Source organism: Salmo salar, chromosome ssa12 (assembly GCF_905237065.1).
Source record: "Salmo salar chromosome ssa12, Ssal_v3.1, whole genome shotgun sequence".
NCBI classification, from domain to species: Eukaryota; Metazoa; Chordata; class Actinopteri; order Salmoniformes; family Salmonidae; genus Salmo; species Salmo salar.
In genome coordinates this window covers 79,643,778-79,763,950 of record NC_059453.1, presented here as the reverse complement: position 1 = coordinate 79,763,950, position 120,173 = coordinate 79,643,778, and the positions used below count along the sequence as shown (strand labels likewise).

At 42.4% G+C, this 120,173-nt stretch overlaps 1 protein-coding gene and 1 long non-coding RNA gene across 2 annotated transcripts; one reads left to right on the top strand and one right to left on the bottom strand.

Annotated features, from left to right (window-relative positions):
* Positions 1–10,950: 10,950 nt before the first annotated feature.
* LOC106565755 (caM kinase-like vesicle-associated protein) lies at positions 10,951–114,746 on the bottom strand. Its single transcript, XM_014133238.2, has 11 exons — positions 114,499–114,746; positions 27,028–27,135; positions 26,598–26,729; positions 23,854–23,928; positions 23,110–23,248; positions 18,694–18,814; positions 16,628–16,703; positions 16,201–16,337; positions 15,943–16,021; positions 13,929–14,016; positions 10,951–13,700 (listed from the first exon to the last, which is right to left on the bottom strand). The coding sequence occupies exons 2-11, from the start codon at positions 27,120–27,122 to the stop codon at positions 13,290–13,292; spliced, it is 1,353 nt and encodes a 450-aa protein (XP_013988713.1). The 5' UTR covers positions 27,123–27,135; positions 114,499–114,746; the 3' UTR covers positions 10,951–13,289.
* Positions 104,284–105,885, top strand: LOC123725561 (uncharacterized). The gene is made up of 3 exons (XR_006758087.1): positions 104,284–104,475; positions 104,722–104,838; positions 104,986–105,885. It is a non-coding gene; the product is annotated as an uncharacterized lncRNA (long non-coding RNA).
* Positions 114,747–120,173: the final 5,427 nt, after the last annotated feature.

Genomic DNA, 120,173 nt, shown 5'->3' with positions numbered 1-120,173 from the left:
GAGCTTTGAGGGCACTATGGTGTTGAACGCTGAGCTGTGGTCACTGAATAGCATTCTCACATAGGTCTTACTTTTGTCCAGGTGGGAAAGGGCAGTGTGGAGTGCAATAGAGATTGCATCTTCTGTGGATCTGTTAGGGCGGTATGCAAATTGAAGTGGGTCTAGGTTTTCTGGGATAATGGTGTTGATGTGAGCCATGACTAGCCTTTCAAAGCACTTCATGGCTACAGATGTGAGTGCTACGGGTCGGTAGTTATTTAGGCAGGTTACCTTAGTGGTCTTGGGCACAGGGACTATGGTGGTCTGCTTAAAACATGTTGGTATTACAGACTCGGACAGGGAGAGGTTGAAATGTCAGTGAAGACACTTGCCAGTTGGTCAGTGCATGCCAACAGTACACGTCCTGGTAGTCCGTCTGGCCCTGCGGCCTTGTGAATGTCGACCTGTTTAAAAGTCTTACATCGGCTGCGTAGAGCATGATCACACAGTCATCTGGAACAGCTGGTGCTCTCATGCATGTTTCAGTGTGATTTGCCTCAAAGCGAGCATAGAAGTAGTTTAGCTCGTCTGGTAGGCTCGTGTCACTGGACAGCTCTTGGCTGTGCTTCCCTTTGTAGTCTTTAATGGTTTGCAAGCCCTGCCAAATCAGACGAGCGTCGGAGCTGGTGTAGTACAATTCGATCTTAGTCTTGTTTTGACACTTTGCCTGTTTGGTGGTTCGTCGGAGGGCATTGCGGGATTTCTTATTAGCTTCCGGGTTAGAGTCCTGCTCCTTGAAAACGGCAGCTCTAGCTTTTATCTCAGTGAGGATGTTGCCTGTAATCCATGGCTTCGGGTTGGGATATGTACGTACCGTCACTGTGGGGACGACGTCATCGATTCACTTATTGATGAAGCCAATGACTGATATGGAGTAATCCTCAATGCCATAGGAAGAATCCCGGAACATACTCCAGTCTGTGCTAGCAAAACAGTCCTGTAGCTTAGCATCTGCTTCATCTGACCACTTTTTTATTGACCGAGTTACTGGTGCTTCCTGCTTCAATTTTTGCTTGTAAGCAGGAATCAGGAGGATATAATTATGGTCAGATTTGCCAAATGGAGGGTGAGGGAGAGCTTTCTACATGTCTCTGTGTGTGGAGTAAAGGTGGTCTAGAGTTTTTTTTGCCTCTGGTTGCACAGTTAGCATGCTGATCGAAATTTTGGTAAAACAGATTTAAGTTTCCCTGCATTAAAGTCCCCGGCCACCGCCTCTGGATGAGCGATTTCCTGTTTGCTTATGGGGGAATACAGCTCATTGAGTGCGGTCTTAGTGCCAGCATCGGTCTGTGGTGGTATGTAGACAGCTACGAAAAATACAGATGAAAACTCTCTAGGTAGATCGTGTGGTCTACAGCTTATCATGAGATACTCTACCTCAGGCGAGCAAAACTTTGAGACTTCCTTAGATTTCGTGCACTATCTGTTGTTTACATATATGCATAGTCCGCCCCCCCCCGTCTTACCAGACGCCGCTGTTTTATCCTGCCAATACAGCATATAACCAGCCAGCTGTATTTTGATAATGTCGTCATTCAGCCACGACTCTGTGAAGCATAAGATATTACAGTTTTTGATGTCCCGTTGGTAGTGTAATCGTCCTCGTAGGTCGTCAATTTTATTTTCCAATGATTGCATGTTAGCTGGAAGAACGGAAGACAGGGGGGGGGTTATTTGATCGCCTACGAGATGGGTGGAAAAGACAATGAGACATCAGAGCAACATGGCATTGTCTGGACATCACTGGGCCCTATTGTCCATCCCCACCCTGCCCCATAGATGGAGCACTGTTACCCAGCATATCTGATGGCTGACAGCAGCTGGCAGGGAACAGTGGAGCAAAGCTCGGAGACAGTGTGGGTGGTAGACATCTCAACCCTGGATACAAGGACACCAACATCTAGTGGTCAGCTCTCATTTCCCTTCAATGGGGGCCTGAATTGGTGTTGTAACGTTGGCCATGATGACGCCAGTAAAACTACTGTATGGTACCCACCAATACAGTACCTCTACTGTACCTCTCTGACAGATTAGAGATGGGCAAAATACCAAGATATCAGTGGAAGGCTGCATTTACTCATGGCAATCAGTCGTCCTCAATTTCTTGTGCCTTGGGAAGTTAGCGCAGCATCTTCTGTGTAATTTGGAAGCGTTAGACAGAGAGCTGCAAGACACCACACATCTCAAAGAGAACTGTCGTGGGATGCTATCTCTAACATGCCATGACACACTGACATCATTCAAGTGACTTTCCATGAGAGAAATTCTTCAGACAACAGAGTTCTTCCTTATCAGTCGGTCTGATCAAGGACTGTGATCATTATGAAGCAGACATGACTTTTAGTGGGTATCAACAATCTCCTCCGTCTCCCCCACAGCACACAACAGAGAGCCGAAGAACACAAATGGCTTTGTTGGACCAGGGAGATTGATTCTGAACTGGGAACAGTGAGAGGCAGCAGTTTGGAATCCCATGAAACTGGTTGATTGTTCTGACATGACCTTCAGAAGATTCTCAGTCAGTCACTGGTCCTAACCAGACAGTCACACCCACTCTGCTACTTAGATAGATCTGATAATCCACTGACATCGTGTCTCCTAACCTGGGGTGGCTGCCTGATGGTGGTTTGAGCAGATCAACAATTCTCATAGCAATTGCAATGTACTGCATGAAATACTGTATGTGGTTTTGGGTCCCAGTTAGGGTTATTTACAATTTAAAAGGTATTTTACAAACTCTCCTACCTTCTTACTGCCTGACCAGGAAAAACTCTAGGCTCTAGGCTCAGCAAAACCCACATTTGGGTTAGTAAGGGCAAACCGTCTGGACGGATAGAACCATTGGGAGTAGGCCAGTGACCAATATTCCAAAAAGAGCTTCATTTTTAGAGATACCCCTACCTGAGGTAGAACAAAAGACAAAACATATTTTACTTCAAAAATGGTAAGATTGATTGATACAATAGGCGGAAATATCAATTAAGAATTTTTATCATGAATGTAAGCTTTACATTTTGGTGTCTGATTAATAGACAACCTGCTCTCATTCAGTGCTCTATGGTTCTGCCTGATATGAATACATACTGCACAGTTACACTTTAATTTTTTTGTGGCTATTGTAATCTAATCGTCTGTAAGGAAAACAAGTGGGCTGAGACAGTAAAAACTGTAATTTATTTTCTGTCAAAGGTTCCTCTGTGGATTTTATATGTTCAGCCTGCAATTATGTTAGGGGGCTACCCTAGATTTGACTCCAAATCCATTATGGCTCCCAAAATCCAAAATGGCTGCCACAATACCATTAAATGGTGGTTCGATCACCTGTATATGTTTTAAATGAAACATCTTTCAGATTTGTGTACTGTACTTATGACCTGTACTCAACTATGTTGGGAATCCAGTAGGCCTGCCATAATTACACTCAAACACCATTGTCTGGATATAGAAAAGGCAGCAGACTGCTTGGCATGGCAACACCAAGTATTCCAAGTCACGAGCTTCTGAGGATCAATGAGGCAAAAGAGGCTCCAACGAAAGGGAACAGAACCCTGGACACCCTCACCCTAACTCTACAACTTGCCCCCACTGTGGAATAACTTGTGCCTCCAGGATTGGGGTCTTAAATTACCTCATTATTTACAAGTTAAATTTGATTAATTGCTTGTCCAATACGGTTGCCTCGATTCAACATGACCTTCCGCTGGTTCACTGCATTTGTGATGGACATTGAGATGTTCCGGGGCACTTTTATGATGTTCCAGTTGAGCTGGGACATTGCTTTGTTCAAAAAAGCATGTCCAACATCCTGTCTGTCTGCCCTGGAGTTGCCATATATGTTGACCTGTTGAAATTAGGGTGTATGGGGTGGATACAACCAAACATGATGACAAGCGGATTAGGTTGATGTTGACTACAATAAAACAGCACAACCTGACACTCATTGACCAAAAATGCCATCAACTTAGTGGGCCTTCATACTGTATGTCATAGGAATTGTGCCTATCTAATGTCAATGCAATCCTGAATCTCCCAGTCTGACCTGGAGTTGCTGTACATGTTGACATGGTGACATGATGGTGTATGGGGAAGATGCAACCACATATGACAAGCTCATAAGGCAGGTGCTCACCACATTGAACCAACACACCTCTCCAATGTCAATGCCATCCTGAATCTCCCAGAACTGTCCTGGATAGGCCCACTCCACCATCGGTCTACCCTCTGGCTGTTATTAAAGACAGAGACACCATGGAACTGGACTGTTACATGTCAGGAGGTAATTCAACAGCCAAAATACCATCTGGAAAGCGCTGGCGTGCATTGCCCTTATATGTACCTATTTTGCTACCACCCATGGCTGGCCAGCACATGTGACACCTGAACTGGAGAGCATGTGAAGAATGAGCTCTCATGCTGTGGTGACTCATGCATTGGAATGGGAAATTGTTCAGTTATCCCATCAGCCCTATAAGGACATAATGCCATCAATGGCAAACAAGAGGCCCCTTAGGATGGTCAAACTTAAACAAAGATTCTGTATGTGATCGTATATGGTGGCTGGGGATTGGCTGTGAAATAGTGGTCTTTGTGCACCATGCTTGATCAGTTGCACCACCTCTGCAACCCCTTTACTTTCCATTAAAGCCCAGGGATCATCTTCAAATGTACTGTATTTGTGTGTAGAGTCATAACCAACGCTTCACAGTCATAGTCTATGACCTACACTCTAAGTAAACTGAGGTCACCCTCACAGGTTCTGTCACTCTCCTCATCTCCTGGTGGGCCTGTCCCAGACCATAATCCACTACTGGACTATCCTCAGCATCAGTCAGGCTGAGATAACGTTTTTAGTTAGTCAATGGGTCTCATTGGCATGCAAGCTGCATCTGCCTGCACCAAACTGTTGTAGAAATGGAAACTGATTACCACACAGCCCTGAATACCATCCCAGTCATATAGGAAGGATACTGCCCTTGTTGCTGCAGCTTTCCCAGAATGACCAGTTATCTGTGAAACCTGGTCAGGCCCCAGAACTACAACCATTTCTGTCTATTTTGTCTCCTCACCCTGTTAGGACACACAGGTCCTGGTCACCTCAAAGACTTTGAATCAATCTTGCACACTTAGTGGGGAAAAGAGGGGACATGTTAGATCTGCTAGATTGGCTGACTGTAACTTGGTTATGCAACTATGGCTACATTTACATAGGCAGCCCAATTCTGACATTCTTTTCCACTAATTGGTCTGTACATCAACAGATTTTTCACCTAGTCTGCTTGGCGTATCGAACCAGCAACCTTTCAGTTACTGGCCCAACACTCTTAACCGCTAGGCTACCTGCCACCATTGAATTTAACGCCATCAAATGGTATTATAGCAGCCGCATTGGATTTTGGACGCCATATTAGATTCAAGGCAAAATCCAGGGTGGCCCCAAAGATAATCTGTGGTGCCTCGATGACGAAATTGCAAGAGTAGGGGCTAAAGATACAAAATCCTTTTAAGGAACCTCAGACCCAAAATGTTTATTTTGATGTCTGAGCCCACTTGTTTTCCTTAGAGCCGATTACAATAGCCACAACATGAAAATAAAAGTGTAACTGTATGTATTTATATCAGCCAGGACCATATAGCACTGAATGAGAGCAAGTTGTGTATTAATCAGCTACCAAAAACTAAAGCTTACATGAATTGTTGATATTAGAGCCTTTTGTATCTTTGTTTACAGGTCTATGTTTCCAAAATGCATTAATATATGCTAATCCTGTTTAATTGTGTATGCAGGGCAGAAAACTGACTACTTGTATTCCAAATTTGAGCAATTTCAGAGCTTGCAATATTGGGTTACATGAGGTTATGTGGCCCATCCCCCCTTAAGCAGGCATTATTCTGCACTTTTTGAATTTAGGGTGTGTGTCACAATATCTATCAATTGAACCACTTTTGGAGTAAAATATTTTACACAACCATCCATTTCATAAATGGGAGACATTAGAGATGTGAAAAAACATGGTTGCGTTTTGTTCTACCTCTGGTAAGGGTATCTAAAAATGTGGAGGCCTTGCCACTAGCCTAAAGGTAGAGAAGAGAAAATAGAAGGAAAGCAATGCTGCGATCTGCTGGACAGTTATAGCATAAACCATGTCATTACTGTACTATGATTTTTTGTTTCCACAAGCAATTGAGTATAATATGTCATACACATCAGTTATTCAATTAATTAATTTGACCGTCACACAAGTCAATGCTGAAGGCTGTTATACAATGATCTTTTTCTCTTGTTCTCCTATCCCTCCCAAAACACATACATACTTCGCTTGGGAAGAATAATTCATTTCTCCACCTACAAACTGCATTGTAGTATTTCACCCAGTAGATGGCAGGACACACAAGTGGTCATGTCAAATATAAGAATATTTTATTTATTTATTTCACCTTTATTTAACCAGGTAGGCAAGTTGAGAACAAGTTCTCATTTACAATTGCGACCTGGCCAAGATAAAGCAAAGCAGTTCGACACATACAACAACACAGAGTTACACATGGAGTAAAACAAACTTACAGTCAATAATACAGTAGAAAAATAAGTATATATACAATGTGAGCAAATGAAGTGAGATAAGGGAGGTAAAGGCTAAAAAGGCCATGGTGGCAAAGTAAATACAATATAGCAAGTAAAACACTGGAATGGTAGATTTGTAGTGGAAGAAAGTGCAAAGTAGAAATAGAAATAATGGGGTGCAAAGGAGCAAAATAAATAAATACAGTAGGGGAAGAGGTAGTTGTTTGGGCAAAATTATAGATGGGCTATGTACAGGTGCAGTAATCTGTGAGCTGCTCTGACAGCTGGTGCTTAAAGCTAGTGAGGGAGATAAGTGTTTCGAGTTTCAGAGATTTTTGTAGTTCGTTCCAGTCATTGGCAGCAGAGAACTGGAAGGAGAGATGGCCAAAGGAGGAATTTGCTTTGGGGGTGACCAGAGAAATATACCTGCTGGAGCGCGTGCTACAGGTGGGTGCTGCTATGGTGAGCATTGAGCTGAGATAAGGGGGGACTTTACCTAGCAGGGGCTTGTAGATGACCTGGAGCCAGTGGGTTTGGCGACGAGTATGAAGCGAGGGCCAGCCAACGAGAGTGTACAGGTCGCAGTGGTGGGTAGTATATGGGGCTTTGGTGACAAAACGGATGGCACTGTGATAGACTGCATCCAGTTTATTGAGTAGGGTATTGGAGGCTATTTTGTAAATGACATCGCCGAAGTCGAGGATCAGTAGGATGGTCAGTTTTACGAGAGTATGTTTGACAGCATGAGTGAAGGATGCTTTGTTGCGAAATAGGAAGCCAATTCTAGATTTAACTTTGGATTGGAGATGTTTGATGTGAGTCTGGAAGGAGAGCTTACAGTCTAACCAGACACCTAGGTATTTGTAGTTGTCCACATATTCTAAGTCAGAACCGTCCAGAGTAGTGATGCTGGACGGGCGGGCAGGTGCCGGTAGCAATCGGTTGAAGAGCATGCATTTAGTTTTACTTGTATTTAAGAGCAGTTGGAGTCCACGGAAGGAGAGTTGTATGGCATTGAAGCTCGTCTGGAGGGTTGTTAACACAGTGTCCAAAGAAGGGCCAGAAGTATACAGAATGGTGTCGTGTGGTAAGAGGTGGATCAGAGACTCACCAGCAGCAAGAGCGACGTCATTGATGTATACAGAGAAAAGAGTTGGCCCAAGAATTGAACCCTGTGGCACCCCCATAGAGACTACCAGAGGCCCGGACAACAGGCCATCCGATTTGACACGTTGAACTCCGTCAGAGAAGTAGTTGGTGAACCAGGCGAGGCAATCATTTGAGAAACCAAGGCTATTGAGTCTGCCGATGAGGATGTGGTGATTGACAGAGTCGAAAGCCTTGGCCAGGTCAATGAATACGGCAGCACAGTATTGTTTCTTATCGATGGCTGTTACGATATAATTTAGGACCTTGAGCGTGGCTGAGGTGCACCCATGACCAGCTCTGAAACCAGATTGCATAGCGGAGAAGGTGCGGTGGGATTCGAAATGGTCGGTAATCTATTTGTTGACTTGGCTTTCGAAGACCTTAGAAAGGCAGGGTAGGATAGATATAGATCTGTAGCAGTTTGGGTCAAGAGTGTCCCCTCCTTTGAAGAGGGGGATGACAGCAGCTGCTTTCCAATCTTTTGGAATCTCAGACGACACAAAAGAGAGGTTGAACAGGCTAGTAATAGGGGTTGCAACAATTTCGGCAGATCATTTTAGAAAGAAAGGGTCCAGATTGTCTAGCCCGGCTGATTTGTAGGGGTCCAGATTTTGCAGCTCTTTCAGAACATCAGCTGACTGGATTTGGGAGAAGGAGAAATGGGGAAGGCTTGGGCGAGTAGCTGTGGGGGGTGCAGTGCTGTTGACCGCGGTATGGGTAGCCAGATGGAAAGCATGGCCAGCCGTAGAAAAATGCTTATTGAAATTCTCAATTATAGTGGATTTATCGGAGGTGACAGAGTTTCCTATCCTCAGTGCAGTGGGCAGCTGGGAGGAGGTGTTCTTATTCTCCATGGACTTTACAGTGTCCCAGAACATTTTTGAGTTTGTGTTGCAGGAAGCAAATTTCTGCTTGAAAAAGCTAGCCTTGGCTTTTCTAACTGTCTATGTATATTGGTTTCTAACTTCCCTGAAAAGTTGCATATCACGGGGGCTGTTCGATGCTAATGCAGAACGCCACAGGATGTTTTTGTGTTGGTTAAGGGCAGTCAGGTCTGGAGAGAACCAAGGGCTATATCTGTTCCTGGTTTTAAATTTCTTGAATGGGGCATGCTTATTTAAGATGGTGAGGAAGGCATTTAAAAAAAATAACCAGGCATCCTCTACTGACGGGATGAGGTCAATATCCTTCCAGGATACCCGGGCCAGGTCGATTAGAAAGGCTTGCTCGCTGAAATGTTTCAGGAAGTGTTTGACAGTGATGAGTGGAGGTCGTTTGACCGCTGACCCATTATGGATGCAGGCAATGAGGCAGTGATCGCTGAGATCTTGGTTGAAAACAGCAGAGGTGTATTTAGAGGGCAAGTTGGTTAGGATGATATCTATGAGGGTGCCCGTGTTTACGGCTTTGGGGTGGTACCTGGTAGATTCATTGATAATTTGTGTGAGATTGAGGGCATCAAGCTTAGATTGTAGGATGGCTGGGGTGTTAAGCATGTCTCAGTTTAGGTCACCTAGCAGCACGAGCTCTGAAGATAGATGGGGGGCAATCAGTTCACATATGGTGTCCAGAGCACAGCTGGGGGCAGAGGGTGGTCTATAGCAGGCGGCAACAGTTAGAGACTTGTTTTTAGAGAGATGGATTTTTAAAAGTAGAAGTTCAAATTGTTTCGGTACAGACCTGGATAGTAGGACAGAACTCTGCAGGCTATCTCTGCAGTTGATTGCAACACCAGATAACGAATGAATGGTATGATGTATGTTACTATAAATCATGATCAACCTTAATATGGCAATTAATCTATTTCAATGTATAATAACATTGAACAGAAAATGTCCATTATTATCAGAAATGTCATTTAAACCAAGTTAAACTTGACTGACACCTCATTGGTTCCAGCAATGAAACAGTGCGTCATTTTAAGACACTGTCCAGGGCTGAGGACAACGATGAATGAGCAGTGTCTTTGTTTTGTGTCTGTGTTTACTTTTCACCTTCCAGTAAATCAATGAGACAAACTGCACATATTTATCATTGTCATAATCTTTGTGCATTCAGTCACTCTGATGATGGATGATGTCACTTCAGTGTCACAGGAAACAGAAGCATCCATAGTAAACGGTAAAGCTGAGTGGTTTATTAAGAGAGGCAGGCTGAATGACATTACATATGACCTGAAATTGGCAGCTCTATTTAAAGGTAATTATGTGCAGCGTTTATCGTGAATGCAATCACTGCTGACACGGGACCATTGCCTTTAAATTTCAATCATGCTGTAACGCTGTACTTCCGCGATACGGATTGAATAAAGCCCTATATTTTGGGTTCTGATGGGGTACAACAGTTGAACGAAGCTCATGAGGCATTTAGAAGTTATATTCTTCAAGAATCAATGGGTATATATAATTAATTTGTAAGTACAAAAATGTATGTAGCAATTAAGGAATAGCTGTAATCACTGGCCTTTAATTTCAGTAGCCGCCAGTCTTTAGGAGGGTCAGGAAACTGACAGTCTCATTCCTCCCAACACAACTTAATGTAGTCATTACATGTCACAGTGAGAGAGCTAGAGAGCATCTCTCTCAGGCCTAACGATAGTATGGATGGCTGAATACAAATGAAAAGAAGGCCTAAAACATGGGAAGCCTCACTAGAGGAAGGATATCCCATTCCCATCTCAGCCCAGAGAGGCGTCTTTACCCATTACCATTCAGAAACCAATTTGAATCAATTCCAAGTATCCTGGCCAGTAAGCTCTCTAGTCTACAGTGCCTACTGGCTAAACACATATCAAATATGACAGAGAGGGCATAATATGAGGTGAATCTGTCCATCTTTTCAAATGCTTGATCATGTAATTTCATGTACAAGCTGCTTTTATGAGTCAGCTTTAACTTACAACACTGAGGGCTCGATTCAATCCGTAGCGCTGAAGATCAGCACTATAGCGCGTTTGAAATGTATAGCAATGTTTGCGCATTAGCGGAGACCGCATTCACGGTAAACAAAGTATATTGTGGAGTCGATCAGAAATTACCTTTACATTTCAGTTGCGCTATATCGCTGATCTTCCGCGATACGGATTGAATCGAGCCCTGAGTCTTTGCCCTGGATTGGATAGTTGCTTGCCGTTCTAGATAAGACATGTTCTGGCCATGTATAGCACATCGTGAGGGGAACACGTGAGATAGCCACAGATATTCCATGGGTAAACTTTTATTACCATCAAAGTCATGAACTCAGTCAAGGAGTACAGTACAGAGCTTACACATGAGAAACAGTCAGAACCTACAGGTGACCACTGGTCCTGATGAACATTACATCAAAAACAACAGGTTCATCAGAAATTGCATGGAGAAATGAACAGATGTGGAATACTACATACAGTGGCACTGAAACAAAGCATTGCTTTAGATTGTGTAACAGTATTTATTTGTGGTCTTAAGAGGATGAACGACACAAAATGGTATATTCACACAACTTATTTCAGATATTCCTGTTAAGCTTTTCGTGGAAATCTAAATGTTTTGACAAAATAAAGACATTGTGTAATGCTATATCTCAATAATGTTTCTGAATATGCATATTAATCAAGCAATACCTTTTCGTAGATAGAGATGTGAATAAACAATAGACTGGGGAGCAATAACTTATCTCTGATCCAAAAGAAAAGGAGCAAATTTGATTTGACTTCCTGCATTCTATTGAAAATAATTGCTCCAAATTTTCTTAAATACATATTCCATAAAACTTAGTCCCTTGACAAGTAACCTGCAGAGGGACCCATAAAACACATGAATATACTGTATAAGTGTGCATTATAGCTACTGTGTACTGTTAATAAAACCACTGTCTAGCTGTGACAAGGAAGGACGAAGGATGTATGGAGGATGGCACTGTAAATACAGTACAGAAAGAGGGGACCAAGTCAAGCATGACTAATATGATCTAGGCTCGGCCTTGTTTGACACTGGCCATGTGTTATTGACTGGCCATCTGGATAGGGTATCAACGGTTCTTACAGACTACAGGCTTTTAACTTACAGGTACGTACATGTACTCTAAGGAGGACTGTACTCTATATAGGACAAGAAGAGAATAATCACAGTTTCGGCAGCAAGTTGAATATTGCAAAATGTATGGTGATTACAGAGAACTCTTGCAGTAGCTTATTATCGACCATACTGAAGGGAGCCAGGCTATAAACCGACAACTAATCTGTTTCATATTATTGTTATGAATATCTTGAAAATAAGTAAACCTGTGAATAAATAGATAAATAAATACATATGTTCGTAAATATTAAAGACGTTTTAACACAATTGCTCTTAATTCTTCTGTTTCCTTTAAGCAACAAAAAAACGTGTCAACAAAGCTGGTGGGGGGCAGAAATGCCTTTTACAGTGGTGCTTTTACACAGAAAAATGTATGTAATACTTTTCCTTGTAGACAAAATTATAAATTATATTTCTTTATAAATGCATCCACGTATTAAGGATGTATAAGAATGAATAAGTCATGTGAAGTGGTGAATCAGAAACAGAATGTAAAACACATTTTAAAGAAATAGAAAAAGTTAATCTAGTCACATAGGATGGATATGTTAGGACAGAGGCCAATTGAGGAAATTCATAAAGATAAGCTACAAAATACCTTCATGTTTTCAGTTTAAAGGTCAGTAGCAGGATTAGTATGTTATTTTTTTTTAACCAAGTGCTTACAAATGTGAAATTAACAGCGAAAGTTAAGAATACATGCTGTTTTTGTTACTTCTACAAAGGTTTCTATATACAGAGTCTTAACACTGACAGCCATGTGGTTCTTTCCTAAGCAGAAGGGTGGTATGGCATGGATGCTGACTTTCACTAACACTGGGCCTGCTGCATCCCCCAGTAAACCTACTTACTGCAGCACAAACATAACTACTGATCAGTGTATACAAAAAATAACAAAGAGAGCAATGGTCACCCCCCCCAAAAAATCTATTATTGTGTAGAGGGGGGTGTGAAGGAGGAGTTTTACAGATCATTATGTAAAATCAACACTACAAGAGCAAAGCCAAGCTGTTCATTTCCTTATTGACTGCCATGATAATGGAGTGGAATAATATGAGAGTAGGATGGGGGAAAAAGTTCCCAAACATGTCTCATTAAGAGGAAATCAAAGCAGGTTTGGCATAATTACATTACACTTTCATTACAAAAGGCAAAAGTTCAGAGGAAAATATGTAGCTGTTAGCTATAAAGTAAACCTCCTTTCCCCCCCCAAAAAACAACATAATATGGCTAAATCTGGGCTGCATTAGACATAAAAAGCCCCTGTAAGGCCAGAGGGCTGTTTTAAAAAGACAGAATACATATAAAAATGTAGCCAGATAAATTCAACACTCAGGAAAGATAGCATACAGGCTCTGTGAGATGTTACTAACGCTGCAAGTGAGAGATAAGCAGAGTCAGTGTCACCATGCTAGCAGCTAATGTACAGTGTGCAGGAAGGAGGATCTCTGGGAGTGAAGGTGGCATAGGAGGGCGGTGGCTGTCTAACCCTGCTCATCCCCAGCTCCAGCTGCCGGTTGGAGGGGAGTTGGGGCCTCTCCGTTACACCGCGACAAAAGATCAACCTCCTCCGGGGCGGGGGACTCCACTGGGGCCTCCGCTGAGCTGGCCTCCTCCTCAGGTGGAGCTGTGACTTCTGCTGCAGCCTGGGGAGTGACATCATATGCCACGGCCTCCATTTCAGCAGGGGGCTCTGTGACAGCAGCAGGCTCCCCCTCAGGAGCTGCAGCAGCGGGGGCTGCAGAGGGGTCACTGGGAGCCTGGGGGTCTGCTGGAGCTGGGGCTGGTTCTCCTGCTGCAGGGCTGGTTGCTACTGCTGGGCCGGTAGTCCCCGAGTCAGCACCCTTCTCTGGCGCTCTCAGTCGCTTCATCATGGTAGTGACCCGCACTGCTTTCTGTGGGAGGCAGTCGCAGTACACACTCAACTCAAGGGGCCTAGTTACTATATATTTTATATATTTTACAGAATATGTTTCTAACTCAAAAGCCTTGTACTTTCACCAATCATTTATCCCATTTCAAATTCTCAAGGCCCATAAAACTTCTATAAAAAATGTGTGATAGATAGTTTCCTTCAATCTCTCCTTCAGTGATGACAAAATAGAACAGATAAAGAGGCTTACCTTCCACTTAGCTTTGGCAAAGTTCTTCTCTATCTGTGCACAGACATTATCCTTAATATTCTTATTTGAGGCTGCATTTCCAGAAATCCTGACAAGATAAAGAGGGAAAAGGTAACTTCACTATCGGTTTCCACCCAAACTTTTTATGTGGGTAAAGTACGTCGGATAAAAAATATCACGACAAGCCTGATGGAAACAGCAAATTTGTTTCCAAATGTCGACAAAACAAAATACGCTAGACAAGGTGGGATCTTTATGTGTTGATAAAATGAATTATGTGCAAAATGGCAGTAAAACCCATTATATCAAAGTAAACTTGGAGTCACAGGATGAAATGTTGTGTGGTCCTCCCACTACGACTCGGGAAAGCATGCAGATTAAATCAATTATGACGAACTTCACAGGGTGGTGAACGTGCACCATGATGAGCTTGATGCTCCTTTCCAATAAGAGTCTTATTCTGGTGACTTCATGATCAATGCTTGGCTGCCGTAATCTTACTCTTATCCATTAAAATCTCATCATGTAAGTAGCATAGTACATTTTCTACTTAACAACTGCACTGTTGGTTAGAGCCTGTAAGTAAGCATTTCACTGTTAGGTCTACACCTGTTATATTCTGCGCTCGTGACAAATAAACTTTGATTTGATATCCACACTGTATCTGCGAGCTGTTGGCTAAAGCAATTGTGCCAAGACCAGTAACCAGAGTGGGCACATTAGCTTTATAACAACTTTCATTGTGATAAAAACATTAGAGTTGAAAATGTGATGGAAACCCATTCAACTTGTAATTTTTATTCCGTATATAGGAATTTAACTGCAAAAGTAATTTTTATGTGCACTATGTCATCACGCACAGCCTTTCATCTGCAAAAAGTCCATTTGATGGAAACACATCTCTGGTGGGAGAAAAAAAAATGCAGATTTTTGAATATTCGCATGCAAATGTGAGGGAAACCAAGCTAGTGATAGCTCAGCAGATGGAGATGAGTATTACTAATGAAACAGCATCTATAACAACTATGAATCATCATGGCTCCAACCAACATAATGACATTGTCAAATTTGACTGGTCATTTAAGAACACACTGTACCCTTATCATGAACACATCATTCTCTAAATTCATCTGGTTGATTTTCACTTTGGTCATCCAGTATATCTCCACAGTACTGTGGTCATCTGGTATATCTCCATAGTACTGTGGTCATCCAGTATATCTCCACAGTACTGTGGTCATCCAGTATATCTCCAGAGTACTGTGGTCATCTGGTATATCTCCACAGTACTGTGGTCATCTGGTATATCTCCATAGTACTGTGGTCATCTGGTATATCTCCATAGTACTGTGGTCATCTGGTATATCTCCACAGTACTGTGGTCATCTGGTATATCTCCACAGTACTGTGGTCATCCGGTATATCTCCACAGTACTGTGGTCATCCGGTATATCCCCACAGTACTGTGGTCATCCGGTATATCCCCACAGTACTGTGGTCATCCGGTATATCTCCATAGTACTGTGGTCATCCGGTATATCTCCATAGTACTGTGGTCATCCGGTATATCGCCATAGTACTGTGGTCATCGGAATATCGCCATAGTACTGTGGTCATCCGGTATATCTCCATAGTACTGTGGTCATCGGTATATCTCCATAGTACTGTGGTCATCGGAATATCGCCATAGTACTGTGGTCATCCGGTATATCTCCAGAGTACTGTGGTCATCGGAATATCGCCATAGTACTGTGGTCATCTAGTATATCTCCACAGTACTGTGGTCATCCGGTATATCTCCAGAGTACTGTGGTCATCGGAATATCGCCATAGTACTGTGGTCATCCGGTATATCTCCAGAGTACTGTGGTCATCCGGTATATCTCCAGAGTACTGTGGTCATCTGGTATATCTCCACAGTACTGTGGTCATCTGGTATATCTCCATAGTACTGTGGTCTTCTGTTATATCTCTAACAGTAGGCTACTGTGTTAATAATGTGTATTTTCCATACCACTCATGGTTGATGGCCTCCTGAGCAGTCAGTCTCTGATCCTGGTCTACCTCCATCATACGGGTTACCAGGCCTTTTGCTGAAACAAAATAAAAGCAATCTCAACAAACAGCAGTTACTACTCCTAATGGAATCAGAGAACAAAAGGGATACTTTTTTACATGAAGAAGTAAACAGATGATATCCTCCCTTTTGAATTGCTGTTTACCCAGTAAACAGTCATTCACCCAGTCTCCTGTCACTTCATCTTAAATTTACCTGACTCTGAGATGTCGTCCCAGTATGGAGAGTCAAACTCATAGTCCCCAGCCAAGATCTTCCTGAACAGGTTCTTGTCGTGGTTTTCATAGTCGTCATCATCAGTTTCATCATAGAAAGGAGGGTTGCCTGAAAGCCTGAGGGCCACAAGACAAAAGGAGCTCTTTATCAGCTTGTATTGTCATACCATGTGCATAAATGTCATGTAAAGATATGATTTATTGCAATGGGTAATACCCTATAAATAAGATTCTCTGACTAGTTTTGCGCATAGCATGTGGATTACAGTGATGGTCTCTTTCAGTAAAGTATTCCTGTTGCCCTTCTGTATTATTTCTAATCCCCAGTCCTCTGAGCAGACTCACAGCCAACCCCTCTTGCAGTAGTACAGTATATGGGACCCTGTGCCGATAATTAAACCACTCACAGGATGTACATGATGACACCCAGGGCCCAGCAGTCCACTGGCATGCCGTATCTCTGTCTCCCAACCACCTCTGGTGCTGCAGGGACACAAACACAGTTAAGAATTATTTATTGATGTTTCTCTCACAAATGCTTTTCTGCACTCCCATAAACTACTCCCCAAAACCAAATCTCGAAGATACCCTGCTCCTTCCCCAGTCCTTAACCAGGTACTAATCCCTCCCCCTCTCCTCCCCCAGTCCTTAACCAGGTACTAATCCCTCCCCCTCTCCTCCCCCAGTCCTTAACCAGGTACTAATCCCTCCCCCGCTCCTTCCTCAGTCCTTAACCAGGTACTAATCCCTCCCCCTCTCCTCCCCCAGTCCTTACCCAGGTACTAATCCCTTCCCCGCTCCTTCCTCAGTCCTTAACCAGGTACTAATCCCTTCCCCGCTCCTCCCCCAGTCCTTACCCAGGTACTAATCCCTTCCCCGCTCCTTCCTCAGTCCTTAACCAGGTACTAATCCCTCCCCCTCTCCTCCCCCAGTCTTTACCCAGGTACTAATCCCTCCCCCTCTCCTCCCCCAGTCCTTACCCAGGTACTAATCCCTTCCCCGCTCCTTCCTCAGTCCTTAACCAGGTACTAATCCCTCCCCCTCTCCTCCCCCAGTCCTTACCCAGGTACTAATCCCTTCCCCGCTCCTTCCTCAGTCCTTAACCAGGTACTAATCCCTCCCCCTCTCCTCCCCCAGTCCTTACCCAGGTACTAATCCCTTCCCCGCTCCTCCCCCAGTCCTTACCCAGGTACTAATCCCTCCCCGCTCCTTCCTCAGTCCTTAACCAGGTACTAATCCCTCCCCCTCTCCTCCCCCAGTCTTTACCCAGGTACTAATCCCTCCCCCTCTCCTCCCCCAGTCTTTACCCAGGTACTAATCCCTCCCCCTCTCCTCCCCCAGTCTTTACCCAGGTACTAATCCCTCCCCCTCTCCTCCCCCAGTCCTTACCCAGGTACTAATCCCTCCCCCGCTCCTTCCTCAGTCCTTAACCAGGTACTAATCCCTCCCCCTCTCCTCCCCCAGTCCTTACCCAGGTACTAATCCCTTCCCCGCTCTTTCCTCAGTCCTTAACCAGGTACTAATCCCTTCCCCGCTCCTCCCCCAGTCCTTACCCAGGTACTAATCCCTTCCCCGCTCCTTCCTCAGTCCTTAACTAGGTACTAATCCCTTCCCCGCTCCTCCCCCAGTCCTTACCCAGGTACTAATCCCTTCCCCGCTCCTTCCTCAGTCCTTAACCAGGTACTAATCCCTCCCCCTCTCCTCCCCCAGTCTTTACCCAGGTACTAATCCCTCCCCCTCTCCTCCCCCAGTCCTTACCCAGGTACTAATCCCTTCCCCGCTCCTTCCTCAGTCCTTAACCAGGTACTAATCCCTCCCCCTCTCCTCCCCCAGTCCTTAACCAGGTACTAATCCCTTCCCCGCTCCTTCCTCAGTCCTTAACCAGGTACTAATCCCTCCCCCTCTCCTCCCCCAGTCCTTACCCAGGTACTAATCCCTTCCCCGCTCCTCCCCCAGTCCTTACCCAGGTACTAATCCCTCCCCCGCTCCTTCCTCAGTCCTTAACCAGGTACTAATCCCTCCCCCTCTCCTCCCCCAGTCTTTACCCAGGTACTAATCCCTCCCCCTCTCCTCCCCCAGTCTTTACCCAGGTACTAATCCCTCCCCCTCTCCTCCCCCAGTCTTTACCCAGGTACTAATCCCTCCCCCTCTCCTCCCCCAGTCTTTACCCAGGTACTATATCTCCCCCTCTCCTCCCCCAGTCTTTACCCAGGTACTAATCCCTTCCCCGCTCCTCCCCCAGTCCTTAACCAGGTACTAATCCCTCCCCCTCTCCTCCCCCAGTCCTTACCCAGGTACTAATCCCTTCCCCACTCCTCCCCCAGTCCTTAACCAGGTACTAATCCCTCCCCCTCTCCTCCCCCAGTCCTTACCCAGGTACGAATCTCTCCCCAGCTCCTTCCCCAGTCCTTCCTCAAGTACTAATCCCTCCTCCAATCCTTCCCCAAGTACTAATCCCTTCCCCAGTCCTTACCCAGGTACTCTGGGGTTCCACAAGGGTCTTTGATTAGCCCGGTCTCCAGCTTGGCCAGGTGGAAGTCACTGATTACTATTTTGGAGTGCTTCAGGCGGTTAAAGTACACCAAGTTCTCCAGCTGAGAAAAGGAACAGGACGACAGCTAAAGTTTGCCAAAGTTTTGCTAAAGTAATCTCATTCAAACATATAGGCTTAGAGCAGACTTCATCACTGTTTAAGGTAGATATTGAAGCAGTCAAACACTTCAGTGTCACACAAGTGCCTAAAAATGGCAGTCCAATTTGTTTTGTTCAAACAAAGCAAGACCACTGAGTCAATCTTATCAAGTATATTTGCATAATAAATGTGCCTTTTCAAAAATTTTTTCCATATATACAGTCCCTTCAGAAAGTATTCATACCCCTTATTCCACATTTTGTTGTGTTAAAGCCTGAATTCAAAATGTATCAAAAAAAATGTCTCACCAATCTACAGTGAGGGAAAAAAGTATTTGATCCCCTGCTGATTTTGTACGTTTGCCCACCGACAAAGAAATGATCAGTCTATAATTTTAATGGTAGGTTTATTTGAACAGTGAGAGACAGAATAACAACAAAAAAATCCAGAAAAATGCATGTCAAAAGTGTTATAAAATGACTTGCATTTTAATGAGGGAAATAAGGATTTATTTATATCAGAAAGATTTCTGGCTGCCAGGTGTCTTTTATACAGGTAATGAGCTGAGATTAGGAGCACACTCTTAAAGCGAGTGCTCCTAATCTCAGCTTGTTACCTGTATAAAAGACATCTGTCCACAGAAGCAATCAATCAATCAGATTCCAAAATCTCCACCATGGCCAAGACCAAAGAGCTCTCCAAGGATGTCAGGGACAAGATTGTAGACCTACACAAGGCTGGAATGGGCTACAAGACCATTGCCAAGCAGCTTGGTGAGAAGGTGACAATAGTTGGTGTGATTATTCGCAAATGGAAGAAACACAAAAGAACTGTCAATCTCCCTCGGCCTGGGGCTCCATGCAAGATCTCACCTCGTGGAGTTGCAATGATCATGAGAAGGTGAGGAATCAGCCCAGAACTACACGGGAGGATCTTGTCAATGATCTCAAGGCAGCTGGGACCATAGTCACCAAGAAAACAATTGGTAACACACTACGCCGTGAAGGACTGAAAACCTGCAGCGCCCGCAAGGTCCCCCTGCTCAAGAAACCACATATACATGCCCGTCTGAAGTTTGCCAATGAAAATCTGAATGATTCAGAGGACAACTAGGTGAAAGTGTTGTGGTCAGATGAGACCAAAATGGAGCTCTTTGGCATCAACTCAACTTGCCGTGTTTGGAGGAGGAGGAATGCTGCCTATGACCCCAAGAACACCATCCCCACCGTCAAACATGGAGGTGGAAACATTACGCTTTGGGGTTGTTTTTCTGCTAAGGGGACAGGGCAGCTTTACCGCATCAAAGGGATGATGGACGGGGCCATGTACCGTCAAATCTTGGGTGAGAACCTCCTTCCCTCAGCAGGGCATTGAAAATGGGTCGTGGATGGGTATTCCAGCATGACAATGACCCAAAACACACGGCCAAGGCAACAAAGGAGTGGCTCAAGAAGAAGCACATTAAGGTCCTGGAGTGGCCTAGCCAGTCTCTAGACCTTAATCCCATAGACAATCTGTGGAGGGAGCTAAAGGTTCGAGTTGCCAAACGTCAGCCTCGAAACCTTAATGACTTGGAGAAGATCTGCAAAGAGGAGTGGGACAAAATCCCTCCTGAGATGTGTGCAAACCTGGTGGCCCACTACAAGAAACGTCTGACCTCTGATTGCCAACAAGGGTTTTGCCACCAAGTACTAAGTCATGTTTTGCAGAGGGGTCAAATACTTATTTCCCTCATTAAAATGTAAATCATTTTATAACATTTTTGACATGTGTTTTTCTGGATTTTTTGTTGTTGTTTTTCTGTCTCTCACTGTTCAAATAAACCTACCATTAAAATTATAGACTGATCATTTCTTTGTTAGTGGGCAAACGTACAAAATCAGCAGGGGATCAAATACTTTTTTCCCTCACTCTACACACAATAGCCCATAATGACAAAGTGAAAACATGTTTTTAGAAATGTTTACATAAGTATTTGCAACACTGAGACAAGAATGTTAGAATCACATTTGGCAGCGATTACAGCTGTTAGTCTTTCTGGGTAAGTCTCTAAGAGCTTGCACACCTAGATTGTACAATATTTGCCCATTCATCTTTTCAAAATTCTTCCAGCTCTGTAAAATTGGTTATTGCTAGACAACCATTGTTAAGTCTTGCCATCGATTGTCAAGCAGATTTAAGTCAAAACTGTAACTCAGCCACTCAGGAACATTCCCAGTCTTCTTGGTAAGCAGCTCCAGTGGAGATTTAACCTTCTTATTTAGATTATTGTCCTGCTGAAAGGTGACTTCATCTCCCAGTGTCTGTTGAAAAGCAGACTGAACCAAGTTTTCCTCTTGGATTTTTGCATGTGCATAGCTCCATTCCGTTTATTTTTTATCGCAAAAACCTCCCCAGTCCTTAACGATTACAGGCATACACATTACATGATGCAGCCACCACTATGCTTGAAGATATGGAGAGTGGTACTCAGTAATATGTTGTAATGGATTTGCCCCAAACATAACACTTTTTATTCAGGACAAAAGTTAATTGCTTTGCCACATTTTGTGCAGTATTACTTTAGTGCCTTGTTGCAAACAGGATGCATATTTTGGAATGTTTTTATTATGTACAGGCTTCCTTCTTCTCACTCTATCAATTAGGTTAGTATTGTGGAGTAACTACAATGTTGTTGATCCATCCTCAGTTTTCTCTTATCACAGCCATTAATCTCTGTAACTGTTTTAAAGTCACCATTAGCCTCATGGTGAAATCCCTGACCAGTTTCCTTCCTCTCCGGCAACTGAGTTAGGAAGGACGCTTGTATCTTTGTAGTGACTGGGTGTATTGATACACTTTAGATGGTGTAAGTAATAACTTCACCATGCTCAAAGGGATATTCAATGTCTTTTTTTTACCCATCTACCAATAGGTGCCCTTTGTGAGGCATTGAAAAACCTCCATGGTCTTTGTGGATGAGTCTGTGTTTGAAATGCACTGCTCGACTGAGGGAGCTTACAGATAATTGTATGTGTGGGGTACAGAGATGAGGTAGTAATTAAAAAATCATGTTCAACAATATTATTGCCATAGATTCAGTCCATGCAACTTTTTATGTGACTTGTTAAGCACATTTTTACTCTTGAACTTACTTAGGATTGCCGTAACAAAGGGGTTGAATACTTACTGACTCAATACATTTCAGCATTTGATTTTTAATTTGTTTGTAAAACTTTCTTAAAACATAATTCCACTTTGACATTATGGGGTATTGTGTGTAGGCCAAAGGGAAATACAAGTTAGTTCAATCCATTTTAAATTCAGGCTGTAGCACAACAAAATGTAGAAAATGTCAAGGGGTGTGAATACATTCTGAAGGCACTGTATATAGTATATACAGTGAGCTTCAAAAGTATTGGGAGAGTGCATTTCTTTATTGTTGTTTTGGCTCTGTACTCCATCACTTTGTATTTGAAATTATGCAATGATTGTGAGGTTAAAGTGCAGACTGTCAGCTTTAATTTGAGGGTATTTTCATCTATATTGGGAGAATCATTTAGAAATTACAGCATCAAAAGTATTGGGACAAATTCATTTATGTGTATTAAAGTAGTAAAAAGTAAAGTATTTGATCCCATATTCATAGCACACAGTGACTACATCAAGCTAATTTTCAAATTTGTTGGATGCAATTGCTGTTTGTTTTGGTTGTTTCAGATCATTTTGTGCCCAGTAGAAATTAATGGTAAATAATGTATTGTGTCATTTTGGAGTATCTTTTATTGTAAATAAGAATATAATATGTTTCTAAACACTTGTACATTAATGTGGATGCTACCATGATTACAAATAATCCTGAATGAATCAGGAATAATGATGAGTGAGAAAGTTAGATGCACAAATATCATACACCCCCCCCGGTGAGAGGTTAGCATTTCTTGGGGGTATGATATTTGTGCTGGAGTACAGAGCCAAAACAACAATGTGTGTGTGTGTGTGTGTGTGTGTGTATATATATATATATGTGTGTGTGTGTGTATGTATGTATATATATGTGTATGTATGTATGTATGTATGTATGTATGTATGTATGTATGTATGTATGTATGTATGTATATATATATATTGTATATACTCCAACCTACAGTAATTCAACACGTCAATTACTTTTAAAGAACCTGTGGAATTTAAAAGAAGGAGTGCTGCTCAACATTCAGGCATTTACAGTATATTGGGGTCCTCCCCTTGACCATCAGAGGCCCCAGGGCTTAGTACCTTGAGGTTCCTGTGGACAATATTCAAGGAGTGAAGGTAGGCGACGGCCTCCAACACCTGACGGACCACATTACTGGTGTCGCGCTCAGAATAGTAGCCCTGGTCCAGGATCCAATCAAATACCTCTCTGCCTGTAGCACTGTGGGAAGAACGGCATGAAGTTTGGTGCTGACCTACTGTAGATGCTTTGCGCCTGACAATGTCTCTGGATCAAAGCATTCACAGATACTTTTCAAAAATACAACTGACACAGAGACACTTTGAACGTGTAAAAATATGTTTGAAAAATTGCATTACTATGCAATTACCATAGAAATTATAGCCTCGCCAAGGGCGAAGACTTTAAGAGTCAACAAATCATGGAATCCACCAAACCTGCTTAATGTGATGATTTCATTCATTTCAACACTGGATTCTCCTCTGATCTCTGATAGTTTACCTTATGACCAGAATTACAGACTCACAAATCAATGCAATCCTGGAGGAGATGAGTATCATATATTTAATGTATCTATGGTAATGCAACAAATCCCCAAGAACACAGACTGATGAGAATATGGAGCAGCCAGAAATGAATAATATCTGAATAGCAAATGAAGGCTGCAGAAGGGGAGTTCAGAGCTGTGCTCATATCTACATGGCCTCCAGCTACTACAGTTCATTCCCCATGAGTGCATAATCAACACATAGACGCCTGCTGCTGCAAAGGAGCGCAATCTCAACCAATCAGACGACTCAACTCACAGTTCAAGGAAGAGGAAATACTCTTTTCTGGTCTCATAGACCTCCACCAGCTGGAGAATATTAGGGTGCTTCACCCTGGATAGAGCAGGCCACAGGGGGAGAGAGGAAAGTAAAAAGGAGTGTGAGGGGTGGAGAGAGATGGGGGGTGCCGTCATTGAAACACATACAGTACGGTATATGGGTACATTAACACTCATGAATAACACACTCCAACAGTCAGCCATGCCGAGAGGAACGGCAAACATCTGCAGGAAAAAATGCATCAGTAAACAATCAATTTAATTAAAAAAGGACTGTGAGATCTGCATGCTTAAACATCTTCTTAATGGAGGAAAAATGTATACCCATAAATAATGTACTGTGCTTTATGTATGAGTTGAATGTCTGTTTATGAGGGCATTACAGTACATGTCAAAAGTTTGGACAAACCTACTCATTCAAGGGTTTTCTTTATTTTTACTATTTTCTACATTGTAGAATAATAGTGAAGACATCAAAACTATGAAATAACACATGAAATCATGTAGTAATAAAAAAACTACTAAAAACAGAAATATATACTTAAAATATTTGATTCCTCAAAGTAGCCACCCTTTGCCTTGTTGACAGCTTTGCACACTCTTGGCATTCTCTCAACCAGCTTCACCTGGAATGCTTTCCCAATAGTCTTGAAGGAGTTCCCACATATGCTGAACCCTTGTTGGCAGCTTTTCCTTCACTCTGCGGTCCAACTCATCCCAAACCATCTCAATTGGGTTTAGGTCGGGTGATTATGGAGGCCAGGTCATCTAATCACTCTCCTTCTTGGTCAAATAGCCCTTACACAGCCTGGAGGTGTGTTTTGGATCATCGTCCTGTTAAAAAACAAATTATAATCCCACTAAGTGCAAACCAGATGGGAGGACGTATCGCTGCAGAATGCTGTGTTAGCCATGCTGGTTAAGTGTGCCTTGAATTCTAAATAAACGTGTCTCACAAAGCCCTGGCGGTTGGAACCAGAAATCTCAAATTTGGAAGACAGATTTCTACTGTTCTAATGTCCATTACTTGTGTTTCTTGGCCCAAGCAAGTCTCTTCTTATTATTGGTGTCCTTTAGTAGGGGTTTTGTTGCAGCAGTTTGACCATGGCCTGATTCACGCAGTCTCCTCTGAACAGTTGATTTTGAGATGTGTCTGTTACTTGAACTCCGTGAGTTGCAATCTGAGGTGTAGTTAATTGCCGATTTCTTAGGCTGGTAACTCTAATGAACTTATCCTCTGCAGCAGAGGTAACTCTGATTTTCCTATCCTCTGGTGGTCCTCATGAGAGCCAGTTTCATCATAGCGCTTGATGGTTTTTGCAACTGCACTTGAAGAAACTTTCAAAGTTCTTGAAATTTTACGGCTTGACTGGCCTTCATGTCTTAAAGTAATGATGGACTGTCATTTCTCTTTGCCTATTTGAGCTGTTCTTGACATAATATGGACTTGGTCTTTTACTAAATAGGGCTTTCTTCTGTATACCACCCCTACCTTGTCACAACACAACTGACCAAACGCATTAAGAAGGAAAGAAATTACACAAATACATTTTTAACAAGGCACACCTGTTAATTGAAATGCATTTTAGGTGATTACCTCATGAAGCTAGTTGAGAGAATGCCAAAAGTGTGCAAAGCTGTCAACAAGGCAAAGGGTGGCTACTTTGAAGAATCTCAAATATAAAATCTATTTTGATTTGTTTAACACTTTTTTGGTTAATTCATGATTCCATATGTGTTATTTCATAGTTTTTATGTCTTAACTATTATTCTACAATGTAAAAATACAGAAAAACCCTGAGTAGGTGTGTCCAAACTTTTGACTGGTACTGTATGTGCAAGGACGACTATGCGGCAGAACAGTATAGAGTGCTTGACTATGACCATGATAACGACTGCACAAGCTAAGAAACTTCAAGGTGAGTTTTGCCAGCGAGGCGAGAGAGTGTAACACTTCAGATGTTAGACAACATGGAAACCATTGGCCGTATGTGGTAGGTGTGCTGCTGGCTTTCAATGGTGCTTCAGGGGATTGGACTGACAGACTGGTATATTTTCCAGTCACTGAAAGTAATGGCCACCAACCACAAGAAAATATATCAAATCCTCCTGTTCGAGAATTTGAAGAAACCAATTGAAATTGCAAGCCCGATGAAGGTCATGCTTTTGTGTATTGGGAGAAAAGACTCCACGGTATTAGATAACCCTTCAAGAAATGACACTTTCATCTTCCATTATGTACATTGGCTTTTTCATCTGTGTTCTTTGAGTTCCCTACTGCCTGTAACAAATTGTTTGATAAGGCTCAGGTTATGCTAATGTTGGTTTTACTGGAGCGGGATGTGATGAAAGAGAGGCTGCCACAGAATGATGAATAAGGAGCCTAATGGGAGAAAAATAGTTGGAGATAAACACCGTTAGAGAAAATAATGCTACCCAGTGTGATCATTCAGTGGGATGAAATTTGCTTTCCTTTTTCATAAAAAATGCTGCAGACATTTCCCTGTTCTTCGCTCTAATGGATGTCCACTGTGCGCATTCTGTCAGAAGATAAAGTGTATAGAAACGAAACATCTTATTCCTCATAGAGATTACACATTCACATAGCCTACAGGAATAATACACCATCTGTTATAAAACAAAATTCATTTACAGAGAATAGTTTTGTGAACGCAGACACAAAATGACAGATGGCAGAGTTTAAAGTTGATAACAGCAACTCACATCTTTAAAATGAGGATCTCATTTTTTGCAGCCTTCCGAACTTTCCTCCCATCCTTTTTCAAGAACTTTTTACAAGTAAACATTTTCAGTGTGTTTTTGTCCTTTGCCCTGAAGATCTCACAGAACTCCTCCCTGAAAAGGAAATGCACAAAATCACACATTTATAAACATCCAAAGTAAACGTAAATGGGTTTCTAAATTAGTAAAGCCCTTGATTATGATTGTATCATTATGGCTATGGGAACAGCCTTCCTATACATTGTAGGTGGACTTGAATAACGCATTTGTCCTTATTGATTTTTTACTTAGTACATTATCAAATAATCTGGTGCCATACCATACAAAGGAAAAACCCAGACTAGAGGGTTGATGGTGGGTTTCATGTATTTCCTGTTTGTTCAGTCTGGTGGACCACTAGCAGCACACTTACGATTTAACAATCTGTCCCAGGTCATATTTATCAGTCACCTCCGAGGGATTGTTGTAATCCTTCTTTTCCCCGAGCGTTAAACAGCCAAATGGCATGGCCACTCTTGCCCTGAGAGAGAGAGAGAGAGACCTGGAATCATGTAATGAATGTCACACGCTATTTACCATGACTGTACATTATTACACACCACATCAAACAGCATCCCTTAACCATGCAACATGGCACCAGTGGCGAGAAAGAGGGACTGATAAACACCCAACGCCAGCAGACAGTATGGTACGACTGTTGAGCCGATTGTTTCACTTGGCTACTGTAACAAGCCTTTGATAATCTTGTATTAACAAAACCACATTTTGATGAGCTGCAGAGCGTGATGCAAGGAGCTGCTAGGCGACTCAACTTTAAAAGCAGCAGGCAACTGACTGACAGGGGGGTCCAAATGCTAACGGAGGCTGAGCAGGAGAATAGAAACTCTAATGCATTGTGCTCCATCAGCGAGGCTGCCAGCCTGCCACAGCAACAAGTGAAGTATTTCCAATCAGGGAAGAGGAGCGACCGATTTATGAGCAGAACACCAGAGGACACTGAGAAGAATGAAAATGCTTTATGGGCTCCGCATGACATTTATGGACCTAATCGCAGTGCTGCTTCTACTTCTCTCTAAGAGCACTGAGTGAAACTGGAGAACAACCTATTGAAATTTGCTGCAGAGGAGTTTATGGACAGCTTAATTGGCATGTTATTTTGTTATTTTTTGGAGGTATTGTATCGTCTCTTAAAGACAGGGCCATACAGTTGTTTTGGAAGTCTGTTTTGGAAGTCATGAAAAGAAAGGAGTGTATTGACAAATGTTTGATTTTGGAGAGAGAATCTGTCTGGATAAGTGAATGAGTTAATACAGTACCAGTTAAAAGTTTGGACACACCTACTCATTCAAGGGTTATTCTTTATTTTTTACTATTTTCTACATTGTAAAATAATAGTGTAGACATCAAAACTATGAAATAACACATGGAATCATATGGTACCAAAAAAGTGTTAAACAAATCAAAATATATTTTATATTTGAGATTCTTCAAAGTAGCCACTCTTTGCCTTGATGACAGCTTTGCTCAATCTTTGCATTCTCTCAACTAGCTTCATGACGTGGTCACCTGGAATGCATTTCAATTAACAGGTGTGCCTTGTTAAAAATGAATTTGTGTAATTTCTTTCCTTCTTAATGCATTTGATCAGTTGTGTTCTGAAAAGGTATGCCCTATCTGGTAAAAGACCAAGTCCATATTATGTCAAGAACAGGTCAAATAAGCAAAGAGAAATGACAGTCCATCATTACTTTAGGACATGAAGGTCAGTCAAGCCGGAAGAATTCAAGAACTTTGAAAGTTTCTTCAAGTGCAGTCGCAAAAACCATCAAGCGCTATGAAAAAACTTGCTCTTATGAGGACCACCACAGGAAAGGAAGACCCAGAATTACCTCTGCTGCAGAGGATAAGATAATTCGTGTTACCAGCCTCAGAAATTGCAGCCCAAATAAATGCTTCACAGAGTTCAAGAAACAGACACATCTCAAAATCAACTGTTCAGAGGAGACTGCGTGAATCAGGCCTTCATGGTCGAATTGCTGCAACGAAACCACTACTAAAGGACACCAATAAGAAGAAGAGACTTACTTGGGCCAAGAAACACAAGTAATGGACATTAGAACAGTAGAAATCTGTCTTCCAAATTTGAGATTTCTGGTTCCAACCGCCATGTCTTTGTGAGACGCGTTTATTTAGAATTCAAGGCACACTTAACCAGCATGGCTAACACAGCATTCTGCAGCGATACGTCCTCCCATCTGGTTTGCACTTAGTGGGATTATAATTTATTTTTTAACAGGATGATGACCCAAAACACACCTCCAGGCTGTGTAAGGGCTATTTGACCAAGAAGGAGAATGATTAGATGACCTGGCCTCCACAATCACCCGACCTAAACCCAATTGAGATGGTTTGGGATGAGTTGGACCGCAGAGTGAAGGAAAAGCAGCCAAAAAGTGCTTAGCATATGTGGGAACTCCTTCAAGAATGTTGGAAAAGCATTCCAGGTGAATCTGGTTGAGAGAATGCCAAGAGTGTGCAAAGCTGTCAACAAGGCAAAGGGTGGCTACTTTGAGGAATCAAATATTTTAAGTATATATTTCTGTTTTTAGTAGTTTTTTTATTACTACATGATTTCATGTGTTATTTCATAGTTTTGATGTCTTCACTATTATTCTACAATGTAGAAAATAGTAAAAATAAAGAAAACCCTTGAATGAGTAGGTTTGTCCAAACTTTTGACATGTACTGTAATGCCCTCATAAACAGACATTCAACTCATACATAAAGCACAGTACATTATTTATGGGTATACATTTTTCCTCCATTAAGAAGATGTTTAAGCATGCAGATCTCACAGTCCTTTTTTAATTAAAAGGGTGGCTACTTTGAAAAATCTAAAATATATTCTGATTTGTTTAACACTTTTATGGTTACTACATGATTCTATATGTGTTATTTCATAGTTTTGACGTCTTCATTGTTATTCTACAATGTAGAAAATAGTAAAAATATATTGTAGATATGATTTTTGGGCCATATCACCCAGGCCTAGTCTTTTGTGTTGCGCAGGCAAAGAGAGAGTGTATTGTGTATTGCAGGTGAGGAGAGAGTGTATTGTGTGTTGCAGGCAAGGAGAGAGTGTATTGTGTGTTGCAGGCAAGGAAGAGTGTATTGTGTATTGCAGGCGAGGAGAGAGTGTATTGTGTATTGAAGGCAAGGAGAGAGTGTATTGTGTATTGCAGGCGAGGAGAGAGTGTATTGTGTATTGAAGGCAAGGAGAGAGTGTATTGTGTATTGCAGGCAAGGAGAGAGTGTATTGTGTATTGCAGGTGAGAAGAGAGTGTATTGTGTGTTGTGTTGTGTAGCGCAGGAGAGGAGAGAGTCTGTGTTGAGTCTGTGTTGTGTAGCACAGGTGAGGATAGAGTCTGTGCTGTGTAGCGCAAGTGAGAAGAGAGTCTGTGTTGTGTTGCGCAGGCGAGGACAGTGTGTTGTGTAGCGCAGCCGAGGAGAGAGTTTGAGTTGTGTAGTGCAGGCGAGGACAGTGTGTTGTGTAGTGCAGGCGAGGACAGTGTGTTGTGTAGTGCAGGCGAGGACAGTGTGCTGTGTAGCGCAGCCGAGGAGAGAGTTTGTGTCGTGTAGTGCAGGCGAGGACAGTGTGTTGTGTAGTGCAGGCGAGGACAGTGTGTTGTGTAGCGCAGGCGAGGAGAGAGTTTGTGTTGTGTAGTGCAGGCGAGGACAGTGTGTTGTGTAGTGCAGGCGAGGACAGTGTGTTGTGTAGTGCAGGCGAGGACAGTGTGTTGTGTAGTGCAGGCGAGGACAGTGTGTTGTGTAGCGCCGGCGAGGAGAGAGTTTGTGTCGTGTAGTGCAGGCGAGGACAGTGTGTTGTGTAGTGCAGGCGAGGACAGTGTGTTGTGTAGCGCAGGCGAGGACAGTGTGTTGTGTAGTGCAGGCGAGGACAGTGTGTTGTGTAGCGCAGGCGAGGAGAGAGTTTGTGTTGTGTAGTGCAGGCGAGGACAGTGTGTTGTGTAGCGCAGGCGAGGACAGTGTGTTGTGTAGTGCAGGCGAGGACAGTGTGTTGTGTAGCGCAGGCGAGGACAGTGTGTTGTGTAGCGCAGGCGAGGAGAGAGTTTGTGTCGTGTAGTGCAGGCGAGGACAGTGTGTTGTGTAGCGCAGGCGAGGAGAGAGTTTGTGTTGTGTAGTGCAGGCGAGGACAGTGTGTTGTGTAGCGCAGGCGAGGACAGTGTGTTGTGTAGCGCAGGCGAGGAGAGAGTTTGTGTTGTGTAGTGCAGGCGAGGACAGTGTGTTGTGTAGCGCAGGCGAGGAGAGTTTGTGTCGTGTAGTGCAGGCGAGACAAAGCATTCACCTTTCCTTGCTCCCTCCCTCCATTAGACAATGCAGCTTGGGTAAGAAATAGACTCCTGCTAGAGCATCATTCAAATTAAAGCAGAGCTGGTCTGGCAAGCCTCGCCATTAACAAATGCATCAGGAAAAAAATAGATTTTACTAATGCACATACAAGACAATAAAAATAACATTTTCTTTCCCCAAGTGGCTATAACATAGACAGACAGACAGACAGACAGACAGACAGACAGACAGACAGACAGACAGACAGACAGACAGACAGACAGACAGACAGACAGACAGACAGACAGACAGACAGACAGACAGACAGACAAAAGCCTGTTTGTTACGGTTCTCTTTTTTTAGTGCCCTGATGAGTTCTATCGGATGCTGCCAAGGTAAAATGAATGTCCATTAAAGTAACAGATCTAAGCAAACAAACATGTATCCTAAAAGTGGAAGTGATTACAGATTAGGGCGATTGCAACATTACGGACATTACATTTGCATGCAAAATCACAACTTTAATGTCTCACAGAATGGACAAACAAAATATAAATTCAACTTTTGATGTGTGTGTCTATAGTACCCATTTGGGGGAGAAATTTTGCAAATAAGAAGTGTTATGATGCTACATGAAATGGCCAAGCTTTTTGGGGAGACTGAACATATCAGCAAAAGTTTGAGTTTGTAAGTCTTAAGTCAAAATACGCATTGTCATTTCGAAGGAAAGGCTTAGCTGAACACAAAAATGATCATTTTGAAAATATTGTCTTTTCCATTATTACTTTAGAGGGGAAAAACATCCGTTACGGATGTTACACCCTCCGTTATGGATGTTACACCCTCCGTTATGGATGTTACACCCTCCGTTATGGATGTTACACCCTCCGTTATGGATGTTACAGAGTCTGAAAAAGACATTCAAATCAGAAAGATGTCTTGATCAAATTCATAACACATCTGTTGTCATTTAGAATGTTTTTAAAATGTCAGCAAAAGGCATAGTACCTTAGGATTGGATAATTACAGGTAGCCTGAATAGTATACAAGGCCAGGAACCACACCCTTTATATACACTGAGTGTACAAAACATTATGAACACCTACTCTTTCAATGACATAGACTGACTAGGTGAATCCAGGTGAAAGCTATAATCCCTTATTGATGCCACTTGTTCAATCCACTTCAATCAGTGTAGATGAAGGGGAGAAGACAGGTTAATGAAGGATTTGTAACCCTTGAGACAATTGAAACATGGATTGTGTATGTGTGCCATTCAGAGGGTGAATGGGTAAGACAAAATATTTAAGTGCCTTGAATGGGGTATGTTAGTAGGTGCCAGATACACCGGTTTGTGTCAAGAACTGCAACGCTGCTGGGGTTTTCATGCTCAACAGTTTCCCGTGTGTATCAAGAATGGTCCACCACCCAAAGGTCATGCAGCCAATATTGATGCAAGTCAATATTAGGAAGGTGTTCGTAATGTTTTGTACACTCTGTGTGTTTAAAAATGTACCTTTACCAATTTAATTAATACTTTTTTTTGTCCGACAAATTTTCTGAAATATTGTAACAAGATATGCAAATGAGACAATATACTGTAGCTGTGCGTATACTAGCAAACCATTTTTCTGGACACTGGATAAGGTTTGAATATTCTGGGGGACTTTCAATTGAAAAATACACTGTAGGACTATTCACAGATTATTGAAAAACACATCTAATCTTTCTATCCAGAAATCAGTACTGTCATGTATGAGAAATGCCTTTCGGCATATACTGTATATTCCAAGAGAATCTTAGCTAAAACACATAATTTTCAAGATATCAACAATGAATTGCTTCAGTAAAAGTCTGAAGAATACATCCCAGAACAATCACACAAATGGTGGTGAATGCACAAGCTTCTAAAACCAAGATATGATACATCAATATCCATCACATCCACAAGCGTTATGAATGTTACGGATATCATAATGCTGAAAAAGGATACTGACAATGAAAATAACAAAACCAATTAGATACCATATAAAACCTTGATGAAAGTGAATGTTTTATAACAACTTCCCCCCCCCCAAAATACGTTATGGATGATACATTACCTGTCCCAGTCCCTATCTTTACAAGACTGTAGAACACGCAAACAAAACTCACGACACTTCAATTCAGTCTGTATTGCTACCCTGTAATCTCATCTTCATAAGTAACATTGGGGGACAACTGTGAGTAGAAAAAAAGCAAAAAGCTCTGTGAGCCCTTTCTAAAAGCCATGAAATATGATTGACTGAAAACCCTTTTTTGAGACTTGGCAACCTACCCTTTATTGGTCAAAATACCTGCAATTTCCTATTTAAACTTTTCATACTAAGCCTGACCTCCAACATATAGACTTTAAGGATAATTATGAACATGGTTTCAGACTCACTTTATTTGTGCATGCTCAGGTTGACTTTTACACAGAACCGCCGATTAGCTTTCTACTCTGTCACTCTGAAGTCACTCAACACACAGGTTCACAGAGAATGATATTTCTTTGATATCGAACTGTGGAGGCAACCTGGTTTCAGAGCATTTCATATTATTCTGTATGTAAATCTGAGACACTCCATTTAGTATGATATGCTACATTTTGTATGGTATGTATTAATTTGTGGATGTCCATCACTCATTTCATAAATGTTACAAATTACAATTCATACTATATGTTATAAATGTGAAAACGTACAATATGTTACTAATTCGCAAAATGTACTGTATGTTACGAATTTGCCAAATGTATGATATGTTACGAATTCTAGCTAGGTGGCTAACATTAGCTAGCTGGCTAATGTTAGCTAGGCTAGGGGAAGGGTTAGCTAACATGCTAAGTAGTTGCAAAGTAGATAAAAAGTAGTAAGTAGTTGAAAAGTTGCTAATTGGCTAAAATGCTAAAGTTGTCTGTGATGAGAATCAAACTTGCAACCTTTGGGTTGCTAGACATTCGCGTTATACGCCCACCCATCCACCATGACCAACCACCCTACTTTCGTTTTTGTCTTAAGTAACCATCTGTCTTACAGTACGTAACCATACCAAATGAAACATATCATACTAATCTGAGTGTCCCTGATTTAACATTTACTATGTTACGTTTAGTCTATGAGACCAGGCTTGCAGAGGAAACACAGCTCTCTGATGACGGGGTTGGTTAGGCTAGAGGTCTATTAGAGGAAAACGTACATAAACTCAGCAAAAAAGAAACGTCCTCTCACTGTCAACTGCGTTTATTATCAGCAAACTTAACATGTGTAAACATTTGAATTAATATAACAAGGTTCAACAACTGAGACACAAACTGAACAAGTTCCACAGACATGTGACTAACAGAAATGGAATAATGTGTCCTTGAACAAGGGGGGGTCAAAATCAAAAGTAACAGTCAGTATCTGGTGTGGCCACCATCTGCATTAAGTACTGCAGTGCATCTCATCCTCATGGACTGCACCAGATTTGCCATTTCATGCTGTGAGATGTTACCCCACTCTTCCACCAAGGCACCTGCAAGTTCCCAGACATTTCTGGGGGGAATGGCCCTAGCCCTCACCCTCCGATCCAAAAAGGTCCCAGACGTGCTCAATGGGATTGAGATCTGGGCTCTTCGTTGGCCATGGCAGAACACTGACATTCCTGTCTTGCAGGAAATCGCGCACAGAATGAGCAGTATGGCTGGTGGCATTGTCATGCTGGAGGGTCATGTCAGGATGAGCCTGCAGGAAGGTTACCACATGAGGGAGGAGGATGTCGTCCCTGTAACGCACAGCGTTGAGATTGCCTGCAATGACAACAAGCTCAGTCCGATGATGCTGTGACACACCGCCCCAGACCATGACGGACCCTCCACCTCCAAATCGATCCCGCTCCAGAGTACGGTGTACTGGCAACAACAACTGCCTGAGTTACAGAGTATGGTGTACTCTGGCCTCGGTGTAACGCTCATGCCTTCGACGATAAACATGAATCCAACCATCACCCCTGGTGAGACAAAACTGCGACTCGTCAGTGAAGAGCACTTTTTGCCAGTCCTGTCTCGTCCAGCAACGGTGGGTTTGTGCCCATAGGCGACGCTGTTGCCGGTGATGTCTGGTGAGGACCTGCCTTACAACAGGCCTACAAGCCCTCAGTCCAGCCTCTCTCAGCTTATTGCGGACAGTCTGATGGAGGGATTGTGCGTTCCTAGTGTAACTCGGGCAGTTGTTGTTGCCATCCTGTACCTGTCCCGCAGGTGTGATGTTCGGATGTACCGATCCTGTGCAGGTGTTGTTACACGTGGTCTGCCACTGCGAGGACGATCAGCTGTCCGTCCTGTCTCCCTGTAGCTCTGTCTTAAGCGTCTCACAGTACGGACATTGTAATTTATTGCCCTGGACACATTTGCAGTCTTCATGCCTCCTTGCAGCATGCCTAAGGCACGTTCATGCAGATGAGCAGGGGCCCTTTCTTTTGGTGTTTTGCAGAGTCAGTAGAAAGGCCTCTTTAGTGTCCTAAATTTTCATAACTGTGACCTTAATTGCCTACCATCTGTAAACTGTTAGTGTCTTAACGACTGTTCCACAGGTGCATGTTCATGAATTGTTTATGGTTCACTGAACAAGCATGGGAAACAGTGTTTAAACCCTTTGCAATGAAGATCTATGAAGTTATTTGGATTTTTACAAATTATCTTTGAAAGACAGGGTCCTGAAGAAGGCATGTTTCTTTTTTTGCTGAGTTTAGTACTTATTCTTAGATTCTCTGAAAAAAAAGGCTGAGAATTAACCTAAAGTACACACTTTAAGCTGCTTATCGCATATAATTGATTCATTCACTTAGAGACCAGAGGCACAAGGCAGTGATATCAACTATGCAATGACACAGTGTAATCACCATCCACATAAGTCGAGCAGTATCATCCTGTGTTTCTACTGTAATCTTCCAATGGGGTGAAGAGATTGTGTGAAATGCTTTACAGCATTCGGCAGTGTGACCCTCACACAGCCAGTAGCCCTGCCGTGGGCGGCCTTCTATATCACTGATGATTTTTTGCAGACACAGCAATGAATTATGAGAAGGAAAATGGATAAGGACAAAGAGCCAGGATTGTTAGAAGCAGCATACTTTTTCCGATGAGGCAAGGTGATGAGCAAATTAGACTTCTCTCATGTCCATTGAAATCGATGTGAACCTCCCTTACCTCTTGAGTTGGGATAAAGCTGGGATTAAGTTAAACACACTGATTAAACACTGCAGTAAAGGGGATTATTTTACCTGGCGGTATGACGAATGCAATGGAGAAATGAGTGGTATCTGTCTGGGTTGGTAAGCTTTACCTACAGAACAGAACTGTCTTCCTGCCTAATCCCACCATGAAATGTCTCTGCTGAGACTTTGTTGTTTACTTTTCTTTCTTTCTCACTCTTTTTCTCGATATCATTTCTCTATGTCTCTAACTCTATTTCTCCCTCTAATGCAATGGAGGAAAAGTGTGTGCAATTGTTGCATTGCTGTCTGAATCCACTCACTCTCTTTTTTCTCCCTCTATTTCTCTTTCTTGCACCATTCCAAAATGAACATCCCTAACATTCATTTCTTTCATCCGTCCTGACTTCTGGGGATTGCTGCAGAGGTAGGATGGCTATAAATGTGTCTCTCCCACCCTGCAGTTGAGTGACTATGATATGGTCAATATGGAGGGGCAGGACGACAACTGTATTGGCTGAGGAAAGACTGGTGTCAGAAGGATGCTGATGTTCTAATGTTTGCCTTTTACTGTCTTGCACTCCGATGGGAGAGAGGATCACCGAAAATAAAGGCTTTGAAGACTTGGCATGTTATTACACCATTTCACTCAACCTAACCATGACTTCAAAATGTATGCTGTGCTGTTGAGGGTGACTTTGAAGAGGGATTGTTATAGTGAGCAAACCTGACTTGTTTGTTCCAGTACTAGCAACTTGAAATACAAAGAAGATGGCAGAAAACATGCAAACAGGCAATAAGTACAGAGGAGTCTAGAGAAAATTGAAGAGATGTTACTGTGTTGGCTTTTGGATTAACGAGCAACGTGTGATAATTGCAGGAAAATTGCCACTGTGGAGACAGACTGGAGAATTGTGTGTTGTTTTCTCAGCGCGAGGCTTGGCAGTATGGAGGAGAGGACCAGTCTAGGGGCTGTTTGGCTGGTTAAGTGTGGGCTGAATGTCAGTGCTGTCAGAGGCAAAGCAGACCCAGCCAAAGGTCGCCCCCGGGAAACACTTTGAAATTAAATGCTGCAACTAGCCATAAAGAAGTAAACAAAAAGGGCATAATATTTTAAGACTCACATTTAAGGAATATTCTGGATTGACTCTTTATTCTCCCTGAGATGTTTTGTGTGTTTAGTCGCATTCCTTGTGGCTTGAGCAAGGCAGTTAGCCCACTGTTCTCCAGGCGCCGAGGGGTTGGGTTAAATGCGGAAGACACATTTCCGTTGAATGCATTCAGTTGTACAACTGACGACGTATCCACCTTTCCTTTTCCCTTTCTCTTGAATAAGTGCACTACTAGCAAGAGTATGGCGACAAAACAACCAATTACAGAACTGTACACAATGTGGACAACATCCATACAGTACACTCTTTCCATACAGTAGTATACTATTTCCATAGCCTATTTCTCTAACCATGTATAACATATGAGGTAGGGGCCTCACCCACCTTCCCTGCAACCTTACTGAGGCAGAGAAAATCAGAACTGCAGGGTTTTCTTAATTAAACACCTTTAAATTCCTATCAGATGAAATGAAAGTTGCCCCGACAGATGTGATAACACCAATGAATATGTTAAATCTAATGTATGTTTACAAAAGGCAATAAAAAAGTGAATTATTGCATTTGCAGCCATTAGGCTGTGAAGAGTAAAGCCGCCTTGCATGCAGATATGCAAATGAACGTTTCCCAGCAAGGTTGTATAACAGTAAAAAGTCCCATTAACGTCAAGGCTGTCTCCGATTCAAAGTGAACTTTTATGGATGAAAGGAGCAGAACAGAGGGCCAAAATAATGAATTAGCACTCAGCTTGTGTACAGTACAGTACGTGAGATATTGTGATTTTATAAATCAATACCTTTCAATACCTCATCTTGCAAGGATAACGGCAATGAGCCTTTTTCAAAAATGTTTTATGAGTTGGAGAACATATTGGGGGGAATCCTTCCAGTTCCTTGATATTCTTCGTCTGTGCTTATGGGCTGTCCTCTTCAGTTCAAACCACAGGTTTTGATGGGTTTCAAGTCTGGAGACTGAGATGCCCTTATGAAAAATATTGCAGTCAGAGTGCAGTATATATGCAGTACACTGCAGTATAACTGTAGTTAGAGTACAGTATAAATGCAGTACGCTGCAAATACTGCGTCCAAAATAACACTGTTTATTTTATATTTTTTGCTGCAGTCCTTTTGCAGTGTAACCCTTGAAAACAGGGATGTTAATCAAGTGCAGTGTACAGTGCATTCTGAAAATATTCAGACCACTTCCCCTTTTCTACATTTTGTTACGTTACCGCCTTATTCTAAAATGGATTAAATAAATAGAAATATTCTAATCAATCTACACACAATACCCCATAATGACAAAGCGAAAACAGGTTTTTAGAAATGTTTTCTAATTTATTAAATATAAAAAAACTGAAATACTTTTTTTTACATAAGTACTCAGACCCTTTGCTAGGAGACTCGAATTTGAGCTCATGTGCGTCCTGTTTCCATTGATCATCCTTGAGATGTTTCTACAACTTGATTGGAGTCCACCTGTGGTAAATTCAATTGATTGGACAAGATTTGGAAAGGCACACACCTGTCTATATAAGGTCCCACAGATGACAATGCATGTCAGAGCAAAAACCAAGCCATGAGGTCGAAGGACTGTTCCTAGAGCTGGCCGCCCGGCCAAATTGAGCAGTTGGGGGATAAGGGCCTTAGTCAAGGAGGTGACCAAGAACCTGATGGTCACTCTGACAGAGCTCCAGAGTTCCTCTGTGGAGATGGGGGAACCTTCCAGAAGAACTATCATAGAGCTCTTTGGCAACACACACCAGTGGTGGGTTTGGCATTAAAGAACCCCATACCTACTGTATAATATGGTGGAAAACCTGTGGTTTGAAATGAAGAGGGCAGTCCATAAGTGCAGATGAAGGGTATCAAGTAACTGGAAGGATTTTGTATGGATGAATGGTCTAAGATCCCTCCCAATGTGTTCTCCAACTGTCACGACTTCCTCCGAAGTCGGTCCCTCTCCTTGTTCGGGCGGCGTTCGGCGTTCGACATCACCGGCCTTCTAGCCATCGCCGATCCACTTTTCATTTTCCATTTGTTTTGTCTTTGTCTTACACACCTGGTTTCAATCCACCAATTACCTGTTCATTATTTAACCCTCTGTTCCCCCATGTTTGTTTGTGAGTGATTGTTTCTATGTAGGTAGGTCCGTTATTGTGGGCTCTGTTTTTGTATTGCATTTATATTATGTTGAGTAAAATACATTTATTTACTCTTATCTGCTGTCCTGCGCCTGACTCCTATACACCAGCTACACATAGACCTCCTGACACCAATTCATAAAACATTTTCGAAAAAGGCTCAGTGGCGTTATCCTCGCAAGGTGAGATACTGAAAGGTATTGAAAACAGGAGTGTCAATCATTTTTACCCCTACCTTTTTGAGAAAAAAATATATTTACATTTACATTTACATTTAAGTCATTTAGCAGACGCTCTTATCCAGAGCGACTTACAAATTGGTGCATTCACCTTATGATATCCAGTGGAACAACCACTTTACAATAGTGCATCTAAATCTTTTAAGGGGGGGGGGTTAGAAGGATTACTTTATCCTATCCTAGGTATTCCTTAAAGAGGTGGGGTTTCAGGTGTCTCCGGAAGGTGGTGATTGACTCCGCTGTCCTGGCGTCGTGAGGGAGCTTGTTCCACCATTGGGGTGCCAGAGCAGCGAACAGTTTTGACTGGGCTGAGCGGGAACTGTGCTTCCTCAGAGGTAGGGGGGCCAGCAGGCCAGAGGTGGATGAACGCAGTGCCCTTGTTTGGGTGTAGGGCCTGATCAGAGCCTGAAGGTATGGAGGTGCCGTTCCCTTCACAGCTCCGTAGGCAATCACCATGGTCTTGTAGCGGATGCGAGCATCAACTGGAAGCCAGTGGAGAGAGCGGAGGAGCGGGGTGACGTGAGAGAACTTGGGAAGGTTGAACACCAGACGGGCTGCGGCGTTCTGGATGAGTTGTAGGGGTTTAACCTGTTAGGTCTAGGGGGCAGTATTTGCACGGCTGGATAAAAAAATTTACCCGATTTAATCTGGTTACTAATCCTACCCAGTAACTAGAATATGCATATACTTATTATATATGGATAGAAAACACTCTAAAGTTTCTAAAACTGTTTGAATGGTGTCTGTGAGTATAACAGAACTCATTTGGCAGGCAAAACCCTGAGACATTTTCTGACAGGAAGTGGATACCTGATGTGTTGTATTACCTTTAAACCTATGCCATTGGAAAACACAGGGGCTGAGGAATATTTTGGCACTTCCTATTGCTTCCACTAGATGTCACCAGCCTTTACAAAGTGTTTTGAGTCTTCTGGAGGGAGATCTGACCGAACAAGAGCCATGGAACGATGATGGCCCATTAGACACCTGGCGCGCGAGTTCATGTTGGGTACCCTCGTTCCAATACGTTATAAAAGAGAATGCATTCGTCCACCTTGAATATTATTCATGTTCTGGTTAAAAAAGGCCCTAATGATTTATGCTATACAACGTTTGACATGTTTGAACGAACATAAATATATTTTTTCCCCTCGTTCATGAAGTGAAGTCCGGCGGGCTTAGATCATGTGCTAACAAGACGGAGATTTTTGGACATAAATGATGAGCTTTTTTGAACAAAACTACATTCGTTATGGACCTGTGATACCTGGAAGTGACATCTGATGAAGAGAATCAAAGGTAATGGATTATTTACATAGTATTTTCGATTTTAGATCTCCCCAACATGGCGGCTAGTCTGTATCGCAACGCGTATTTTTCTGGGCGCAGTGCTCAGATTATTGCAAAGTGTGATTTCCCAGTAAGGTTATTTTTAAATCTGGCAAGTTGATTGCGTTCAAGAGATGTAAATCTATAATTCTTTAAATGACAATATAATATTTTACCAATGTTTTCTAATTTTAATTATTTAATTTGTGGTGCTGACTTGAATGCCGGTTATTGGAGGGAAACGATTTCCTGAACATCAACGCCACAGTAAAACGCTGTTTTTGGATATAAATATGAACTTGATAGAACTAAAAATGCATGCATTGTCTAACACAATGTCCTAGGAGTGTCATCTGTTGGAGATTGTAAAAGGTTAGTGCATAATTTTAGCTGATTTTATGGTTTTGGTGACGCCTGTCTTTGAATTGGCACAACATTACACACAACTCTTGTAAATGTACTGTCCTAACATACTCTAAATTTATGCTTTCGCCGTAAAACCTTTTTGAAATCGTAAAACGTGGTTAGATTAAGGAGATGTTTATCTTTCAAAGGGTGTAAAATAGTTGTATGTTTGAAAAATTTGAATTTTGACATTTATTTGGATTCAAATTTGCCGCTCTTGAAATGCACCTGCTGTTGATGGAGTGCACCACGGGTGGGACGCTTGCGTCCCACCTAGCCCATAGAGGTTAATGGCACAGGCAGGGAGCCCAGCCAACAGCGAGTTGCAGTAATCCAGACGGGAGATGACAAGTGCCTGGATTAGGACCTGCGTCGCTTCCTGTGTGAGGCAGGGTCGTACTCTGCGAATGTTGTAGAGCATGAACCTACAGGATCGGGTCACCGCCTTAATGTTAGTGGAGAACGACAGGGTGTTGTCCAGGATCACGCCAAGGTTCTTAGCACTCTGGGAGGAGGACACAAGGGAGTTGTCAACCGTGATGGCGAGATCATGGAACGGGCAGTCCTTCCCCGGGAGGAAGAGCAGCTCCGTCTTGCCGAGGTTAAGCTTGAGGTGGTGATCCGTCATCCACACTGATATGTCTGACAGACATGCAGAGATGCGATTCGCCGCCTGGTTATCAGAAGGGGGAAAGGAGAAGATTAATTGTGTGTCGTCTGCATAGCAATGATAGGAGAGACCATGTGAGGATATGACAGAGCCAAGTGACTTGGTGTATAGCGAGAATAGGAGAGGGCCTAGAACAGAGCCCTGGGGGACACCAGTGGTGAGAGCGCATGGTGCGGAGACAGATTCTTGCCACGCCACCTGGTAGGAGCGACCTGTCAGGTAGGACGCAATCCAAGCGTGGGCCGCGCCGGAGATGCCCAACTCGGAGAGGGTGGAGAGGAGGATCTGATGGTTCACAGTATCAAAGGCAGCAGATAGGTCTAGAAGGATGAGAGCAGAGGAGAGAGAGTTAGCTTTAGCAGTGCGGAGAGCCTCCGTGACACAGAGAAGAGCAGTCTCAGTTGAATGCCCAGTCTTGAAACCTGACTGATTAGGATCAAGAAGGTCATTCTGAGAGAGATAGCAGGAGAGCTGGCCAAGGACGGCACGTTCAAGAGTTTTGGAGAGAAAAGAAAGAAGGGATACTGGTCTGTAGTTGTTGACATCGGAGGGATCGAGTGTAGGTTTTTTCAGAAGGTGTGCAACTCTCGCTCTCTTGAAGACGGAAGGGACGTAGCCAGCGGTCAAGGATGAGTTGATGAGCGAGGTGAGGAAGGGGAGAAGGTCTCCGGAAATGGTCTGGAGAAGAAAGGAGGGGATAGGGTCAAGTGGGCAGGTTGTTGGGCGGCCGGCCGTCACAAGACGCGAGATTTCATCTGGAGAGAGAGGGGAGAAAGAGGTCAAAGCACAGGGTAGGGCAGTGTGAGCAGGACCAGCGTTGTCGTTTGACTTAGCAAACGAGGATCGGATATCGTCAACCTTCTTTTCAAAATGGTTGACGAAGTCATCCGCAGAGAGGGAGGAGGGGGGGGAGGAGGATTCAGGAGGGAGGAGAAGGTAGCAAAGAGCTTCCTAGGGTTAGAGGCAGATGCTTGGAATTTAGAGTGGTAGAAAGTGGCTTTAGCAGCAGAGACAGAAGAGGAGAATGTAGAGAGGAGGGAGGCGAGTTTTCCTCCATTTCCGCTCGGCTGCCCGGAGCCCTGTTCTGTGAGCTCGTAGTGAGTCGTCGAGCCACGGAGCAGGAGGGGAGGACCGAGCTGGCCTGGAGGATAGGGGACAGAGAAAATCAAAGGATGCAGAAAGGGAGGAGAGGAGGGTTGAGGAGGCAGAATCAGGAGATAGGTTGGAGAAGGTTTGAGCAGAGGGAAGAGATGATAGGATGGAAGAGGAGAGAGTAGCGGGAGAGAGAGAGCGAAGGTTGGGACGGCGCAATAACATCCGAGTAGGGGCAGAGTGAGAAGTGTTGGATGAGAGCAAGAGGGAAAAGGATACAAGGTAGTGGTCGGAGATTTGGAGGGGAGTTGCAATGAGATTAGTGGAATAACAGCATCTAGTAAAGATGAGGTCAAGCGTATTGCCTGCCTTGTGAGTAGGGGGGGAAGGTGAGAGGGTGAGGTCAAAAGAGGAGAGGAGTGGAAAGAAGGAGGCAGAGAGGAATGAGTCAAAGGTAGACGTGGGGAGGTTAAAGTCACCCAGAACTGTGAGAGGTGAGCCATCCTCAGGAAAGGAACTTATCAAGGCGTCAAGCTCATTGATGAACTCTCCAAGGGAACCTGGAGGGCGATAAATGATAAGGATGTTAAGCTTGAAAGGGCTGGTAACTGTGACAGCATGGAATTCAAATGAGGAGATAGACAGATGGGTCAGGGGAGAAAGAGAGAATGTCCACTTGGGAGAGATGAGGATTCCAGTGCTACCACCCCGCTGGCTCGATGCTCTAGGGGTATGCGAGAACACGTGGGCAGACGAAGAGAGAGCAGTAGGAGTAGCAGTGTTATCTGTGGTAATCCATGTTTCCGTCAGCGCCAGGAAGTCTAGGGACTGGAGGGTAGCATAGGCTGAGATGAACTCAGCCTTGTTGGCTGCAGACCGGCAGTTCCAGAGGCTGCCGGAGACCTGGAACTCCACGTGGGTCGTGCGCGCTGGGACCACCAGGTTAGAGTGGCAGCGGCCACGCGGTGTGAAGCGTTTGTATGGCCTGTGCAGAGGGGAGAGAACAGGGATAGACAGACACATAGTTGACAAGCTACAGAAGTGTTGTTTCTTGTATTATTGTCTCTTGTGTCTTTAGAGAACTGTTTCACTTTGATATCCTTTTTCTTCTGTCCTGATTTTCTCTTTCTTTTCTTCTGTTAACTAGATATTCTTTGTTGTTCTTCGTTAGCTAGCTAGCTTCTTCCAAAAGAGTCCCTAGCAACTGCTTAGCAACTGGTAAACAATTCAGCTAGCTAAGATAACTACAATTTTATGAAAAATAGTTATTTTTCAAAAGCCTATCTTCTTTGTTTGTTGCTTGTTTTTTCTCCTATTCAGTCTTGCAGTTTTCTTTTGCTTTTTTCCGATGTACTTCACTCTAAAAACCATGTAAATTTCAATATTTGTAGGAGCTCATTTTTCAGCTGCTGCTGCTCAAATATTACTTGTTAAACAAAATCTCTTTCTCTGAGCAATTGTATTAGTATAAAATAATAGAATGTCCCCTTTTTTTGCATACATTATAGCTCATTATTTGAATGATTTATTTTGTACAGTAATTTTTGCTCATCTTTATCAAGGGTGTCAATCATTTAAGACCCCCACTGTACCTAGGTTAGGGGTTATTTTTTAGTATTGTGGCAACCTGGCGGCAAGCAGAGAGCTACGAAGGAAGGAGCAGGAGCTTGGTCAGCTCCAGAGAGCTAGAGAGGCCAAGTCGAGTCAGCACCATGGACAGCTCTACAGGCACCAACTGGAGCTGGTGATTTTCTTTTTTTTATTTCACCTTTATTTAACCAGGTAGGCTAGTTGAGAACAAGTTCTCATTTGCAACTGCGACCTGGCCAAGATAAAGCAAAGCAGTTCGACACATACAACAACACAGAGTTACACATGGAATAAACAAACATACAATCAATAATACAGTAGAAAAATCTATATACAGCATGTGCAAATGAGGTAGGATAAGAGCGGTATGGCAATAAATAGGCCATGGTGGCGAAGTAATTACAATATAGCAATTAAACACTGGAATGGTAGGGTGTGCAGAAGATGAATGTGCAAGTAGAGATACTGGGCTGCAAAGGAGCAAGATAAATAAATAAATACAGTATGGGGATGAGGTATATTGAATGGGCTATTTACAGATGAGCTATGTACAGGTGCAGTGATCTGTGAGCTGCTCTGACAGCTGGTGCTTAAAGCTAGTGAGGGAGGTAAGAGTCTCCAGCTTCAGAGATTTTTTCAGTTCGTTCCAGTCATTGGCAGCAGAGAACTGGAAGGAGAGGCGGCCAAAGGAAGAATTGGCTTTAGGGGTGACCCGTGAGATATACCTGCTGGAGCGCATGCTACTCGTGGGTGCTGCTATGGTGACCAGTGAGCTGAAATAAGGCGGGGCTTTACCTAGCAGAGACTTGTAGATGACCTGATTCAACACCAACACTACCCAGTCCAGGTGCTGCAACCAGTTGGCACCTGGAATTGGTCCCACCTGTCCCTCATTACCCCAAATGGGTGTAAGTAGAGGGGCAGTCACTCAGGCGCTTGCGAAGACAGTAGTGGTCGACCGATTATAATTTTTCAACGCTGATACCGATGCCGATTATCGGAGGGCCAAAAAAAGTCTGCTACCGATTAATCGGCCGATTTCCCCCCCCATTTATTTATTTTTAATAATGACAATTACAACAATACTGAATGAACACTTATTTTAACTTAATATAATACATCAATAAAATCAATTTAGCCTCAAATAAATAATGATACATGTTCAATTCGGTTTAAATAATGCAAAACAAAGTGTTGGAGAAGAAAGTAAAAGTGCAATATGTGCCATGTAAGAAAGCTAACGTTTAAGTGCCTTGCTCAGAACATGGGAACATATGAAAGCTGGTGGTTCCTTTTAACATGAGTCTTCAATATTCCCAGGTAAGAAGTATTAGGTTGTAGTTATTATAGGAATTATAGGACTATTTCTCTCAATACGATTTGTATTTCATATACCTTTGCCTATTGGATGTTCTTATAGGCACTTTAGTATTGCCAGTGTAACAGTATAGCTTCCGTCCCTCTCCTCCCTCCTACCTGGGCTCGAACCAGGAACAAATCGACAACAGCCACCCTCGAAGCAGAGTTACCCATATAGAGGAAGGGAAACAACTACTCCAAGTCTCAGAGCGAGTGACGTTTGAAAAGCGATTAGCGCGCACCCCGCAAACTAGCTAGCCATTTCACAACGGTTACACCAGCCTAATCTTGGGAGTTGATAGGCTTGAAAGGGTGGGTATAATTTGTGGAATGTTCCAACAGGAATCTGTTCCAAAAAACGTAAAGTAAAAGGTTGCCAACCAACAACACATACAAAGTAGCAACGCATACAAACCTAGCTAACTAGCTGCCGAATAGGCATCAACTCACCACGTAGCTTATTCTTAATGTTTGTCCATAGGCAACCAGAGTGAGGCAGACATTTTTCGGAATAAACGTGATGAGTGAAAAACGCAATGAAATAGACCACTCCCTACCCGGTATCTTATTCTGCCGCTATACAACATTGTTTGTGTTGTTTTTTGGCAACCTTGTTATTTACGAAGTTTTTGGAATAGATTCCTGTTGGAACGTTCCACAAATTATACCCACCCGGCTTGAAGTCATAAACAGTTGAAGCACAGCGAAGAGCTGTTGGCAAAATGCACAAAAGTGCCGTTTGAATGAATGCTTACGAGCCTGCTGGTGCCTACCACTGCTCAGTCAGACTGCTCTATCAAATATCAAATCATAGACTTAATTATAACATAATAACACACAGAAATATGAGCCTTAGGTCATTAATATGGTCGAATCTGGAAACTATCATCTCGAAAACAAAACGTTTATTTTTTCAGTGAAATACGGAACCGTTCGGTATTTTATCTAACGGGTGGCATCCTTAAGTCTAAATATTCCTGTTACATTGCAAAACATTCAATGTCATAATTATGTAAAATTCTGGCAAATTAGTTCGCAACGAGCCAGGCAGCCCAAACTGTTGCATATACCCTGACTGTGTGCAATGAACGCAAGATAAGTGACACAATTTCATGTTAGCAGGCAATATTAACTAAAGATGCAGGTTTAAAAATATATACTTGTGTATTGGTTTTAAAGAAAGGCATTGATGTTTATGGTTAGGTACATTTGTGCAACGACAGTGCTTTATTCGCAAATGCGCTTGTTAAATCAACACCTGTTTGTCGAAGTAGGCTGTGATTCAATGAGAAATTAACAGGCACCGCATCAATTATATGCAACGCAGGGCACGTTAGATAAACTAGTAATATCATCAACCATGTGTAGTTAACTAGTGATTATGTTATGATTGATAGTTTTCTATAAGATAAGTTTAATGCTAGCTAGCAACTTACCTTGGCTTCTTGCTGCCCTCGCGTAACAGGTCGTCAGCATGCCATGCAGGCTCCTCGTGGAGTGCAATGTAAGGCAGGTGGTTAGAGCGTTGGACTAGTAACCGGAAGGTTGCAAAAACGAATCCCCCCTGAACAAGGCAGTTAACCCCCGTTCCTAGGTCGTCATTGAAAATAAGAATGTGTTCTTAACCTGTTAGGGGGCAGTATTAACCTGCTAGGGGGCAGTATTTTCACGGCCGGATAAAAAACGTACCCGATTTAATCTGATTATTACTCCTGCCCAGAAACTAGAATATGCATATAATTATTAGCTTTGGATAGAAAACACTCCAAAGTTTCTAAAACTGTTTGAATGGTGTCTGTGAGTATAACAGAACTCATTTGGCAGGCCAAAACCTGAGAAGATTCCATGCAGGAACTGCCCTGTCTGACAATTTCTTGCCCTTCTTGATTATCTCTATCCAATACAGGGGATCTCTGCTGTTACGTGACACTTCCTACGGCTCCCATGGGCTCTCAGAAGGCGGCAAAAAGCTGAATCGTGGCTTTGCAGGCTCTGGCTGAAAAAAAGTAGCGCGTTTGGATAGTGGCTGGTCACAGTACTGTGAGACTCAGGCTCGTGCACGAGGGGATCCCATGCTTTTATTTTCTCTCTCTTTGTACGTATACACGCTTTCCCGGTCGGAATATTATCGCTTTTTTACGAGAAATTTTAAGATTTTAAACAGCGGTTGACATGCTTCGAAGTACGGTAATGGAATATTTAGAATTTTTTGGTCACGAAATGCGCCATGCTCGTCACCCTTATTTACCCTTTCGGGTAGTGTCTTGAGCACAAACAAAACGCCGCTATTTGGATATAACAATGGATTATTTGGGACCAAACCAACATTTGTTATTGAAGTAGAAGTCCTGGGAGTGCATTCTGACGAAGAACAGCAAAGGTAATAACATTTTTCTTATTGTAAATCTGACTTTGGTGAGTGCTAAACTTGCTGGGTGTCTAAATAGCTAGCCCTGTGATGCCGGGCTATCTACTGAGAATATTGCAAAATGTGCTTTCACCGAAAAGCTATTTTAAAATCAGACATAGCGAGTGCATAGAGGAGTTCTGTATCTATAATTCTTTAAATAATTGTTATGTTTTTTGTGAACATTTATCGTGAGTAATTTAGTAAATTCACCGGCAGTGTTCGGTGGGAATGCTAGTCACATGCTAGTCACATGCTAATGTAAAAAGCTGTTTTTTTATATAAATATGAACTTGATTGAACAAAACATGCATGTATTGTATAACATAATGTCCTAGGGTTGTCATCTGATGAAGATCATCAAAGGTTAGTGCTGCATTTAGCTGTGGTTTGGGTTTATGTGACATTATATGCTAGCTTGAAAAATGGGTGTCTGATTATTTCTGGCTGGGTAGTCTGCTGACATAATCTAATGTTTTGCTTTCGTTGTAAAGCCTTTTTGAAATCGGACAGTGTGGTTAGATTAACGAGAGTCTTGTCTTTAAAATGGTGTAAAATAGTCATATGTTTGAAATTTTTTTGCATTTTTGAGGTATTTGAATATCGCGCCACGGGATTACACTGGCTGTTGAGTAGGTGGGACGCAAGCGTCCCACCTAGCCCATAGAGGTTAAGTTTTGTTTTTGCGTCTTTCACATTAGGTTTTGTACACCAGCTTCAAACAGCTGAAACAATATTTTTGGTTATGGAAAATATATTTCACAGCAGTTTTGATGGTACAATGATTCTCTACACTAGCTTATTTTGTCACAAACTGAAATTAAGCTAACTATTTGAGTTTTAGCAGAAAGGAAATGGCGGAGCGATTTCTGCATCGTGCAACTTGTATCTCAAACAGACCTTTAAAAAAATGCATGCTATTTCCCCATAGAGTATGATGACATACTCCTGAGGATGAGCTGGTCAATCAGCAGTCTACTTGCGTTAATATTTTTAATTACCAATATACACCCACACCATTCTGTTGTTGGGGTACACTCACACCGTTCATGGAAAAGCTGCTTTAACATATTTAAGGACAGCTACTTCACTCATATTGTAAATAATTATAGATCATATTTCATATAAATGTGGAAACACTGGACAGTTACTTTAAGGTGAAATGGCTTCTTTGAAATTTGAAGAAAAGTTTTCCTGCACAATCACGCAAGCTTTTATACTAATTAAAGTTACCATGTAGCATATTAGAATTGCTGTTTCAACCGTTGCAGGCCAGGAAGGAATGTTGAGCTAAGAGAGAGAGAGAGAGAGAGAGAGAGAGAGAGAGAGAGAGAGAGAGAGAGAGAGAGAGAGAGAGAGAGAGAGAGAGAGAGAGAGAGAGAGAGAGAGAGAGAGAGAGAGAGAGAGAGAGAGAGAGAGAGAGAGAGAGAGAGAGAGAGAACAACCCCGGATTGGGAATAAACGGGGTTAGGGAAATAGGCATCAATCATCAGCGTTCGTAAAAGAAGGAGGATTAGAATGAAGACAGAGAGAGATGGAGAGGGGGACACAATTATATGAATTATTCACGCCTGGCGGTCTCGTCTCCCTGGGCCTGTGTTGGTTCATATTTCTTATATCTGAGAATCAGTGTGTCCCGCGGCATTTGCTCAACAGTCGGCTCAGAGCACGAGAAGGCAGACATTTCTCTCTGTGTCACAATTACCATCCCTCTCTCTCTCTTATCAACTCCTAGCTCAGATTGTGCATCTCTATGCCCCCTGTCTGTGTCTGTCTGTACCCGAAACAGGCGGCCTCTCTGATGAATACATTACATACTTCCTTTGCGCACCAGATAGTGCCTGCCAAGACTCATTGGCGACTGACGGTTTTTCAAAGCAGCCAAACATACTTTATTTCCTGGAGCTGATTCAAGATCCATGGAACCTATGATCAGAGCTTTCCATGTACAGCTGCTTTGTATCTGGTCAGACCAGCATGTCACAACTCCACCGTAGTCATGCATTTTCACATAGATGTCTTTTTCTTCTCAATGATTCATAGAGGTCTATATCTGTGTGAATCATCTTTTCTGTGAATCTTCAATTGTTGCACTTGCAGTCTCATTCCAAGAGAATATATATAGACTTTTCATGCAGCCATTCCTCCTATACAGATGTAAGATCTTAATTTGGTCACCCTGTTGCATCAGTGTTAATTTTGGCATTCTTTTAATAAAATGTAATCTAGTCTTAGTCATTTTTAATAAAATATAATTAAGTAAAATTGTCATTATTTTAATATTGTCTAGTTAATGTCAAAATGATGAAAACATCACATTTTTATTGCCTCATTAAACTATAGTAAACATAAATCACAGACTTCCATGAGCACAAACATAGACTCAGTTTATAAGGTACACCACCCCATTCATGAAAATGGATCACTCCTACAGACAGAGTCACGTGGTCGTGGCTTGCTATATAAAGCAGGCAGACAGGCATCGAGGCATTCAGTTACTGATTGAACAATAGAATGGCCAAGACGAGTGCCTAAGCAACTTTGAGTGTGGTATGATCGACGGTGCCAGACGCACCTGATCCAGTATCTCAGAAACAGGCTTTTCACGCATGACAGTTCATCCAGTCAGGGGCAGTATGTGGGCAAAAACAACTCGTTGGCGAGAGAAATCGAAGAAAAATGGCAAGAATCGTGCAAGCCAACAGGAGGGCAACAAACAGACAAATAACGGCGCAGTACAACAGTCGATCCTTGTCTTGGATGGGCTAATGCAGCAGACGACCACACTGGGTTCCACTCCTATCTGCCAAAAAATGACAAAGCGGCTTAAGTGACAATTGAGAAGTGGAAAAACATTGCCTGGCCCGATGAATCTCGATTCCTGCTGCGTCATGCTAATGGCAGAGTCCGTTTCTGACACCTTGTAGAATCCACGCCCTGAAGAATTCAGGTTGCTCTGGAGGTAAAGGGGGGTCCGACCAGATACAAGATGGGTGTACCTCAAAAACTGGCCAATGAGTGTACATGGCCTTGTCCTACCAACATATTTTTCTGCATAACATCTTATTCTATTCGTGGATCGTGGACTTCAGGAAACAGCAGAGGGAGCAGCCCCCTATCCACATCGACAGGACAGTAGTGGAGAAGGTGAAAAGTTTTAAGTTCCTCGACGCACACATCACGGACAAACTGAAATGGTCCACCCACACAGACAGCGTGGTGAAGAAGGCGCAGCAGCGCCTCTTCAACCTCAGGAGGCTGAAGAAATTCGGCATGTCACCAAAAACCCTCACAAACTTTTACAGATGCACAATCGAGAGCATCCTGTCGGGCTGGTACGGCAACTGCTCCGCCCACAACCGTAAGGCTCTCCAGAGGGTAGTGAGGTCTGCACAATGCCTCACTGGGGGCAAACTACCTGCCGTCCAGGACACCTACACCACCCGATGTCACGGGAAGGCCAAAAAGATCATCAAGGACAACAACCACCCGAGCCACTGCCTGTTCACCCTGCTATCATCCAGAAGGCGAGGTCAGTACAGGTGCATCAAAGCGGGGACCGAGAGACTGAAAAACAGCTTCTATCTCAAGGCCATCAGACTGTTAAACAGCCACCACTAACATTGAGTGGCTGCTGCCAACACACTGACTCAACTCTAGCCACTTTAATAATGGAAAAATTGATGTAATAAATGTATCACTAGCCACTTTATATAATGCTTACATACCCTACATTACTCATCTCATATGTATATACTGTACTCTTGTCACACCCTGGCCATAGAGAGGGTTTTGTTCTCTATTTTGGGTAGGCCAGGGTGTGACTAGGGTGGGCGTTCTATGTTCCTTTTTCTATGTTTTTGTATTTCTTTGTTTTGGGCCGAGTATGGTTCCTAATCAGAGGCAGCTGTCTATCGTTGTCTCTGATTAGGAATCATACTTAGGCAGCCTTTTCCCACCTGTGCTTGGTGGGATCTTGTGTTTGTGTAGCTGCCTGTGAGCAGCCCAGAACGTCACGCTTCGTTTTCGTCTGTATTGTTTTGGTGAGTTTCATATTTATTAAACATGTGGAACTCTAAGTACGCTGCGCCTTGGTCTACTCCTTTAGACGATCGTGACAACTCTATACCATCTACTGCATCTTGCCTATGCCGTTCGGCCATCACTCATTCATATATTTTTATGTACATATTCTTATTCATTCCTTTGCACTTGTGTGTATAAGGTAGTAGTTGTGAAATTGTTAGGTTAGATTACTTGTTAAATATTACTGCATGGTCGGAACTAGAAGCACAAGCATTTCGCTACACTCGCATTAACATCTGCAAACCATGTCTATGTGACAAATAACATTTGATTTTATTCCTAACAGCAGAAATATGACAAACACAGTGTATATATATATACAAAAGTATGTGGACACCCCTTCAAATGAGTGGATTTGGCTATTTCATGCCACACCCGTAAGCAGACAGGTATATAAAATCGAGCACACAGCCATGCAATCTCTATAGACAAACATTGGCAGTAGAATGGACTTACTGAAAAGCTCAGTCACTTTTAACATGGCACCGTCATAGGATGCCACCTTTCCAAAAAGTCAGTTGGTCAAATTTTTTACGGTCAACTGTAAGTGCTATTTTGTGAAGTGGAAACGTCTAGAAGCAACAATGGCTCAAATGGTAGGCCACACAAGCTCACAGAATGGGACCGCCAAGTGCTCAAGCATGTTAAAATTGTCTGTCCTTGATTGCAACGTCAGCACAAGAACTGTTCGTTGGAAGCTTCATGAAATGGGTTTCCATGGCCGAGCAGTCGCACACAAGCCTATGATCACCATGCGCAATGCCACGCGTCGGCTGGTGTGGCATTCCGACGGACCAATCTGGGTTTGGCAGGAGCCAGGAGAATGCTACCTGCCCCAATGCATAGTGCCAAATGTAAAGTTTGGTGGAGGAGGAATAATGGTCTGGGGCTGTTTCTCATGGTTCGGGCTAGGCCCCTTAGTTTCAGTGAAGGGAAATCTTAACGCTACAGCATACAATGACATTCGAGATGATTCTGTGCTTCCAACTTTGTGGCAAATGTTTGGGGAAGGCCCTTTCCTGTTTCAGCATGACAATGTCCCCATTCCCAAGGTGAAGTCCATACAGAAATGGTTTGTTGAGATCGGTGTAGAAAAATGCGACTGGGCTGCACAGAGCCCTGACCTCAACCCCATTGAACAACTTTGGGATGAATTGGAACACCAACAGCGAGCCAGGCCTCACTAATACCTTTGTGGCTGAATGGAAGCAAGTCCACGCAGCAATGTTCTAACATCTAGTGGAAAGCCTTCCCATAAGAGTGGAGAGTGTTATAGCAGCAAAGGAGGGACCAACTACATATTAATGCCCATGATTTTGGAATGAGATGTTTGACAACAAGTATCCACATACTTTTGATCATGTAGTGTATATAATAATTATGGGTGTCTGGGATGATGGTGTTGATGTATGCCATGACCAGCCTTTCAAAGCATTTCATGGCTATCGATGTGAGTGTTATGGGGGTTTTGTCATTTAGGCAGCTTAGCTTGACATATTTGGTCACAGGGAACAAGTTGAAACAAGCCTTCCACGACTAATCATCTACACTGTCGGAATTGAAGACTTCATCTACAGTGACACAGTGAAACAACGTGTTGGTGCAAATGAAAATACCTTTCATAGATCATGAAGAGAGGGCTTCTTCTTGTTGTGTGTGGATACAGTATAGCTCCGTCCACTGTGCTAGTGCTACAATACCTAACTGACTTGGAAGCCCATCATGAAGTACATTCTAAACTGCCTCAAACCTGCTCAGGTCTGAGAGACTGGCCCCACTGCCACCGATGCTGCTCTGTACCTTTTTGGGTCAAAGGGAAAACAGAGGCACAGAGAGAAATAACGAGAAGGTAAAATAAGAGGGCTTCTCTATCAATTATTCCCATCTCTCAGAGGCAACTCTCTGACAGGTCCTCTGAGCATCTGTGCGTTATACAGCCTTTGGAACCGCTGCCTCTCACAGTTTATCCGATGCAGCTTTGCCACAGTAGCATCGTCAGTCATTCCCTCTGAGCTGAGCTGCGCTGCCTTCTCAATCCTCCCCACCATCTGTGTGACTTAGAAAATCCATGACACAGGTGTTACTATATGTATCATTCACATTATTTATAACTATACCGTAATTTCCGGACTAAGCGCACCTGAATATAAGCCGCACCCACTGAATTAAAAAATATATTATTTTGAAGATAAATAAGCCGCACATGTCTATAAGCCGCAGGTGCCTACCGGTACATTGCAACAAATGAACTTTACACAGGCTTTAACGAAACACGGCTTGTAACAAAAAATAAGAAAATTAGCAGTAAGCTTTAGTTGTCTTTTTGCACTGAGTCAATTCCTCACGCTGCTGTTTCCAACGTCTTATCGTCGACTCATTAAGACCAAGCTCCCGTGCAGCAGCTCTAGTTCCTTTTCCAACAGCCAGATCAATCGCCTTAAACTTGAAAGCTGCATCATATGCATTTCTCCGTGTCTTTGCCATGATGAGGGTGACAAAATGACTACCGTAATCAGAATGATGGGAAGTTTGAGAGCGCTCGATTTTAATTACATTTTAGTCATTTAGCAGACGCTCTTATCCAGAACGACTTACATTAGTGAATGCATACATTTCATTTTTTTTTTTTTTTTTAACATACTGGTCCCCCGTGGGAATCGAACCCACAACCCTGGCGTTGCAAACACCATGCTCTACCAACTGAGCCACAGAGGACCGTAATCTAAATGGTAAACAAAACATTTGTTTGACCTTAACCCGTTCGGCAATTTCATTGGTCTAATGAAAGCTTCATGCCGCCAAAAAACTGAGCACGTCACAGAATGTGTTTAAAAAATATATATAATAATAATTGAAAGCGGGAAAAATCCATATTAGCCGCGTCATTAAGCCGCGAGGTTCAAAGCGTGGGAAAAAAGTTGCGGCTTATAGTCTGGAATTTACAGTACATGGAATGATGTCAAAATGGTTCATCTTGATTACCTTCCACAGATGAACACATCCTAAAACCAAATATATGGGAGAGGACAATAGCTACTGTACATAGTGTCAGCATCACACAGAACTTTTTCAGACACCTCGAGGAAACATGTCTTCTCATGACTCCTCCCGTGCCGTTGAGATGCCTCTCTTTAGTGCCTGTAATCCTCAGTCAGAGCCAGAGGTATTAGTCTGATTATTCCTGTTTCATACATGAGATGGTTGTATAACATAGATAACCAGAGACCTATGTATGCCAGCAGCTCCTCTGTGCATTCTGTAAGCTGCCATGGTGAACAGAAGAAATGCATTTTTGCCACCCTCTCCTTTTTAACCATGGCAGAACCTGGGTAATTAAGTTACAGAGAGACAGTGAATGTGAGACACCACAGAAGAGTGCATCTAAGACAGAGATTCTGTTTGTATTCAGTGTTGGTAGCTGAGCCATAAATATGTTTTATGAAACAGGTTTTGAGAAATCTGCAATCCGATTGGCTGAAATTTGGTTCCAAGCCATTGACAATTCCCTGTTATCCATATTGTCTATGGAAGTAGTGACAGTTTTCAAAACATCCATACGCCAACTCCGAGCCATAAACAAAAAACATGGAGGACAATTTCTCTCGCCTCGGATCTATAACATTTACATTTTAGTCATTTAGCAGACACTCTTATCCAGAGCGACTTACAGTAGTGAATGCATACATTTCATTCATTTTTTTTTTTTTTTTTTGTACTGGCCCCCCGTGGGAATTTAACCCACAACCCTGGCGTTGCACACACCATGCTGGCGTTGCAAACACCATGCTCTACCAACTGAGCCACAGGGAAGGCTGTAGTAACCAGTAGTAACCTTCACTGAAGTTTGTGGTTATCTTAAAATTAAAAGACTAATCTAACATTCCTGCATATATACTGAACAGAAATAGAAACATGCAACAATTTCAAAGATTTTATTAAGTTACATTTCGTAGAAGGAAATCAGTCAATTGAAATAAATGAATTAGGCCCTATTCTAAAGATTTCACATGACTGGGCAGGTGCGTGTGGGCCTGGGCCCACTTGGGAGCCAGGTCCACCCACTGGGGAGCCAGGCCCAGCCAATCAGAATTAGAATTTTCCCCACCAAAGGCCATTATTGCAGACAGAAATACTCCGCAGGACCCACTTTCTCCTCCTCAGATGATCCCGCAGGCGAAGAAGCCAGATGTGGAGGTCCTGGGCTGGCCTGGTTACACGTGGTCTGCAGTTGCGAGGCCGGTTGGATACACTGCCAAATTTTCTAAAATGACATTGGAGGCGGCTTATGGTTGAGAAATGACCATTCAATTCTCTGGCAACAGTTCTGTTGGACATTCCTGCAGTCAGCATGCCAATTGGTCCAAACACACCAAGACAGTCGTGAAGAGGGCACGACAAAGCCTATTCCCCCTCAGGAAACTAAAAAGATTTGGCATGGGTCCTGAGATCCTGAAAAAATTATACAGCTGCAATATCGAGAGCATCCTGACTGGTTGCATCACTGCCTGGTACGGCAATTGCTCGGCCTCTGACCGCAAGGCACTACAGAGGGTAGTGCGTACGGCCCAGTACATAACTGGGGTTAACCTGCCTGCCATCCAGGACCTCTACACCAGGCGGTGTCAGAGGAAGGCCCTAAAAATTGTAAAAGACCCCAGCCACCCCAGTCATAGACTGTTCTCTCTACTACCGCATGGCAAGCGGTACCGGAGTGCCAAGTCTACGACAAAAAGGCTTCTCAACAGTTTTTACCCCCAAGCCATAAGACTCCTAAACAGGTAATCAAATGGCTACCCAGACTATTTGCATTGTGTGCCCCCCCAACCCCTCTTTTTACGCTGCTGCTACTCTGTTTATCATATCTGCATAGTCACTTTAACTATACATTCATGTACATACTACCTCAATTGGGCCGACCAACCAGTGCTCCCACACATTGGCTAACCCGGCTATCTGCATTGTGTCCTACCACCCGCCAACCCCTCTTTACGCTACTGCTACTCTCTGTTCATCATATATGCATAGTCACTTTAACCATATCTACATGTACTTACTACCTCAATCAGCCTGACTAACCGGTGTCTGTATGTAGCCTCGCTACTCTATATAGCCTGTCTTTTTACTGTTGTTTTATTTCTTTACTTACCTAACACCTTTTTTGCACTATTGGTTAGAGCCTGTAAGTAAGCATTTCACTGTAAGGGCTACACCTGTTGTATTCGGCGCACGTGACAAACTTTGATTTGATTTGCTCACCTCCTCAACCTGAGACATCGGTGGCATTGTTGTTTGATAAAACTGCACATTTTAGAGTGTCCTTTTACATTCTGTTTAATAGCTTCTTGATATGCTACACCTGTCAGGAGGACGGATTATCTTGGCAAAAGAGAAATGCTAACTAACAGGGATGTAAACAAATCAGTGCACAACATTTGAGAGAAATACGCTTTTTGTGCGTATGGAACATTTCTAGGATCTTTTATTTCAGCTCATGAAAAATGGGACCACCGCTTTACATATTGCGTTTATATTTTTGTTCAGTAAATATGATTCACAGTGGTGATACTGCATCAGTTTGTAGAAATTCACAGGAAAATGAATTCCTGAAAAATTGCTAGAATCATTTTAATATTGTATTAGTTGCTAGTACAGGTTGTAGGCTATACCTCAGGTTGTAGGCTATACCTCAGGTTGTAGGCTATACTCATCCACAGTCACGCTGAGAACTGCTAGACAATATTCCACAATAGACCATGTTAGAGTAAAATGTAGACTTGAGTTGATGATAAGAAAGCTAGAGACAATAACTCCTAGGGGACATTGTGTGAGTGAGTATGACTATGCACTGCACAGTATGCCTGAGTGAGTGAATGCATGCACATGTGCATTTAAGTGTGAACGCGTGCCCTGAACGTGTTTGTCTTTTTAGATCTGCACAAGAAACAAATACCTCGTCTACATATAGCTGCACAAGTCTCCCTCCTGTGTAAAATTCTCAACCTATGTGTCTGTTAGTGGTTATTTAGAAGTACTGTATCGATTCTACAGGGCAGTGGAAGATGAGAGGTTGTGGGTTTGTGTAGATATCCATGTGAGGTGATTGTAGCGCATTTTGGACACCTAATTATTTTTTAAAACACAGCTCTCCTCTGAAAGAGCTCAACATCACAGCAAATGATTCATGATAAAGGGCCCGGGGAGGCTGAGCCATTAACGAGCATGACTGGGTTAACTCGGGGCCCGACAATGATATCTGACTCTCCAGACCAAAAAAACCCAGAGATACTGCTCTCTTGTGGCTTTGCTTTTACTCTGCTTGACAACCCCGGAGGAAGAGTGTACACATGCTCACGCACGTACACACACACACACACACACGAGCCTAAAAGCTTTTTGCCTGCTTTAAGTAACTATTTTCTTCTTACTTCAAAGTTTACAATGATTAATCAGAAACATAATAAAATTAATTTACACAGTACATGATGTTAGCAGTAACATAGTGACTTAAGGGGAGACTGAAATGGCTGCAATAAATACAGTATGTCTCTAGTTTATGGGGGAAGATTGCATTCATTGGTTGGAACCCTCCTCTCTCCCCCTCCTAACAGAGTCACGTGCACATCTAATCCCATTAGGTTCCTCTTCCTCTATGCTGCTTCAGCTACATACGCTTTAATTGCCTCACATAAAATTGACATTATATTAAATATTTTCGTCTCACGCCACAGATAAATAATAGTGGACTCAGTTTTAATGTGGGCTCCGCACTAATTGACGGTCCTTTCAGAGCGCTGGCTGCAGTGTTGAGAGTGCAAACTAAAGATAAATTGAGAGCAGCAAATTCAAGAAAGCCCATTTATGAAGCCGAAGGAGGGAGTGCAAAGTAATAATATATGGAAAAAAGATGCCAAGTGATGATGGATGCTTCCCATTGAAGCAGTGGGGATGAACCACTTCCTATCGCTGAACTGATGGAAACAGATACTGTTGTTGAGCATACTGGAATGCAACCTTAATGTGACACACTGCTAAACAATTTAACTTCATATTATTCAAAATATATAGAGTAAGATTCTATTTTAGCATGAATCCAGTATTCCATAATCAATGTAATATGTAGTTTCCCCTTTTTTCCCACTTCAATGTTTAACAGGATTTGTAAGTAAGGTAGTCTTCTTGAAGAACGATCTAGCCTTAATGGCCATGTACTCTTATAATCTCCATTCAGCACAGCCAGAAGAGGACTGGCCACCCCTCAGAGCCTGGTTCCTCTCTAGGTGTATTCCTACAGTCGGTGCCTGCCTTTCTAGGGAGTATTTCCTAGCCCCCGTGCTTCTACATCTGCATTGCGTGCTGTGTGGGGTTTTAGGCTGGTTTTCTGTATAGCACTTTGTGACATCTGCTGATGTAAAAAAGGGTTTTATAAATACATTTGATTTGATTCCTCCAGCACCTGTTTAGTTCTGGGAGCAGACAACCAGTCCTTAGCTCTGCATCTCAAGCCAATTCTGGGGACATATAACTCATAGCTGAGCTCTTAAGACGACTGTCATATTACACATTCCTGTCACTGCTACCTGTCTTACACCACAGGGAAAAGAGAAAGAAACATTGAAAATCTCCCATGACATTAGATGAAATATTTTGCAATAAAATTACAATTCTATTCTAGAATTCATAGATATTTCAATGTGCTGGAAGATTTGTGTCCATGTTTGGCAAAACAATGACAAAAGCCAAAGCAGACAGACTGGCACCTTCGCTAGCTCTCCTCTGCCCATCTAGTCCAGACGTTAGTTCAGTTTCCATCTTGTATCTCAAGGTTCCACCAGTCCATATATAACAGTATTGTTGCCTGGGGTACAGAAATATCAAAATACACATAATGTACCTTCACATGGTACTGTTCGGTAACTTTTAGGGTACATGTGCAGATAATCTAGTATAAGGGTAATTTTTGTACCCAATATTTTGAATATAAAAAGGTACAATCATTGGATGCCTGGCTTAATGGGGCTGTGGCTTTCAGTTAGTTATTTTTGGCCACCCGTGAGAGGAAGTATTGTACAGTTTAAGTGGTCTATGTTTATCTGTATTATAATATGCTAAGCCTTCTAAACTGCGCAAAGGTCTAATCCTACAATTTTACGCTCAAAAGAAGAGTGCTGTCATCTTACATGGTACCATGGTACTGTTAACTTCTCTGGGCTACGTGGGACGCTACCGTCCCACCCACGGTACACACTATTCAACAGCCAGTGAAATATCAGGGCGGCAAATTCAAAACAACAAAAATCTCATAATTCAAATTTCTCAAACATACAACTATTTTACACCATTTTAAAGATACACTTCTCCTTAATCCAACCACATTGTCCGATTTCAAAAAGGCTTTACGGCGAAAGCATAACATTAGATTATGTTAGGACAGCGCCAACACAAGAAAAACCACACAGCTATTTTCCAAGCAGGAGAGGCATCACAAAAACCAGAAATACAGCTAAAATTAAGCACTAACCTTTGACGATCGTCATCAGATTACACTCCCAGGACTCAATGTTACACAATACATGTATGTTTTGTTCGATAAAGTTCCTATTTACATCCAAAAAACCCATTTTACATTGCCGCGTGATGTTCAGAAAATATTTTGCCTCAAACTTCCGGTGAATGAGCACAATTTACAAAAATACCCATAAATGTTGATAAAATATTAAACTGTTATTCAAAGAATTATAGATAAACATCTCCTTAATGCAACCGCTGACAGATTTCAAAAAAGCTTCACGGGGAAAGCACACTTTGCAATAATCTGAGTACGGCGCTCAGAAAACATCAGGCAATACAGATACCCGCCATTTTGGAGTCATCTAAAATCATAAATAGCATTATAAATATTCACTTACCTTTGATCTTCATCAGAATGCACTCCCAGGAATCCCAGGTCCACAATAAATGTTGTTTTGTTCGATAAAGTCCATTTATGTCCAAATACCTCCTTGTTGTTTGCGCATTCAGTAAGCTACTCCAAATGTAGGAAGCGCACCGAAAATCTCACGACGAAAAGTAAAAAAAAGTTATATTTACGTTCGTAGAAACATGTCAAACGATGTATAGCATCATTCTTTAGGGCCTTTTTTAATAAAAATCTTCCATAATATTCCAACCAGACAATTCCAATGTCTTCAAAAACGTTATGGAACACAGCTACCTCTCACGTGAATGCGCGCCACTGAACTCAAATCCTTTTCTGACTCACCAACTTCCAGGTCCTCTTGTTCGCTCTCTGTTCACTGCAAAAGCCTGAAACAAGGTTCTAAAGACTGTTGACATCTAGTGGAAGTCTTAGGAAGTGCAAAATGAACCCTAAGTCACCATGTGTTAGATAGGCAATCACTTGAAAAAAAAAACTACAAGCCTTAGATTTCCCACTTCCAGGTTGGATTGTTCTCAGGTTTTTGCCTGCCATATGAGTTCTGTTATACTCAGACATCATTCAAACAGTTTTAGAAACATCAGCGTGTTTTCTATCCAAATCTACTAATATGCAAATCCTACCTTCTGGGCCCGAGTAGCAGGCAGTTCAATTTGGGCACGTCATTCATACCGAATTTCCGAATACTGCCCCCTGTCACTAAAAAGTTAATTTGATAGTCCACTGTGTTTTATATTTTAGTTTATTTTCATTTTTTTTGTTTAAAATGGCACGGTTAGGCTACTACAGAACATTTATCTGTCATAATACAAATTACCTACTATCGCGTCATTCCAATGCCATTATGACGTCATTTCACTCCCAAAGCAAAGCCTATAAAGGTGCGGCTCCAGCCACTCAGTGGGTATAACAATAATCATGCCCAGATGCAGACGAACCACTTCTCACCTTGTCCGCATGAGAAGTGGACCCACTTGGATCGTGAGGTGCCATCAGCTCCCTATTAGGCAAGTGTCTTTTGGGCTGCAAAGCTCATTGAGCAAAGAATTTGGCTATATTTAGCCTACAAATATAGATTTGATATAGGCTACATGTATTCTAGATTTTACAAACAACAGCCTAACTTCCAGGAGACTCTTCACTCAACACTGACTTCTATGCTTGATTAGCAACAACGACAAAACAGCCTACAGGAAGGAGGTGAGGGCTCTGGGAGTGTGGTGTCTGGAAAATAACCTTCCACTCAATGTCAACAAAACAAAGTAGATGATTGTGGACTTCAGGAAACAGCAGATGGAGCACCCCCCTATCCACATCAATGGGACAGCAGTGGAGAAGGTGGAACGTTTTAAGTTCCTCAGTGTACACATCACTGACCAACTGAAATGGTCCACCCACACAGACTCTTCAACCTCAGGAGGCTGAATTTGGCTTGTCACCTAAAACCCTCACAAACTTTTACAGATGCACAATTGAGAGCATCCTGTCAGGCTGCATCACCGCCTGGTATGGCAACTGCACCGCCCACAACCGCTGGGCTCTCCAGAGGGTGGTGCGGTCTGCACAACACATCACTGGGGGCAAACTACCTGCCCTCCAGGATGCCTACAGCACCCGATGTCACAGCAAGGCCAAAAAGATCATCAAGGACAACAACCACCCAAGCCACTGCCTGTCCACCCCGCTATCATCCAGAAGGCGAGGTCAGTACAGGTGCATCAAAGCTGGGACAGAGATTGAAAAACAGCTTCTATCTCAAGGCCATCAGACTATTAAATAGCCATCACTAGCACAGAGAGGATGCTGCCTACATACACAGACTTGAAATCATTGGCAACTTTCATAAATGGAACACTAGTCACTATTAATAATGTCACTTTAATAATGTTTACATATCTTGCATTACTCATCTCATACAGTATGTACAGTATATTCCCACGGGGGACCAGAACGGAGAAAAAATGTATGCATTAACTACTGTAAGTCGCTCTGGATAAGAGCGCCTGCTAAATGACAACAAAATGTAAAAAATATATACTATATTCTATAATATCTACTGTATCTTAGTCTATGCCGCTCTGATATTGCTCGTCCATTTATTTATTTAGGTTTCCTACTGGTTGGCCCGCTCAGCTTGCCCTTTCGACTGTGAGTGGAACCCAGAGGAGAGACTCACCGTCGCCCCCAACAGGGAGCAGAAGGCTTTTCAATATCGTGCAACGAACTGGGGCCCACGATCCGAGATGTCCTGGGGAAGTCCGTGTACTTGAAAGACATGGGTACTCATGAGATCAGCAGTCTCCTTCGCTGAGGGCAACTTAGGTAAGGTAATGAAATGGGCTGCCTTGGAGAACCGATCAACAACCACCAGGATAGTGGTAAGCCCTTGGAATGGAGGTAACTTTGCAATAAAGTCTTCGGACAGGTGGGAACAGGGCCAGCTGGGGATGGGCAGAGGTTGGAGCACCCCAGCCGGCCGCTGTCGTGAGGACTTGCTTTGGGCATAGGTGGAACAGGCCGCAACAAAGGATCCTCAATCATGTTGGGCCACCAGAATTTCTGCCTCAGGAACTCCAGTGTCCGATTAACCCCTGGATGCCCAGTTAATTTAGAGGAGAGTGCCCAAACGCGGGTCAAATAGCCCTTACACAGCTTGGAGGTGTGTTTTGGGTTATTGTCCTGTTGAAAAACAAATTATAGTCCAACTAAGCGCAAACCAGATGGGATGGTATATCGCTGCAGAATGCTGTGGAAGCCATGCTAGTTAACCTCTTACATCTAGACGTTCCGCTAGTGGAACACCTGCTCCAATATCCAATGATGGGCGTGGTGCGAATTACAAATTCCTCAAATCCAAATCCTACACCATTTTAAAGACAAGACTCTCCTTTATCTAACCACACTGTCCGATTTCAAAAAGGCTTTACAGCGAAAGCAAAACATTAGATTGTCAGCAGAGTACCCAGCCAGAAATAATCAGACACCCATTTTCAAGCTAGCATATAATGTCACAAAAAACAAAACCACAGCTAAATGCAGCACTAACCTTTGATCTTCATCAGATGACACTCCTAGGACATTATGTTATACAATACATGCATGTTTTGTTCCATGCTTCACAGTGGGAACCACACATGCAGAGATCATCTGTTCACCTACTGTGCGTCTCATAGAGACACGGCGGTTGGAACTAAAAAGCTCAAATTTGGACTCATCAAACCAAAGGACATATTTCCACCTGTCTAATGTCCATTGCTTGTGTTTCTTGTCCCAAGCAAGTCTCTTTTTCTTATTGGTGTCCTTTAGTAGTGATTTCTTTGCAGCAATTTGACCATGAAGGCCTGATTCCATGCAGTTTCCTCTGAACAGTTGATTTTGAGATGTGTCTGTTACTTGCAGTCTGTGAAGCATTTATTTGGGATGCAATCTGAGGTGCAGTTAATTGCAGATTTCTGAGGCTGGTAACTCTAATGAACTTATCCTCTGCAGCAGAAGTAACTCTGGGTCTTCCTTTCCTGTGGCGGTCCTCATGAGAGCCAGTTACATCATAACGCTTGATGTTTTGTGCGACTGCACATGAAGAAACTTTAAAAGTTCTTGAACAATTCCTTGATTGACAGATGGACTGTTGTTTCTCTTTGCTTATTTGAGCAGTTCTTGCCATAATATGGACTTGGTATTTTACCAAATAGGGCTATCTTCTGTATACCACCCCTACCTTGTCACAACACAACTGATTGGCTCAAATGCATTAAGAAGGAAAGAAATTCCCTTAGAAAGGGATATTTCACCAAGAAGGAGAGTGATGGAGTGTTGCATCAGATGACCTGGCCTCCACAATCCCCTGACCTCAACCCAATTGAGATGGTTTGGGATGAGTTGGACCACGGAGTGAAAGAAAATAAGTCAAGAAGTGCTCAGCCTATGTGGGAACTACTTCAAGACTGTTAGAAAAGCATTTCAGGTGACTACCTCATGGAGCTAGTTGAGAGAATGCCAAGAGTGTGCAAAGCAGTCATCAAGGCAAACAGTGGCTACTTTGAAGAATCTAAATTATAAAATATATTTAGATCTCTTTAACACTTTTTAGGTTACTGTATGATTCCGTATGTGTTATTTCATAGTTTTGACATCTTCACTATTATTCTACAATGTATATATTATATGTATATATATATATATATATATATATACTGCTCAAAAAAATAAAGGGAACACTAAAATAACACATCCTAGAACTGAATGAATGAAATAATCTTCTTAAATACTTTTTTCTTTACATAGTTGAATGTGCTGACAACAATCACACAAAAATAATCAATGGAAATCCAATTTATCAACCCATGGAGGTCTGGATTTGGAGTCACACTCAAAATTAAAGTGGAAAATCACACTACAGGCTGATCCAACTTTGATGTAATGTCCTTAAAACAACCTGTTGGGGCTAGGGGGCAGTATTTTCACGGCTGGATAAAAAAACGTACCCGATTTCATCTGGTTACTAATCCTACCCAGTAACTAGAATATGCATATACTTATTATATATGGATAGAAAACACCCTAAAGTTTCTAAAACTGTTTGAATGGTGTCTGTGAGTATAACAGAACTCATTTGGCAGGCAAAACCCTGAGACATTTTCTGACAGGAAGTGGATACCTGATGTGTTGAATTACCTTTAAGCCTATGCCATTGAAACACACAGGGGTTGATTAATGTTTTGGCACTTCCTATTGCTTCCACTAGATGTCACCAGCCTTTACAAAGTGTTTTGAGTCTTTTACTGTGAGATCTGACCGAACAAGAGCCATGGAACGGTGATGGCCGATTAGACTCTGGCGCGCGAGTTCATGTTGGGTACCCTCGTTCCAATACGTTATAAAAGAGAATGCATTCGTCCACCCTGAATATTATTCATGTTCTGGTTAAAAAAGGCACTAATGATTTATGCTATACAACGTTTGACACGTTTGAACGAACGTAAATATATTTTTTCCCCTCGTTCATGACGAGAAGTCCGGCTGGCTTAGATCATGTGCTAACAACACGGAGCTTTTTGGATATAAATGATGAGCTTTTTTTTAACAAAACTACATTCGTTATGGACCTGGGATTCCTGGAAGTGACATCTGATGAAGAGAATCAAAGGTAATGGATTATTTACATAGTATTTTCGATTTTAGATCTCTTCAACATGGCCGTTTTGTCTGTATAGCAAAGCATATTTTTCTGGGCGCAGTGCTCAGATTATTGCAAAGTGTGATTTCCCAGTAAGGTTATTTTTAAATCTGGCAAGTTGATTACGTTCAAGAGATGTAAATCTATAATTCTTTAAATGACAATATAATATTTTACCAATGTTTTCTAATTTTAATTATTTAATTTGTGGTGCTGACTTGACTGCCGGTTATTGGAGGGAAACGATTTCCTCAACATCAATGCCATAGTTAAACGCTGTTTTTGGATATAAATATGAACTTGATAGAACTAAAAATGCATGCATTGTCTAACATAATGTCCTAGGAGTGTCATCTGATGGAGATTGTAAAAGGTTAGTGCATCATTTTAGCTGGTTTTATGGTTTTGGTGACGCCTGTCTTTGAATTGACAAAACATTACACACAGCTATTGTCAATGTACTCTCCTAACATAATCTAACTTTATGCTTTCGCCGTAAAACCTTTTTGAAATCGGACAACGTGGTTAGATTAAGGAGATGTTTATCTTTCAAAGGGTGTAAAATAGTTGTATGTTTGAGAAATTAGAATTTTGACATTTATTTGGATTCAAATTTGCCGCTCTTGAAATGCACCTGCTGTTGATAGGGTGCACCACGGGTGGCACGCTAGCGTCCCACATAGCCCCAAGAAGTTAAAACAAGTCAAAATGAGGCTCAGTAGTGTGTGTGTGTGTGTGGCATCCACGTGCCTGTATGACCTCCCTACAACGCCTGGGCATGCACCTGATGAGGTGCGGGTGGTCTCCTGAGGGATCTCCTCCCAGACCTGGACTAAAGCATCTGCCATCTTCTGGACAGTCTGTGGTGTTGGTGGATGGAGCGAGACATGATGTCCCAGATGTGCTCAATTGGATTCAGGTCTGGGAAACGGGCGGGCCAGTCCATAGCATCAATGCCTTCTTCGTGCAGGAACTGCTGACGCACTCCAGCCACATGAGGTCTAGCATTGTCTTGCATTAGGAGGAACCCAGGGCCAACCGCCCCAGCATATGGTCTCACAAGGGGTCTGAGGATCTCATCTCGGTACCTAATGGCAGTCAGGCTACCTCTGGCGAGCACATAGAAGGCTGTGCAGCCCCCCAAAGAAATGCCACCTCACACCATGACTGACCCACCGCCAAACCGGTCATGCTGGAGGATGTTGCAGGCAGCAGAACGTTCTCCACGGCGTCTCCAGACTCTGTCACGTGCTCAGTGTGAACCTGCTTTCATCTGTGAAGAGCACAGGGCGCCAGTGGCGAATTTGCCAATCTTGGTGTTCTCTGGCAAATGCCAAACGTCCTGCACGGTGTTGGGCTGTAAGCACAACCCCCACCTGTGGACGTCGGGCCCTCCTACCACCCTCATGGAGTCTGTTTCTGATCGTTTGAGCAGACACATGCACATTTGTGGCCTGCTGGAGGTCATTTTGCAGGGCTCTGTCAGTGCTCCTCCTGCTCCTCCTTGCACAAAGCCGGAGGTAGCGGTACTGCTGCGGGGTTGTTGCCCTCCTACGGCCTCCTCCACGTCTCCTGATGTACTGGCCTGTCTCCTGGTAGCGCCTCCATGCTCTGGACACTACGCTGACAGACACAGCAAACCTTCTTGCCACAGCTCGCATTGATGTGCCATCCTGGATGAGCTGCACTACCTGAGACGCTTGTGTGGGTTGTAGACTCCGTCTCATGCTACCACTAGAGTGAAAGCACCGCCAGCATTCAAAAGTGACCAAAACATCAGCCAAGAAGCATAGGAACTGAGAAGTGGTCTGTGGTCCCCACCTGCAGAACCACTCCTTTATTGGGGGTGTCTTGGTAATTGCCTATAATTTCCACCTGTTGTCTATTCCATTTGCACAACAGCATGTGAAATGTATTGTCAATGAGTGTTGCTTCCTAAGTGGACAGTTTGATTTCACAGAAGTGTGATTGACTTGGAGTTACATTGTGTTGTTTAAGTGTTCCCTTTATTTTTTGAGCAGTGTATATTCTACAATATATGTATGTATGTGCAGGAGGGGGAAATTGCAGTTTTGAGGATGACACAAATTTTAATTTCCACAGTCTGCTGCCTCAGTTTGTATGATGGTAATTTGCATATACTCCAGAATCTTATGAAGAGTGATCAGATGAATTGCAATTAATTGCAAAGTCCTTCTTTGCCATGCAAATGAACTGAATCCCCCAAAAAACATTTCCACTGCATTTCAGCCCTGCCACAAAAGGACAAGCTGACATCATGTCAGTGATTCTCTCGTTAACACAGGTGTGAGTGTTGACGAGGACAAGGCTGGAGATCACTCTGTCATGCTGATTGAGTTCGAATAACCTCTTGACAGTCGCCTAGGATAGGGGGCGCTACAGCGATTTTAGAAAAAAATGTGTGCCCATTTTAAACGGCCTCCTACTCAAACTCAGAAGCTAGGATATGCATATAATTAATACTTGTGGATAGAAAACACCCTAAAGTTTCTAAAACTGTTGGAATGGTGTCTGTGAGTATAACAGAACTCATATGGCAGTTAAAACCCAGAGACAGATCGTAACAGGATGTGGAATTCTGAATTGCGGACTCAACTTCATCACTTTGCCTGTAAATCACACAGTGAGCAATGGTTCATTGAGCACTTCCTATTGCTTCCACTAGATGTCCCCAGTCTTTACAAAGTGATTTGAGCCTTCTACTGTGAACTGACTGAATGAGACGCTGTGGAAAGTGGTCACATGGAGAGGGCCATCACCATTATGACGCCGGCGCCCCTGGCTACCCTCCCCTTTCGAAACGTTTTGAAAGACAATGCAATCGTCCCCCTTGAATCTTATTGGAGCTCTGGTTGAAAAAGGCCCTAAAGATTTATGTTATACAACGTTTAACATGTTTGAACGAACCTAAATTTAAAAAAAATGCATTTTTTTCGAAAGAGGAGTCCCGCGCACGACGGAACTTTTGGTGCAGCCTTAACCTCTCTAGGGTCGGCGGGACGAAATCGTCCCACCTACGTAACAGCCAGTGGAATCCTGTGGCGCGTTATTCAAATACCTTAGAAATGCTATTACTTCAATTTCTCAAACATATGACTATTTTACACCATTTTAAAACAAGACTCTCGTTAATCTAACCACACTGTCCGATTTCAAAAAGGCTTTAGAACGAAAGCAAACATTAGATTGTCAGCAGAGTACCCAGCCAGAAATAATCAGACACCCATTTTTCAAGCTAGCATATGTCACAAAAACCCAGAAGACAGCTAAATGCAGCACTAACCTTTTGATCTTCATCAGATGACACACCTAGGACATTATGTTATACAATGCATGCATGTTTTGTTCAATCAAGTTCATATTTATATCAAAAACCAGCTTTTTACATTAGCATGTGACGTATGTGACGCAAACTTCCTGTGAATTTACAAAAAATTTACTAAATTACTCACGATAAAACGTTCACAAAAAGCATAACAATTATTTTAAGAATTATAGATGCAGAACTCCTCTATGCACTCGATATGTCCGATTTTAAAATAGCTTTTTGGTGAAAGCACATTTTGCAATATTCTCAGTAGATAGCCCGGCATCACAGGGCTAGCTATTTAGACACCCAGCAAGTTTAGCACTGATTTACTATAAGAAAAATGTTATTACCTTTGGTGTTCTTCGTCAGAATGCACTCCCAGGACTTCTACTTCAATAACAAATGTTGGTTTGGTCCCAAATAATCCATAGTTATATCCAAACAGCGGCGTTTTGTTTGTGCGTTCAAGACACTATCCGAAAGGGTAAAGAAGGGTGACGAGCACGGCGCATTTCGTGACAAAGAAATTCTAAATATTCCATTACCGTACTTCGAAGCATGTCAACCGCTGTTTAAAATCAATTTTTACGCCATTTTTCTCGTAAAAAATCTATAATATTCCGACCGGGAATCTGCGTTTAGGTAAAAAGAGGAAAGAAAATAAAGCACGGGGTCGACTCGTGCACGCGCCTAAGCCCATTGTCCTCTGATCGGCCACTTGCCAAAAGCGTAAATGTGTTTCAGCCTGGGGCTGCCTCGATATCATTCAGCTTTTTCCCGGGCTCTGAGAGCCTATGGGAGCTGTAGGAAGTGTCACGTTACAGCAAAGATCCTCAGTCTTCAATAAACAGAGACAAGAAGAACAAGATCTTGTCAGAGAGGGCACTTCCTGTAAGGAATCTTCTCAGGTTTTTGCCTGCCATATGAGTTCTGTTATACACAGACACCATTCAAACAGTTTTAGAAACTTTAGGGTGTTTTCTATCCAAAGCCAATAATTATATGCATATTCTACTTACTGGGCAGGAGTAGTAACCAGATTAAATCGGGTACGTTTTTTTTATCCGGCCGTGTCAATACTGCCCCCTACCCCCAACAGGTTAAGAACGCGCTAACAAGAACAATCTATTGGAACATAAAGGATTAACTTTTTCGAACGAAAATACATTTGTTGTGGACCTGGGATCCCTGGAAGTGCTTTCTGATGAAGATAACCAAAGGTAAGGGATTATTGACAATAGTATACAAGACTAGATTTGATATGCGATAGTTCCTAGATGGCGCTGACCTGTATTGCTAGCCTATTTTCTGAGTATCGCATCCCCTTTTATCGCAAAGTGTGATTACCCAGTAAAGTTATTTTTAAATCTGGCATTACAGGTGCTTTCAAGAGATATTCATCTATAAATCTTAGAATGACAATATTACATTTTAAAAATGTTTTCGAATAGTAATTTAGTAAATTGTAGCGCTGTTTCACCGGATGCATTTGAGGGAAAATAGTTAGTCAACGTTATGCGCCGATGTAAAATGCTGTTTTTATATATAAATATGAACTTTATCGAACAAAAGAATGCATGTATTGTGTAACATGATGTCCTAGGAGTGTCATCTGATGAAGATTGTCAAAGGTTAGTGCTGCATTTAGCTGTTTTTTGGTTATTTGTGATGCATGTGGTTGGTCGGAAAATGGCTATGTGGCTACTTTTACGATATACTCCTCTAACATAATCTAATGTTTTGCTTTTGCTGTAAAGCCTTTTTGAAATCGGACAACGTGGTTAGATTCAGGAGAGGTGTATCTATAAAACGATATAACATAGTCCTATATTTGAAAAAATATATATATGAAATTTCGTTATGCTAATGGCGATAGGATTTTTCGCTGGATGTCCGTCCCGCATACGGGACGAGCCCGTCACGAGGATAACAGACTGGAAGCTTCAAAAGGAGGGTGGTGCTTGGAATCATTGTTCTTCCTCTGTCAACCATGCTTACCTGCAAGGAAACACGAATGGCAGCAGGCAGGTGTGAGTGCATCTGCATGCACAGTGAGGCGAAGACTTTTGGAGGATGGCTGGTGTCAAGAAGGGCAGCAAAGAAGCCACTTCTCTCCAGGAAAAACATCAGAGACAGACTGATATTCTGCAAAAGGTGCAGGGATTGGACTGCTGAGGACTGGGGTAAAGTAATTTTCTCTGAATCCCCTTTCCGATTGTTTGGGGCATCCGGGAAAAAAAGCTTGTCCGGAGAAGACAAGGTGAGCGCTACCATCAGTCCTGTGTCATGCCAACAGTAAAGCATCCTGAGACCATTCATGTGTTGGGTTGCTTCTCAGCCAAGGGAGTGGGCTCACTCACAATTTTGCCTAAGAACACAGACATGATTAAAGAATGGTACCAACACATCCTCCAAGAGCAACTTCTCCTAACCATCCAGGAACAGTTTGGTGACAAACAATGCCTTTTCCAGCATGATGGAGCACCTTGCCATAAGGCAAAAGTGATAACTAAGTGACTCGGAACAAAACATTGATATTTTGGGTCCATGTCCAGGAAACTCCCCAGACCTTAATCCCATTGAGAACTTGTGGCCAATCCTCAAGAGGCGGGTGGACAAACAAAAACCCACAAATTCTGACAAACCCCAAGCATTGATTATGCAGCAGACTTTGTGAAAATTAATATTTGTGTCATTCTCAAAACTTTTGGCCAAAACTGTACATGTAGATATGGTTGAAGTGACTATGCATATATGATAAACAGAGTAGCAGTAGCGTAAAATAAATTCAAGTTCTAGCCAATGAGCTTCATCCCTTCGCCATTTACGTGATAGCTAGCTAACAAGATGCACACACAGCAGAGAGAGCGAGAGAGAGCTACGACGTAGTATGCAATTTCTGGGGACCACTTTGGCTCATGAGCCCTACTTTCAGAACTATTGGCTAAAAAGTATACAAAAGTACCATAGAATCTCTTTAAATAGTCACGCTGTGTGTGAATGATCAATTTATGAACTGGTGGAGACTTGTTAGTTGGATTTGGAACAGCTTCGTGGCTAATTGTCAAATGCTAAGAAAGCCAAAAGGCATTAATATCCATCCAGGGCTTTTAAAAATGTTCCTCCCCTGATGATTTCAGGTGGCGTGTGTTGTGCCAGCAGCCAAAAGGTTAATATGGCCTTTATGACACATTCACTTAAATCTGTATTGGCTGACAAAGGCACATAAAGCATTGAACAGAGGCAGGGACAATCCAAAGGGTCTATAAAACCAGATACAATCATTAAAACATTAGGCAATGTTATTATACCGTAGAACTATAGTGTGGGCTAATGGTACACTCTTTTTAAAAAAGGAGCTATCTATAACCTAAAAGGGCTCTTCAGCTGTCCCATAGGAGAATGCTTTGAATAATTATTTTTGGTTCCAGGCAGAACTATTTTGGGTTCCATATATAGTGAGGGGAAAAAAGTATTTGATCCCCTGCTGATTTTGTATGTTTGCCCACTGACAAAGAAATGATCAGTCTATAATTTTAATGGTAGGTTTATTTGAACAGTGAGAGACAGAATAACAACAAAAAAATCCAGAAAAATGCATGTCAACATTTTTATAAATTGATTGAGACAAAATTGCAATAATCAAGGTGAAAGAAAGTGACACATTCAATACTGCCTTGCACACTCTTGCCTGCATCTAGCTGATCTGGGGTGTAATCATTAGTCAAGAGTTTCTGTTGGACAAATTCCAACAGAAATGTTTTGCAACAGAATCGTTGGAATGCATACACCCCTAATCACACAGTTCAATTTCATAGCAGCCACATACAGCATCATCACTTTCCTCATTGTATAATTCCTTCTCGCATCTAAGTGCTCTCCTCCTCTCACCTTTTCCCTTTGCTTGTGGACTTCAGCGCACAACACTACAGCTGTCTATGACCAAGTTAAAAAAAAAAACTCTCCAAGCCAAACCTTCATACCATAAGCATAAACAGCCTACATCGTTGTCACCATATTAGCTCAAGTCATAGTCAACATGGCTAGAACTAACACAAACCCACAATCCAATCCATGTATACAGTCACGCAGTACAGTGTACAACAAGCAGTTTAGCAGTTATACTGGAAGGCCCCAGTGGTAATAAATTAATAAAATCAAAAGCTTACCTTGAGTTGGAATAGTTGCAGTACTGGATAGCCTTAGTCAGTTAGCTAACATAAAAGCATTCCTCTCTGTTTGAGTCAGGTTGAGTAGGCTAAATTAGCTGCATTAGCTAGCTAAGAATGTGAAAGGTAAAACTAAGAAGAAAAAAATACAACAAAATACAGCTCTCTCTCTCTCCTGCTTCTCCTTAACTTTTGAATAAATGAATTTGTTTGAGTCTTCAACTAATCTCTTTCTCTCTGAGTCAACGGCTCACCACACTTTATGCACTGCAGTGCTAGTGAGCTGTAGCGTATGTTTTCAGTACTAGATTCATTATCTGATCCTTTGATTGGATGGACAACATGTCAGTTCATGCTGCAAGAGCTCTGATAGGTTGGAAGACATCCTCCAGAAGTTGTCATAATTACTATATAAGTCTATGGATGGGGGTGAGAACCATGAGCCTCCTAGGTTTTGTAATGAAGTCAAGGTACTTTTGTCTTTGGCTATGCCGGATTAAGTGATATGACATGCTATCCTATAAAATAATTTATCTGTAATTAATATTACCTGATTAAGCTAATCAGGTAAATGTAATTAACTAGAAAGTCGGGGCACCACAAAATAATGTTTATAGAGCTGTTATCTTCCGAGTAAACTCTTAAATAGAAACCAAACATAAAATGGCGCCGGAAGAAATGTCAGCAGTTTTACGGGCTCCCAACCAATTGTGCTATTATGTGGTTTTTTTTCGCGTTATTTGTAACTTATTTTGTACATAATGTTTCTGCAACCATATCTTAGGCAAAAAAAGAGCTTCTGGATATCAGGACCGCAATCACTCACATCGGATTAGACAAAGATTATTTCTACAACAAAGACGACTCACAAGACATTCTCCAAACACCCCACAGGACCGACATCCCCGTTATTTGCAAGAGGAAGCGACGCAGGTACAGAGGACAAAGAGCCGGATGCCTGGTCAGGACCCGGCGAAAGCGACTGGGAAAGCTGCCATTACCGTCAATACTACTCGCAAACGTGCAATCATTGGACAATAAATTAGACAAGGTACGATCACGAATATCCTACCAACGGGACATCAAAAACGGTAATATCCTATGATTCACGGAATCGTGACTGAATGACGACATGGATATCCAGCTAGCGTGATATACGCTGCTAGATAGAACAGCACACTCCGGTAAGACGAGGGGGGGCGGTCTGTGCATATTTGTAAACAACAGCTGGTGCACGAAATCTAAGGAAGTCTCTAGATTTTGCTCGCCTGAAGTAGAGTATATTGTGATAAATTGCAGGCCACACTACTTGCCTAGAGAGTTTTCAGCTATACTTTTCGTGGCTGTTTATTTACCAAAACAGACAGATGCTGGCACTAAGACCGCACTCAGTCAGCTGTATAAGGAAATAAGCAAACAGGAAACCACTCACCCAGAGGCGGCGCTCCTAGTGGCCGGAGACTTGAATGCAGGGAAACTTAAATCAGTTCTACCAAATTTCTATCAACATGTTAAATGTGCAACCAGAGGAAAAAAAATTCTAGATCACCTGTACTCCACACATAAAGACGCGTACAAAGCTCTCCCTCGCCCTCCATTTGGTAAATCTGACCACAATTATATCCTCCTGATTTCTGCTTACAAGCAAAAATTAAAGCAGGGGAAGGACCAGTGACTCGGTCTATAAAAAAGTGGTCAGATGAAGCAGATGCTAAACTACAAGACTGTTTTGCTATCACAGACTGGAACATGTTCCGGGATTCTTCCGATGGCATTGAGGAGTACACCACATCAGTCACTGGCTTTATCAATTAGTGCATCGAGGACGTCGTCCCCACAGTGACTGTACGTACATACCCCAACCAGAAGCCATGGATTACAGGCAGCATCCGCACTGAACTAAAGGGTAGAGCTGCCGCTTTCAAGGTGTGGGACTCTAACCCGGATGCTTACAAGAAATCCTGCTATGCCCTGCGACGAACCATCAAACAGGCAAAGCATCAATACAGGGCTAAGATTGAATCATACTACACCGGCTCCGACCGCCGTCTTATGTGGCAGGGCTTGCAAACTATTACAGACTACAAAGGGAAGCACAGCTGCGAGCTGCCCAGTGACACGAACCTACCAGACGAGCTAAATCACTTCTATGCTCGCTTCGAGGCAAGCAACACTAAGGCATGCATGAGAGCATCAGCTGTTCTGGACGACTGTGTGATCACGCTCTCCGTAGCCCACATGACTAAGACCTTTAAACAGGTCACAAGGCTGCGGGGCCAGACGGATTACCAGGACGTGTGCTGTGTCTTCACTGACATTTTCAACATGACCCTGAGTCTGCAATACCAACATGTTTCAAGCAGACCGCCATAGTCCCTGTGCCCAAGAACACAAAGGCAACCTGCCTAAATGACTACAGACCCGTAGCACTCGCGTCCGTAGCCATGAAGTGCTTTGAAAGGTTGGTAATGGCTCACATCAACACCATTATCCCAGAAACCCTAGACCCACTCCAATTCGCATACCGCCCAAACAGATCCACAGATGATGCAATCTCTATTGCACTCCACACTGCCCTTTCCCACCTGGACAAAAGGAACACTTATGTGAGAATGCTATTCATTGACTACAGCTCAGCGTTCAACACCATAGTACCCTCAAAGCTCATCACTAAGCTAAGGATCCTGGGACTAAACACCTCCCTCTGCAACTGGATCCTGGACTTCCTGACGAGCCGCCCCCAGGTGGTGAGGGTAGGTAGCAACACATCTGCCACGCTGATCCTCAACACTGGAGCTCCACAGGGGTGCATGCTCAGTCCCCTCCTGTACTCCCTGTTCACCCATGACTGCATGGCCAGGCACGACTCCAACACCATCATTAAGTTTGCAAACGACACAACAGTGGTAGGCCTGATCACAGACAACAACGAGACAGTCTATAGGGAGGAGGTCAGAGAGCTGGCCGAGTGGTGCCAGAATAACAACCTATCCCTCAACGTAGCCAAGACTAAGAAGATGATTGTGGACTACAGGAAAAGGAAGACCAAGCACGCCCCCATTCTCAGTGACGGGGCTGTAGTGGAGCAAGTTGAGAGCTTCAAGATCCTCGGTGTCCACATCAACAACAAACTAGAACGGTCCAAACACACCAAGACATTCATGAAGAGGGCACGACAAAGACTATTCACCCTCAGGAAACTAAAAAGATTTGGCATGGGTCCTGAGATCCTCAAAAGGTTCTACAGCTGTAACATCGAGAGCATCCTGACTGGTTGCATCACTGCCTGGTACGGCAATTGCTCGGCCTCTGATCGCAAGGCACTACAGAGGGTAGTGCGTACGGCCCAGTACATCACTGGGGCTAAGCTTCCTGCCATCCAGGAACTCTACACTAGGCAGTGTCAGAGGAAGGCCCTACATAAGACCCCAGCCACCCCAGTCATAGACTGTTCTCTCTACTACCGCATGGCAAGCGGTACCAGAGTGCCAAGTCTAGGACAAAAAGGCTTCTCAACAGTTTTTACCCCTAAGCCATAAGACTCCTGAACAGGTAATCAAATGGCTACCCGGACTATTTGCATTGTGTGCCCCCCCCTCCCAAACCCTCTCTTTATGCTGCTGCTACTCTCTGTTTATCATATATGCATCGGCACTTTAACTATACATAACCTAGCCCATCGGCACTTTAACTATACATAACCTAGCCAACTATAACCTAGCCCACGTTTAGCGGGCGGAGAGGGTATCACTTCTTTAGTGAATAAGAGTTCAAAGTTCATACCAAGTTGCCATACGTTTAAGCTCATGCTATATTCTGGCTGGTATAGTCGAAATTCATCCTTTCGGCGTGTTGACCGTCATCTTCCCATTGAAATTTGATGCTAATTTCGTTATGTTCTTGTCGTTCAACCAGAGATCACGCTGAGGTTGGCTTAGTTCTGTTGGGGATCTTTGTCCTTTCAACGTGGGGACCGCAAGTCCGCACGTCCTTGGAACAGGAAGTTTAATTTTCATCAACGGGTTTATATAGTGGAGAAAGAAGGTGTTTCATAGTTTACAACCAAAGTCTGTTCACTTGGGCAGGGCCTCTGAGTGAGCAGAGTTTCTCTATGACAAACCGTTCTCTCATTTAAATTAAGAAGCTAAAATTACATTTAATCTTTTCACAAATAGTTTCATATTTAAACATTTAAATTGCACAACAATTCCATGTGAATCTGATAACTACAATGTGTCGACTTTCCAAGATACAGTTTATGTCATCCTGTCATTAGTAATAATGTCTCAGATGCCTACTGATCTGACACCATATTCATTAAGTACCAACGCATATTTTCAACTGGTTGGATTACTGAAATAGGGTTCCGTTTCCCACCTTTTTATGTTCCCAGACTCTCAAAGGGATTTTCAATAGTCACATCGGTAGAGTAGAGAGGAAAAAGGGGAAAGGTGTTTATGGGGGTCATAAACCTCCCCCAACAGGCCAATGTCATGACAGTACCGACGGAAAATGGCTGTCTCCAGCTACACTATGGTCTTACCCTAGAGAGTTGCTGTTGAGGCTACAGTGTTATTTGGTGACGTGAAAATATTTAGTATTGTTTTATCTAAAAAGGATACGTTTTTTTATGTTTCACTATTTTTATGAAATTTACTGAGTAGGATGGTCCTTCCCTTTCTCCTCTAAGGAGCCTCCACTGGTATATGTTGAAACCAGTGCCAGGGGAAAGACACAAAGAGGGGATGAGAGCGGCTCTGCATATGGCCCAGCGTCCTAGAGGATGGTCCTCCCCTTGCTCCTCTGAGGAGCCTCCACTGGTATATGTTGAACCCAGTGCCAGGGGAAAGACACAAAGAGGGGTTGAGAACGGCTCTGCATATGGCCCAGTGTCCTAGAGGGATCATGTTACCACCTGCCCCTTGCCCACCTGCTCCCATTCAGAGCCAACCAAACCCTGTCCCCATGCTGGGCGCACTTCCTTACTAATACACTTAGTGACACACACACACACACACACACACACACACGTACGTCATTGTGTTTGGCACACAAACCAACATTTAAATCATTATGGGCACTGATGCGTGTCTCACACACACAGTGTGATCACATTTGTTCTGTCCCAAGAGATATGCATCAGGGTCCAACCAACAGCCGCTCCCTGCTGCCTTTTTTCTCCCCCTCAGACCAAGGCAGTTTATTGTGCACTCTACACTAGGATGGTTGCTGAAGTGAGTCTTCATCCCCGCATCAAAAGCTCCAACTTTAATGTTTCACTTGAAAGTTGGGGATCGCCCGTCCTCCTGTCCTCCCCTGGGTGACAGTAGTTTAGAGCAGTGAAGACTAAATTACTCTTTATAGGCCATGTCAGAGGGCATAATCCTGTCATAGTGATGCAAGTCCACACTGCAGACAAAAATCCACTATTTCACAAACATTCAGTATGTTCACACTGTATTTTGAAGTAGACTACAACTGGCAAGGCAGAGGAAATAGGTTTAAAAAAATGGGAGTCAGGCTCATTTCAAATTACAGCAGAAAAGAGAGCCCATTACAAATGTGTGCTGAGAGTATTGGGGCCAGAGAACTGAAAGCCCATGGGTCAGTGTTCTGAGGCAACATTCTTGCCCTTTACAGTGTATGTTAATGGAGCTGGGAGAGCAGCCTCACTGTCACTGCACTGCAGAACCTACTGTCCACCACAAAGCTGAAACTATGCTTCCTTACTCCCACGTGGATGACAAAGCTCACCTCCGAGGCCCTTCAGTCTATTGTAGTAGTCTGAATCTAAAAATATTTCCTTTGTTTTCCTTACAGTCGAGAGGCACGGATAGAATGAATCATCTCTGGGTACTGTAGATGCTGCTCAGTGCAGAGCAGCGAGAGGCTCAAGTAACACACAGGGAACAGGCAGTTGAGGCAGATGGAGGTGGCTCCCTGTGACAGGGGTCAGGGAGGTAGGACATGGTGGTGAGATGACTGAAGTGTGAATCCTGCCTGCCGTTAATGGAGGCATCCATCCATCCACCCCATCCATCCATCCATCCATCCCCATCCATCCACTCCATCCCCATCAGCTCCTCATCTGATCAACATCTCTCCTCCAGTTTCACTTTCAATAATTGTCCATTAGTATATGCTCAAATACCCATCTTAACTGACTTGCCTAGTTAAATAAAAGTATAATACATTTTAAAAAATCACAAAATAATCTATTATAAATTACCACTGTTTTGGTTATATGGGAACTTCCATTGCAGTACTGTACAGTAGAAACCATAGACACCATATGCTTTCTCTAACCTTACTTTTTCAGATTATTGAAGGAGACTTAACATTTTGTCCCCCTGGATGCTCTGTGCTGATCTGTTTGAGCAGTGGGTTATAAAAGAGGGCCCATTCACTGCCTCACCTCTCACTTATGAGCTTCTGAAAACCTGGAGACCCACAGACACAGGATAGACGTGTCAGTACACACTGTACTGGAGAGGTAGGCAGACTTTTAGTACACTGGCTCCACTGCACTTAGAAAGACACCTGGGGAGAGCAAACATCGGACGGATGCCACAGTGGTGAGTGATGGGTCTAACGTTGAGCAGAGAGCAGAAAGTAGGGTTGAAAAAAGGATAGGTGGCTAGAATGAAGGGATCAACAAACTATTATTTCAATGTATGTAATGCTATTGCAATTCAACTGAATCAGTTATCTGTAATAAGTGTGAAATATACTACATTTCAGACAACAACAGGTGGAGGCTCTCGGTATTAAAGTACAGATGGTAAAGTAGCTTGCTGTTCTAACTATTATTCATCATCTGCAACTGTTCTTACTCCACTCACACAAAGCATGTACATTATTTATTTCTACTGACTGCACTAAGAAAAACAAACCACTCCGTTTTCCTGTTTCCCCCCCCCCCCCTACGATTCCAAGAGATGTACGTGAGAGCAAGGAGCTCCTAAATTTAGCCCCATACAGCAATCACATACATCCTCATTTTCCTCCAACCCAGTGACGCTGCTCTTCGCATTCATCTGGAACTCTACACAGTACTATGATGCCATTGAAGGACTTTGTAACCAAGGCAACAAACAACAGGCACATAGAACGGTCAGATTAACTGATGAAGTGTGAAGTGGAAGCATTTTTTTATTTTCATTTAAGCCGGTATGGCTTATTGGTTTTAACTGTGACTATTCACTCCAAAGTAGACACAGTTCTTGCTGCCTGCAGCTCTCATTTTGTCAGCATGGTATCAACATGTGAAGTGTAAAAGCACTATGTACAGTACATTTTCTTTCAGCTGCATGTTTTTGTATCAGTGCAAATGGAGGGAAAGAAGTAAGAGGATTTCTCCTCAGACTATTGAGATGAACCCCAGGTATCGAAAATGTCCCAATACATCATCATAAGGCTAATACGAGAGGAACATTAACCCCTCACTCTGGGGTCTGCTCGCAGCACGTCACTGCCTCCTGTCAGAGAAGTGACAAACATCCTGAGCAGAGCAGATCTATCTCGCTCTCCATCGATTGGTCCAATGTTGACACGTAAATGTAGCGTGTCTGCAGGGCCTGTCATGCTACTTTAATGACAATTGATTTTTGCAATCCTTTACCTGGAAGACTTGCAGTCGGAGCGTAAAGAAATGCCTCATCATTGGTTGGATGGAGTCAAAATTAAATGGCTCCATTTGTTGACAGGTTTTCCCTCAAAAAACCTGATAAAGAGTGACAATATGCAAACATATTTATGTGATATCTCCTGGACAACCAGAGGATGTTCCCCTCAGATAAGAAGCAAACGTTCGTCATGCCATAAAAATTACATCAATGCTCTACTGTGGTGGATTGGGAAATAACTATATATTTTTTTTCCAAAAATGGAATTTCAAATGACATCAAGATTAATCGGAATCTACGGCAGAAGACCGAACCACACTGAGGCTCAGAATTGATTTGAAAAATGTAATCTTCAAATTACCTTCCTTTGCCTATTATCATGGAAAACTGTCACTCCTCTCGACTGCAGGAAGCCAACAAACATCACCAGTAGGTTTCTCAGAATCAATAATAATTCCATCCATTCATCATCCTGTTTATCTTTTCAGCCCCATAAATTCACACTACTGCTTTGAATGAGAACATTACATTCACAAGCTGAGCAGCAATAACTTTAAAATGGAGGCAGTACTGTCGACATGGGGCCCATTATTTCTGATGCACAGTGGAGAGGAGAGGATGAAGAAGGCAGTAACGTCACTGCTCCTCTTTGCATAAGCAACTCAGTGGAAGATGAACATGTCTATAGTGGCAGCATGAATCAATTCTGAGGTGAAATATTTATCCATTTCCATTTAGAATTCCCCTTTAAATTAGCTATTTGTGAATGCTAGCTGGGGTGACTTTTTGAAGCAACATTGCGCCACAAGTAACTCTTTCAGTAAAAAGGAGCTCTGAGGGAAGAAAAAGTCTGGTACTGCATCTTCCAATTCACTCATCTGCTCTCTTCATCTGTCCTCTATCCAATTGATGGAATCAATCTCTCTATAAAACAGAGGGATACCACCTCACTCCCTTTCACAAGGAGAATAAGTATTGGAGCTGAGAAAAGTGATTGCCATATTGTGACAGCGGTGATGTATCATCCTAGCTTTTCACCACATCTGTCTGAATCCATCCACAGCTTCTCTCCACCTGATAATACACATGGTGAACTGTGACCAAGGTGAACTGTGACCATGGTGAACTGTGACCATGGTGAACTGTGACCATGGTGAACTGTGACTGTGTGCCTCAGCCTAGATCTGCTTGGCCTTGAGTTGACTGATGCACTAACGCTGACAGACTTCAGTATCAGATAGCAGGATGTAGAGACAGAAAGAAAGGAAGGAAGTTACTGTTACATGCACCAGTGGAAAAGAGCATAGAAAAGGCATCAATGATGCAACACAGTAGCTGAGGACACTCTGTTCAGCCAACACTGCTCTAAACAACCAATACATTGAAATGGGAGTTCCATTGGTACTGAGCCCCAAAAGCTGTACAGTACTAGTAGTACTATAGTAATAGTATATTAAAATATATTTTATCAATGTAAACGAAGTCATTAAACACCCCTGGAATTGAAATAGTAATGACATAATAAAGGTCAAATTTCAGCTTTCCATTTCCCATTTCACTGTCTCTATACAGATGCAGCCTGGATGACAGCATACATCATGATGCTGTATGTGCTGTATGTGACCACTTACAGCCAGTGACATTTACTGATTAACTGGCAGACCGAGATTATATTTGTCATTATGTTCACTGAAGGCACTTCAAACCTAAAGCTCGCCACATGATCATCTAGGGCAGATCTCATCAGGGGCGGACTGGGACCAGAAATCAGCCCTGGCATTTCTAACACACCCTTTTTTCCCATGTGGCCCGAACACCGGACCATTTTTTTCTTCAAGGCCCCCACACTGGCCCATGTTTGTCCTCGAAGCCCCCACACCGGACATCCATCATCTCCAACTTCCTTATTGGGGGTTAAGGGTTAAGAAGGAAACAAGGCAAATATGTTGCTGCTCCCAACAGCCTATCTATTCAAATCAACGGAAGATAGGAGGACAAAGTAGCACCAATGATGAGAGTAATGGAACGTGACCCATCTCTAGGAGGCAGTTACACATTCAACAGCGGAAAGATTCTATTTGTTGTCAGGGCAGCCGATATATTTTTTTTATTTATTTATTTCACCTTTATTTAACCAGGTAGGCCAGTTGAGAACAAGTTCTCATTTACAACTGCGACCTGGCCAAGATAAAGCAAAGCAGTGTGACAAGTTACACATAAACAAACGTACAGTCAATAACACAATAGAAAAATCTATGTACAGTGTGTGCAAATGTAGAAGATTAGGGAGGTAAGGCAATAAATAGGCCATAGAGGCTAAATAATTCAAATTTAGCATTAATACTGGAGTGACAGATGTGCAGATGATGTGCAAGTAGAGATACAGGGGTGCAAAAGAGCAAAAAGATAAATAACAATAAGGGGATGAGGTAGTTGGGTGTGCTATTTACAGATTGACTGTGTCCAGGTACAGCTGCTCTGACAGCTGATGCTTAAAGTTAAAGAGGGAGATATAAGTCTCCAGCTTCAGTGATTTTTGCAATTCATTCCAGTCATTGGCAGCAGAGAACTGGAAGTAAAGGCGGCCAAAAGAAGTGTTGGCTTTGGGGATGACCAGTGAAATATACCTGCTGGAGCGCGTGCTACTGGTGGGTGATGCTATGGTGACCAGTGAGCTGAGATAAGGCGGGGCTTTACCTAGCAAAGATGGCCTGAAGCCAGTGGGTTTGGCGATGAATATGTAGCGAGAGCCAGCCAACGAGAGCATACAGGTCGCAGTGGTGGATAGTATATGGGGCTTTGATGACAAAACGGGTGGCACTGTGATAGACTGCATCCAATTTGCTGAGTAAAGTGTTGGAGGCTATTTTGTAAATTACATCGCCGAAGTCAAGGATCGGTAGGATAGTCAGTTTTACAAGGGTATGTTTGGCAGCTTGAGTGAAGGTGGCTTTGTTGCGAAATAGGAAGCTGATTCTAGATTTAATTTTGGATTGGAGATGCTTAATGTGAGTCTGGAAGGAGAGTTTACAGTCTAACCAGACACCTAGGTATTTGTAGTTGTGCACATATAGTGATGCTGGTTGGGCGGCCGGGTGCGGTCAGGAATCGGTTGAAGAGCATGCATTTGGTTTTACTAGCATTTAAAAGCAGTTGGAGGCCACAGAAGGAGTGTTGTATGGCATTGAAGCTCGTTTGGAGGTTTGTAAGCACAGTGTCCAAAAAAGAGCCAGATGTATACAGAATGGTGTCGTCTGCATAAAGGTGGATCAGAGAATCACCAGCAGCAGGAACGACATCATTGATATATACAGAGAAAAGAGTCGGCCAGAGAATTGAACCCTGTGGCATCCCCATAGACTGCCAGAGGTCTGGACAACAGGCCCTCCGATTTGACACACTGAACTCTATCTGAGAAGTAGTTGGTGAACCAGGCGAGGCAGTCATTTGAGAAACCAAGGCTATTGAGTCTGCCGATAAGAATGTGGTGATTGACAGAGTCGAAAGCCTTGGCCAAGTCGATGAAGACGGCTGCACAGTACTGTCTTTTATCGATGGTGGTTATGATATTGTTTAGGACCATGAGTGTGGCTGAGGTGAACCCATGACGAGCTCGGAAACCAGATTGCATAGTGGAGAAGGTACCGTGGGATTCAAAATGGTTGGTGATCTGTTTGTTAACTTGGCTTTCGAAGATTTTAGAAAGGCAGGGCAGGATGGATATAGGTCTATAACAGTTTGGGTCTAGAGCAGGGGTCGGCAACCCAAAATGTTGAAAGAGCCATATTGGACCAAAAAAACAAAAAACAAATCTGTCTGGAGCCGCAGAAAATTAAAAGCCTTATATAAGCCTTATAATGAAGGCAACACATGCTGTAAGTGTCTATATTGGCTATGTTAGCCTACTATCAAAATGATAAGTAGGCTACAAATACATAATGAGCGTTCATGATTAAATGTTTATTTTGCCTGCAGCGCATCCTGGAGAGAATGACGCACCACGTGACTACTCTGCTGTACGATGGTGCTTTAAGTTTAACTTCCATTATAATATTAATGTATTAGGTTTCGTTGCATTGATGAAATTATAGAAATACAATACAGAAATCAGATTTTTGATGTCATTTTTATTTTAGGATTCGAAAAAACAACAACAAAATGTGCAACGTGCATAATAGGCCTCCTGTAATTTCAGACCTCCCCATGGAAATAAAATGCTTTTCAATCCTCAATAATACCATACAATCCTCTTCTCTTTTCCCCATTATCTGGGCAACAGACAGAGTGCAATAAAACAGCAGCCTTTTGAAAAGGTAAAGTATATCAAATTTAAATAATACAGTTTAAGTTCGATTTCTGTGCATTATCCTCTTCTCTTTAGTTTTCTGCAAATGTGCAAGGGTAAAATGCAGCAGCACCCTCTTCTCTTTTGACACGCACAATACAATGCAGCCATCCTCGGACCTGAGCAACAAAACACAATAATATCCCTATGTGTCATTCCAAATATATACTGACAAAAATCAGAAATCACTTTATAAAAACAGCCACTTTGTTACTAAATATGCGCCTATGACAGGATTGTGTTCTTACCCGTTTAATGTGACTTCTGTTTTCGGACATCACTGGACAGCTTCTCAACATCGGGCATGTAAGATGTAACTTTAATCTTCACGCAGGACTGCAAGCTCTCATCTGTGAGGCGGGTGCGGTATTTGGATTTTATGTAGTTCATGTTTGAGAATATCTGCTCGCACAGGTATGTTGATCCAAAGATGGATAATACTCCAAATGCATATTTCTTCATGTTCCTATAACTGTCAGGAAGAATGGAAATGTCTTTCCACGTTACTCTTTTTGTTATTTGACAACTTCTCATTACAAAGCAAACATGCAGGCAATCCTTCCGCATTGGCAATGAAAGCAAATGATTCGGTCCAAGAACTGTGGAATCCTCTGTTCTCCTCAGCTATCTTTCTCTTTTTCCTTTTGGGATCCATGGCCCATGACACACCCGCCGGTTTGTTTGCAACAGCCACCTGTCTGGCGCTACGCCGAGCTGAAAGAAACGTGTCGCAGGCTATGACGTAAATCTTCGTTGACAGAAATGTTGAAATTAAATATTTATTATACACATTTTTACAGCATTGGATAATAAATTATATTAAAACAAAAAATATATTCACACCATCTTTTTCATTTTCATATTTTTGAAAAAGCTCCAGGGAGCCACTAGGGCGGCGCGGGTTGCCGACCCCCGGTCTAGAGGTGAAGAGGTGAAGAGGGGATGACCGTGGCAGCTTTCCAATCTTTGGGGATCTCAGATGATATGAAAGAGAAGTTGAACAGTCTAGTAATAGGGGTTGCAACAATTTCGGCGGATAATTTTAGAAAGAGAGGGTCCAGATTGTCTAGCCCAGCTGATTTGATATCGCGCTGTGCAGACTGGCAGGTATTGACCGAGCTGAGGCTGGCTGGTGTCCAAGTTAACGGTGAAGACTGCTAGCAGTGGCTAACTGACTACTAGCTAGTAGCTAGTTAGCTGGCTAACTGCTGATGGGTGTACCGGTTCTAAAGTATAAAAATAGCAGATTACCTTTGGTCAGTCAATAAGAGCAATGAAATGCAATGCATTATAATGGGGGCCATTAACTAATACTATTATACATCAACTTAGACATGGAGAGATGGATAACATTAAAGGGGAAAACAGAGTAAGAGACTATTTTACGTCTTCTATTACTATGGCAGAGGAAAAACAGTGTCGTTGTTATGCTTAGCTGTCACATATAGGAAAAAATATAAGACACGTTTGCTATAATAGAATAGAAAATATGTATAAAATGAGATTGAGGCTAATGACTTATGCAAAGTCAATATAACATTGTCAGACTGGAGAAGTTTAATATCTTTGATTCTACACATCAAAGGAAGAAACTATTCTCTCAATTCAAATATTGTTAGTGTGAACGAACTACAGTCTTATCTTATTATTCAAGTAGATCTAATACTTTCAAACTCTTGGGATGTTATCACTGCCTTCAATCATTAAACACTCTCATCTGTGGAAATATGAACCTTTCTCTCCACCCAAAAGCCTGCTATTCTCATTCTCACAACAGTCCCATCACTGACACTTCAATCTAATGAAAGAACACAGTGAAAAGTTTCACTGTACTCTAATGCAGTTGCCCTTGCCTCCCCACACTGACAATGTCTAAGCCAGAGCTCTCCAACCCTGTTCCTGGAGAGCTACCGTAATCTAGTTTAGCTGATTCTAATAATTAGCTGGTTGATAAACTGAATCAGGTTAGTTACAACCGGGGTTGGAGGAGAAACCTACAGGAGGGTAGCTCTCCAGGAACAGGGTTGGAGAGCCCTGGTCTAAGCTGTGTGTCAAGACATTTAATTAACCTTCAGTAGAGTGGAGGAGTGAATGGCCTTGCTAAAATCAGACAGGTAGTCAGGAAGCAACTCCATCCATTTGGGATTAAAACAAATCAGAGATGCTGTCAACCACAAACACCTCTGGAGGTGAGAGAACAATGTACAACGACATGACCAGTGGTGTAGTGCTATATTTTTTAGGTGAATGAGCTCAATATATTTTTTCAAAGTTTGTAACGACAGATGTAGCCATATCATTGTAGAAAATACAATTGCAATGTCTGCCTATGCCCACACACAGTAAAAAAAAAAGTCATATCCTCAAACACCAAGTTAGGCATAGGTTACCTAATTTCAAAATAGGCCATTACTGTCAATCGTGAATTATTATTCTTCACGTTTTACCTGTGAGCAAATTAGAGCAGATGGTGTTAACAAACTATTAGCCTTTATTGTATTTTGTTTCAATCAAAGCATATATTGTCACGTCCTGACCAGTAAAGAGGTCATTTTGTTATTGTAGTATGGTCAGGACGTGGCAGGGGTGTGTTTGTTTTGTGTTGTTGGGATTTCTGGGTACTGTTCTATGTCATGTTTGTATTTCTAGTTCTATTTCTATGTTCAGGGTTTTGGTTTGGCCTTCAATTGGAGGCAGCTGTTCTTCGTTGCCTCTAATTGGAGGCCATATTTAAGTAGGGGTTTTCAGCTTGTGTCTTGTGGGTGGTTGTCTCCGTGTATAGTCAGTGTACCTTACAGGACTGTTTTTGTCGTTGTTTTGTTTGGGTTTTGTTTCCTCTTAATAAATAAGAAGATGAGCATTCACATACCCGCTGTATTTTGGTCCACTCAATACGACGATTGTGACATATATCCTGCCTAGTGGCACGCTCTGTTGAGTTTTGCGCATGAGAAAAACAATCCTAACCATCCTAAAATCTCATTAGAAATGTAGTTTTTGGTGTAACAGTAACATTATAGGCCTACAATGCTATGTTATTATATTCGGTTCTGTAAAATGCAAATTAATAATTCTGTTATCTTGCGAGACATTGATTCAGCTTTGATCTAACTTTACTAAACAAGCACCATTGTGAGAAGTAATAATCTTATTTTTCTCTCCAATTTCATGGTATCCAATTGGTAGTTACAGTCTTGTCCCATCGCTGCAACTCCCGTACGGACTCGGGAGAGGCGAAGGTCGAGAGCCATGTGTCCTCAAACACGACCCAGCCAAGCCGCACTACTTCTTGACACAATGCCCACTTAACCCGGAAGCCAGCCGCACCAATGTGTCGGAGGAAACACCATACACCTGGCAACCCTGTCAGCGTGCATGCGCCCGGCCCGCTACAGGAGTCGCTAGAGCACAATGGGACAAGGACATCCCTGCCGGCTAAACCCTCCCCTAACCTGTACGACGCTGGTCCAATTGTGCGCCGCCCCATGGGTCTCCCGGTCGTGGCCAGTTGCGACAGAGCCTGGACTCAAACCAGGATCTCTAGTGGCACAGCGAGCACTGTGATGTAGTGCCTTAGACCATTGCGCCACTCGGGAGGCAAAGTAATAATCTTCTATTTGTAATAATAATAATAATAAGTGATGAGTAAGACTATTAGGCGTAGGCAACAGATCTTGATGATATGTCATTTTAAGCATTTGGAGTGCCCTTTGTGGTGCTGAAAGGACAGCTCCAGGATCGTTCAATGATGTCAAATAAGTTTTGTGGTGCTGAAGGATAGCTGTCATTCGACCAGTTCAGGAACAAACAATAATTTGCAGTTGGCTTATAGCCTAATAGTCTTACTGGTAAAACTATTTGTAGGCTATAGCTTAATGTAAATACAAATACATATAGCATAATATCATTGCACTGTTTGCGAGAAGAGTTTTATTGTGAGTAGGCATTTCATTGTATTTTGTAGCTTACATGCTATATCATAAATAAACTTGATTTGATTCGCTTCAACACATTGTTACAATTGTGTTTCGTGTAGGCTTACCCTGGCGTGACGTTTTGATAACCATGTAATGTCTCGCGGACAAGGTGACTTTTATCAATATATTCTGCTCTATTTACTCTCAGATTCGAAAATGCTAATTAGCATCAAAGTAGACATTGAATTTTGTCTCTTGTATAATCAATTTTGTACATTAGTTTATACTGCATTAAGCGTACATTTTAGTTAACTGTAATTTTGTTAGTTAAGTTCACCCCCTCCATCTTGTGCCGATATCAGATTGTCAGTTGGATAGGCTTTCGGCAAGTTTTTTTGTATGATTACTCTGATGTCCAAATTATTTCAAATCAACATTTCCTGATAAGATGTTGCATGTATTTGAAAATGTCTACATTGGTCAGTCCAAAAATTTATCAGTCCAAAATCGCTTATCAATTCTGTCAAGGAAATAATTTTATATATTTCCTATTACCAAGTCATTTCCAGTTTCTATGCCTTTTGTTTTCCATGTGGGACAATTTATCTTTGAATTCTGAAAAGCTGTTGTCACGTCCTGACCAGCAGATGGAGCTGTTGTAGTAGTTTTGGGGTCAGGACGTGGCAGTCTTGTGTGTGTGTGATTGTTCTGTGTTGGTCTTGTGACTCCTGATCAGGAACAGCTGGGGATCGTTGTTCCTGATTGGGAGTCATATATGTAGGAGTATGTTTGTCACTTGGTTTTGTGGGTAGTTGTTTTTGCACTGCGTTGGTGAGCCTGCAAAACTGTTTAGTGTTGTGGGTATCATTTATTGTTTTGTCAAGTGGATGCGTTACTCTTTTTTTGTTCATTAAAATATGAGTATCCACAACTCCGCTGCATTTTGGTCTTCCCTGCAACACAACGAAGGATTTTGTGACAGCTGTCCAAGGATTGTTCTATAGGGGTGTGTTTTTTGGGAGAATAGAAAAGGTCATCAACAGATATTATGGATAAATGTACGTCTTGTTTTTTATCGTATTGTATTATACTGAAATATGTTCTTGTATTTGTCAGTGTCTATTTTTAATAACCCCTGTTTGAATAATATGTATCAACACTGGTCAGACTTTTGCCATTCTCTTGCTTATGAGTTTTGTTATTTTATTGTTGCAATTTATAAAATGTACGGGTCTATAATCTGGTTTTAATATAAGTGAAATAATAGTTTGACACATGGAACGCGGAAGCACTGACTTGAGTGACGTATGTTGTCATTTGAGTAAATAGGGTTGCTACTTGGTTACAGAATGTAATAAAAAAGTACATGGGAAAGCCATCCATACCTGGTGATTTTCTCTACGCAAATGTTTTTAACGGTGTCTAGTATTTATTTTTGGGTGATTTCTATTTTTAGTCTTTTTTTTTTTTTTTTTTTGTCTGCCAATAGTTGCTTAAGGGTTATCGAGTCTAAGAAGGCTGTAGGATTAGTCCAACTATTATTTAATTCTGATTTTATATAGATTTTCATAAAAGCTTTTAAAATAGTTATTAATAGCGTTGTTGTTTCTAATTAAAGCATTTGTATCCTTATCTTTTAAAACTATAACTGGTTCGGGGCCTCCCGAGGGACGCAGCAGTCTAAGGCACTGCATCGCAGTGCTTGAGGCGTCACTACAGACCCGGGTTTGATCCCAGGCTGTGTCACAACCGGCCGTGACCGGGTGTCCCATAGGGTAGCGCACAATTGGCCCAGCGTCGTCCGGGTTAGGGGAGGGTTTGGCTGGGGGGGCTTTACTTGGCTCATTGCACTCTAGTGACTCCCTGTGTCGGGCCGGGTGCCTGTAGGCTGATTTCGGTCATCAGTTGAACAGTGTTTCCTCCGACACATTGGTGCAGCTGACTTCCGGGTTAAGTGGGCGGATGTTAAGGAGCGCGGTTTGGTGGGTCATGTTTCTGAGGGCGCATGGCTCGACCTTCGCCTCTCCCGAGCCCGTTGGGGAGTTGTAGCGATGAGACAAGATCGTAATTGGGGAGAAAAAGGGGATAATTTTTTTTTTAAAGAAGTATACCTGGTTTGGCATGTATTCGTTTTGTGAAGGCTGCGAGGTGTTTACCAGGTTTATTTGCCATTAAATACTACGCTTAATTTGAGTTTAACCTGTAGTTGTTGGCTCTCTTCAAAAGTAAAATATCATATTCCTGCTTATGTTCAGAAATTGTATTTTCTTCTTTACCTCCTTTACCATTTTAGTTTTGCCCTAGCACTACACAGCTGATTAAAATAATAGCTTGATGAGGTGGTTATTTGAATCCGCTATGTAGTGCTAGGGCAAAAACCAAAACGTGCACCCAGGGAGGGCCCCAGGACCGAGTTTGGGAAATTCTGCTCTATGACATTTAAAATGGTAAAGGTTGTTATTTTTTCATTTATGTATTTAATGCATTTTGGCTATTGAAGATGTGCTCCATATTCTGTCACTAAGTGTATTTTTTGTTAGTGTAATTACGCATGATACGGGAGACTGATCTGATATCACTATATCACAAAACAAAATTTACCCAGTATATTGTTAGTGCATTTTTGGAAATACAAATTCTTGCATACCTTTCCTTACATTGAGAAAAAAAGGAGTAGCCTTTTCTAGTTAGGAAAAGTAATCTCCAGGTGTCCTGTAAAATATTTGTAGAGATGACACTTTTCAGCCTCTTCGGAGGCTCCTTGAATGTGCCTTTTTTATTGTTATGTCTGTCTAACTTACCAAATGCGTGATTTAGGGGTGGGGGGGGGGTAATACAACAGTGGAGGCTCCTCAGAGGAGGAAGGGGAGGACCATCCTCCCCAGTGAAATTCCATAAAAATAAAAATAGTGAAACACTAAAACTATACAAAATATATTCATATGTCACAAAATAATTGATTTAAACACATGGTTTTGCAATGAAGGTCTATAGTAACTTCAACAGCACTCTCTGGGGTAGCACCATGGTGTAGCCGGGGGACAGCTAGCTTCAGTTTTCCTCTGGGTATATTGACTTCAATACAAAACCTAGGAGTCTCGTAGGCCTCATCCCCTTCCATAGACCTACATGGTAATTATGACCACTCCAGAGGACGACCTCCAACCAATCAAAGCTTTTGCAGTAGGAACTGACATGCTGTCCATCCAATCATAGGATTAGGATCAGAGAATAAACCTAATGTGTTGTATTGGGGTTGTGCCGCAGAGCATTATTGGGGGGGTTCTATGTGTTGAGAAACTTGCTGAAACTATTGGATATAGATTGAAAAGTGGTAGTTGAGCAGTTTTGGGATATTATTCAATTCAAATGAGTTTCTTCAAAATACAGGAGATGGAGGAATATTATAAATTGTTTTCCTGGTTTTAGAACTGTATTTTTGTGTCCAGTTAGTGCAATTTATTTCAATTTGCCTTGCTAACTTAAAATCAATTCAAATTGTATTTGTCACATGCGCCGAATACAACTGGTATAGACCTTACAGTGAAAAGCTTACTGAAAGGCCCTTAACCTGTTGGGGCTCGGGGGCAGTATTGAGAAATTTTGAAAAAAATATGTGCCCATTTTTAACTGCCTCCTACACCAACTCAGAAGCTAGGATATGCATATTATTAACACATTCGGATAGAAAACACTCTGAATTTTCTAAAACAGTTTGAATGGTGTCTGTAAGTATAACAAAACTCATATTGCAGGCAAAAACCTGTGAAAAATAGATAAAAAAAAAAATGTGAATTTTGTGACTGTACTATTTAGTGTCATTGTTTTATAGATACCATAGTGAGAAAGGATTCATTTCGCAACACCTACGGCTTCCACTAGATGTCAACGATCTTTATAAAGTTGTTTGAAGCGTCTATGATAAACAGAGAGCAAATTAGAATGCAGGGAAGTTGACATGTCATCACTTCATTTTTTTGCGCCTGCGCATAAATCTGAGAAGCGTGAGTTTGTCATTAATTGTTTATCAAGACAGGATAGGTTGTGTGAAAATATTACTGATGTTTAACGTTAAAAATGGACCAAAAGATTAATGCTAAACAAGGTTTGACATGTTTGAACGAACGTAAATAGATTATTTACTAGGTTTTTTTAGCTTTTCGGCGTGATTTTACAACCCCCCCACCACGTTTTGTGGGAGCATAATGAACGCTAACTGCTTGGTGTTATTTGGACATAAATTATGAACTTTGTCAAAAGAAACCACATTTGTTCCGGACCTGGGAAATCCTGGCAGTGCCTTCTGATGGAGATAATCAAAGGTAAGGGGATATTTACAATGTTATTATCGATATTAGATGATGCTAACTGTATAGCATAGCTTGTTGTTCTTAGCATAGCACCCCGTTTATTGCAAAATGTGATTTCCCAGTAAAGTTATTTTGAGATCTGGCCATTCGGTAGCAATTACGAGATGATAATATATTATTCTTTGAATGACAATATTATAATTTACCAATGTTTTCGAATAGTAATTTTGTTATGTTCACCGGAAGCATTTCAGAGAAGAAAAAATCTGAATTTCACGCTACTGTAAAATGCTGTTTTTGGATATAAATATGAACTTGATGGAACAAAAAATGCATGTATTGTATAACATAATGTCCTAGGAGTGTCATCTGATGGAGATTGACAAAGGTTAGTGCATAATTCTAGCTGGTTTCTGCTTTTGGTGACGCCTGACCTTGAATTGAAAATGGATGTTTGTACTTTTGTGGCTATGTACTGTCCTAACATAATCTAACTTTATGCTTTTGCCGTAAAGCCTCTTTGAAAATCGAACAATGTGGTTAGATTAAGGAGATGTTTATCTTTTAAATTGTGTAAAATAGTTGATTGTTTGAGAAATTGAAATTATTAGATTTTTGATGTTTTGAATTTCCAGCCTTGTTAGCAATCCCGACTCGGGGTTCATTGCTAACCTGTAGCCCCAACAGCCCCAATAATGCAGTTTTAAGTAAAAAAAAAGTGTTAAAGTATTTACAAAAATAAACAGAAATAAATAAATAAATAAAAATTTAATATGGGGGTGGGGACAATGCAAATAGTACAGGTAGGCATTTGATTTGCTGGTCAGGAGTGTTATGGCTTGGGGGGTCGAAGCTGTTAAGAAGCCTTTTGGACCTAGACTTGGTGCTCCAGTAATTCTTGCCGTGCGGTAGCCTTCCTCTGACACTGCCTAGCATAGAGGTCCTGGATGGCAGGAAGCTTGGCCCCAGTGATGTACTGGTCTGTACGCACTACCCTCTGTAGTGCCTTGCGGTCGGAGACCGAGCAGTTGCCATACCAGGCAGTGATGCAACCAGTCAGGATGCTCTTGATGGTGCAGCTGTAGAACTTTTTGAGGATCTGAGGACCAATGCAAAATCTTTTCAGTCTCCTGAGGGGAATAGGCGTTGTCGTGCCCTCTTCATGACTGTCTTGGTGTGTTTGGACCATGATAATTTATTGGTGATGTTGACACCAAGGAACTTAAAGCTCTCAAGCTGCTCCACTACAGCCCTGTTGATGAGAATGGGGACGTGCTCGGTCAACCTTTTCCTGTAGTCCACAATCATCTCCTTTGACTTGATCACATTGAAGGAGAGGTTGTTATCCTGGCACCACACTGCCAGGTCTCTGACCTCCTCCTTACAGGCTATCTCATCGTTGTTGGTGATCAGGCCTACCACTGTTGTGTCATCGGCAAAGTTAATGATGGTGTTGCAGTCGTGCTTGGTCATGCAGTCATGGGTGAACAGGGAGGACAGGGGGGGACTGAGCACACACCCCTGAGGGGCCCCCATGTTGAGGATCAGCGTGGCAGATGTGTTGTTACCTACCCTTACCACCTGGGGGCAGCCCGTCAGGAAGTCCAGGATCCAGTTGCATAGGGAGGTGTTTAGTCCCAGGGTCCATAGCTTAGTGATGAACTTTGAGGGCGCTATGGTGTTGAACGCTGCGCTGTAGTCAATGAATAGCATTCTCACGTAGGTGTTCCTTTCTTCCAGGTGGGAAAGCGCAGTATGGAGTGCAATAGAGACTGCATCATCTGTGAATCTGTTGGGGCAGTATGCAAACTAGAGTGGTTCTAGGGTTTCTGGGATAATGGTGTTGATGTGAGACTTTCAAAGCACTTCATGGCTGCAGACGTAAGTGCTACGGGTCGATAGTCATTTAGGCAGGTTACCTTGGTGTTCTTGGGCACAGGGACTATGGTGGACTGCTTGAAACATGTTGGTATTACAGACTGAAAATGTCATAGAAGACACTTGCCAGTTGGTCAGTGCATGCTCTGAGTACACGTCCTGGTAATCCGTCTTGCCCTGCGGCATTGTGAATGTTAACCTGTTTAAAGGTCTTACTCACATCGGCTACGGAGAGCGTGATCACTCAGTCGTCCGAAACAGCTGATGCTCTCATGCATGCTTCAGTGTTGCTTGCCTCGAAGCGAGCATAGAAGTTAATTATCTCATCTGGTAGGCTCGTGTCACTGGGCAGCTCGCGGCTGTGCTTCCCTTTGTAGTCCGTAATAGTTTGCAAACCCTTCCACATCCAACGAGCGTTGAAGCCGGTGTAGTACGATTCAATCTTAGTCCTGTATTGATGCTTTTCCTGTTTGATGGTTCGTCGGAAGGCATAGCAGGATTTCTTATAAGCGTCCGGGTTAGAGTCCCGCTCCTTGAAAGCGGCAGCTCTACCCTGTAGCTCAGTGCGGATGTTGCCTGTAATCCATGGCTTCTGGTTGGGGTATGTACGTACAGTCACTGTGGGGATGACGTTATCGATGCATTTTTTTTATTAAGCCGGTGACTGATGTGGTGTACTCCTCAATGCCAACGGAAGAATCCTGGAACATATTCCAGTCTGTGCTAGCAAAACTGTCCTGTAGCTTAGCATCTGTATCAGCTGACCTCTTCCTTATTGAGTGAGTCACTGGTACTTCCTGCTTTAGTTTTTGCTTGTAAGCAGGAATCAGGAGGATAGAGTTATGGTCAGATTTGCCAAATGAAGGGCGAGCGAGAGCTTTGTACGCGTCTCTGTATGTGGAGTAAAGGTGGTCTGAAGTTTTTTTTCCTGTGGTTGAACATTTAACATGCTGGTAGAAATTAGGTAAAATGGATTTCAAGTTTCCCTGCATTAAAGTCCCCGGCCACTAGGAGCGCCGCCTCTGGATGAGCATTTTCTTGTTTGCTTATGGCCTCATACAGCTCTTTGAGTGCCGTCTTAGTGCCAGCATCAGTTTGTGGTGGTAAATAGACATCTACGAAAAATATAGATGAAAACTGTCTTGGTAAATAGTGTGGTCTACAGCTTATCATTAGCAAGTAGCAAGTAGCTAGCTAGCTACCAGCTCGAGTGTGCAGTTTTTGCTGCCGCAAATTGTGTTGACTTTTTTTTGAAGAACCCCATTTATTCTCTGGGGTACATGGAAAAGGTGTGAATTAAAACCAATGGTCGACCTCTAACTGAGATCAGTTTCATGAAGAAGGATGATAAGGTGAGGGCGTTCAATACCAATTGGTATCAAAAAGGGAGCCTGTATTGCTGGCCTTGCCTGCTTTTTGGACAGTCTGAGCCTTGGGCAAAAGAGGGGTACAGTGTCCTGAAGAACATCGATTGTACAGCTGAACGGCCAAACAAAAGCAGGGAGCATATAAATGCCCACATCAGATTCAAGCTTCTAGGAAAAAGCTGATCATGACGAAAGTCTGCGTATTCAACCTGCGCAGCACAACAAGAAAATAAGAAGAAACAGGGATGTTCTCAATCGGCTTATGAACACCACTGCATTTTTGGGAATGTAATAATTGGCTTTTAGAGGACAAGACAAGAGGGAAAGTTCCACTAACAAGTGCAACTACAAGGAGCTTGTAGCGGTAATTGCACGTTACAATGCTTTACTTGCTGAACATATGGAACTTTCTACTGTATTTTCTGGGATGTCGAAATCAATTCAGAATGATTTGATAGCTTCCATCGCATCATCCATTAAAAGGTAGATTAAAGAGAGAGGTTGGCACAGCACATTTTATCGCACTCGCTCAAGTAGGCTTCCACTTCCCTTCTGTATTTATGTAGCAAAGATGATAACATATAATCACTCCGGACAGACACAAGAAAAAAACTCATCACATAAATGTTACAGCAGGCCTCCCGAGTCGCGCAGTGGTCTAAGGCACTGCATTGCTGTGCTAACTGCTGCCACTGGAGATTCTGGGTTCGAGTCCAGGCTCTGTCGCAGCCGGCCGTGACCTGGAGACCCATGGTGCGGTGCACCATTGGCCCAGCGTCGCCCGGGTCAGGGGAGGGTTTGGCCTGCAGGGATGGCCTTGTCCCATTGCTCACTAGTGACTCCTGTGGCAGACTGTGCACGCTGACACAGTTGCCAGGTATACGGTGTTTCCTCCGACACATTGGTGCGTCTGGCTTCCGGGTTAAGTGGGCATTGTGTCAAGAAGCAGTGCGGCTTGGTTGGATTGTGTTTCGGAAGACGCACGACTCTCGACCTACGCCTCTCCCGAGTCTGTATGGGAGTTGCAGCGAAGAGACAAGACTGTATCTACCAATTGGATACCATAAAATTGGGGAGAAAACTTGAACATTATAAAATAAATAAATGTTGCAGCAGCCTAGGCTACACCTAAACATTAGAGATCTGACATGCTGTATGGGATGAATACGAGACAATCTTTCAGTCTGATCAACTGTAGGCTCCTAATAAGAGCAGACGCATACAGCCTATGCACCCTGTCCATCTGGTCAGGGTAACTCATTGATAATGTTATGTATTTACAGTCCATTTGTGGGTCAGGAAAAAATGTGAATGTGATCAAATTTGGTTTATATAAAATATTGGGCTGGCTAGGCTGCCTATACGCTTTCAATCGAAAATTATTAACTGGAATGAATCATTCAACATAATAGTGATGACAGATTTTGTTTCATTTTCTATAAGGCCTACAGTTGCATAGGCCTGCATGATGCAAACATGCATAAATCAAGCTCAGCCCTGTGAGTTCTATTGTCTATCAGTTGTCTCTGTGTCTGGGTAGAGGAAATCCCCCTCCTAATCTAGTCTAAATATAATTCATATGAACAAGTATAAGGCCTGCTGCAGTTTGACAGGGTTTTCATCCCCCCCAGGGCCAGGGGTTTTTCCATGTTTTAAAAACCATGTGACCTGATTAGGAAAAACTGGTCCCATCATAGCTACCTTTTAACAACAGATAAATCACTGTCATACCTTATAGGGTCCAGAGTTTTCATGGTTAGATTAACAGATAAGGAAAAACTCCGGGCCCCAAGGGATAAAAATTGCCCCACAACTCTGGGACCTATGGTGTCACCAGTCTGCTTGCAGTTTTCAGTTATTGTCAGGTATGTGGATGATCAGGGCTTTATTCAGGAATGTTTATTGGGCGAGATGCGCTGTCTGTGTTTAACTTCATGGAGAAACTTGTTGTTCAAACCTACAATGCTGTATTGGAATGCATCTTCTATTTGTATATCCTGTTAGGGCTAGGGGGCAGCATTGACACGGCTGGATAAAAAACATACCCGATTTAAGGATAGCAGTGGCTGTTACGTAGGTGGGACGAATTCGTCCCGCCTAGCCTAGAGAGGATATACACCTAAGTCCCCTCATGTTCCTTGATTAAGAGGTGATGACAGCTCCACTCCACTACTGTACCATTGTCAACTCTCTCCTGACATGAACTGAAGCCACGTCTCATGTGCCCGCTCATCCACTGGCACATTGAATGTTTCCTCTCCAAGCACAGTGAGTAACCCTATCAATTTTCTATCATTACTGTATGTAGAGTCAATCACATACACAATCACATTATTACACATGAATGATTTTACTCCTTGCTTGGACTAACTCATTTTTAGGTATTTTGTCTAACTGTTACTGTTTTTTTGTCTTCCCAGTCAAATCCTGTCCTGCACTGAAGTCAAGCCTCTGAACACCTCAACTCATGCCTCAACTCATGCCTCATAACCTCATTCATTCACGTGATTCCTTCCCAAAACAGTGTAAATTGCCCTCTCATGCCCATTCCCCATAATATTGTACTATAAATGTCTTTATTAACCTGTTGGGGCTAGGGGGCAGTATTTGCACGGCTGGATAAAAAAATGTACCCGATTTAATCTGGTTACTAATCCTACCCAGTAACTAGAATATGCATATACTTCTTATATATGGATAGAAAACACTCTAAAGTTTCTAAAACTGTTTGAATGGTGTCTGTGAGTATAACAGAACTCATTTGGCAGGCAAAACCCTGAGACATTTTCTGACAGGAAGTGGATACCTGATGTGTTGTATTACCTTTAAACCTATGCCATTGAAAAACACAGGGGCTGAGGAATATTTTGGCACTTCCTATTGCTTCCACTAGATGTCACCAGCCTTTACAAAGTGTTTTGAGTCTTCTGGAGGGAGATCTGACCGAACAAGAGCCATGGAACGATGATGGCCCATTAGACACCTGGCGCGCGAGTTCATGTTGGGTACCCTCGTTCCAATACGTTATAAAAGAGAATGCATTCGTCCACCTTCAATATTATTCATGTTCTGGTTTAAAAAGGCCCTAATGATTTATGCTATACAACGTTTGACATGTTTGAACGAACGTAAATATATTTTTTCCCCTCGTTCATGAAGTGAAGTCCGGCGGGCTTAGATCATGTGCTAACAAGACGGAGATTTTTGGACATAAATGATGAGCTTTTTTGAACAAAACTACATTCGTTATGGACCTGTGATACCTGGAAGTGACATCTGATGAAGAGAATCAAAGGTAATGGATTATTTACATAGTATTTTCGATTTTAGATCTCCCCAACATGACGGCTAGTCTGTATCGCAACGCGTATTTTTCTGGGCGCAGTGCTCAGATTATTGCAAAGTGTGATTTCCCAGTAAGGTTATTTTTAAATCTGGCAAGTTGATTGCGTTCAAGAGATGTAAATCTATAATTCTTTAAATGACAATATAATATTTTACCAATGTTTTCTAATTTTAATTATTTAATTTGTGGTGCTGACTTGACTGCCGGTTATTGGAGGGAAACGATTTCCTCAACATCAATGCCATAGTAAAACGCTGTTTTTGGATATAAATATGAACTTGATAGAACTAAAAATGCATGCATTGTCTAACATAATGTCCTAGGAGTGTCATCTGATGGAGATTGTAAAAGGTTAGTGCCCTGATCATCCACAGGTTAAAAGCTATTTTAAAATCGGACATATCGAGTGCATAGAGGAGTAATGTATCTATAATTCTTAAAATAATTGTTATGCTTTTTGTGAACGTTTATCGTGAGTAATTTAGCAAACTGTTAGTAAATTCCCCGGAAGTTTGCGGGGGGTATGCTTTTTCTGAACGTCACATGCTAATGTAAAAAGCTGTTTTTTGATATAAATATGAACTTGATTGAACAGACATGCATGTATTGTATAACATAATGTCCTAGGTGTGTCATCTGATGAAGATCATAAAAGGTTAGTGCTGCATTTAGCTGTGTTTTGGGTATTTGTGATGCATGCTAGTTGCTTGGAAATGGCTGTGTGTTTTTTTGTGTCTATGTACTCTCCTAACATAATCTAATGTTTTGCTTTCGCTGTAAAGCCTTTTGGAAATCGGACAACGTGGTTCGATTCAGGAGAAGTGTATCTGTTGCCCTGCCCCAGCTTTTCACGGTGCCCTCTGAATGCCAAATTTCATGATGCAAATGTGAGAGTTACATTAACTATGCGCTCCAACACCTGTCACCAGAAATGTGTTGCGTTACACACGCCTCTTTCCATTTCTACATCAATAGTGCCATTGAGCTTCCATTGCACATACAGTCGTGGCCAAAAGTTGAGAATGGCACAAATATTAATTTCCACAAAGTTTGCTACTTCAGTGTCTTTAGATATTTTTGTCATATGTTACTATGGAATACTGAAGTATAATTACAAGCATTTCATAAGTGTCAAAGGCTTTCTTGACAATTACATGAAGTTGATGCAAAGAGTCAATATTTGCAGTGTTGACCCTTCTTTTTCAAGACCTCTGCAATCCGCCTTGGCATGCTGTCAATTAACTTCTGGGCCACATCCTGACTGATGGCAGCCCATTCTTGCATAATCAATGCTTGGAGATTGTCAGAATTTGTGGGTTTTTGTTTGTCCACAAGTTCTCAATTGGATTCTTGGTCGTGGGAGTTTCCTGGCCATGGACCCAAAATATCGATGTTCTGTTCCCTGAGCCACTTAGTTATCACTTTTGCCTTATGGCAAGGTGTTCCATCATGCTGGAAAAGGCATTGTTCATCACCAAACTGTTCCTGGATGGTTAGGAGAAGTTGCTCTAGGATGTGTTGGTACCATTCTTTATTCATGGCTGTGTTCTTAGCCAAAATTGTGAGTGAGCCCACTCCCTTGGCTGAGAAGCAACCCCACACATGAATGGTCTCAGGATGCTTTACTGTTGGCATGACACAGGACTGATGGTACCGCTCACCTTGTCTTCTCCGGACAAGCTTTTTTCCGGATGCCCCAAACAATCAGAAAGGGGATTCATCAGAGAAAATGACATAACCCCAGTCCTCAGCAGTCCAATCCCTGTACCTTATGCAGAATATCAGTTTGTCCCTGATGTTTTTCCTGGAGAGAAATGGGTTCTTTGCTGCCCTTCTTGACACCAGGCCATCCTCCAAAGGTCTTTGCCTCACTGTGCGTGCAGATGCACTCAAACCTGCCTGCTGCCATTCCTGAGCAAGCTCTGTACTGGTGGTGCCCCGATCCCGCAGCTGAATCAACTTTAGGAGACGGCCCTGGCGCTTGCTGGACCTTCTTGGGTGCCCTGAAGCCTTCATCACAACAATTGAATCGCTCTCCTTGAAGTTCTTGATGATCCGATAAATTGTTGATTTAGGTGCAATCTTACTGGCAGCAATATCCTTGCCTGTGAAGCCCTTTTTGTTCAAAGCAATGATGACGGCACGTGTTTCCTTGCAGGTAACCATGATTGACAGAGGAAGAACAATGATTCCAAGCACCTCCCTCCTTTTGAAGCTTCCGGTCTGTTATTCGAACTCAATCAGCATGACAGAGTGATCTCCAGGTTTGTCCTTGTCAACACTCACACCTGTGTTAACGAGAGAATTGCTGACATGATGTACACTGGTCCTTTTGTGGCAAAATGTTTTTGGGGGATTCATTTCATTTGCATGGCAAAGAGGGACTTTGCAATTAATTGCAATTCATCTGATCACTCTTCATAACATTCTGGAGTGTATGCAAATTGCCATAATACAAACTGAGGCAGCAGACTTTGTGAAAATTTATATTTGTGTCATTCTCAAAACCTTTGGCCATGACTGTATACCAAACAGGCACCCATGTGAATCTGGGATGTCTCATGACATGCTATTTTGAATGTTAGATGGTGCCAATCTCTCACTCCATTCACCCACGCATCAGAGAAGAAAGGGGCACTCCGATCTCTAAACAGCCAGCAAGGCTCACAATACGCGCAATCTAGCTTGGCTGAATAACATAGCCATGTACGTGGTAATTTGATTCCAGCCTTGGTTGTAGTGGTGTAATACGACTCGGAAAAACACCGCCATCTCTTGGGAATGGGCCAGTAGGCTTACACGAGCCTAATGCAATAACGTGCCGTTTAACTTTAGCATCCACATTTGTTGCATAATGCTCCCTGTCAGCTGGATAGGTAAAAAGGCAGGGGAGCAAAGTGAGGCTAGAATCGTGGTGGCTGAGGAAACAGGCCACCACGATTCTAGCCTCACTTTGCTCCCCTTCCTCCCCGCCCGGCCTGGGGATAGATTGTCTAGCCTGGCTTGTGCTCAGGGTCGTATCCGCCGATACCTGACAACCTGTATCCTCCTCTGTCAAAGTTGCTTCTTCTGGCACGATGGAACAGCTTGGCCTTGGCTCACTTGACCCGCTAAAAGCTGCTGCTGGCGATGATAAACCTACATCCTCTTCTGGTCCCGCTACATTGCTTGTGCTAGCAATGGCTGCACATGAACTGCATTTGAAAAGGGAATCTAATTTAACTAAGTTTGATACCTCCTTTGCTTTCTCATTTTTGGCCTTACTCTTTTGGCCTCCACTTTTGTGTTGATACATTGTTGATTTTTAAATCCATAATTTTCTGTTCTCGACTTTCTCTCTTTCTCTCTTTTTTTCAGCCATTGTCTCTTGATAGCTAGCTCAACTGTTGCTTAAAACGACGACAGAAACAACAATGCTTTGGAGAGTATTTGCACAATGAATCCCAGAATGCATTTCATTATTTTAACATGGTATTGAAACTATTGAATAATATGATTTATTTAGCTAATTAAATTTGATTTATTGTCATCAATAAAGTAAAATATCATGCTGACTTATGTAGTGGCAAAAAAACATTTTGTTGGTGAAACCATCAGTGGGATCATTTATCATATACCTTACGTTAAAGAAAGATCTTCTCATGAAATTGTAGACATGATGGACCTGTGATAACAATTAATACTTGGGCATGGTGGGGTGGTATTCAAATTACATAGGCGGCCGGTGGCTCTGCAGATCCGGGCCATCACTGGGCCCATGTGCGTCCCGGGCCCTAGTGCGACCGCACCGGCTGAAGCTACGCCACTGGCTGAGAGGGTCACCAAAACTAATAGGTATTTTGGTTTCAGTGCATTTTCTTAAAAAAAATGATATAGCCTATCAATGTGTAGGCATACTGTGTAATACAATCTATAATTAAATAAAGGTTAAATAAAAAAATGCAAATGATTTTTCACTAAAATGTGAATGTGTTTTTACAGAACATACAACTATGCCGACAGCCATCTGTGGACAAAGGGCGGGACAACGGGCCGCAACGAAAAAATGCATGGTTGCCAAGAAAGCGATTAGTTTTGCTAGATTCTTAAAATGTGTACGCAGAATTTGTGTGTTTTAATTCTTAATTGATCTACCATTTCTATCATAGGCCACTGTAATCGATGGGGGCTCAGGGCGATACCATTCTGCTCATCTGATGAAGGTGCACATGGATCAGATTCAAACTTTGAAGACCGAGATCGAGTCATTGAAGCCAGACCAGCAGAAAGAGAAACATTTTCTGAGGGCAGAGATAGGGGCGACAGCTGATGCATTGGTCCAGAGCCAGGAGGCATTGGCGGAGAGTCAGGCGGACAATGACACATTGAAGAGGGCGAGGAATGAGATGGAGTCACAGTCCATGCCAGGCACACCTGTGAGCTCTGGAACTCCACCTCCGACAGGCAGAGTCAACGTACATGACGGGTTCATCAGCTCGTCAGTTCACCCTGACATTTCCATTCCTCTTCTGACAACAGAACTTGACCAACTGCTCACCAGGCACAGCAAGGGCCGCCCGGACTGGTATGCTGTTCTGCTATTCCAAGGAGATGTAACAGAAGAGAGATACCACGAGTGGGCACAGGATACCAACTGGGATGGATCCCGAGGCAAATGTGGCTTACCAGTGAACCTCCGGGTGTTCATCATTAATACTGTGTCTCAGAAGTTTATGTCCATGACTGATGCAACCCGAAAAAGCATTAAAGACAGAGTTAATGAGTACTTGAGGTCACGGAGAAAGTCTGGACATGGCCTGCTCTCACTTATGTAAGGAATTTGGCACTTTCCCATGTATACTACAGTATGTACTGTAGGCTATGTTAACTTATAAGACTGCACAGTAGCCTAATTAACAAATGCAGGTGGCTTATATCTTCAAAATGTTTTAAATGCTTTATTATCCAAATGTAAAAACATATACTGTACAGTACTGTACATCTTCATCAGCTTCTTTATGCTTCGTTAATAAAATAATGATAAAAATAGTCTTTCAAAATGCAGATGTTTATTTTGTTATGGATCCATAACAAATTACTATGGGAATAAATATCAGTGAATTACAGAAATATTGGAACAGAATTATCTAATGAAGGTAAACAAATGGTTGCTTACTGGAAAATACTCTATCAAACACACACGGTCACGTTGTACAGCACCATTTTGGCTATTAGCAGGTAGCTGGAAAATTCTACCGTCAAATGTATTCTTTTGTTAGGTTGGCTGTATCACAACCGACCGTGATTGGTTGCAATTTCAGTATAATCCACCAGAAAAGACAAAACAAATAATACAACAAAAACTATTATTATTATTATCTATCACATCCGACCGTGATTGGGAGTCCCATAGGGCGGCGCACAATTGGCCCAATGTTTCTCTCCCTCTAAAAACAGAAATAAATGTTTTGGCCTTTACAAATAATATTTTGGCCTTTATTTAGATTACAATTGCTCGCTTTATTTTTTTTAAACGAAATAACCTCCAAAATATCATTATATATTATCAAGTTGATGGCACCGTCATATAGCCGGCACCTACATAAAGCTGAGTGACTCACTCATTGATGGCTTCGGATCAAAATAAATAAGTACCAACATTCTTTCTGATGGTCTTTAATAAATACATGTTTTGTTATCCTGACACTTTTATGCAGGGTTAAACGAATATGTGGCCACCAGTCAGATTTTGACAGCAATGCTAAAAAAATGACAGATACATTCAAAATGAGAGGCTACAAGGACAAAACTCTTGATGATGCAATGATGAAAATTTCTCAAAAACCAAGAGAGGAATTACTAAAAACTCAAATAAAGAAGAAAAATAACAATGCAACCGTCTTTTGCACTAAGTACACTAAGGGTTGGGAGAAAATGAAAGCAATCCTGAAAAAGCACTGGCATATTCTGCAATCAGACAAAAAAAAAATCGCACACCTCTTCAACGAGGTGGTGGTCTATAAGCGTGGTCGCAATATTGGAGATAGTTTGGTGAGATCTGACATGCCCCCTGAGCCTACTCAGACACTCTTGACACCTATCCCAAATGGTAACTACAAATGTGGCTCATGTGCACACTGCAATAGCACTATAAAAACGTCTTTCTTCAGACACCCACATACAGGTCGAAAGATCCCTGTTACGGGTATCATCTCATGCAAGACCAAGGGAGTAATCTATCTCATCACCTGTTCATGTGGAAAAGCCTACGTAGGACAAACGAAAAGACAATTAAAACAACACATAGCTGAACACCGCAGCTCAATCAGGTGAAAGAACATTGACTATCCAATAACAGCTCACTTTGTTGAAGCTAACCATCCCATCTCCTCCCTCAAATACACAGGCATTGAGCATGTTGCTCTACCAAGGAGAGGAGGTAACATCGAGATCCTACTGCTACAAAGGGAGGCTTCCTGGATATCCTATCTAAAAACACTGACCCCTGGTGGTCTGAATATTAACTTTGATCTCAGACCCTTATGAACACATTTTTCCTTTATGAACAAGTCTTATAAATTGAAAAATTATTTTTACTGCTTATTAGCGTACACCTAATATGTTCCCCCTGTTGATGATGCTCATTATATATTAAGGTTGAACCAAAAGATTACATGTAACAAAAATTAAATGAAATACGAAATGATGTGAAATTGAATGAAACAATAATGTATGTTGATGCTAATATGATGTACAATATTCCATTATGTTTCTATATGATAACAATAGCGTAATATATTTAATATGCCATATACTATTTTTTAACAGTTTCACAAATTAATTTTAATTAACTTAATCATTATGACACACCCCTCACTACTGTCATTGGTTACACTAATTGCACTGTTTGTCTACATAACCTGGTTCAAGTATTCATGACATTACCCTGAGGAAGACACAGTGATGCCGAAACGTTGGTAAATACCCATTAAATTGCTGGGAGTTCATACATGGAGTGTGTGACTTTCTTTATTTTGACAGGTTATCCTGACATGGACACCATGTACAGTATTATAATAGCCCTCCTGATTGGCGCAGCGGTCTAAGACACTGCGTCACAGTGCAAAATGCATTGCTACAGATGCAGGTTCGATACCTGTGCCGGGAGGTTGATATGTAATTATTGTCGGTCACGTCATTGGATTTATTTTTTCCCGATATACTGTGGGTCTACCGTAGGCGACATGAGTCTCACTAGTGTTGAGTAATGTGCTGTTAAAAGTTGTGTAGGTCTTATTTATTTAAAGAGCAGCTCTAGACCCCAGTTTGGCAACTATTTTAGCACCGTTTTGTTAAAAAGTAAAAAACACATGAAATAACACACCCAGAGTGTAACGTGGGTCGTCTAAAGGGGACCAAGAAGCAGCGTGTTGAGTGCTCATATTTCCTTTTATTAATGAAACACTTAACAAAAACAACAAAACGACCACCAACAGTTCCGTCAGGTAACACATACAAAACGGAAAACAACTACCCACAAAAACCCAGGAAGAAAAACCCCTACTTAAATATGATCTCCAATCAGAGGCAACGAGGACCAGCTGCCTCCAATTGGAGATCAACCCCAAAAATAGCAACATAGAAATAGAAAACCTAGAACACAAACATAGAAATAGAAAACATAGAAAAACACACCAAAAAAACTGTCACGCCCTGACCTACTCTACTATAGAAAATGACACCTTACTAGGGTCAGGACGTGACAGTACCCCCCCAAAGGTGCAGACTCCGAATGCAACAAACCAACAAAAAAACAAAAGGGAGGGTAGGGTGGGTGATAATTGTCTATGGCGGCTCAAATGCAGTCCACATAACCTTAACCTCCAGCATAGGAGGCGGCTCCGGTTCTGGGTGTACTCCCCGCTCCACCCACTGATCCTTCTGCTTTTTTACCACCTGACCGTGGATCGACGTCGAAGGAACCGGACTGTAGATCATTGCTGGAGATTCTGGGCTGCAGGCCGCCGCTGGAGGTTCTGGGCTGCGGGCCGCCGCTGGAGGTTCTGGGCTGCGGGCCGCCGCTGGAGGTTCTGGGCTGCGGCCGCCGCTGGACGTTCTGGGTTGCGGGCCGCCGCTGAAGGCCGCCGCTGAAGGTTCTGGGCTGCGGGCCGCCGCTGGAGGTCCTGGGTTGCAGGCCGCCGCTGAAGGTTCTGGGCTGCGGGCCGCCGCTGGAGGTCCTGGGTTGCAGGCCGCCGCTGAAGGTTCTGGGCCGCGGGCCGCCGCTGGAGGTTCTGGGTTGCGGACCGCCGTTGGAGGTTCGGGGCTGCGGACCGCCGCCGAAGACTCCGGGCTGCGGACCGCCGCCGGAGGCTCCGGGCTGGGGAACGTCGCCGGAGGCTCCGGACTGGGGAGCGTCGCCGGAGGCTCCGGACTGGGGAGCGTCGCTGGAGGCTCCGGACTGGGGAGCATCGCTGGAGGCTCCGGACTGGAGTGCCATGGATCATCCTACAGGCTTCGTGCCATGGTTTATCCCTACAGGCTCCGGACAATTTGTAATCCCTCCAGGTTTTTTGCCAAGGATTATCTCTACAGGTTCCGGGCCATGGATTACCTCTGCAGGCTTCGTGCCATGGAATATCCCAACAGGCTCCGGGCCATCGATCATCACTAGAGGCTTAGTGCCATGGATCATCTCTACAGGCGTCGGACCATCGATTATCACTGGAACTGGTCTTACCAGACTGGGGAGACGCACTGAGGACCGAGTGCTCAAAGCAGGCACCGGCCTTACTGGGCTATGGATGCGAACTGGAGGGAGAGTGCGAAGAACAGGCACAGGACGTACTGGATGATGGAGGCGCACTGGAGGAAGAGCGCGAGGAGCAGGCACAGGACGTACTGTGCTATGGAGGCGCACTGGAGAGAGAGTGCGAGAGGCAGGCACATGCTCACCACAAAAAGCACGAGTAGTCATTGTGCATCACAGGAGGCTGCTGTGGGGAGGACAGCTCATAATAATGGCTGGAAAGGAGTAAATGGAATGGCATCAAACACAAGGAAGCCATATGTTTGATTTATTTGATATCATTCCACTAATTCCGCTCCAGTCATTACCACAAGCCCGTCCTCCCCAATTAAGGTGCCAGCAACCTCCTGTGTTGTGCATAGAGTTGTATGGTTAGTTAAACTTTTAAATCAATGTTTTTTGTTTGGCATACATTTTAAAGTGAAAAATCTGAGTCTAAGCGTTATTCCGTTACTGCAGAATTACCCAGCCATGTTCCCTGGAGATCTAATTGTGTACAAACTGTGAAGTAATGTGCTAGTCTGTTCCTGTTCCTGTTTACAGCGGCGACTGCTGCTGCTGCTGTTCAGAGGCCACCTGGGGTCTAGAGCTGGACCCCTTCTGGTTACTCATGAGGCACGTATCCCATGCTGCTAAACACTATCTAGGCTACATGCCGATGCTCCATCTTAAAAGCCCCCACAGTCTACTCCTTAGAGACTCAACATATGGAGGAATGACCGTGTAGTGCAGAAATGTATTCACAGTGCATTCTATTTCATGTGTAAAACTCCAGACAAAAAAAATCGGTATATAGGCAACCGAGAGAATTTCAACCAGGGAATTTCAGAGTTGTGTGTGTGTGTGTCCTTCCAGCTACTGGCAGCCGCAGCCCTTGTGCCCAGCGTCATTTCATTTCAATGAGCATGGGCTTAATGTGTCACGTCATTGTGCTTCAACAGCTGCAATAAAAATAGCTAGTTTCTGATCTCACATCCCTGTTAGCTACCTCACAGGGTTGTAGCAACAGATTTGGAGGCTTATTGTCATGGGTTGATTATTGAATTTGACATACATATTAACTTGTGTCTAAGAATATGATAATGCAGAACGTCATAGTGGTTATGGGAATCGCTCCAAATAAATAAATGAAAAAGAAAATGTGTTAATGTATGACAGTCCATAACTATATTGATTTTGGATAAGAGTAGATCTCTAATTAAAGACTAGGTCTCTAAATCCCCAAATTCTGGGACTTGCTTTACCTGTTTAAAATAATTGTTGTGATAGTTGAACCACTTGATTGGTAGAAGTTATTTATATTCTTATTTCAGATTTGAGACGCAGAGAAGAAGAGAAAGACTTCATAAAACCTTTCAGATTTAAATAGCAGAAAAATAGACTAAGATTTCAAACACTAACTTGTTGTTGGGAAAGTGAATAGCAGAGTAGAAGAAGATTTTATGCGCGCTAACTTTTTGTCTAACTTCTTGGGAAAGTGGACTGAATTTCATTTTTTTTTTTTAAAAGGTTCGAGATTTTTATTTTTATGCTGTTACTAAAACAGCTATATTGTAAGAATGGTAGAATATATTTTGATTCTGATTTCATATTTGAATTGCAGAGAAGTAACGTAAGATTTCATATGCAATAACTGTTTGTCTAACTTGTTTGGAAAGTGGTCAAAGTAGCTGGTTTGTGTCAAAAGTTGCATTGTTCATAGTGAATGGAATGTTGGAAGTCATGTGACTTTTTAATAATAGGGAGCACTAGAATGTTTAAAAAAGTCCCTTTAAAGTGAATAAAGATGGACAAAAAAAGCACAAAAAGCTTAATAGTTTAAAAATTATAAAACATATCAAAAAGTTGTGTAAGCACACTATTCCAGACAGGTCTGTACATGTTAAAGTGTGAATTAGATTTTTTTGCTTAAATGGTGTAAAAGGAGCAGGCTGTTAAATAATAACATGCTATCGCATGTCTCGTTAATTACACGAAAAATAAAAAGTTGTATGACTGTTATAGTACTATATCAACTGGAATGTGTGGCCAGAGATAGTCAAGCATTACACAAAACAAGTAATGATAATTAATAGCATGACTGATTGTGGGAGTCATTCTAAAACTAATCTGCCACGGCATAAAAGGAAGTGTCAGTCATTGGGATGACTGCTTGATGACAGCCTGAGTGTCAAACTTCTCATCCTTAATCAGCTTCCCAGTTGTTCTTATCATGGAGACAGAAAGTGCTCACTTTCCTAAAGAAAATAATAATAAATACACTTTTTAATATGCTATATATTGTCAGTGGCTTAACAAACGTAAAGCTTTTTGATGCAACTGTTTTACGGGTGTTGAAGCTGCGGTATATAGCTGCGCTTCTTAACACCTGCCTGCTTAACCCGGAAGCCACCAATGTGTCGGAAGAAACACTGTTCAACTGACGACGGAGGTCAGCCTGCAGGCGCCCAGCCCGCCACAAGGAGTCGCTAGAGCGCTATGAGCAAAGTAAAGCCCCCCCCCCCGGCCAAACCCTCCACTAACCCGGACGACGCCTAGCCAATTGTGCACCGCCCTATGGGGCTCGCCATCACGGCCGGTTGTGATACAGCCCGGGATCAAACCCGGGCCTTAGACCGCTGCACCACTCGGGAGGCCCATAGGCGCTGTCTTTTGATGAGCATGCAGCATCGCTGCACAGTTCGCAGCATCAGCACCATGAGGAGGTTGATTGGGAAATAGCCTGGTCTCACAGCCTAAGCAGCGTCGTCCGGGTTTGGCCGGGGTAGGCCATCATCGTAAATAAGAATTTGTTCTTAACTGACTTGCCTAGTTAAATAAAGGTCTCCAGGCCCATCCCTCAGCGTTTTACCAAAACAGAGGCGGGGTGCCCGTTTTGTCATTGTTTCATCTGTGGATTTGCCCTTTAAACAGCTGCATATTATCAAGATATCAAAGTGTCACCAACAAAAGGTAAACAATATGCCTATAGCAAATGCAGCATATGACATACATTTTTCACATGTAAATAGAACTTTTCAGTAGTGCTCAAAGCATGCCATTCCATGAGCACAGCATTTATGTTTCAACTCGAATCAATGAGCCCAACCAGTCCTCCATGACAACAAAATCATAAACAACAGAGTAGGGCTGGCTAATAAGTCCTTCGTTTTTGGGTTAGATATATATATATATGTTTTACTATGTTACGTTTTAATTTTGTTTAAACCTTTATTTAATCAGGCAACAAATTCTTATTTTACAATGACGGCCTACCCCGGCCAAACCCTCCCCTAACCCAGACGACGCTGGGTCAATTGTGCACCGCCCTATGGGACTCCTGATCACGGCCAGTTGTGATACAGCCAGGGATCGAACCAGGGACTGCAGTGACGCCTCTAGCACTGAGATGCAGTGTCTTAGACTACTGTGCGGTCACTAAAATGAGTATATGTTAGGTTTAGTATGGTTACATAAGACAGAAGGTTACTTAAGGTAAAAACGAAAGTAGGGTGGTTGGGTTGGCATGTAACGCGAACGTCTACCAACCCAAAGGTTGCAAGTTCAAATTTCATCACGGACAACTTTAGCATTTTAGCAACTTTGCACCAACTTACTACTTTTTTAGCTACTTTGCAACTACTTAACATGTTAGCTAAGTCTTCCCCTAACTTTAACCCTTTAACCTAACCCCTAACCTTAACCCTAACCCCTAGCTTAAGTAACGTTAGCTACCTAGCTAACATTAGCCACAACAAATGTGTAACATATACGGTTCGCAAATTTGTAACATTGTAAAAAATTGCAATTCGAAACACATCATACAAAATGATGAGGGACGTCCACAACTTTATAAAAACAATACGAAACATAACATTTCATATTAATTGGAGTCAGTGGCGGTTCTAGACCATTTCAACTGGGTAAAAATTATTTCATACTTCACAATCAGGGGGGGCCACAAGGGGGTCAAAAATTGTTGTCACAAGGGCACTGGCCCCTTGTGAGGTTGTTGGACGGTGTGCCAAAAAGTTGATAGCCTACATCTGAACATGCCACTGGAATCTTTGTATATACCGGTTATTCTGCATTCAAATGACATTTTTCTAATCTCATTGCCATGTTTTGCAGGAGATTGGCTATTAAATATAAAACGGAGTGAAGTAAAGAGCCTAGAGACAGAACATTTCAACCTGGACTCAGGGGTACTGGGGTAAGGGTAAGGTGCGATGCTGTTTATTAGGCTATATAACTTTTTGCAACAGAGATATTGACGAAACTGTAGCCCTCAGATTTACAAAAGTATAGGCTACTTCACGATGTGCTTCACTAGGCTGTTGAAACCCAGTGCCGTGCGCGTCGTTTACAATAGGCGAGCATGGTAAATATAAATTTGACAGCAAACAGTTTCGAGCAGTCTAGTCTATCATAATGCGTACATTCTGGTGCACCGTTCTCCTTCACTTTATCAGCAAAAATCGCAAGCATTAGGCTATAAACATGAAATAACGGCACTATTAACCTAGTTAGATTTTATAGGCCATTCAATATAATTAACATGTGTTTGAAAAAAAGTGATTTTCGGATAAAGAATAGGCTACGATTCCCAAATAAACACATTCTGCATGCAAAAGTAGTTATCAGCTTTACAAAAGATTTCAGTGGGGAACAGAGAAAATTCATTAGTGAGCTCAACTCCCTGATAGACAACTCAAAATGCGTGAACTTACCTTAGTAGCAAATTTCTCAAACCTAGAATCCCGTGACTCTTTCCACTCGACTGTTCACATTAGGATGTAACTGCAAATATGATGCTATTTCTACTTAGTACTTTTTTCTAGGGAAATTCCAGCGCTCCTTTGTACCATCAGTTGTGCCTCGCGCGTCGAGTTCAGCTCGGGAGGGAATGAGAGGCGGAATTAAAGTATGCACAAGAGGATGGAACACGCGTGAGTGGGGGGCATAGTGGAGCGAATTAGAACGAGTTCATCTGATTTACATCTAATGGGAGTGGTACATTCAGGGTTGGGTAGGTTGCTTTCTAAATGTAACCCTTTACAGTTACTAGTTACCTGTCCAAAATTGTAATCGGTAACGTCACTTTTGTTTTACCCCAAACCCTGTAACGTAATCTGATTACATTCAGTTACTATCTCCTTAAGAGCCATTAGAAGAAGAAAATAACGTGTGTTACCAGTTCAACGAAATCTATTGCAGGATAAATCAATGATAAAGTTTACATAGCTGGCTATATATGGACGTTAAATGTTACTTTATGGGTTGTTAGGTAGGCTTCTTCTAACCCATCACTTTCTACTACATATAATAATAAAAATCAAAGTATATCAGAATTCCAGTCATTCCAATAAATGTTATACCCCTTGATCTTCAAGAATAGGACTTGGAAATATGGAAGTATAGATTAGCCAAATTGTTTTACCTGAGCATAACCCAAAAACGAAGGACTTATTAGCCAGCCCTACTCTGTTGTTTATGATTTTGTTGTCATGGAGGACTGATTGGGCTCATTGATTCTAGTTGAAACATAAATGCTGTGCTCATGGAATGGCATGCTTTGAGCACTACTGAAAAGTGCTATTTACATGTTAAAAATGAATGCCATATGCTGCATGTTGATGACACTTTGATATCTTGCTAATATCCAGCTGTTTAAAGGACAAATTCACTGATGAAACAATGACAAAACGGGCCCGCCTCTGTTTTGGTAAAATGCTGAGGGATGGGCCTGGAGAAATGCAACCACTCTGATGTTTTATTGAACCTTTATTTAACTAGGCAAGTCAGTTAAGAACAAATTCTTATTTACAATTACGGCCTACCCTGGCCCAACCCAGACGATGCTGGGCCAATTGTGCGTCGCCCTATGGGACTCCCAATCATGGCCGGATGTGATTCAGCCTGGATTCAAACCAGGGACTGTAGTGACACCTCTTGCACTGAGATGCAGTGCCTTAGACCACTGCGCCACTTGGGAGCATTAATAGACAGAGCTATGGATGGACTGACCCTCCATGATATCAAACTTATTGTTTTAAACATATTATGAGCCTATACCGTGTTTGTTTACATTTACAATGTTTACAAACAATTGAACTAAAACAGGCTTATATTTTGTGTTCTCATGGAGTGTGACAGTTGAACTAAGCTCATGAGGCATTTCTAAGTTATATTCTTCAAGAATGAATGAAGATATTCATTCATTCTTGAAGAATATAACTTAGAAATGCCTCATGAGCTTAGTTCAACTGTCACACTCCATATATATATATATATATAAAATGTATATGTCCAAAAATGAATGTAGCAACTACAGATTGCCCCTTTAAGTCTATCAAAAGTGTGCGAGTTTGAGCATGTGTCCGTTAGGTCTATGGAATTTTAAATTTTTATTAGCATGAATTAGATTGAGCAATAAAAGTCCCACTTTTATTCCATAGGCTGGGATTCGCACTATGCAGCTGTTGCGAGAGCGCATTTTTCACTGGCTGTCCACTGATTTAAAAAACAATGATTGATAGGCAGCTTAAACTTCTTGAATTCAATCATTATTGGGTTCAAATACACATTTAGATTTGTGAACGGCCATCCACAACAACCACAATCCGTAAGGCGCAAATAGCTAAATGAGAGAGCAGCAGTGTGATTCACATTAATGCGCTATGTAGATATCAACAATAAGTGATATCCGTATAGCCGTAGACTACACCACTGCTGTCGTCCTTACCTCCAAGCGTTTATTCAAATTGGATAACCTTTGGATGCCGACAGCAGTCGCACCATTGAAAGACATAGCTTGGACTGTAGCCCACAAAAGCCTATTCCTGCTCTTTTCCGGTGATCCATCAAACACATTTGGTGTGTCATCATAGTGGCTTCTGATTTGTGGTCAGACTCGCTCAGGTGGGACAAATTTGTGCCTTTTTTCAATGCTGATTTGAATGTAATTGAGAAAACAGAAGTGTCAAATATTTTTTTCGCAAACATCCTTTCAGAATTTCAAAGCAATCATCTAGTTTTTCAAAAGTATCTGTAATCTGATTACAATATTTTTGATGGTAATTTAACGGATTACAGTTACCGTTTTTTGTAATCCATTACATGTAACAGATTACATGTAAATTGGTTACTCCCCAACCCTGGGTATATTAGTGAACCAACACATGTGCATATATGAAATCAATAGTTATTGCAGGATTACAATAAGTATCCTGTGCTACAAGTGTTTAATGTGTACCTCAAGGGGCATATGGGGTAGATATCTTAATTTACATTGACTGTATTTGTTTTTTGATCTAGTGTGATAAAATGTCAACATTTATTTTATGCAATGATGTTGTAGCCTATGCAATACACATAAGGCCTACCTCACTTTCAGTGTCATTCAGTGTGCATGCATTATAGGCTAATTAATAATACAAGTACACAGAAAGTCAAGTCCCCTATAATTGCTTGATAATCATAATGTTTTATTAATAATTTTAACAGTCTCAACTCTTCAGGCAACTATTTGGACAATAGTAAAGCGCTATACTTGTTCCCACTATGTGATCTTATAGCATGATCGCCAGCCTTGTCTTAACTACATTGGATTGTTGTCGGAAATTAAGTCATCCTATAACATCTTACAACTTAACCAAACCCTCTAGGGTCTCCTGTCCATGCTGATTAAAGAAAATGTATAAAATGTATACATAAGTGCCTTCCCATGTTGCAAGTATGGAAGCTCATTCCCGCCACCAAAAAAATAAATAAATCGAGATGCCATCAAAACAATAAAAAATTAAAATTTGGGGTTACCTAAGTCAGAATTTCGAGACACTAACTCAAAATGTTGAGATAATAGAACATACACATAGGATTATGTTTCTTCATTTGTAACATTATGTGGTGTTTTCCATCTATCCACGCTGCAGAGATCAGCACGGCAGGGCCGGCGGCAAACCTGTGGCGAGCTGGCATTTGCCCCAACACTTTTAATTCGGTTTAATAATTTTTTTTACACAAAAGTGTTGAAAAGAGGGAGAAAGTACTGTTGCTAAGACTGAATTCCCTCATGGTATGTCAACTCATGCACAGATTAACTGTAGCCTACTGATAACCATAGCTGCAGGTAACCTAGAGAAGCCATATGCTCTGATCCCCTCTGGCCAGGGTAAACGTAGCGGTAACATCATGTATTTCTAGCCTAAGCTGTGCATTTCTAGCCTAAAATAGGTATTTATTTATGCCTAGAGAAATTGTGAAGGTGATCAAATTTAGTTTATATTCAAACTGCTGGTGGCTATGCTACCTAGACCTTTTCAATCCAAAATGATTGACTGGAATTAATAAATCCACATAATAGTGATGACATCCTGTGTGAGTAACCTTTATATTACAGATGCAAAGGCCTAAATAAAGCAAGCTCAGACCTGTTTGTGTAAAGGACCCCCCTGTTAGTTTAGCTTTAAAATAGCATTCATATGAAAAACATAGAAGATTGCTGCCGTTTGACAGGCTTTTAATGTTTTCATCCTCCCAAGGGCCAGAAGTTAAGGATCTTTTTTTTATAGCTCATATAAAATGTTTTGCAGCTGATTTATTACTATGTCACACCCCCCCACCCCCCGACCATGGCACCTCTGAAATCACCACACAATGTTACAAATGAAGACACGTAGATTCTATAAAAAAAATGTAGACCTAGTATAGGATAACCACCCACTCTACCCAGAGTCGGTGAAAATGTGCTTTGGTGATGAAATTTCACTTCCTTATGTTATAAAATACATTTTACCAAGACAAATATGGTTATTCATATTATGAATAGTTCAGTGGGGTCTTTTTCTAACATAGTTACAATATATCCAAAAAGTTGGATTTTGAAACCTAGTACATCCGATAATAAGCACAGAACTCTGTTGACATAGCAGTGTAGGTTTCTCGTAACGTTTGAGAATTAAACATTGTGGTCGTTGTCCTCAAAGTTGTTTCCGCAGGTCGCAAAAAGCTAAATTAGCATGACGAGCTGAATTAAATGTAAAAGGATTTGAAAATAAAAAGGTTGGTATACACTCACTGTTCCGTTGACATTTCACAGAGATATGCTTGTTTTTGTGAGAAATCTTGGGAAAATAATATGAATTTCTAATTCATATGAAAAGCATATACGAAAATACAACGTCATGTCGCAAAATCGATATCCATTTTACCTTTATATTGTTTTATGTCCTGTGGATTTTATGTCCCGCTGAACATCGTGGAGGCGCCACACAGGGCCACGTTGGCCATCAAGGCCTCCTGCCACTCTTGAGCGCACTTCTGCAGGCTGTTCATGACCAGGATGTGAACTGCTTTCCACATGTCACCTTTCAGATGGTCCCTGCATCCCTGCATCGGATGGACAGAAGAGGATCTCAGGGCTACGGAAGCACTTGTTGCCCAGGGTAATGTGGTGGCATCAGGGAGTTGATAGTCTAGAGGTATGCCTCGGACCTCGGCTCCACCTGAATATCCTGGGAGATGTAGCAGCTCCGCCTCTTCATCTCCTGCACAGAGGTCTTCTGCTGGAGATCACTGCCATATCCAACGTTGGCCAGTAGTTTGCACTGATAGGCACACACTTTCCAGCCAGGTCCATCTGAAAGGTGACATGTGGAAAGCAGTAGCCTTTGCACACTGGAGAGACAGAGGTGGAGCCAGCCCCAGAGTCCACCACTAGACCAGTAACCAGTCCATAAGAATCCATGGACAACATCACCAGGGCCCCAAAACCATTCAAACGAGAGTTCAGCTGTCTTCTCTCGGGTGGAGATTGGAGAGAAGGCTGGGTCAGTCATCAGGATGCCATACTCTTCAGGGCAGACCAGTAGCTCCTCATAGAGCACATGGCTCCACAACTTCTACAGGGAATCTCAGTCACTTATCATTCCACTGGTGATGGGCCTCTTGAGAATTAGATCGCCCTTGCAGGGAATGTTGTTTCCAAAAAATGTCTGGTCCTTTTTGGACAATCCAGCCACTGACCTCAGCACTGTATGGGGCTTCTCATCTCCATAGAAGCCAGCTTTGATTGACCCTGATCCTGGGTCAACTACAATAGCCACATTCTGCTTGAAGTCCTCACCGCTATCCACTGCAGTCATTCTTGGACAAAGTCTGTATTTCTTTGAACAATGAAAAGCAAAAGTAATTTTTCTAGTTGTTCCCAAGCATGGTCTGGAACAACAAACTCTTATGAATTGAGACTAATGGTCAGAAGAACTGCTTTATTACTTGAAAAACATGTTTGTCACAAAACCTGTGAAATCACAATGGCCTTGTAGCATCACCACCGTGCTCCAGTCTGGGTTACTATGGCAATGGATGATCACAGGGTTATTTCTCAGTATTTGAGAACATTAGA

Bases quoted from the DNA above. Each gene is read 5' to 3' on its own strand.
- LOC106565755 (XM_014133238.2), bottom strand. From the start codon at position 27,122: ATGCCATTTGGCTGTTTAACGCTCGGGGAAAAGAAGGATTACAACAAT. The intron at 26,730-27,027 runs GTAAGTGTGCTG...TTTCCTTTTCAG, and splicing joins CTGGGACAGATTGTTAAATC to GGAGGAGTTCTGTGAGATCT. The intron at 16,338-16,627 runs GTGAGTGGTTTA...TGTGGCCCTCAG, and splicing joins GGTGTCATCATGTACATCCT to GCTTTCAGGCAACCCTCCTT.